This window comes from Struthio camelus, chromosome 20 (genome assembly GCF_040807025.1).
Source record: "Struthio camelus isolate bStrCam1 chromosome 20, bStrCam1.hap1, whole genome shotgun sequence".
NCBI classification, from domain to species: Eukaryota; Metazoa; Chordata; class Aves; order Struthioniformes; family Struthionidae; genus Struthio; species Struthio camelus.
Window position 1 is genome coordinate 3,404,170 of NC_090961.1, and position 116,808 is coordinate 3,520,977.

The 116,808-nt window shown below is 43.6% G+C and overlaps 3 protein-coding genes across 4 annotated transcripts; all 3 read right to left on the bottom strand.

Annotated features, from left to right (window-relative positions):
- Positions 1 to 24,339: 24,339 nt before the first annotated feature.
- LHX3 (LIM homeobox 3) lies at positions 24,340 to 31,313 on the bottom strand. Its single transcript, XM_068914930.1, has 6 exons — positions 31,244 to 31,313; positions 27,726 to 27,897; positions 27,274 to 27,476; positions 26,913 to 27,064; positions 26,577 to 26,748; positions 24,340 to 24,758 (listed from the first exon to the last, which is right to left on the bottom strand). Exons 1-6 carry the CDS (start codon positions 31,311 to 31,313, stop codon positions 24,340 to 24,342), a joined length of 1,188 nt encoding a protein of 395 aa, XP_068771031.1.
- A 3,076-nt stretch (positions 31,314 to 34,389) lies between these two features.
- On the bottom strand, positions 34,390 to 65,998 carry QSOX2 (quiescin sulfhydryl oxidase 2). Of its 2 annotated transcripts, none has more exons than XM_068914760.1 (12): positions 65,673 to 65,998; positions 59,767 to 59,867; positions 58,311 to 58,359; positions 56,962 to 57,067; positions 56,682 to 56,772; positions 54,075 to 54,220; positions 52,884 to 53,027; positions 50,516 to 50,645; positions 47,652 to 47,774; positions 45,881 to 46,031; positions 41,363 to 41,551; positions 34,390 to 38,743 (listed from the first exon to the last, which is right to left on the bottom strand). In XM_068914760.1, exons 1-12 carry the CDS (start codon positions 65,908 to 65,910, stop codon positions 38,193 to 38,195), a joined length of 2,019 nt encoding a protein of 672 aa, XP_068770861.1. In that variant the 5' UTR covers positions 65,911 to 65,998; the 3' UTR covers positions 34,390 to 38,192. The 2 variants fall into 2 exon arrangements, with proteins under 2 accessions (XP_068770861.1, XP_068770860.1); XM_068914759.1 differs by having other exon boundaries at positions 56,962 to 57,070.
- Positions 65,999 to 69,485: 3,487 nt separating this feature from the next.
- Positions 69,486 to 103,553, bottom strand: CCDC187 (coiled-coil domain containing 187). Its single transcript, XM_068914758.1, has 22 exons — positions 103,024 to 103,553; positions 102,122 to 102,221; positions 95,665 to 95,855; positions 89,375 to 89,472; positions 88,859 to 88,969; positions 87,800 to 87,906; positions 87,049 to 87,155; positions 86,493 to 86,703; positions 85,601 to 85,688; positions 84,632 to 84,778; positions 83,518 to 83,696; positions 79,690 to 79,874; positions 79,065 to 79,177; positions 78,342 to 78,510; positions 77,265 to 77,386; positions 76,874 to 77,004; positions 76,240 to 76,319; positions 72,869 to 75,810; positions 71,614 to 71,955; positions 70,589 to 70,732; positions 70,015 to 70,140; positions 69,486 to 69,638 (listed from the first exon to the last, which is right to left on the bottom strand). The coding sequence occupies exons 1-22, from the start codon at positions 103,409 to 103,411 to the stop codon at positions 69,495 to 69,497; spliced, it is 6,225 nt and encodes a 2,074-aa protein (XP_068770859.1). The 5' UTR covers positions 103,412 to 103,553; the 3' UTR covers positions 69,486 to 69,494.
- Positions 103,554 to 116,808: the final 13,255 nt, after the last annotated feature.

Consider the following 116,808-nt stretch of genomic DNA (forward strand, 5'->3'; position numbering starts at 1 on the left):
TATGCAAGAATGACCGAGTTGTCTAAAAGGAAGTAGTTCACGTATGTGCTGCTGACAGCAGTAGAGTTAAATAGCATCTTCTGGTAGTTTCAGCGTGGTAAAAGTTGGTAAGCGCTGTGCATTAGGGTTTTAATTATTGGCTGCACGCAAATCATTTATTAGACATTGATTTGTTTTTTAAGAATGTTCTGGTAGTGTGAAAATAGCTGGTAATTAACCTATGATTAGATAGATTTACCTCCCTTGGCAAAGCAGGGGAATCTCTGAAGACTTACATTTATCAAACTTTTCGCTGATAATCCTAAAAACAAAGCAAAGGCTCATATGGCCTTGCTGGAGACACAGACGTGTTCATTTGGAAATAGCCATTTAAAAAATTGTCAGAATTTGCACTGTCTGGAAGAACTGAGATTAAGGCATTAATATGCCTATAAGATTTAGGATTGTACCTGCATTTTTATTAGATTCCTTACGCTCTTTCCAAAGGAGTAGACAGCTAATTGGATATTAGGTGTTCATTAGCTTTTCAGAAAAGCAGTATTGGAACAGAACATCCTAGGAATAGTGGGAACTGTTAAGTAGGGCTTGGCATAATATATCACATCATCAAGTTCTAAAGTTTACTGTGGTCCCGAGTCCAGCTGCTGCTGATATCCAGTAGTTTTGGGGAAACTGAAATTTATCAAATATCTGCATGAGCTCAGGGAGAGAAGTTGGAAAGGGAACCTAGGCTTTCCAGCTCCTGTCTGCCTCATTCCCAAAATTGTCCTTTGGCTGCACAGGTTCAAAGTTAGGCACCTTGGATAAAATCGTAGGCACACTGAAAACAGGAGACAGATTTCTACTGACTCCTGTGGGGTCAGGGTTCCACCCTGTAGCTCAAAGGCTTGAAAACTTATCAGCTGATAAATTATTATACTTACTATGCTTTTACAATAGAGCTCTTAATAAAGAGACTTTCCTCTAAAAACAAACAAGAAGGAAAGGAAATGAACGGCATAGTAATCAGGCAAGTCAGCGCAGCAAATGAGACTGTCTGGCTTGAATTTCTCATTCGGATGCTATTCAATGCCACTGTTATTGCTGAGTATGATGGTGCAGCCAAGTCTGGAAATGGAGGGATTTGAAAAACAACAGGGAGAAATTCCATATCCTCTACCTGCCCGTGTGAAATGTTACAAGAGGCCTGGGGATAATTGTTGCAGGGCTGTGCTGATTACAGTCGGGGTCTATACCAGCTGGTGAAGGGTTAAACCCGAGTTATTTTGAACAATAGATTTCACTTTATTTTCCTGTATTTCCTATTTTACAGACTTAGATTCTGAGGCTTTACTACTTAATCCCCAATGTAGTAATAAAATTTTTTAATCCTGTGTTTAAAATATGAGATTTACTTGTCAAAATCTGGATATACAGCAGGAATTATAATCGCTGTTCAGCAAAAGCAATTCAGCTCCAGTTCAGGCCAGTGTTTGGAAGAGGTTGTCAGGTGCTTTATGTTAGTGCCCGAGGCATGCAAAGGTCAGAGCTTTCCCTTGGCACTGGGGATATGAAACGTTCATGAACATTTCATAGGTAGCAGCTGAGGTTTCCCTTTTTTCTCCCTCATTTTTAAAATCCGCTCATTCTTTCTGTGGTGTTAACAGCAACGCTGGTTCCCCCAGACAGCACCTGTCAGGCAGTCGCTACCTAGCATTTAATGGGTAAAGTCTTCAGCGAGAACTGAAACATGGAGCGGGTTTGCTGTGTCAGCGTCTCACAGTTGGGCACCATTTAGCTAAGGCCTTTTGCACAAGCCCTTAGGCAGGTGTTGTTGGCAGCGGTGCGGAGCTCATCTCTAGCACGCCCTAGAAAAGAGACGAGCAGAATCCCGCAGGTCTTCGCAGGATCGCTCACCCGCACTGAGCAGGCGCCAGACAGCCAGATCTCCTAGGTGTGGCTGCTGCTTTGATGGGTCAAAGCTAAACTTCAAATCAGAAGTGCATCTGCTGATAAAGAACAGATGTTGGACCTATCTAATACAGATTAGCATCCAATTGACAGTACTGCCTTTCTGGGAGGATGAATTTCAGGCTGGAGGATAGGCTTGTCCTGGCCACTTTAATATTAAACTTGAAATACATCTTCACTGGAAGAAAATGTGTTTTCTTTGCCCAATGTAAATTCAGAGCAAATTTGGACAGGTGCCACCCACACCTCCCAATATTTTATTATAGCCATATGACAAAAAAGATTAATTTTAGACTCCTTTATGTTTTAGGGTGGTAGAATTAACACTAGTATCCACAAGTTGTTTAGTGAATTCTTAAACAGTAAGTTTTCATATGTATATCTAGTGTATAAATATTTGCATCTTTTTTTCAACAAATGCATCTCTGGGAAAAAAAAAAGTGCCAGTTTATCAGCTGATGTCTGATTTTCTTACACTTGGTTGGTTTTGAGAACTGTAAACTGGGAATATTTGCCACAATGTCACCTTTCACAAAGTTGCTTTTATTCCAGCTGGGGAGGGGGGAAAGTCCTGCTTGGACTTTTTTTTCCGCCTTTAGTGCAAATCCTGCTGCTTTATCATGCTGCACTTTGGCAATTGCACCATTTCCTCTGCATTTTTGCAGCTCATCCCACCTTATTAGTTCAAAAAATGCGGCGCTAAAAAAGGAAAGGAACATAACTGTGAGCTAACCTGGATTTGTGGCAGAGGAGACTAAGCATATCATTCTGGGGTTAGTCTTCTCAGAACAGCTGGTTATTTCAGCACTGCTTTGAGATTATTTCTAAATGAGCTACTGTTTCAACAGAACAGCGCTTTGTCTTGTTCGATGGCAAGAATGTTTGTCCTTTCTGGCTAAAAAAGATTTAAATCTAGATGAGGAAGAAAAATCTAGGAATAGTGATTATTTTTTTCTTAATGGAAAACTATAAGTAACTATCAACTAAATCATCATCCCTCATGCTAGACATGACAGACTTAAGCACTTTAAAGTGATTTGTTTTTAAATGATGTTATGATTTCATGATTGAAACTGTAATACTTTGTGCTTCACTGGTCCCTGCATATCTACTCTTTGCTTACCCACAGGACATGCCATCAAGTAGCGATTGTGGACACTTTTTTTTTTAAAACTAGCCATGGGGATAAAATTACACATTTTTGTTTGTATAATGCCCACGTGTCTCTGCCAGGTCATGCAGGGTACTGCAAGACTGACATTACCCAAGAGACAACGCTGCCCTGCCTTTCTCCCCCAGGAACTGTCGGGTGGCATCTTTCTAGTCGGGCAACGGGGACGTGGCTGCTGGCTGTGTTCCAGCCACACGACACCTGCATCCAGTCCTGGTTTTCTCCCTGTTGGTTAAACCACTGCCTCGTCCAGGTGGCATCAAATGCCTTTAAAAATGCAAACAGCCCTCAGCTTAAAACATTCCTCTCCTGACTTGAAAACCAGTGTCACAGCTCTGATAGCTTGATGAAATAAAGATATTCTCCCTGCCCCATTGGACCTGGCACAAATTCCCTTCCCGGCACATCCAGCTGCATCTTTGTCCAAATGCTGTGACCTAAACTACAACAAACGTAGCCAACCTTTCCATCAAGAAAGGCTTAATTTATTGTGAGCAAAGAGTAACAAATCATAGGCTTTCAGATTTATGGCCCCCAGGATTTGCGTTGACCGTACAGGCAAAGCAGCCTTTCCAGCACTCTATTCATTTCTGTAATAATGTTGAAAATGTAAAATATGTATGCATGCATGCAGAGCCACCCCATCTGAATTTTATGTAAAGTGTGCAATAAGTTTATGGACGGTAGTAACATATGACTCCTTGTAATTTCATTATGTAAAAAGACACAGTTGGGATCCTCTAGACCCCAATTTAAACATTTATGAATTAATTAATTGAATGCATCCAAGACTGGGATTGGAGAGCAACATTTTCCAAAAGACAGAATTGATAGGGAAGGGGTTTCCTAGTTTTATGAGGCTATAAGAATTGCTCTTTGTTGCCCAGTTAGGAGAGAGAATCTGACAGGGAATGAGAAGAAACAAAGAGCAGAAGTCTGTCAAGATGAGGAGAAAGCAAATTTTAGTGCAAACTTTAGACCCGGGAACAAACCCACCCTGAACTTCAGACACATCAGTCACCCTAATGGAACCAGGGAAACAGGTTCTTGCTTTCACTAGTCTCCCTTCTTAGCAAAGCACCAAAGTCTCAAGGCAGCACCATATGAAGGCTGCTCTCACCCCTAGGAAAAAAGAAGGCACCAGAGAACTGAAAACCAAAGGAGAATCCACTGATGAAGTACGAAGCCTCATACGGAAGGCTTTGCTTAAGTACCATTCAGCAATGAACACAGCATAAATACCAGAGGTGTGTAGAGAAGACTGTGAAACAGCATCCTTACTTAACTGTAGTCATAAAGTCTCTCCATCCTGTGTCTCACACTCTGGATCCCTCTCCTGGAACCCACACGCAAGTGAATTGGACACGTAAGTAGTCTGGAAAGTCAATGTGTGAGTTCTTCCATAGCCCTTTCCTGACGCTTTTTAAGGGGTATTGGACACATCTAGCTATCTCCTCTCAACCTGCACTCCATTTACAGGAGCCTCTGAGACTGACAGCATTACCTAGTAGCCGCAGAAACCCTCCCTGTAGCTCTAATCTGTAATTTCAGAGCACCTAATGGTTACTACATTAGCTGTGTTCGTGCTATGCATTAGCCTTTGCTATATCTTGTCAGACTAAAGATATAAATATTTTCCTTACTGTTTGTTTTTTCTTCTCAAAGATGTTGTGTTTAATTTCATTAAGCAGCTATCACACGTTTGATCACAGCAGTAGCATAACCAGCAAGGAACAGGATCGAGTGCATTTTGGTTTTATGATGGTATGCCTGGGACATTTTATAGCCTCAGTTAAGTAAACTCTAACCTATTTGGGCAATACCTTTTGGTCAATAGAAATGCCATTATTTAGACTATCACAATCAATAAATTGGATTTTGCTTTTGCAAGTGAAAGGGCTGTTATTTTTCATACAGTTTGTCAATAGGCTCTAGGTTATGAGATATATGAAAGATATTCTACGCAGACCAGAGAGTTATGAGCTCTCAGGTGGATGAATTATTTAAGTTCTTTTCACTTCTATAAAAAATACAGGGATGGCCAAAACAGATGCCATAAATTGTTTTTTTGATGTAGGATTTCCATCTTTTCTTGTCCGTTCTAAAGAGCCTGGGCTCTTTGTACTGAAGATCCATTTACCATTTGCATCCACTCAGGGAAAGACTGATACATACAGGAATAAAGTCCCTTGAACCAGACTTGCAGGTGAAGACTTAATACACATGAGAACTGAGAGGCAAGAGAAGCCTGCTGTTCTGTCTGGAAGCTGGAAAGAAGAGCGTAGCCTTCCTAAGCTGAAGTATTTTCTTGCCCAGTATGGTTGGCTTCCAAACCACCACGGGATGCTGCTCTACAGACAAATAAGTGCTACCTCCGAACAAAGCGCTCTGGCAGCCACTGTCCAAAACCTCTCACTGAATGATCAGGGCATTACTGCTTGCCAGGACCCTTCGGGCCCCTCTGCCAGGGACACGGCTCATGTAGCACAAGGAAACACCCTAACTCTCATACAACACGCTGACACCAACCTGCTCTCACCCTGACCTAAACCAACACATCAGCCCACGAGCTGCAGCAGCTGAAAAATGTTTCATTCCCTCCCCCTTGCTCTCCCTGCAAAGACTCAGAGCTACAGTCCCCAGTGTATCACAGGCCTGGAAAAGGCAAAAGAGCAGAATTTACTTCCCATTTTTTCTTGACAGCTCCCCTTGTCATCCCAGCATCTCTGCCACAGTCTGGAGATTACCTGTCCCCATGAGCTATCGTAAAGAAACCTCAGCAAAGGAAACTGTAATTCATTGCAAATAGAAATGAATTATTTGAGGATACAATAAAACCTGTATAATCTGGACAGAGAGCTCTTATGCTCCCCTGGTTTGAAATCTGTCTTCCAGCCTGCCCCTGCTCTTTGGCTTCAGTAATTCTCTCTAGTCTTCACAGTTTCAGCAGTTTTCTGCCCTACCACTCCACTCTGACACGAGCCATTATTTAATCTTAATGTGCTCCACATACCTCATCAGCACGTTCAATATATTTTTTTCATTCACAAGTGTGCTCAGAAGGGCCAGGTCAGAAAATGGGACCTATTTGTTGCCAGATGCTGTAGGGGTGTTTAAGTAGAAGGGTAGTTCTTGTGTCCAGTCTTATGTATTAAGATATTGCTTCCTCTTCCCCAGCAGCATGTGGTTGAAGTGCTCTAAGACAGCCTATCTTAGAGCTCTGTCCTTGCTGTTTCCTTACCCAATCCACTCTAGTTAATACCTTTTTCATAAGGAGTTTTAAATTATAAGCCTAAATGAGGCCAATAAATTATACTTCATAAAATTCCGCGCACATCATTTTCTCACAGAAAAGGCTCCAAAGAAATATTTTCCAAGCCACCACCTATGTTCCTATCCCTTTGCAATATAACATTTATTCTAATATTAAAATGGCAGCTGCTCTATAAATTGTGAATCATTAGCACTCTTCATTGATTTTTCCCTTGCAGCCTGCAACCCTGGGCAGCGACTGCGTGTGAATATCAGTCTATTGGATTGAGATTCATATCCTATTTGAGGGTCAAAGACCGAGACCTCATGAGCTTGAACTTCTATCAGCCTAAAGCTGATCAATACTTGGAGATATATTTGATCCTGGCTGCTAGCACAGATTAAGTGGCCATAAATACAATCAAAAACATGAGGCTGCTGGAATAAGTGGCTGGGGAATGGGAGTGCAAGAGCACACACACCAGCCCCAGCAGGCTTTCTGGGAGCAGGGACAAGCCTGCAGGCTTCCTTGGCTGGTCCCGGTCCCTCTGCTTTTGGGAAGGGGGCTAGAGGCTCAGCTCAGCAGCACTGGCAGAGGAACAAAAGAGGATTTGTCACTCCAGGGATGGCAAAGACCCTTTGCAGTGCCCCATCCTTCTCCGTGATAGGTGGCCAGACCATGGGACCCCATCAAGTTCCCGCAGGGTCAGCACCTGCGGACTCCCAGGGAGCAAGGACTGCTCCCAGTGCTCAGGGAGCCCAGCTGTGCAACTGCCACTGCACTGGGCTCATGTACAGGGGGTGGGCACACTGCAAGGATTAATTGGAAAGTGTCAAATGGATAAAATAGTTTTTTTTTTTTTTTCCCCCCCCTGTGCCTTCCCTCTCACCCTCCTCCTCCATCTCTCCAAGTGAAACTTTAACTATATGATTAAAATGACCTATTAAAGAGGAGAGACTCATTCCATTTGAATTTATTAATGGTGATTCTGTGCTGGCTGAGGAAGAAAAAAATCCATAATCATAAGCCTTATTAAAGAACAATATCCTTCGCGGGCTTTTTGTTTTCCCCTTTAGAAAATGTGAAGCCTTGAAAAATAGACATAAGAATAGAAAGGCATTGTGTTGCACTGCTACAGGGACCACAGCACTCAGGGAAATTACCTTCCTATTTTTAGGTATGTTTACAACATGCCTCTTTGCGGTATTACATTTGATCCTAAACTCTAATTTAAATGATTCTTTCAGATGCCTGGTAGACCTAGAATAGGAGTAATTAGAAATGTGGCATGAAGTCAATGGGATGCTTTTTAAGATCAAGAAACTAATTCTCTGCATAACACAATTGCAAGAGAGATGCAGGACGTAACATGTCAGGTGAGCAAAGGGCATAAGCCGTCCCTTGCCATGCATGCAGAGGGACCCGTTGCGCTTGGGTGTGGGCATCTGCAGGGTGCAGCCTCCTACACCAGAGTCTCTTCAGCTGTTGTGAGACCAGAAGCCACTGTCTAGTTACAGCCAAAGGCGCTCTGGTGTTTATATTTACATGGCTTCATGTCCTTGTGATGCCCTTGTTGGTAGAAACTTCATTATCATAAGGAATATGTTTTTATTCCACTACATAAGTACTACTTATTATAGTCTCATATATTTTCTGACACAACCAAGGGGTCTTTATTGTTGTACATCAAGGTCACTGACAAGTAATATATTCAATCTATTAAGTTATTAGGGAGATAAATAATTTGGATGCGAGCTGAACTCTGAACTTTTACCTTTTCCCCTGACAGACGGGTAGTTTCTTGGCATTCATACTAATCTTGCCTGTGCTTGAATAGTAATTCCATTAGGGTTATGACTGCAGCTGTACATATGCAATGACCTCGAATACAATTTCTTTATGGAGATGGGCAATAGGAATATTAAAATTTTAAGCCAAAGAGGATGTAATTTAACTTTACATTATTTATTGTAGACGCAAATCCTTTATAATATTAAAGGATAAAGAATTAATAAAAGAAAGATCCCATAAACAATCCATAAAGTCAAATGTAGATCTTGATTTAATGCAATTGCTTTTTAGTGTCTTCTGGTTACAGACTTGCACCTCATTAAAAAAATCTAGTCAAGAATCAAGAGCATCTTGGCTGACTGGAGGGTCCCTGGGTGTTTTTGGAAGTAGCTTTTCAACCTCTGGTACTGCTCCTACCCAGAGGTGTGCACTTCTCTGTTTGACTCATCTTAATCCTGAGGTTATTACACTTAATTAGCACCTGAAATGGAGACCTCTGCACCTTCAAAGCAAGGTATTGCTCTCTGCAGGACCTCTGAGTGGGCCTGGAGGAGCCAGGGCTTTGCACCAGGACACCTTGCGGTAGGCCCTTATCTTGCTGTGCCGCAGGGTGGATCGTCAGTGTTTGGAAGCTGTGCTTTTTCCCCCCCGCTAATACTCTACCGAATAATTTTCGTTCCTGAAACTCATCAGGAGAAACTGTATTTAAATACATGAGTGTCATATATTGAATTCTGGGAAAGAAAGCATTTGGAGCATCATCCCTAGGGGCTGTAGCAAGGAAGCCCCAGGCTGGTGAAAAGGCAGGAGCCTGGGGCGTGCAGCTGCAATGTGCTGAGGGTCATCATGCCCTGGCTCCATCCCTTCCCCTCTCCCATACACCTCTGTTCAGCAGAGGGCACCCTCCCAGCCCCTGGGCAGCCTCTGAACACCGATTGCACTCTGCGGTTTAAAAACTGGAATCACTTCCCCTTTCAGTCTCTCCAAAGTACAAGCACTCTCATAGCCCTAATGTTTTTCTCTGGGCTGACGTCATATTGCATGAGATTGTGATCCTGATATTGAGAATATTAACTACGCCAAAAATCACATCCTATGTTTAAAAGGTGTTGACAACCAAGATGTGTTAAAGCTATTTTTGTGTCATTTCTCTTTCAAATTCAGACTTATGTCAAGGGAGTTTTCAGCACTTTACACTAGTAGTCTAGATTATTAACTAAACTTTGGAACAAGCTTTTCCTAATGAGAAGAAAAAAATGAAAGTGAGAGGAAAACTAATAACTGCAGTAGGAAAGTCTTATTGCTTTTTTCCCCATGGCAAATACTTTTATTTATTGCAAATATGGCAAATATTCAAATATCTCCTTATTTTTACTAGTTAAATACTTAAGTGAAGAAAGGAGTTTGAATAATAAAAGCCACCTCGTTAAAATTTAAGTCCCCAGATTCCCTCAGTAACCACACCTTTTGCTAGGAATCCCAAACATCACATTGCAAAACTAATGCAACAAAATTGTAACTTCATATTTTTGAACAACAAAAAAAAAAAGAGTGGCTTGCCAGTCCTTACATTCATACAGCAGTTTTTATCCTTCCTCCCTCACTTTCTGGAGGAGAAAGTAGAAATGTTCACCTCCCTGAAAGAGGCAGAGCAACCCAACATGCAAATGCCAGGATTAATTTTATCACCTAGTTTTCTTCAGACCCCAATCAGAAATATGCGGTTCTGTTTCCTTGCTTGGCTTTCTAACACTATCAGCTTTAACTAACCTGTTTTATCTTTCTGCCCCATGAACTAGCTGTGCTGATCCTGCCTCTAATTGCCAAGGGGAATGTTTTCTTCCTCCTGCTGAATACAGAAGTCAAACCCATCTGAGGTGTAATGCTACTGCAGTCAAAGCTCAAGCACTTCTTTTCACATTCTCTGTTCTTGCCTCTTTCTTTCTCCTCCTCATTTATCATCCCCTGCCTACACCCTCTTGCTGCTCCCAAATGTCATATTCCCACCAGGAAATGCCCTGGGCCCAGGCCTGTAACTGCCCCCCAGGCACCAAGCTCCTGCATGCTCACACAGAGGCCTCCCTCAACCCCAAAGAAATGGGAGCTTTACCCATAGACAGCATTTGTAAACATTTCTAGACTATTATGGGCCAATAAATGAACTTGATTCAAACTTGAGGATTTTCTCAGTTTTCTGTTTTTTGGCAGTGCCTGTTGGGCATTTCGGCTGTTCCAGCTCTGCTACAAGCACTAGCTTTGTATTGCAATAAATGATGAGCAAAACTCACTTAACATTACATTACTACTTTTAAATCAAATCTCCCACGTGTACTATTAATTTAGATTTAATCAGAACCACTGCATTTGGAATAATTACCCATTGATTATAAGGGACATTTATTGAGGATGAATCATATCTAGTATATTACATGGCTGTTAATCCTTCTCCGGCATGCCTTAAATAATTAATTGGTGGTTATTGAACATGCAAAAAGAGTCATTAAGTATAAATAGCTAGACTGCGGAGATGTTGTTCTGCTGGGCATTGTTTGGAAGGGCCTTGTGAGCCCGCTTTCGAGAGTGGGCGCATGAAGCCAAGCAGAGCTAAGAGCTCTGGGACTTTCTCATAGCAGTCAGTCTGTTACCTAAGTCTGCTGCTCAGCAAAGCCACATTGCACCACCTTAGCAATGGAAAAAACTCATGGGAAGGTACTTTCTACCCATTCCCTCAGGCCTTCATGCACCCAGAGCGATGCAATGGGGAAGGTAACAGATTCTGAAATATTTTTGGCTCATGCTGGTTGTACTGGACATGGCCATACCACCGTTACTACATATTATTCCAGTCCACTCCACTAGCAAGGCAGAAAGCATTGACCCAAAACACCCCTTGGGGCTGAATGAGTGCACCTGGAGCTCACATACCCTTAACTCTCTGTTCCTAAGTGCAATCTGGTTAAACCTTTTTAATACCACCGCACTCAGCTGTGTGCCCATATCCCCAGTTACTACCTGCACAGTAAGAGTGGGTCCGTCAGTTGGGCATGAGCCCTAAATAACACCACTGAACCCTGTGGAATAGCTGTCTGGGTACAGCCCCGCGTTATTGTAATAGTCTTCGGCCCTCTCGAATGAGCTGTCCTGCCCAAGGAGTTGGTCTCTGGCTGGGGTGGGCTGGGTTGTTTCTGCAGTATGCTGGGGAGCACAAGCCCTCAGCCTGCTAAGGAGGCAAGGACACAGGAGGGTTTAGCTTTGCTGTTGCAATTCAAAAGAATGACATGGATTTGTGGCCTATCATCTTTGACAGCCTCCTTTAAACTGCTTATTTTAAAACAGGATAAACAGAGGATTAATAACCTTGCACAGCACTGAGAGCCGGTTCCTCCCAGGGCAAAGAGAACAAGGAAGGCTCTGCAGCATCTCCCCCCGCTGGTCCTTGGTGGCCAGAGCCTTCATCCCCTCCTCCTGCCCCACGCTCCAGTGCCTCGCTTGCCCCCAGGTTCTGGCCCCATCCCTCAGCCACCTGCCTGCCTCCAGCTGTGGCCACTGCACAGCTTCCAGGGCATCTTACCTGCATGGAGCTGCAGACTGCCAGGAGCAACCACCCTGTCCCCTCACCTTCCTGCACCCCCGGCTCCAGCCCTGTGCAGGAACTGGCCAGACAGCACTATTCCTCAGTACCTGCCTGCATCTAAGGAGAGTAATATTCCCAGAAGAACTGGCCCCAGAAGCCATATCCCCGGTGAACTGCGTCCACCTTGGACCACAACAATATTCTGTAGACTCAGGATATGCCCCCTGTTTCAGCTGCAGGACTGAAGAAGAACTGAAAATCAACTGTCCTCTGCACAGCTTGAATTAGGTGGGAAAGGCTCATGGGGACAAACCTGAACACTTTGAGACAGCAAAATGAAATCATTTCAAGGTCACGTCCCACTTCTATACCAAGGGACGGAGTCTTTGCTCTCCTCTCTCACGCCTTATTTAAATTAGCTTACAAATGCTATTTCAGAACACATTTGCAACTTAAAGCCATTGGTAAATACACCATTGCAACCACTAAGCACACACACACGTATTTGCTAGTGAGTAGCTACACTGAGCAGTGTCAGAGGGGTGGCAGAGTTATTTCACCAAGGCCCCCCACCCTGTTTTCTCAGTCATTTCAGAGCAGATTTTCTACCCAGAGCTGCTGGACAGCCCCAGAGCCGGTGGGGTGGAAGGGTAAGTGAGTAAGGAAGAACAAGGTTCCTCTCACACTTCTCCTGCAAGACCCCGGTGACTTGAAAATGCCACATTTTCAGCAAAGCAGCAGCACATTTAATAAATCACATCTGTACACAGCTTTGTTCAAAGGCACTGACAGTTTAGGATTGACGACACCCAGGGCAACCTAGTGTCAAGCACTCCTAATGAAAACTATCCCATTTTGCTCCAGTAGTAGCAGCTGCCAACAGACATAATCTACCGGCATATGGAGAAGGCCATGCTAATCCCTGCAAGGTCATTAACAAGAGGGTGAAAATTGCATGCAAAGCACCAGCTGGGACATCCCCAACTCCCTCACACTCTGTGTAGCAGGAGCAGCAAAGGTGAAAAATGCAAGTGCATCTCAGCAGGCCAAGCACTTCTATTAAGAGCAGAGCTATTTTTGCTCTTTCCCAAACCAAGGCTCAGCACTGCTGAAATTCTCCCAGTGCAGCAGCAGTCCACAACTGCCACCTGCTTTCATAGTCAGGAGTGACCCTAGGGGAGATTAGGTTTAAATCTGCATTGCTGCAGGACAGCTGGATTAGATGGGTTGAACAAAAAGGTCTTTCCCCACCTTGTCACAGGGGCCATGCTCTGCCACAGGGAGCAATCATGGGTCCTCCCTTCCCACCTCCTGCCCCATCAGGTGTGAAAAGCACCTTTAAACCTTCCTTTCCAAGCATCTTTAAGCCACACTGAGAAGCCCAAAGCTTCATTTTAACACTCAACACTTATTTCCAAGGTCCCATCCGCCCACCCTCCCCAGATCAGGGACCTTATTTTCTGTGCCCGTGCAGTATTTTGCACTCGCATCGGTGCTTGACAGGTAATACGTAATCATTCATGTCCTAGCTGACTGGGACACCAGAAAGACGTCTGAATTACAGCTTTGCGCTGCTCCCTTGGACAGGGTCTCTGCTGGGCACACTGACAGATACAGGCTTTCCGCTGCACCGCAAAGTTTGGGGAGCGCAGAGGTCCGAACGCTCTCACTGCGGCGAAGGACAGCACTGGACAGGGTTAATAGGAGTTAACTTAGCTAAGGAGTAGCTAAGTTTCCAACCAATCTTCTCTTTAAAAAAAAGGAAATTTCACTAAGACCTGAAAAGTGTACTGATCCTCAACACAAAGTTCAGCTTCAGCCTATTAAAGAAATGGCAGAATTTTCTAACTCCCACAACTTCACCCGAAAAGCGCAGCAGCAAAACTCTACCCTAAATGGGTTTCTGTGAACAAACACCCTATGCCTGGGTGTGAATAAACACCCTATCTCAGATTTATGTACATCAGCATCTACATGCACACATTATGTGCACTTCAGCTCCAATTCTGTAATCCCAAATTCACTCCCAAAGATATTTTGCTCTCATATTTGCTTGGGAACTCAGGATCTTTTTTGTCTTTTCATTAAATCATGCAAACATTTTTATAAGCAATAAGTAAAAAGGTCTGTTAAAATCCCCCAGCAACAACTACCTTAAACAAATCTTTTCTAATTTAAATCCCAGCCTGTACAACGATCAATCCCATAAACCTCATGATTGTTAACATTACTTTGGGTAATGTTTAAAAACATTAATTTCAAAAAATGTAATAGGAAAAAAGCTCTTTAAATCGGCAAAAAGATAAATGATCTCCAGCAGCATGACCTTTTTCCATACCACAATGACATTGAATCATTTTAAAGTTATTTACATTTTCATTCTTCCCTGGAAAAATGTTGACAAGGCTTTCACAGGCCATAATGGATACTCAGTAACATCTATGGAAAATGTAACTGCATCAACAGCCCTTCCTCAATTCCTCTTCACTGCTTCACACAAAGCAGCTTTAATTAATGGAGGAGTGCTCTCATAACGAGCGCTCTCATTAGTGCAACTGCCTGGTCTGCGGGAAGTGACACAGCTCCCTGAAACAGAGCTAATGGAACTTTTTTTTCCCCTCTCTCCCCAAACACACCACCAGCATCTTCCCATCTTGAGCATATGCATCTCTGACTTCACTTTTTAAAGCTGAATTTGACCTCAAGGCTTGTAATTGCCATCAGGCTGCAGGTTTGTCTCTGACAGCTGAAAAACACCCAAGATAACTGCTGGCTCTTCTTTCCAGTCTGTAACTCGAGTATCCGCAGACAGCCAGCTCACTGACTGGAGGTGGTCATGGGTGCAACCTCGCATATGCGGGTATGACGCACATGTTGGCCAGTGTACATAGTGGGCATGTTATATAATGCAGTTGTATGCGTGTATGGAGCTACAGCTATGTAGTGGTACAGCTATCAGTAGAGTGATCTTTCAGGAGAGACACCTGCATGGACATGTGATGGGGCACAGGTAGCACCCAACACATACACAGAGCCTGGAGCAGGATAGTGTAATTGTGGCCCTGCCCAAAAAGGTGCCTCTGCAGCCACCTGTCACTCTACAAAGCTGCTTCCTAGGGCTGGCTTTAGCTCCAACATCTTCCCTCGCCCAAACTCAGGGCAGGACCAGGGATGGCTTTAAAACTAGAGGGGGTTCAGTGGTTTTCCCTTCCTATATCTTCTGCTGAGCATTTGCAGAGCTGGGAACAGCAAGCAGTAAAACATCTCCCATACTGGAAGCAGGAGTTGGCTCCTGAACAACTCCTGCCCCTGCAGATGCACCAAGCTGGGGGTGACTGAGCCAGACTCAGTCCTGACCTGTGAATCTTCAACAGATTCACCACAAGCCTCCAGCTGCCAATCCCACCCTCGGGTGCCTCAGCCCCGCATCTCCCTAGCCTCTCACCTCGCCCGTTGGACACAGCAGGGAAAGCACAACTGCGTCCAGGCTGTGTGCTGCAACGTGATCACCGCTTGGCTTGATACAATATTAATGACAGGTAATGTGCTGAGCCAAAAAAGCAATTATATTCCAGCTGTGCTCTGCCAGAGCGTGTCAAGCCACCTTGCCTCTGGGGCCATGCTTGGGCCCCGAGAACCCCACGAGGGTGCAGGTGCTGCCTTGCACCCACTGCCCTGGGCTCTCCTACTGTCCCACCCCTGCCTCTGGGGGACACCAGATGTGATGGTGCCCTCCAAAAACATGCAAACAGCTCCAGTGGCATAGGAGTTACTGAGACAACTGGCAGCATCAGCCTAGAGCATGCCCTCCCCGGCAGTCACACGGCATTTCAGGGCAAGCGAGCCCTGTGCTTGCACAGGGCAGCTCCTCTGCTGCCCGGTTCAGTGACTGCCCTGGGGCCTCACGGCAGCAACACAACAGCTTGGCTTGTGCAAACGCAGTTTATCATGGGGCTGCTCAGGAGCCCCTCGCGTTGCACTGAGCAGGCGGATGTGCTCATCAGACAGGACCCCCTCCCCCCTTATATTGAATGGGGAAAAGAAATATCCCCTCTGAGCAGAGTCATCCAATTAGTGTTCCTCTAAGTTAATGAGATGCTTCAACAAACATAGGAGAATTTTTTTCTGAAAATGATGGGCTTTTTCTCCTGTTGGCAAATCTAGTGAGAAAAAACTAAATCTGTATTTTGGTGCGTCCGGGCAATGGCTTTGTCTCCAGAATGAATCAGTGCGATTGCACTAGCCGCAGCATGGCTAACGTTGGAGTTCCTCAGTCATCCTGTGCATTAATCCAAGCGCAAATGAGCCCATTCCTCTAGTCCAGAAAAACACTTGGGGGACCCATTCTTTAGTTCTGAGTGCATGATTAGTACAAATTAAAACCAGAATAAGTTTTAATTTTGCCACATTAGGCAGCTTCATCAGAACATCCCTATCCCCCAGAGCCAAGTCCCAACGAGGGCATAACAGCAGGATGTGTCAACTAGAATGATTAGGATACTCAAGGAAAATTAATTTTGGAGTTCATGGCAGCCTCCTGTCAGAGCGGGGCCACAATGAAGCAGGTACATTCACAAAATGAAAGCAAAAAGGCTGCGCTAAGTGCTTCTAGTGGCAAAGAACAGAGAGCCTGGCTCTGCTCCTTCTACATCGGTCTCATAAAAGCCTCATTTAATACGGAGCCAATTCAAAGTGATAAACTTAACTACCGGAGCCCAGTTCCCAAACACAGCAGTTTGCTGCCCAAGTCTTTCCTCATTTAGCTCGAGGCTCCCGTTGGCTCTTGATCAGACCGGTCAGAGCCATCCAAGGCATTTGCCACCAAAAGCAGAGCCTGAGGGGCTACGTGCTGACCGGTGCGAGCAGGGCGCCAGGTATTTAACCGGGCTTGCAAAGCTACACAGTTAAAACAGATTTTTGAGCCTCCTTCTGCCACCTTTGGTCCTTGCAGTGCACGCAGCCTGACTTTGTTCAGTTAGCCTCAGCTAAGTCACACTGCAAGTCACCTGCAGTTTGGGTCGCAGGAGCTTCATCCCGCTTTGAGAAAGCGGCAGCTCTGGTGCTGGGATACACAGCATTTTGCCCTTCCTTCACCAGAAGGTAGTCGCTCTGTCCGTCCCCTTCTGCACACGCAGGGCTGCATCGGTGGCTCACGTTGCCTCTTGCGTTCCCCAGGAGCCCTCACCTCTCCCCAGCACGGAGACCCTGCGGACAGGGAGACCCAGCCAGGCCAGCCCTCAGGCAGGGCTGCCCCAGGGGCCCAGCGAGCAGGACGGCAGCTGGCTAGTCTCCAAAACTCTTTCTGCCTTTTAATACATGATTTACTTCTGACAGAACAAAACAAACCCTGCTAAACCCCAGTTCAACTTGCACTTTGCAGAAGGGGCCACAGCTCAGCATCACATGGCTTCGCAGACAGGAGCCAGCAGACAACCCACAGCCTCTCAGACCTCAGCTACATTAAAGCATCCCACAGTACCAAACTGAGATCACCTGCTTTTCAAGGAAAAAAACCTCACCAGGTAAGACCCAACCTCCTTAGCAATAAGGAGAAACATATCCAGTTTAACCCATGGCCCACCCAGACAGATGCTGCAGCAACCCAAGCAGCGCAGCCTGGGCAGGAAACCAGCTCCGGCCCCACGGACTTGCAAGGGCTGCCCCAAAACCCAAGGGGAAAGGCAGGCGCGCCGCACGCACGACCCACCTCGGCACACGGACGAGGCCGCGCTCGCCTGGGACGGGGCTGCGTTGCACGCAGCCCTGGGAAGCGGTGGCCAGCGCTGCCAGGCTGCAGGAGCACCAGCAAGAGGGAAGCAGCAGCAGCAGCAAGCAGAGCTGGAGGCAGCCGGGGCCATTTATTAGCTCGCCTCGGCCTCACCTGCGCAGCCCCAGGTGGGGCTTGCTGAGGCTGACCCTCCTCGCAGGCAGCCCTGGGGGAAACACCACTTTCAAGTGGCAATAAACCTCCCACCCCGAGTCGTGCCCGGCCGTCTGGGGGGCTCTGCGCGGGGGCGAGCCTGCACCCAGGCCCCGGGGCCCGCGTTTCGCCCGGCTGCTTTGTGCTGCTGTTAAACAGCCCCTGATTTACACCAGCGTGAGAGAGGGGAGGCCGCCGCTGCCCCACGCCTGCCGTTAATAAGTATTCTCCTGCTGTGCGATTTCCATAGATTGAGAATAGCATCCTCCCTCGGAAAACCAGAAGTGATTCCTGAATTAATTTAGATTTCCCGCTGCCTTGTTAGGCCAGCTGGATATGGCACGCTTCATCTTCTCTGCAAACAGCGCGGCGGTCCCTCTGGGACGCTCGGCACTTTATAAACCTGTCAAGCCCTTAAAGCCGGTGACCATGAGGCTTCGCAACACAACGCGCTTAGGTCTGCGGCCACGCGCGCACCGGGCAGCCCCGCAGAGCAGAATCAGCCCCAATGTTTTTGCAAGTGAGGGGATGTTTTTTGTGCTACGATTTCATTTAAGAGCAAGAAAAAAAAATGCACTGCGTGATTTATATTAAAGCATCCAAGCTGCTGCAAACTGCAATGCTTTGAGAGCATATTTATATACATGGGAAACAGGAGATTGTCTCCAAAGTCATTTGCATTCACCCCCCTCCCTCGCTCAGGCAGTTAAGTATCTTTTAAAGGACTTATCCTGGAGAAGGGTTGAGGACATGCAACTTTCTATGAAAATCAGAGACTTCTCGGTGCACCGGATCAGGCTGGTTTTAATTTGCAAAACATATTGTTCTGCCCATTTCCCCCCTTCTCCCAACCCCTCCAACGTTGATTTATTTTCTCTACTCTTCTGACAAACTCTGGAAGTTTTTTTTTTTTTCTTTTTTTGCAGGAACAGCGTTGATTCAGCATCTCCTTGACCTGCCTGAGCCGGAGCGCTCCTTGCCGCGGTCCCCGCGGCGCCGGCGCTGGCGGGCTCCCAGCTGGAGGCGGGGGCCGCGGGTGCCCGTGCCTCGCCGCCTCGCTGGCCACATGGCGATTCCCTGCACCCGGCGAGCCAACAGCTGATGAAGTCTCTGCCGTTTGGGTCCCCGCGGGATTATAACACAACTGCAGCAGGTCCCGGCTATTCTCCGCAGCCCGGAGTGTTGTTGCTTCGTTAAACGCCAAATTGTTACATTAATTCTAACTGCCCTGTAGAGATGTAGCTGTCAGGAATGATTTACTCGCCTCCAGCTGACTCGCAGGGCTTTGCACAGCCTCCTGCGGGAGAGCCGAGAGCGCGGGCGGCGCGGCCCCGGCTCCCGCGGCTCAGCCGGCCGGCGGCAAGCGGCTCCCGCCTCGCCGCGGACGTGGAGAAACTCTGCTGAATGCAGGCGGAAAAATAACAGGGGGCTAACAAAAACAGTCGGAGGCAGGGGGTTGTTTTTTAGCTCTTTGGGCTTCAGACGACCAAAGCTGCTTGCTAAAAGGCGGCATCTCTGCGGGAACGCTGAGCGAGCCGCGGCCGTGCCGGCTCCCGCTGCTCTCCGCGGGCAACGCGGCCGCCGCTGCCGGAAGGCCTGCGCCAACCCCGGTGTCGGGGAGCATCTCCGGTTGGTCCTGACCCGGGAGCCGGGGGCCAGCTCTGCTCCGGCTGCAAAGCAAGAACCGCAGTGCTGTGCACGCAGCGCGTTGGCCAGGCCACTGGGGGGGGGAAAGGGACCCGGGTCCTCCTCTGGGTCGGTCGTGCCTCCCGCGGGAGCGCCGCCTTCTCCCCAGCCCCGAAGAGCAGCAGGCGCCTGTCCGCCGCGCAGCACCGGCAGCCCCCGCGCCAGCCTCTGCCGCCCGGTCGGTACCTGCTACCTGACTCTTCCTTCCAAACGCAAAGAGGACAAAACAGCCACATGCAGTTTCTGCCCATAGACCAGGAGCAACCAGTGAAGCCACACGCCCCGGGAGAGGACCGTGGTCCGTGCTCTCCTGGCGCTACGCTCCCACGCATGCATACCTACATGTGCCCTGCCAGAGAAATAACCTGCAGAAACCGATTTCGTCCTAACATGAACGAGTTCATTTAAATCTGGAAATCATGCGTATTTGGCTGGTAAATTGTTTTTCATCTGAGATCACAAAACGCTGAGCACAAAAGCAGTGCTTTCTGCATCCTGAAGCTACGTCTTTCTCAGGCTCTGTAGCCCACCCCGGTGCCAGCAAGGCGCCACGCATGCGTGTGTGTGGTCAGTGCAAAACACACGCCTGCCTAGACGTGAAATAAAGATGTCAGAAGGAAAAAGGCAAATCTGAACACCTTTGCTCTTCTCCAGCATATTTTTGCTAGCTCGGTTTTCTTGTCAGGGTTTAACAAAGTCGCTGGCTGCTTGTGGATGTTGTTTCAGTGTATGGAGCATGCTGCTCTCCACCCTCCTGCCTCTGCTGCACCTCGGCACCTGCAGGGGAAGCAGGGCAGCATGTGTAGGGGGTGACAGCACCTCGCGCCGGGCGCCAGACACACCTGGGGGAGGAAGTCCAGGTGACCCAGGGGGCACCCGGCCCCTGCCACCTTCTTGCTTGCCGTGGGGCGAGAGGGTTCGCCCGGCTCAGGTCCCCAAAGAGGACGCAGGGACACCCCATTCACTGCATCGCGCCCCGGCCCAGGGTTGGCCAAAACCCCCGCGCCCCGACCGAGCGGTCCCGGGGCTCTGCTCACACCGGCCTGCTTCCTCCGGGCTTAGCTCCCCTGCAAAGGCAGCGAGAGCAGCGCCGGGCGGGCTGGCAGCTCTCCCGGCACCTGGCTCCCCGCCGCCGCCGCGCTGCTCCCGCCTGGGCTCGGCGCGTCGGGTTACCGCCGGCTCCTTGGCTCTGCAGCCGGAGAGCGACACCCCGCAGAGGTTGCAAAGCTCCCCTGCAAACCCACCAGTGCAGCCCCCTCTTCCTCATGCTGCGGGGGTTTACGAGCTGCCAGTCAGCTCTATGCTATTAGTTTTATTTGCTTCTTTCAAATTGATTTTCTTTTTAACGGGAAGAAGGCATTTATATTAGTGGAATCTCCGAGCGCGGGCTCTGGAGGGACGGGCTGAAAGGCGATCCCCCCCCGGGTCGCGCGTCAGGGCGCCGGGGGAGCTCTCCGAACCGAACCGCACCGAACCCTCGCCCAGCCGCCAGCTCTCAGCCTCGCCTGCCTTTCAGAGCGAAGCACAAAGGCGAAGGAGGACAGTTGCATTTCTTGCTTTCTTAAATTCAGTATCCCACCGGGAATTCCCAGAGTAAGTGGAACAAAACCGACAGTTATTTTCTGTGAGGGAACTTAGGCAGGAAAAAAAAATCTGTGAAATACTTATTCAATAACTACAGTTTCTAGACAGTGATTTTATAAAAACAGCATTATCCTAAAATAAGCTGCCTTTCTTTATTTCTGTTTTTATTTCCTTCTTTTTCAATCAGTCTCTTCCAAGAAAACACTGTGTATGCCTGAGCTGCCAAAACATTTTGATGCAAAACAATTAGCTGGATGTGGTGTAAGTGTTTCTAGACCACAGAGCAGGAGAACAGAAAATAAAGAATTCCTCTCTTTTTCTGTGTGGGTGAGGTCTTGTGATCGCCTTTTTAAAATACCATAATTCCCAAATTACTGCGAAAGTTTCAATAAGAAATGGCCTTGTGATGTGCCAAAGGGCTGGCAGCAACAGTTTTCTCCTTATTACTCAGCTCTGGAGTAACTGTAGGAGGAAGAAACCGCAGCTCGTCCAGAGCTGAACTAGGCAAATCCCAGCCGTGGCTGCAGGGGACAGAATTTCTCCGGCTGAAAAACCACCCCGGAGCAGAGGCACAGGAGGGTCCGCGCGGGTCGCCCCCGGGCCCAAGCTGGCACCGCATTTCTACACCAAAAGCCCCTTGATTTCATGCAGGAGGGTTTCTCTCTGCCCTGCTATAGCTGCTTGCCTGGGTGTCCTGAGACGAGAACGAGTTTCTCCAGTTAGTGAATATTGCTGCACGGAGGCAGCACGCATGCACCCGCTTCGCTTCGGGTGCTTTAACCCTCCATCCCAGTATCAGCCACAGGCACAGGGAGCTACGTAGGCTGGCAGCAGTTTTCTGAGGCCCGCAGCAGCGAGGGGCATCTCGTGGGTGCCGCTGCGCCGGTCACGGCTCAGCCTGGGCACTGCGGGCAGCTGGCTGTGAGCAGCAGCTCGGCATGTATTTTCTTTGCCAACGAAATGCAACGGGGCCGGGGGAAGCTGTGAAGATGCTTATGCAGCACTGGTGGTTATGAGGTCATTTGAACACTGAAATCTTTCTGCAAATATTACCAGTATGGGTGAACTTCTGGCAATGCCGCTGTCCCACCCTCGCCGAGCAGAGGCCCGGATGGGCGAGGGTGCAGGGAGCGATGAACGGGCGCGTAGCAGCAGTCACACGTCGCCCCGCAGCTGTAGCACAGCAACGGGCGTTACACCAGAGACAAACTGTTCCAGCAGCGGCAACGCGCTGTTTGGAAAAGGTAAGAAAGAAAAGCCTGGATTTTCCAGGCGTCACCACCTGACATCTGGTGCCTCCCTCCCCCGGGGCAGCAGGCGTCCCGCCGGGGCGCTGGAAGCCTCCTGGGGAAAGCACCACGTTTCCCGCGGGGTCCCCTGCCAAGGGGCCGGCATCGCCCGGGAGGCCCCGGGCTCGTCGCAGCTGCATCCCTGTCCGAGGCTGCTGGATGCTGAAATTCAAACACTTCAGAGATGTTCAGCACACTGAAGCACCTGGCGCAAATCTTCCCCAGCTTCCCAGGGGAGTTGAAGGCTCGAAACCCGCATGCTTAAAAAAAAAGAAAAAAGAAAAAGAAAAAAAAAGAAATCTCCCATCTGATTCTTCAGCTGGAGACTTTGATAAACAGCGTTTGATTCTGCTTGGAGGAGCGTGACCACAGCTATTTGTATATGAAAATTATGTGTAGGAGTGCGCGCACCTCTCGCCTGTGCGTGTGTACACATGTTAATGGGCTGCGCAAGTCGGGTCAAGCTTAATTCCCTGATGTTTTTTTCTGATTTCTCTTTGAAATATTCCAGTATAAGACTTTTACTATTTCACGTGCACACCTTTCTGTACAGAAACATACAGTATCAGAATATACTGTTTGCTATTGCTTTGTCACCAAAAATTTCTCCCTTATCTATTTCTACCTGTGCAATAAATGCTGAAAAAAAATGATTACCCACCAAAACCAGCTTGTCTGTGATCAAAGGCTGGGCACACACGGAGCAATGCTGGCTGGATCTCCCAAGAGTGCCAGCCTCCCAAACTGTCATTTTTTGCTTCTACTTATCAAAGCATTTTTTATACCGGTGGGACTGCTCCTGTATTTAAAGGGCAGAGAGCACTCGACACTTTGTTGAATCATGGCCTCAGGTTTTTGAGGGCATCTACTTTTAGTTTCAGGTATTTTATTTACCTGTACCGATGCTTTTGGTGTGAATTTAGCAAAAGACTATTTAAAGTTTAGCTGACAAATTTATTTGTAGTCATGAAGTATTTGATCATCAGAGAGAAAGCGAGAATATAAATAAAAGACACCGGACATTCACATAATCTACAGTTAATTCAATAATTTTTACAGGTAACACTATACATATTGTCTTGCCTTTCCTCACAATCAGCTCGCGCTACATCTGCAGAAATACACAAATGCCTCCAAGAGAGAAGTGGCGTCAGGAAAGCGTGTGTTCGTGAGGACACGCTCCCGACGGTGCGTGAAGAGCAGCGTGAAACCAGCCACAATCACCTGCTGAGAGACCTTCTGAGAAGGTATTTGGCAACGAGACATCAGGGCGGTTTTGAGATGCTTTGCAGTAAAACTGCTGTGAAGGAATCCATTAAAAAAAAAAGCAGAAGTTTCACAACCCAGAGCCACTAGTGTTCCTGGGTCAAGAAAAAGCACCTCTTGACCCTGTGAGAAAAGTGTAGTTATTTGGTAATAAATACATCTATTCACGGCTTAATGCTTATATGGAAGAGTAAAACTAGCAATCTACAAATTAAAAGATGAGAAGCAGAATTAATATGTCATCATCTTACAAAGGAAAAGGGTTGTTGATAAATGATTGGCATATTAAAGAGATTTAATTTTAAAAAGTTAATGTAAATTCAAAGTAAAACAGAACATACCGCATCGGTGCACTTTTTAAAAAATCTGCTGGAAGAACAGAGAAGTTTTCTACCATGGATTTCTGAAGTGATTCACAATTAACATTTCTCCTATAGAAATATAGACATTGTCACACCTTTACCGTGGATGAGGACTTTATTTTCTCTTAAAAAGGTTTCGGTGTGGATAAGTGATGAAGCAAGTCCTTGCTTTGAAGAACGCACTGACAACAGAAAGCAAAATACCTTATATCAAATCTGTAAAGCACAAGTGTCGGTGTTTAGTAAAGACACAGTACTCAGTTTCGCTTGGACGCTCCTTCAGCTAAGCGCTGCGACGCAGCTCCCTTTGCGCGCCGTCCCTTGCCAGCCCGCCGCACGGTCACCCTCCGAAAGCGCACCCGCTCTCGCCGTGTCGTTGCGCTTTCCTTCCCCGCTCAGCAGTCACAGTCTGTCCGTCCTTGACTTCCAAAGCAGATGACGCTTAACAGCACCGAGTCCGTTCCCTTCGCATTGCACCGTGCCGGATCCTGTATCAAAACTGAGCGTGGTCGACTTCGTCTAGCCAAGAGGCTGGGCTGGCAGGGAAATCCGGGTATCCCCCACTGCTGCCGGTGGAGAGGTCGGAGCTGGGTCCGTTCCCAGCCAGCACTCTCATGGACTGGGGCACCCCTTGTCCGCCTTGTCCCATGATGCCCAAGCCGTTGTCTGGGTAAACCAAGCTGGAGATTAAAGGCTGGTGGCCTGGCAGTGCCTGCAAGGAAGCTGGTGACTGGGGTATCCCGTAGGGGCTGTTGGAGCGCAGGTCGTGGTACTGGTCCTGAGCCGGGAGGCCGCTGTGATCCAGAGCGAAGTTCCCGTTGCTCCCAGCCTGTCTCCCCAGAGCCGGGGAGGCTTCGTTGAGGTTGCTGTAAATCCCATTGGAATGGCTCATTTCTGACATAGACGGCTCATCTGGAAGGCAAAGTGACTGGTTTTACTGGGACAGCAAAGTGCCACGGCTGGCAGCGGTCGGAGGGGAGCTCCTGCGAGCTCTCAGCCTAAATAGGTTAGATGGATAGGAGCCGAACGCCACACGCTTGCCACTTGTAATTCCTTACTATTCATGGTCTTGTTGATGGGTCTTCATAGAAAGCCATGGGATTATTATTTTCTTCTGAGTAGGAATGTCTAATTCATTTTAAATTTTAAAAATGTGCATGAAAAGTAGATATTAAAATATAAGACAGTGACTTAAAAAGAATCCTTTAAAGGGGAATGGGGAATTCCACTTTTTCTCTGTATTTCTGTTTGGCTTTGAGGCTTATCTTCATTTTTGCCATCATTTTTAGGAGCTACCCGTGTGCTCACTGATGCAAGAAAAACTCTCCCATTGCTCAGAAAAACCTATTAAATCTCAGCAAATTTCACTGCTCAGGAACAGGCTAATGAAATGTATTCATACAACTTAAACAACTTTTTTTGAAAAAATGAAAAATATTTTTTAGTTACCAGCGAAAATTGTTTGCATTCATTACGGGCTTTACAGACACTGAGAGCTGTTCTGTTGCCTAGGATACAAACCTGTTTGTGGGATCAAGCTATCAATAATTGTTTAACGTTTTTAGTTATTATTTATGGTATATTCATATTTAATGATGCTGATGCACAGTGTGTATAAACAGACTTGGAAATCAAATAGTTTTTAAGAATACAGGAGAGAAGCTGAAATGCAAAACTGTGTATATATACGTATATGCACTATATACATATATCTGTGTAAATATGTACACACAGTTTTGCATTTCAGTTTCTCTCCTGTATCCCTAAAAATGATACAAACACTCTGACACGCACACACAGAGCTGGACATTGCAGTAACACAGGCAGAAGCCGTCTGGCTCCGGGAAGCAGCTCTGAGCTGCCGTTGGGGCAGTGCGAGATGTGGCCCGGATGCTCCCGGGGCCCCAGGCCATGCTGCAGGCACCAATCTCCCCGCGCAGAGCCGCATCCTGCACCCGCAGCAAGCTGGCCCCGGGTCTAGAGAGGGCGGGCTGAGGCTGCACGGGCTGAGAGCTAGCACAGGGACATCCCTGGGCTGATCAGCAGACATCTCTGCTCCAAAAAACAGGAGACCCCATCACAGAAACCTCCTAACACAATCCAGTCTCTCTTTCACAGAGAGAGAAAGCCTTCCCACAAAACTGGGAAGAGTGTCGTAACTAACAACTGTGCGAATAAAACCATCCCTGAATAGGACGAAAAAAATCTCTACATACTTTTTGGCATGGAAACATTCAGTTCAGTGATTCTGGACTCTCTGGGTTTTGTATTTCTACAAGTCCCTTTGAAAGACTGTATATGAGGTATTCCTTTAAGACCTGCAGCGCGTGCCCAGCTAATTCCTAAGGGACCTCGTCCCTGCTTTCCCTTGGCCATTTTGGACCTGACGCAGTCCTCATCGAGGAAGACAGAAGCTTTCCCCTCCTATTTCTCAGCCCCAGCTGTCCCTAGCAGCCGTGGCTCAGCATCTCCCCTGCCAGCCCCATGGGGACCAGGCAGCCAAGCGCAGCTCAGAGCCATGAAATCCTGCAGCTCTGCACATCTCCTTCCACCTCATTCCTCCCGGGTTGGGCTCTTGTTTTCACTCCTTATGTTATGACTGGAAGTTGTTAAAGTAGCACTAAGGGGGTGAAATGAGCCTAGACAGAGACCAGTGTGTTTGCATGGGAGGCGAGCGCGCAGACCGCATGCGGCAATGCCCCACCTCGGAACAGGGCTCTGGGGACTGACCTGTGAATGAGACCTCAGCGTCGCTGTCAGGCCCTTCCTCCTGGATGCTGTCCTTGTCGGACTTGGAGGTCCCCCGGGATCGCTTCATGTTCCTGAAGTACTGGCCCCACCGTTGCCGCCCAGCATCTTTCTTCAATCTCTTCTCCTTGGCCCTTCGGTTCTGGAACCAGACCTGCAAGCAGGGCACATTGGGACGCTCCCTCTGCGGGGCTGGCTTCTTCCCTCAGGGCTAACACTTGCTGCGCTACCCCTACCAGCCCTCCACCTCCTGCCCCTGGGCTCCCCCCCGGGACTGACCCCTGAGGGGACCGAGGGGCTGGAACCGGCCCGTCTCACCTGCACCACCCGCATATCCAGCCCGGTCTCTGAGGAGAGCTGCTCCCGGACGTGCCGTGCTGGCTTGGGCGAGTTGTTGTAGGCATTTTTGAGGGTCTCCAGCTGCTTGGCGGTGATGGTAGTGCGGGGTCTCTTTGCTGTGGACTCCGCCTCTGCCAACAAGGGTGTGAGTTACCGGGGTAGGAGCTGCCTGCGAGCTGCTGTCCCCAGGGACAAGGGGGGCTCCCTCTTCCCTCCAGCCACCCCCAAAGGCAGATGCTCCCTGCATCCCTCCCACCCTGCTGGATGAGAAGGTCCTGGAGGGCAGGGGGATCTCGCCTCTCCCCTAGGTGCTCCTCAGTGGGGCACAGGGCGGGGGTACCTCTCTGCTTGGCCGTCTCGTAGTCTGCCTTGCAGACTAGCCTGCTGTCCTCCATGAGGTAGAACTCGTCGCCGGTGGCCAGCTGCCGCTTGCAGACGATGCAGGCGAAGCAGTGCAGGTGGTACACGAAGTCCTGGGCCCGGCGCACCACCTGGGTCGGGGGGATGCCCTGCTGGCAGGCGGCACACTTCGTCCCGAAGCGCCTGGGCGAGGACAAGCGGCGGCGGCTGAGCGGACTGCGGCGGCCTCCCCGCCCGGGCGCGCACCTTGCGCGGGGCCTCGGCGCAGCCGCTGGAGCTGTCCGTGGTGCTGACGGCCCGGGCGCTGTCCGCGGTGCTGAGACCCCGCGGCGCCGGCACCGGCACCGCACCGGCGGCCCGGCCGCCCCCGGCCCCGCTCCCGGCCCCGCTCCCGGCCCCGCTCCCCCTGCCCCCGGCTCCGACCCCACGCACTTGAAGAAGTCCTCCTTGCAGTACACGCCGTCCCCGCGGCTGAAGCACTTCTCGGCCAGCTGAGTCTGGCAGTCGGAGCATTTCAGGCACTTGCTGTGCCAGTGCCGGTCCAGGACTTTGAGGATGAACCTGTCCACGATGTGCTGGTTGCAGCCGGCGCACAGCGGGATCTCTGCGGGGAGGCAGCCCCAAGTCAGCCCGCCGCCCCGACGGCACCGCTCTGGTCCCGCTGCCTCCTCCCCGCTGCCCGGCCCTGACCCGGCCTCCCACGGTTGCAGCCGCCCAACGGTGGGCCGGAGAGAGAGCGGAGAAATGGCTCGGAAAAAAAACGAATTCGTTCAAATTCGTTGTCGCTGCTCCCTGCGAGCCGCCCGGCAGTGCTGCTCGATCCTCCCGGCCGCACAGCCCGGGGAGAGACGCCCAGGGACGCCAGAGAGAACGGGAAGGGACACGATGGCAAGGAAAATAACCTCCGGGTTGAGTCGTCTGCAAAGTCGCATCACAATTATTTTGGGCCCTTTTTGTTTTTCCTACACTTCCAAAATCCACCCGCAAATAACGGCGGGGAAGCCGTGGCGGGGTGGCAAAAAAAATTATCAAAAATAATGAGAATTGTACAGAAAATAAAAACCCTGTAGGCTTGCCTCGTCGCCCTGCAGATACCGGTAGCGATGATATAGATATAGATACAGATATAAATAGATATAGATAAAGATACAAAAATAGACAGATGCATAAATATAAAAATATATGAATACGTATAACTATTCATAGATAAAAATATACAGCTATATAGATATAGCTATAGAGATATCGATATATAGGTATAGCTATAGATAGGAAAAGAGGCAGACAGATATACAGAAATATACCAGTATAGCTATATCGGTATAGATAGATGCAGCTATATGGATATCCATATATATAGATATCTATATAAAGACATACATAGAGATGCATAGTGGTAGATAGGTGTAGAGGTAAAGAAAATATCGTTGTAGGTATAATAATCTCCTCAGCAATCAACCACATTCAAACAGATAGCAACAGCAACAGCAGCGGCAGCCGCGGGAGCAGCGGTGACCCTCAGCCCCCGGGGGCGCTGGCCCCGGCTCGGCCCGGCTGCCCCGGGGAGAGCCAGGCTGCCACGGGGCTCCTCACTGCCGCCCCGGCCCCCGGCCCAAGACGGCACGGCCGCGGCACGGTAACACGGCACAGCCCCGGGACACGGTGACACGGCAAAGCCCCGGGACACGGTACCGCGGCCCAACCTCGGGCACGGTAACATGGCAAAGCACCGGGCACGGTAACAGGGCAAAACCCTGGCACACGGTACCACGGCGCGGCCCCGGGACACGGTTACACGGCAAAGCACCGGGCACGGTTCCGCGGCACGACCCCGCGCTCCGCGGCTCTTACGCTGCATGGCGCCTCGCCGGGCCGCGGCTGCGGCTCTCTCTCAGGCGGGGCCCTGGGGCTGGGGCATCTTCCGCGGGGCGCGGGCACAGCCCCCGCGCTGCCGCCCCCAGCCCGGCGACGGCGCCCGGGCAGGCGCCGCCCGCCCGCCCCGTCGCTCCCGGGGCCGCGACTGGGGTGCGGAGCCGAGGCGCCCCCGCCCCGCCAGGCCTTCCGGGCGCCGAGCTCCCCCCCCCCCCCCCCAGATCACGGCGGCAATAACCCCCCGCCGCTGCCCCCCCAGCAGCGCCAGGGATTTAATTCGCTCAAGCAGGTTATTTTTAGCCCCCAGCCCTTGCCCGGTGCCGGCTGGAAGCGCCGGGCAGAGCATCCCAGGGCGCTATATTTAATCCCCCCCCCCCCGCCCGGGGCCGGCAGCCGGGGGGCACATCCCCTCCCGCCGCCCCTTGGCGACCGGGAACGGTGGGAGGACGGCGGCTCCGGGGCGCCCGGGAAACGAAAGCCGGGCGGAGCCGCCCCCCGACGGGGCCGGCGGCGGGCAGGGGGCCGGGCCGGCCCCGGGGGCCGCACCGGGGGAGCGCCTGGGGGGGCAGCACCCACCGCTCCCGGGAACTCGTTGTGCGCTGCCCGCCTCCTCGGGCCGCGGAGAAACAGGGATTTACCCTCCCCGGGGTAAAGCGCCCGAGCGGCTCGTACCCACCGCGGCCGGCACGAACGAACGGCCCCCGCCGGGCCCCGGTGCTGCCGCCGCCGTGCCCTGGGGCGCTCTGCTCCGCTCAGCCCCGCGGCGCCGTTTGCCGCAGCCTCCGCGGCGCCCGGTGCCTCGCCCGGCCCCGGCCCCGACGGAAGCGGCGGCCCCGCGGGCGCTGGCGAGCCCGGGAGCCGCGGAGCTATTCATAGGCGCCGGGTGCTGCGGTCAAATGGCTTTTCCGCGTACTTCCTTGTACCGTGAATCCACTTGCGGCTGTTTCGCTTCTTCCCGCTCCAGCAAAACTTATCTCCCGATTTGCGGCGTCAAACGCGCCGTCGCCCGCGGCTGCAACAACCGCAGCGCGCAGAGCCGCCGGGCAACGCACCGGAAAGACAGACCGGGCGCCAAGACCGGGGAGGAGCTGGGACACCGGCCCGACGGCGGGGGCTGCCGGCTGCCCGGCCCGGCCGGCTCAAGCCCGGCTCCGTCCCGTCGGCTCCCGCCGCAAACGGGGCAGCGCGGGGCCGGGGCGGGGGCTGCGGAGCAGCGCGGAGCAGCGTGGCTGGGACCGGGACCTCTCCGGCCTCGGCTCCTCTTTATTTTGTTTTTAAGACACCTCTCAGCCGCGGGCGAGCGCGGGGCCCGACGGGGCGGCGGCAGGCGCCTGCGGAAAGCCGGGCGATGCCCCGGGACGGCTCTGCCCCCGCTCCGCCGGTCCCGGCACCCAGCGGCCCGGCCCGCGACGGCTCCGCACAAATGCAGGGAACGGGCGGTCCCGGGGCGCGCAAAAGCCCGCGCAGTTCTCCCCCACCCCGACAGCGCCGGCGCTTTCTCCGTTTATTAAATGGGGGAGAAAAACCCGTTTATCAAAGGAATTAACGGGAGCGTTTCCTTGCGGGGGAAACACGACCGGAGCCGGAGAGGGTGGCGCAGGGGGTGCCCGCCGTCGGGGAGGAACCGGCGGCTGGAAACGCCGCGTTTCGTTCTCGCCCTCGTTGCGCGGGGAACGGGGAGCCCGAGCTCAAACCCGACGGGACGAAAGGGACGGAAACGGGCGCGGGCGCCTGGAGCGGGCGCGGGGCCGGAGGCGCCGGGGGGTGCGAGCAGCCGTGCCCAGCCCCAGCCCGGCACCGGCGGCTGCGGGGTTTGTCTCTTATTTCGGGGAAGAGGCAGGATGAAGAGCGAGGGAGCGTGGGGCGGGCGGGCGGGGAGCCATCGGGCGGGAGCCTCACACCGCGGCCTCAGGCCGCCCGCCTTCTCCTGCAGCCAGCGCCAGCCGCGGCCCGACGGTGCCCCGGGGAGCACGGCACGGCTCCCTCGGGCCGCCCCGCTCCCGTCGGGGCTCGCAGAGCCGCCGCCGCTGCCTCCGCGGGGGGGACGCGGCGGTTTACGCGCGCCCCCCGCCCCTCACCTGGGCTCCGCGGGAAGGGGCAGAGCTCCGCTGCCTTCTCCGAGCCGGCGCGGACCCGCTCCAGCAGCATCGCGGCCCCGCGGGCGCGCCGGGCGCCGTCCGAGGTGCGCGGCGGGCTGCGGAGGAGTGGCGGAGCGGCGCGCAGGGGAGCGCAGGGCAGCGCGGCGGGGGCTGGCCGCCGCCCGGGGCGGAGCGGAGCGGGGCCGGCGCGGAGCGGGGGGGGGCGGGCCGGGGGCGGCACCGCGCCGTCGGGCCGGGCCGCAGCTGGGCGAGTTACACCGAGGGGGTCTTTAGCATCACAAAGGCGGCAGCGGCGGGGGGGGGGGTTGTCCCCACACGTCCCGCGGGGGCGCATCGGCCCCGGGCCCGGCCCCCCCGAAGCCGCCCGTGGGCGTGGGGAACCGTCCCCCACCCCGCATCGGTAGCGAGCAGCCCTCAGGCCGGGGGGTGACGGGCTCCAAGTGGCGATGGGGGGACATGGTGACGGGTGTGTGTGTGCACGCATGTGCAGGGTGCGTGTGTGTACACGCATGTGTGGGCCAGGCGGCACACGTGTGCACGCTCACAGGGCTATGGGGAGTTTTGTGTGCGTGCGGGCGTGTGTGCGCGTTGGCCTGCACGTGCAGCTGCGTGCAGCTGTGTTGGTGTGTGCAGGGGTGCACGTGTGCTGGTGGGGGGGGTGTGCACAAGGCTGTGTCTGTGCGTGGGTGTGCATGCAGGGGTGTGCCGGGCTCCGCGTCGGCAGGTGCGTGTGTGCAGGTGTGCCTGCTGCTGTGAGGACGTGTCTGTATTTGTGTGCGTGTGCATCTGTGCGTGCAGAAGAGTGTGCACACACAGGTGGGTGGGTGTATGCGTGTGTGGCAGGACGTACATCTCTGTGCATGCGTACGCACTGCTTGCCCCAGGCAGCCGGAGCTGATAATTGTGGTTGTTACTGTGAGCCCGTTAATCCCCCGAATCCCTTTACCTCCTGCTCGCAGGGGATTACAAATTAATAAAAGCAGCTTAGGGGCGGGAGCCTCCAAACACACATATGTTCCTGCCCGGCGGCAGCACAGGGACTTTCGCCTGCCGGCGGGGGTGGCCCCGCTGTGATGGTTGGGGGCAGCGGGCCCAGTCCCAAGCCCCCCAAGCCCGACAGCACCCGTCCCGGCCCTGGACCCAGCACTGAGCACCACCGGAGCTGGGCCCCATCCAGCTGTGCTCCCCTTTGGCCTCGTTGCTGCACGCAGGGCTGTGGCGGCCCGACGGCTCCATCTAGGCCCATCTCCCCACGGGGTGCAACCGGCTGGGGAACATGTCCCAGGCTGGGTGACAGCTTGGATCTGCAGGACTGGAAAATAATGCAGGGGAGGGGGGCGTTTTGGAGTAGGAGAAGGATCTAGAGTCCCTCAAAAAAGTACCAAAATATCAGGCTGGAGCAAAGCTGGAATACCGGTGGAGTACCACTGGTGCCGGGCTGGGTACCGCTGGGTACTGCGGCCACCTTGCTGCAGTGGCAGCCAGGTGTCCTGGTGAGTCCTGCTGGGTACCGCTAGCACCCGGCTGCACGGGGGCCTCAGGACCCTCCCTGGGGACACAGTCCCTAGTGGGGCAGCTGATGGCTCACAGGGTCTCTTTTAAGCTCAGTTTTATAAGTGGATTTTTTTGTCTGATCCTCTAAGGAAGCAGTTTAGGACCGTTGGGGGTGGGGGGGGGGAGAGCATTTCCTCTGGAAGAAGCCCTGGGGGGTTTACTGGCACGTGCGGGGGGGCAGGGGTCGGGGCAGCGGCACAGGCTTCGCAGCACTGGGCAGGCGGCTGATGCCTGCTCAGGACCGGCGCTAGCAGGCGCCAGCTCCCCGCAGCCACCTGCCCCCCTCCAGGCCTGGGGCCTCGGACAGCTCCACGTTAGCTCTCAGTCCCCGCTGGCTCCCTGGTACCCACCTGGTGCCTCTCCGATGTGGCCCGCAGCCCCTTGCAGACCCAGCTCCAAGCCCCAGCCCACCCACTCTGGCTGCCACCAGGGTCCTGGGCACCCCCATCCCCAAGTGATCCATCCCTGCAGCTCAGCAGTTCCCTTCCTGTAGCATCAGTCCTGGCCCATGAGCTGCCTCGCTGTGATTCTGCCACCATAAAAAAAAAAAAAAAAAAAACTTAAAAACATTTCCTGAGGTCAATAACAGAAGCCTAAAATGTATTTGCACCCAGTTCCCTTCTGTCAGCTTTTTTTGCAGACAGACCCAAAGGTCTGTACTGTGAGGGACAAATTCTTCCTTTAGAGGAGCTTGTGCTTATTTCCCTCCTCCAGGAAGACGGTGTAGTACAACCATCTTCCCAACCACTTTGTGAACTGGTTCATCAGATAATGCAGTGAGTTCTCTTAGCGCCTGGTTAAAATGAGGCCGCATATCTGTTAACCTGTGGGTGGTAAGGACAGGGTACCTTTACCCCATGAACTAGCAGGGCAGATACCTGCATTTGCCCTTAAGACATGTAGGCAATGAAGGTTAGACCAGGTTTCCCAGGGGAACATGCTGGACAACTGCAGAGAGCAGGCACTGCTCTCCTGTCCGGGTCACAAGACAGCAAGGAAATGCACATTTCTCTAAAGTGGGTGGCAGTATCAAACTTCAGAGTACCTTGCGTACAGTTTATTGATTTCTGAAAACATCCTGAGGTGAGTACTTCTGCAGGTAGATAATCAATATTTTCAGCAAGTCACCTAGCCCACCATATCAGCAGCAGGCACTGCTGATGCCAGTAGAAGCCGGAAAAAAAAAATCTGCAAGTGTCTAGAGGCAGTTAGCATCACCATTGCCAAAGAAGAGATGTTCAGACTTAAGGAAAAGGAAAAAGATTTTTACAGATATGTATAAATACATAGATATAAAATACTGACAAATAACTGGGCAGAAAGTGATTTTTTTCCCATCACTCCTGCAGACATTCAGCAATGTCTTTACACATATGTTTTTTATAAAGTTACAGGAGAACACAGAAAGAAATAGAGCACAGGTTTACATGTTCCTGGTACTCCTAAAAATTATTTTAAGTTCCTGCACAAAATTACCTACATGGTTTGCAATTTATTTGTATACAGGCTACCCTTGCCATATAGCTTAGCTAAAAAGATCTCAAACACAGATAAAAAACCAAAATGCACCATTTTGTCCAAATGCTTGCAATTTATTTTTAACAAGCACATTAATTTACAGTTTAGTACAAAATAGTCACTTTTCCTTCCCAGAAAGAGGTATGAGATTAAGTTAAAAAAAAAAAAAAACTATGAAAATGTCAAATTATTGAATGACAAATAAATATTTAAATTATCAAACTGTTATATTCACCATTTTCAACACCTCATATGCAATACAGAGACCTAGAAAATACATTTTGAACCTCTTGTTAAAAAGGTAGTGCACATCCAGTTCTGAGCAGGAATAGCAGGATGCATACATTGTTTGAAATTAAAAATTACAGTTCTAGGGAATAATTTCATTAGGTTTCTTTAGCACTTACAGCTCTTCTATTCTCTGACCTAGCATATTCCACAGTACTCTATTTTCTCTGCAGGTTTAGTATTTCCTCTTTAAAAACATCGGAATAGCAAAGAAAGCTCCATGAATTACAAAGAGCCAGAAATCCTTCTTGAAAAGTGACTCACAGGAGTTTTTGTATGACCTATAAATGTTTATAAAAACTTTTGTAATATAATACAATACACAAATAAAAGTTCTGGGACTGAAGAGACAGTGGTTTGAGGCATTTTTAAAAAGGAAATACTTTCTTGTAACTCACCTACCTTTAATGCACCATGGCAAAGCAGTATCGCCCGTTCCATGGTGGACTTAATACATCCTTACTGTCAGAATATGTAAAAGGATATAACTTGTCATTATAAAGATACAAAATAATAAAAAATAAACTAAGATTTACACAACTGAACTCAAAGACAAGGAAACTTTTCCGGATGAGGTCACTACTAGCAATTAAAGTGAAAGCCTTGTGCCAGTTAGCTGGCAACACTGAAGTTATAGCACCAGCACAGATAATCAACATTCTACTTTCATGCTTTTAATACTCTCATGAAACAAAAAAGAACACTGTAACTCTGAGTATCTGTTTATTTTGCCACATTTCAAACAGGGTCAAGGCAATATGAAGTTAACAGTATGTAGCAAAAGAATAACATATTCCCAAGCACACAAGCTGCTGTTTCCATGTCAAATAATTCCTACAAACCTGCAACGCCTTTTGTTTTAATATGCAGATGAAAATAAGTTGAATGAGAGTTAAATTCAGGTCTTGCTCTTCAGCAAAGTTCAAAACCACAGCACTAATTACATATTTGCAACTTTAAAATGTGCAATGTTAATGATTCAGTCCTACAAAAGCTAGCCAAATTTTCCAGATTCAATACCTGCTATGCTGCCCAACATTTATTTATTTTAGGGACACTAAACCTCTTTGATTTTTGGCTGTTAACAAAGCCCATTCCCCCCAGTTAGGTCATTAAATTTGAAATCTCTGGGCTCTCTTCTTAACTAACCTATCCCTGGGATCTCTCTGTGGATTCTAGTACAAAACACAGGGGCACTAAAGAGCCAGTCAGGACTAACTACCAATGTTGTTTCACTATCTTTCTATAGTTGCCTACAAGTAGTTTTAATATTCAAGCCCAGACCCTACAAAGACGATTACAGGGATTGTGATAAATTCCTAAAAGAAATGATGGTTTGTTGTGTCCTACCTCTTAAACAATGAGGGTCATGAAAAAACACAGACTGACTTGCTGTTACGATGACAACATCAAGCGCACGTAGAGTTTTCACATTAGGCCCTAAGTATAAGCGGACTTCCTGTGTCGAAGAGGCGGGCAGCGGTAGGAAGTTGCTGGCCTCTTGCTTTAGGGATAGAAGGTGGAGTAAAATTTCTCACTCTGGAGCAAGGGCCATTGAGTCCATAGAATAAACTGTAAAGTGAGCTTAAGAGAACCAGAAATAACGGGCTTCTTTACCTATGTCATACTATCAGTGTCATGCAAATGGAGGCTTTTCCACTGATGAGTATTTATAATAACTACAAGGCCTACTTATGTGCTTTTGTAAGCTATTTTGACACTTAAAGAAACAACAGACAATAACCATTGGCTCAGTTTTGTTATTCCAGTTGGAAATGACACAAAACTGGACATTTTTGACTCAACTTTCTCAATGAGCAAGATCCAATTATGAAAAAACATCCTTGTTGAGTTTTTGTGCTAAATGGTAGCCCATTCCTGTTGCAGGGCTTTAAACTTTTCATACGAGGGTTTATGATGGAAATAAGAGAAGACACATTAACAGTATAAATACAAGAATGAATTGGCCAGGGACTATTTACTCCTTCTCACATAACAGAAGAGCTAGGGAACATTCACTTAAATTAAGAGTTACAAATGTAAAATTGAAAGGAAAAGCCTTTTTACATAACATCATTAATCTGTAGAACTCACCGCCACAAGAAAACATTGAGGCCAAAACCTATTAGGATTAACTAAAGATTAGGTAATGGATAACTAGAACATGCTCAATTACAATGGATAGGATTATAAACTTCACTATCCAGGACGTGAATTATCCCCCACAGCTAGGATCAAAAGGGAATTCCTATTATGAACGGTAATTTTATAAATGTTTTCATGTTTTCTTCTGACCGCTGTCAGTCAGGATTCTGGATAGACTGATGGATATGCAAATGCAGCTGCCACATTCCCCATTGCTGCCACATCCCAGAATGGAGGAGCTCTTGGACTTTTACTGCAGGTAAACCCTTTCTGACCCAAACAGTGCAACACTCCAGAAGAAGGACAAACGTCTTCTTTAAGTTCTCTACAGGAAACTTTGCAGTTAGCAGGTGATGTTCCCTGTGAGTTCCGAACTGGCAATACCAGTATAAAGTTCCTACACTGCCTCACCAGAGGGAAAAAAAGATTTCATACACAATGCCACAAGAAACTTAATACATCCAGACCTGTAAATTTGTTCTAGTATGCTGATGCCACATGAGTCTCATTTTCCTTCATTAAAAATTGTGTTTCCTTTTACAGGAGTTCATCAGAATTGGCTTCCCCCTGAACGGCATAATAATAATTACCTAACTACTTTTCTGAATCATAAATTAGCATATCAAGGTGAGTCATCTAATGCTCCATTAACACATCCAATAGCAGAGCAGGAAAAACACTGGGGTCTGATTCTGTTCTTGCTTACAAATAAACTCTATTAAAATGAATGGTAGAATCAGCAAAATCAGAATCAGGCTGCTTATAGACATACTAACTGCCCCAGACCTCTCATCCTAGCAGAGGCATATACATCCTCACCTGGAACACGTAAGAGAACGTAAGACTTATTTGAACACTTAATACTTTCTACTTCAAATATGTAATGGGAACAATATTTGAGGAAGTCAGAGGTTTAGAATTGATTTAATCAAAATAGAACTTAAAAAACAAAACAAAATCAAAACTCTTGCTTCTCCAAATGGTGACGCTAAGGTAACAGTTTAACTATTCAGGAATCCTGCAGGTAAAACCAGCTCTGGATAAATACAAAAAAAAAATTACTTCAAGTACGCAAAACAATATCCAATTTCTTTCCAAAACCAGGTATAGTTAATTGTATAATGCACTGTTTACTTCGCAAACGAGTAAAGGATGTAGGTGGTAAGTCATGGAAAAATCTTAACTGGGAAATGCAATGCTTCCTTCAGTAGACATTTTATGATAGCACTATATGCCTGTGACAGTCAAATGTTAGGGTTCTTACAGCAAGCTGTATATTAAGCTAGAACATTTGTGAAATAAATTGGGAAGAAAGTTGTGAAATAAGGAATACTGTATATAAAATCCCTGATCATAAATATTAAAGCTGCATCTGGAACTGAACAGCCACTTACAATGAAAACTTTGTTTCTGATTTAAAGTTCTATACAGATGAACGATAATACTTCACTTTCCACCGTTTCGATCTCATTCTGAAAAAAAAGTACATTATCATTAAAAATAAGGATGATGCTACATAGAGTACAACACACAGACTCATGTCTATGTTTGAAAATCCAATCCCTAAGAAAGATACAGACTGCTTGGTCTCTTTATCATCAGCTGATTCAACTGCACTTTTACCTCTGTCTTTGACAGGTGCCTGATTTGCTATTAGTTTATCTACCACCTTAGACTGTGAATCTAGTATGTTTTCTTGGTCCAGGATCTTATTTTCTCTGTTTCCACTTGGCTTCTTCGGTAGGCTTTTGTCTTTCATCTCCCTTGTATCTCCGTGTTCAGCTTCACTGGAGTCAGTCTGGCCTTCAGAGTATTTATATAAAATATTTTCACTGTTATAGTGATACTTCATGAACTGCAGAACTTGGTCTTCATTCCAGCTGTGTAATCCTTTAATTTCTTCATGACATGCAGGACAAAGGTCTGGAGTTGGCCACTGAACTTTGGGAAATTTTGGATCTTCACTCAAATCACCTAATTGGGAAGGGGAAAAAAAATACGAGGAAAAGTGAATGAACTAAGAAAGCTGAACTATCAGTTACTTCACTGGTAACTACAGAGAGTATTTTCCACTTACAAATAGTAAGTGGGGGGGGGGGGGGCGGGAAGCCTCCAGCGTAAAAGTATGTTTGTATCAATCTAAAGATGATCATGAACAAATTTGGAAATTTTTACATTTCCTTATGGAAGCATCAATTATGTTCTGTCATACTGCTTCCTCTTTCAAAATACAAACACTAGATCATAATTGTTCTCCTTTTTTCTAAGGAAAAGCTGTAGCATTCAAATTCTAAAATGACAGCATACTACAACTGCTATGTTTTTACAAGGGATTAAAACCACCACCATCAAGGCTTTCAGGGTTAATTTGAGTTATGGTTCAAAATAAACTGCTCTTTTGCACTCAACACTCCTTAATCCTGAAGCTTGGTTTGCAACAAGCCATTTCAAGGCAAAAGACTTGCAGATAACTTCATGTCGCTATACTGTGAACTATTCCAGCCTTACCTTGCTTTTTTCCCAACTTGTTTCATTACTACAGCAAGTTATCTTCAGTCCTTTACCATTATCATATTTAAGATGTATTTTTCAGTTTGCATTTTAGTATTTAAATGCGTAATGCTATCCTGAGGTAGATTCAATTTTAATGTTTCACTAGCTCATAGCTGTGGCCACCTTTCTGACTTAATAGCAAAGAGCTGTCCACTGTAGCGTTATACTTTGCTCTAAATATAATATTTTAAAGCCTGGATGGTGATCCCTTTAGAACCAAAATATCTGCCTGTTAAATAATTTTATTTATTTGATTTTTATTAGTACATTAATCTTCACAAGATTTCACAAATACATACAGATTGGTACCAAAAGCGAGCAATGCATTTTTAGCATCCTCCAGCTTTTAAAAGGCAGGAAAGTTTCCCTGGATATTTACAAGGAAGACTGCAAGCTTGCCTTTGAGACCTCTCGCGTGTAAAAAGCAAAGCAAAACACAACAAAAAACAAAAACCTGCGCTCAGTAATTGATCTGTTTTCAGTAGAGAAAGTAGAAACAAAATATCTTACGGTAAGATTACAAACAGAAAACTTACTGTACTCTGTATTTTCCTGCCAAAAAGAATGCAGTAAATTTTGTACGTTTTAAAGCTATAGTAAAGAATCAAATAGAGTGGAGCCATATACCACAATCTCATGGCCCACTTCTGAAAGCTGTGCCAAGGTATTTTTGATGACCGATCAGTCAAACATTATTTCATACTGAAAACAATATATTACCAGAAACACAGACACAGCTTTTAAAGATTAAAATAAATCACTGTCCCAAAAATAAATTTTAGTCAATTTATAATGCATAATTTGACATTATTATTCATTCCAATATGTTTATACTTCTTACTAAAATGGTATTTTAGCCAGCTGTTGCATCATTTAAATCAATATCCATGTGAGTTTTCCAATAACTTAATGTTCTAAATAAGTATATTGCTCCACCACTTCACAACTTCAAGTCAACCAGAAGACTTTTTTTTCCTGTGTTCGGTCTGGCAACAGTAACAAACATTAGGGGATGTTTTTAATTAATACCTCATCATTTACTTTTTTCCTCCTTGGAGAAAGGAGACAAACTGTTTATATTCACAACAATATTTAATGCTTCATAAATCTTGGGAATTCAACTTAACCACAATATAGCATATTTAAATTGTAACTAATGCTACATTACACAGATCCATAACAGCAGACAGGGATTAAGTGCAAAGAGAAACCAATTTTCTTTAGTGCTTCAGTTATTTGATATCCCCGTAACAAAATGGATTAAATACAACCCAGTATTTTAACTGTATTTTCAGCCTAACTGAAAACATGGCAATCTAGGAGGGAAAGAAATTTTCTTTGAACAGTAATTTTCTTTTATTCGGTTGTTGGTCTGCTAATAGTTTAGGCTCTTCTCTCCTGAGAAAGTCTCCTTTTCAATTATCATCATTTTCTACACAACATTTCTCCACAACCAAATGAAGACAGGTTTTAACATCTGTTAGTTTAAACTGTTTTAGAAGGAAATTTATTTATTTTTATCCACCAAAAAGTAGCTGAACTGTATTGCTCCTTTATAAAAAGGCTTTGATTTGTACTCTGGAAAGATCATCTCATCAAGCCACAGGTGAAGTTTCAGAAGAAATGGTACCTTTGAGAACTACAAAGCTTTTTCATTATATATCACGAGAGGTGAACTGTGTTACTGGAGGATGGTTACGTCTCTACCGTAAACTTCTCATTCATTCATGCAAGAGTTATTATCTTGTTGGTATTTAAAGCTATAGCTGATTGGGATGCCCTAAGTTTTGCTCTATATGCAAATATTCTTAAGGATTGTTAGCCTTGTACCCCAACGTAAATGTGGAGTTAGTCTTCTGAAGTCAGCATTTAATAGAGGAAAGGCAGGCTGGAACAACACTAGTTGCTATTTTTAAACTTGTGTTACAGAATTTGCATAGCTTTTTGTTTAAATATAAATTACATTGCATAAAATGCCATAACCTTGTCTTTCAAATCCACCTAGCTTTGTTGGGCCTTCCAAAGCAAAGTCTCCCATACCTGCAAGTCTATTATTCACTATGTTGTGTTTCTCCCAGAGCCAGAGAACAGCCTTGTCTAAGGTCTTAACGGAATCCATGGATTCTTTAGCCATTTCTTCAAAATGCTGAGCGCAAGCCTTGCATCCAAAAAAGTGCTGAATGTATCTCCGCATGATCTGAAGCACCATTTGTGGATTGTCTTCGAGACCTAAAAAGATAGATCATAAATACATTTAGCATCATCTAGATAAACATAGCTTTAACATATGCAATTAAATGCACCTAAAAGTGAATCATGGGAAAAGGAAAGCAAATGTTGCTACCTTCTCATTCCACCTGAAGTTATATTTTTAAATAAAGTTATATCCTTTAAATATAGGAAACTAGCTACTTTCATAATTTAAAGATATCCATAGCACATGTGCTATCATACAGAACCCATACCTCAGTAAGTCACAGAGAGATTAAAGGGATTAAAAGCTTCACACATTTCTTAGAAGAAAAAATCCCCCCCAACAAAAAATACATTTATAATACTGTCGCTAAGTAGTTGAGGCGAGACATTTATTTGTTTATGTGTGTCACCAAATAATTTTGTTTCTAATGTAGAGGTTAAAATGACCTCAAACAGTGTGTTTCAAAACATATTGTTTTGAAGGATTGCCTGGGAAATCAGACACAACTACAAGGGAATTATTTCAAACACACTGAGGTTAAAAAAAAGTTATGAGAGGGATAGTGCTAGTAAAATTGCTGCACATAAATTTTACTACCTAAAAAAGGAGCTCTTTATACCAACATTTAATCCATACAGTTGTGTTCAAAGTTAGCCTGAATAACGCATCAAGTGTAACAGTTTAAGGTTTAATGTTCTTTATTGTTAAATTTCTCCGTTTAAAGAACATGTGACAACTGGCGGGGGGCGGGGGGAAAGGGAGGGGGAAACAAACTCAACTAAATGAAAACCAGATAGTAAAACATTTCTCAGAAGAACATTATGGGAGTACATTTTGACACTGTTAAAACATGCAAAGTCCATGCTATATTCTACACGATTCTTTCGGAAATAGAGATTTTTCTCTATCTTGCCCAATAATTAAATGGACGTATTTGTTATGCTTTCACCATTACATTTATGCTCAGACATTAAATTATGGTGATCTTGCTACTGAAAAACAAGGGTTAAAACCCCTCTGATAACTATTTCAAAAGATATCGGTGATATCTGTCTGTCCCTCCATAACTTCGAGATATTACGGAACACCAGAATATCATCACAATTATTAATAGCATAGCTTTTTGGGGGAGCACTGAATGCACGCACATAATGGTTACTTAGCAATATTTGAATTTTTAAAAATAACTCACAATTTTCTCCTAAAATAAATCAAAACACATGATTCTATCCATAACATTCACACCCTTATCATGAAAACAATGAGAAAGAATCATTGTTTCTATCAGAAGTAGGCTAAGGTCTTTACAGACTGAGGACTTTGCCCTCTACCTTTATTGCTACTGCAGGTAGTCCCTACTCCTCTAAGTGGCTGGGAAACCTGATATTATTCATTAAAATTCTAATGACTTCATTGCTGTCTCAGAGATTTTTCAATTCATACTTAATTGATCTAGTAAATTGTGCTAAAAAGTATTTACGAATGTACTATATTTTACCACAAACATATCCTGGTCAAACAAAACATTTTGTGACGCAGTGTCCTAGATTGATCAAATTACCAACCGCTGCAGTTGAACACCTCTACACGAGAGTAATTTGCAATGCAGGAGGTTTTGTAGGTTCTGTGGTAATGGGTTACAGTGCTTAGCTGCCTATCCTATTCTAGTAGTGAATAATAAACAGTTCAGTAGCACGTATTCCCTCCCTACATACGTTGTTTCTTGGAGAAAAAAAATCCTTAAAAAAAGCTATTCAAAGCTAGCAGAGTATTTATCTGTTACAGACATGAGAAATGTGTGAAGACTGTCATAAAACACTTTCATTTAGGACAGCAGCATTATACTCTTCAACGTGGGGAAAAATGTTTTTAAAAACAAAAAGAAATCATAGAAAGCAAACAATTTCTACACAGACATTCAATATCTGTGATTGAAATGGTATGTATAAATAAAAAAAGCTATGAGATTAAAGCAGATTAAATAACAGCATTAAAAGAAAGGCTGAAAAAATTTTGGAAAGTTGAAATGATTTTCAGGCAAATCAGTTTTACCAAGTATACTACAATATAGACGTAAAAAAACACCCATAACAAAGGTAACTACTGGCAAACAACCTCTTTACAGAGGAACAGAGATTCATACACCAATTTAATCACATACGATCTCCTGTGTAATTTTACAATCCTGAAAAATTTAGGTGAAGTTCACTTTGTCGGGAGGTCTTCCAAGTTTAGCAATAGATTAAGAATAACTCAGATATACTTTTTGTAAAAAAACAAAAACAAAAACCACAAGCCTGTTCTATTCACACAAATAGAGCCTATTACCCAAAGACACTGTTCATATAACTAAGCATGCTTAGGACTACAATGATTTTATAGACTCTCTGATGTGAGCAGTTTTATTCAGAGTTCCTCTGGATTCCCTTATGCTGATCCCACTGCAGGTTCAGATTACACAGTTCAACATTAAAACATGTCAAATATAAACTAATAAAAACATTCATCAAGAAAGCCATAGCAAGTTCACACTGGCTGTCAGACTCCGCAAGTAGAGCAAACTATCAAGAAAAATATATCTGCTTTAAAAAGAAAACAAACAATTGCAAAATGGCTCATTTTGTTTGTTTTTCTTTTATCAGTCCAGAGATGAATCTTCTATTAACATCTGCCGTGTATCATCGTGTAATCCTCCTTTTCTCTTTCCTCCCAAACTACTGCAATTCAGGGTAACCCTAATCTTTAAAGTGGACAAGAACCATAAAACCCTACCTGTGGTGGGAAGGATTAGGGAGTACATCATGCTTTTTAGTAGATGGGATTTAAACAAGCAATAAGGAGAGGAAAACCTCCCAAGACATAATCCGACAGTCTCAGACTGACCCAATTCTTTCGCCGTAAGAAGTGATCATCACATATCTGTCCCGATTTAAATTGATGGCTAAGTGTGCCAAAGAGTTTTCAGCTTCTGCAGTGTATTTTTAACTTTGAGCTGACTTGAGCTCACACTTGAAACATGGGACCAATTTAATATTTAACTATACAAAATTGCATGTTAAGAACATTTAATTTAATTAGAACATTCGCAGCAATTGGGACAAGTCAGTAAAGAAAAAAAACAGGAAATTTAACTTATGCAGGATCCTGGTGAAAAGCTAATATATCATCCAGTAAAAAAAATGAAATTCACCAGGCAGAGTATGGTACTAAAGGGATTCAACCTACCTTCCAATGGATAACAAAGAGAAAGAGAGAGAGAGAGAGAGAGGAGGAAGACAAGAAAAAAAAAAAAAAAAAACAACTACGCGATGATTAACTACCCAAAAATCCCAATTTTGCAGAAGATTCAGTTTTAAGAATGAGAGATTTTAATTATGATTGCAGGTAATGCTGGGAAAATATATGTAGCCACAATATGAAATAAACACACCCTTTCTCTCTCTCTATATATATATTTTTCCTTCCAAACAGCAGCAGAAAAATTGTGAATTTTTGATCTATAAACATTTCACCTAGCATTTTTACATTTCTTGCAAAAAAAAATTTAAAGGCCTTAAATTAAAAAAAAAAAAAAAGGAAACTAAATAGAACTATAATCAAACAAAGCTCTGTCTGAAAACAATAAAATCATATGGAAACTAGTATTTCAGCATTAGCAATTCTTCTTCCTTTTGCTTGGAAGATAGAGTATATATCCAGCATTTTTCTTACGTACAAATTGGCACCAGAACATTAACATTGTTTCACAACATGCTGCAAGTCTAAAAAATAAGCAACTTTACAGAATGTCTGCACGAAAGTTAGAATATCACTTATAACAGATTAATAGTCGCTATGCAAATTTAACCAGGAAAAAAACAGTCATAACGTTCAGTATTTATGAAATAAAATTAAAGAAAGATTGATGGTTGTTTGGTTGTAATGGTTGTTGTGCTTTTATAGCTGCTACGCCACATTGTTAAATCTCATTCTTCCCAAATGAAATTAACAGTGCAACCTTGGACAACCTGAACAACCTTCACTCCTCTCCAGAAAAGGTAAGTTCAGACTTTCTGTTTGAAATTCCCTCCCTTTTCTGCTTTATTGTTCACATACCCTATTTACCACTTTTCTAAGCAAGGACAAACTGACACAATTTTTGTCAATGCCTACCAGCTGGAAGTCTTGCTGCAATAAAGCTATGCTCTGACCCCTGCTGGTAAAAACTGAAAACTAAGCCTCAAAAGCCACTGTCCTCCACCAACGTTTGTTGCATGCTTACAAACAAAGATTTGCTCTAATCCTTACTTTTTCTATCACACAGCAGAACTGCTACATATATTTCTCTCCTCCTTCAAGTGTTTTGCATACCTGTTGCTTACCTGTATTTATCAATGCTTTTGGTCGCAGCGCAGCTTGAACAGTTAAGGTATGAAAGAGCTTCCAAAGGGAGCAGGTATAACCCCTCAGTTCTGGTCTGCTGCCCTGACATCCGACCCACTGAATTCGCTTAGTGAGAAATATCCCAGAAATCTGAAAAGAATACGTATTTAAGATCTATGCAGCTCTGGGACCTAAATTAACTTAACAAACAATTTTGGAAGTGATACTCAGCTACTGAACATAGCAAGCATATTAAATAGCTTCAAAGTTCTTGAAACATGCTTTGCATTTTCACAGTTTTTTTCATGCATTTACACGTAAGCTGGTTTAACATTGAACACACAAACTCTTATACATGTTGGAAATAGCAAAGAACTTGAGACAAGCAAACTCGTATAACCACATATGAGTAATCCTGTATGATGTCAAAGCAACAGGCTGAAGTAGAACATTTTCTACCTGAAAAAAGACTTGTGGTTAAATAAGCTTACAAAAAAACATTTCTTGCTAATAAATTCATTTAAGGCAAAGACATTCAAAACTTGGAACAATCCTTCAGTAAAATCTGAGATATTCTGGTGAACCATTACTAAATTCATCCTTCTTGCAAACATATTACCTGACATGTAACGCACAGTCATTGATGCTAAACCTACTAAGATGCAGATCATGAATTTCTGATTAGTCTCATGGAATACATGCAACAGCTTAACTTGTAACTTTTTTTTTTTTTTTTAGGCACAGTATAAAAAAAAAAAGATACACACACATACATATATTCATATATGCATATAACATTATTCTGGACTCAGGCTGAGTTACAATTTCACTAGGCACTATAAAAATACATTATTACTCAGTAAGAGCTACATGACTTACAGTACTAATGTATTAACAGGATAACACGTACAATCCATTATTATTTCTTCTAAACACAAAACCACTATTTATTCAATATATCTAAAAATCCAGTGTAAGATTTTAGGTTCAGTGGACTTATCTCTCTGCTTCCTAAAACATGCAAGCTTCCAGAATTCAGATAGTAATCCCACTTCATGGGAAGAAAGATTCATATTAATTTCTTCATATTATTTAAAGATAGGCCTATCATATTGCTTTGGACTACCAAAATGAGATGGGATTCCTAGCAAGGTCTACATTGTGGCAGGAAATTAAAGTGTTTTCTAAAAACTGTTCAGAAATAACGCCCCTTCCATGGGTAAATATCTCCTCTTTTAAACTCTGACCTTCAAGAGAATCCTAGCGATAAAATAATTGGTTGCATTCAAAGCCTTGAAAACCAATCAGAGAAAGAAAATAAAACGTGCATCTCAAGCACCCCAACATTTGACGAGCATATGGAATGATCAAACTCTGGAGAGGCTCTCATTCAGCTCAGTTAAAGAGAACAGTGTCAGTGACAATATACATCATACACACGTTTATGCCTGTTTTGGAAAGGGATGGAGAATAAAAGCAACTCAAAAATTTCTGCTGAGAATCTTAAATCATTTGAAGGTGACACAGGGAACATCTATATGTTAGTGATTGCTTGTTCATTATAAAACTGAGACAGGATTGCGTATTCCAATTCTCTCATTGCAATTCCTTCATGAGAATTTTTTTTCCTGGTAATGATTTCACTTCATTTTAACCTTCTTACAACTCCATTATGACTGAGGGACTATAAGTGAGTGATGTCTTAGGTTTATGTAGAATCTTATCCTTTACTAATGCTGTATTTTATGCTGGAAACTAGTAACAGCTTACCCGCATTTTGTTGTTGACCAGATCTAGGATAGCATCATAAGGGATTTTGTCTAATGGAAGGCTCACCAGCCACTCTTGCAAGGTCTCTAACAACTTTACCACAGACTGACGGCCAGGAAAAAGCTGAGGGGGTGGGAGGAAAAAAAAAAAAAAAAAAACATTTTAAAGCTCAAATCTCATTAGCAGCAAGATAGTTTTATATTTATCTAAATGTATTTTTCTTGTCCTTTAAAAGCGTCAGTTAAACTTAACAGACTAGTGGGTTTTTCTGTTGTTACATGCAAATTAATCATTTGTTCTGTTTTTCAATAAAAAGCTATCTTATGCTGACGTTAGTTCACGAAATTTAACAAGTTGCATGCACATAACGTTAACTGGTAAAATGCAGCTATTCAATAGCATGCAGAAATGCTACAGAACAACTTTTGACAGACTACGTAGAATTTTGCATTGAGGTAACTCAGCTCAGTATACAGCTCAAGAAGGAATTTTTGCAGAGAACTCTAGGGCCCTAATTTTTAAACGTTCAGCATGTTTCACATCTATTCTCTCTAACAGTACTCATATCAAAGGAGGCATCACACACTTCAAATAATATCTCATCTTTTGGATCATAAATTCAAATGAAAATGAAGATGTACCAGATTACAAACGAGTTTGCCAATTCATCTTTCGACAGTGACTTTATTGACATGACTGGAATGTTTCTACATGCATTTATAATCCTAATTTCTCAAGTTACTACACAAAACAACTAGCTTCACTATCCAACAGTAAACTAGAAGCCTATTAAAAAGTTACATATGGATTATTAATACCTTAACTTTTATGGGCATATGAACAAAGTGAATTAGAGAGGCATACGTCCCTTCTCACTCTTAAAAGATCAGTTCTTAAAAGATTAGTTCAAAAATTAGTTCTTGTAAATATTTTGTTCAGATTTCTGTAAATGTAGATGATGTCGGTTTTCTAGAAAATTAATCTATTTTTTGTATGTGTAATAGTGACTTCCAAACGTTTGCAAGTTAAAGAACTCAGGGTCTGGCAGATAAGTATGAGGAACCATAAAACACAGTTGTCATGTCATTATTTTACACTAGCAATGGTATTTTGCCTTTCTGATTTTTCTAATGACTGTAGAATTCACTGCTACGTTAAATCCATAGAGTTACTTATGACAGAAGATGCCAGTTCATTCTGTAGTAGTTGTTCAACTATTCATAACTTCTCTTACTGGCTCAAAGGCTGTTTATTTGATACTATGTCAGTCTCTCGGGCAAGAGCTCCCTTTTGCTGACTATCCGTACAGGCTCTAACACGAGGGGCCTGGTGCATTGTTTGGGTTCAAAGACAGCTTTTAAATAGTCAGTAATAAAAAGTGTACATCTCTGAACTAGTAACTGCATGTTATAATTATGTTAACTACTGTAGGATCACCAAAATATTGTGCATTACCATTGGAAAGACAAAAGTTGCAGAGTATCTCAGGTAGACGTCAGTCTCATAGAGGATTCAAAAGAACAGCCTTCTGCACTAAAAGCCAAAAGACCTAATTCTACAACAATGACAATTCCTGAGTAGGAGACTGGAGATCAGATCAGCGTGACACGCGAGGTAACGTCACCATAAATGCTGTTAAACAGGAGGACGTTACACAAAGTCTTGAAGTCCAGATTCACAAAGCTGTTTTTATTAATTGATCGATAAATATTTAGTTAAAAGCAGAGGGTGAGGTAAAGAGTTAAGCTTTTAAAATAAAAGATTGTAGCCTGGAAAAGATGCATATAATTATGGTACCAACATTGCACACTTTGTCATGCTGACAGTCTCAAATCTAAAGGATCCTAATGGAAACACATGAGAATTATGAATGAGAACTATGAGAAAAGTGTTACACAACAAGAAAACGCAAATAAAGGACAGCATTCCTCATTTATCCAATTGCAGTCTGGAGATGAGACTGCAACTAAAAGAGAGCATTCCCCATTTATGCACTAATAGCCAGGAAAGTAAATTACATCAGCTGGCCAGGAGCCATCAGGAAGAACAGAGGATGTTTTAGGGATAATATGATGGAAAGATTAGCACTACACACTTTCTTAAAGAAATGAGGCCAGCTAGAGATTTCTGACCTCTGTGGCTGGGAGGGGTGGGGGGAAAGCAAGACACTGTCTGTCTGATTTTCAGATAAATTCAGATACTTGCAAATATTTCATATGACCCTTATTATTCCCTTAAATAGCTATTGGTTTCCCTTGTTTAAAATAAAATGTTTATTATTCAGTAAAGAGACACTAGTTATTTCAGCTATCATTACAAAGTTAAATTATTTTAAATTTTTCAAGTTATATCACATTGCATTACTTATTACACTTAGTCAGTATATTCAAAATTTAGACTGAAGTTAGCAATATCTTTAAACGTTCAACCATTTTCTGAACACTATATTTGTCAAATAAATATGATAATATGGCTATGCACTAACAAAATCTGAAAGTCAAGAATGAAAAACAAGGTTTCCCCACCCACACTCGGACACAGTAGCTACTCATCCTGAAAATACGATAAATGGGCTAAATTTATAGTGTTTGTTCTATGTGCTGCAGACCACATAGTCTTTATTTAATTTTGCGCCTTATAATATCACGTTAAAACGCATTTCAGTCCTACAAGTATTTCAGAACTGCACACAAAAGCTCAAAAATAACATTTAAAGAAACCCACAAAAGTTTCACATCCTAAGCTAGTGAGGAAACATATATTTAAACATATTCTGAAAGACATTGAGAGGTGTGTGTCACATAAGAAATTTTATGTTAGAATCACTTTACTCTTGCAAATAATCAAAGACGAGAAGTGTATACCTTGGCAGAGACGGTAACAAAATCCTTGAAGGTCTTTAGCTCTGCTCCCTCAAGTGTCTTGTGCGTAGCGAGCTCTACTCTGAGCAGGTAATGCAATCCTGATTCAAGGTCAGCCATGTACAGCTTAGATCTGAAACACACATATATAACGTTATAAAGTGGCAGGTTTCTTTCGCTCATTTTCTCACCAGTCATGAAGGTAAAATTGATATATAGTAGGTGTCATTAAAACCTTCAACATTTGCCACTCCATAGTGATTGCAGTATATCCTACACCATGTATGGAAAGATACAGCAGTAACTCCAGGTGTTTGGTATGGTGAATGTCAAGCTCAATGAGTTTCACTGTACTCCTCTTTTAAAAAAAAAAGAGTAGTTTTATGTCATTTTATGCAGAGATTACACAAACGAAGTATAACCATACACAAGAAGTTCTTTTGTAGTTGAGCAAATTTTTTGCCTCCCAGCCAGCTTTACCATATAATGAAATTATAACCCTGACATTGTCAGAAAGGAAATAGCTGGTGTACAGAAGTTATAGCTTCTCTTTAGAATCCAAACAAATCGAAAATTATATCCTACGAAAAAGGGAGCCTTTTGTTTAATAAAAGTAGATTACACAGAACAGGAATGTAAACAAGACTGAAAAAAGTCAATGTTAAAAAGGACTGAACCTAGAAATCCTCTCTATAATGTAGTAGTTTTACTGTAGGTTATTTGCATACAAGTTTAACTGTCAATTTAAATCAGATCAGTCTTGAGACATAATTAAGCATCCTATGACAGGTACAAGTGAAACATCTAAAGCAAATCACAATTTTTTTTAAACAGTTCTTCACATTTAGAACTATTACAGCAACGAAAATTCATAACAAAGAAATTCACAGCACAAAGCTCTTTACAAAATACAAATGCATCAAGTTCAACGCCCTCTTTCAATACTTTCAGATAACCTTGAGTCAGTATGATGCAGAGCAATGCAGCAGTACAAGCAGAAGTTCATGTAATTAAGAGTGCTAAACACTTTACAAAAGAATTCAATAGCATTATCACTTCTAAAAGCAAGTAGTTATTTATTTTTAATTCTAGTCAAAAGCATATCTGTCCCCATCCTGAAATAATATGCATTAAATTTTATTTATACACACACACACACACACAAATACAGAATAATCTACATTTTTAACAACTCAAATTGCAGGCTTATTCTGACATTCACCTCCTTAGTCAATAATGTACTCACTTATACTAAAAAGAGTGAAATTCTGTTGACTTCAAGTTTCTTGAAGAGACATCCATACGCGTGTATGAGATTCACAAAAAACCCCTATCGGGAAGATGCTTAGACTGGAGATCCATACCAACAAGACTTTGTTCTGCTGGAAAGCAGCTCAATTTAACCAGGTTGCTTTGATAACAATTTTCTACATAAAATACTTTCTTATAGTTGTTGTTGAAAGAAAATGACACTAATAGCATTCATAAAATGAAAATAAGCACGAAATGAAAGCACTTAGTCCTACATCTTTTCCATCTAAAGATGTTGAGGGATTATCTCTCTGCAAAGCCCTCGTATCCTTCTCTCCAACAGAGAAAGAGGGTAAAGATAAACCTTACTGGATTTGGTACGATAAATGCCTCTTTTTGTGACTTGAGGGTTTTCTATTACATTAGCGTTTGCCAAGCACTTTCTAGTGGACATTGCCTCACTATTACATTCCTAAAGAAAACAAGAATTCTGTGTGTATGAGTTACAGTTCATTGTTATTTTAGTATTTACTTTTTTTTGGGACACTGATTTATTTGCAGAAGTTTTCCAACAATTTAAGTCAGTGATCTACGTATTTCAGGTACTAGTAAATGAGTCCTTGATATTTTTACATCAGTAAAAGTATTTAAAGAAAGTATTTAAAAATACTTTCTAAAAAAATTTGCCTTCCATAGCAGTGCAAATATTTGCTGGGGGAAAATCACCAGATACGATTGCAAGAAGGTTAGCTTCAGTTAGTAGAAGTTGTGCTCTTGCTTCTTGCTTGGAATTGAATTGATTCACTAGTGTTACCCGAATATACTGAGAAATGGATAAGTTGAAGGAACAGCTGAAAGCAATGCTTTCTGTTTGATGCCATTGTTTATCCAGCATTAAACATGAAAGCATTTCATTCTCCTGAGCGGAAGACTGCAGACCATTAGGTTGTGATCAACCTATTCAACTCAAGATGCATCGCTTGGAATGGAATGAAGTGAAGTTTTCAACTACACTAAGATTTCGCAACATATTATGCTACAGCTTCCCACATGACAAGAATAAAGTGCAAGCAAATTTTAATAAACAAGCATTAATCTGAAAATCAAGGGTATCACTTACTTATCAAATTCTTTCCACATCTTGATTTCTGCGCTCTCCTCTTTTTTTTCCTTTATAGGTAGCTGAAGTGGCAAAAGAAGTTTTCTTCTTACACCTGGCAGTGACTTTAAATATGAAGAAAAGAAAGACCGTAGAGGCTTCAAACTGCATATAAAGCAAGAAAGTAAAGGTTATTTTTCATCTCAAACTAAGTGAATAGCCAAAGCAAACGAGTATATTTTGGAAATAAAACGTGCGCTTTTTCTGTTTTACAATTCCGGTAAAAAATGTTACATTTTGTTACAAAGTGAAACGAAACACTGTTTAGTTTAGGAACAGTAATAATAAAAAATAATCTGGATTAGTGGTTTGAAATCCCATTCAGAATAGGAAAAACATGGTATGTTCATAAAATTCACATCCTGTCAGTTCACCCTACACAGGCAATGTTCACATGGAACAAACATTTTGACTTGGGAGCATGTTTTTTGCGGGGGGGGGAAGGAGGGGCCTTTAATAATTCATTAGTTCTTTCCACTTTTATTCTGAAGTATTTTCCTTTCACAAGTATCACAGTAATAGGTTAAAGCTACAAACTGGTAACAGTGGTAAGCAAAAGTAATATTAGGTCTCTTATTTAAAAAAGATAAGAATATTAAATGGTTCATTAAAAACTACCAGCACATTGCTAACAGCATATCACAACTCTGAACACTCAGCATTGGCCCAGAGCTTCTTTTTCGACCTAGGAAACCTTCAAAATCACCTATTTCACAAAAGAATTTTGTCAGCAGTATAAACTTGCTGCTGTAGACAAACATCACAAGGGTTACAACAAAGTGCTCGTGCCATTTTGGCTAGCCCATACAGTAAAATCTAACCTCTCCTGGCTTACCCTATATCTGTGTATTTTAAGCATCCACAAAGAGCAAACGATGTAAGAAGACCATTAAATATGATTATCATACATACACCCAGTCGCAAGACTGTCTAAATAATGTTCAAGATGGACAATTTTCAAAGATAAGGAAAGGGAGCGCAAAACTTCAGTTAGTGCACTGTATCAATTACATGCTAAGATACAATGTCATTATATAAACAAAAAGGTTATAAAATAGCTTCCTTTCATACAAAGCTAGTTATGGCAACTGTTATAGCTTAAGTAAACCCATTAAAGCAGCACACATCTCTCAGAGACGGATAACTACTTACATGTTAATTAATCCATGGGATCCATTTGGATGCAACAGATAGCATGAAGGGACTGAGGTAATACCGAGTTTCTCTAGAAAAGGCTTATCAAAATTCAATGCTCTCTTTACCACAATGTTTTCATACTGAATCAAGTCTAAAATAACCTGGAAAATCAAAAGATAACATGAATTATACATTGCACTAGGAATATCCAATCTTGTAGGACAAGACAGGTAAATAGGTGAAGTGCATCATCCTTTAAGAGTATCATTAAGCTGTTCACCAAGGAAGTGAACTATGCATCTACTAGCATTCTCCGGACACTAACCATTTCTGTTGAAGAGGATTTACTCTTCTCTGGAAATGATTTATTCCTGCCCTCTGTCTTTTTCTTGTTCTACCCTGATCTTTTCCCTTTGAAGTCTAACATCTGAAGAAAGCGTGAGAATGAATGAATGAATGATAAAACATTCTCATAAACTTCAAAATAGCCCAGAGGATATTTCACAGGCACCAGCAGGTGTATGTTTCATGTTATATATGTAAGCGTTTAAAGGCAAATTTTCAGGTAGTGAAGGAACATTTATTTGGTCCCACTGCTTATGACATCCTGATGTTGAAGTCCATGACTTAGAAACAATCAAGGACTTACATAAGTTAAGGCTTTACCTGACAAGCCCTGTCAAATCACACTGTGTAATTGGTGGTGTCACAGCATCTACCTGTTCATCCAGCTCTTTTTGTTTACCAAACCCACAGCAGAGACTGCAGATTGGAATACAGTGCCCATACCTCAAATGTTTCAGTCCACAGTCCAGCATCTAAGCTCAAACCAATCTTCCTCAGCTGTTTAAATCTGATGCTGGGCTTTTGCACTGGAGCAGCTGGCTGGAGTGGGCATATGTTCTTTGCAAGGGGTAAACTCCAGCAAAGGCGGAAGGAGGCAGAAGAGGGTGGTGACAGCAAGATGCCTCCGAGATTTGCCAGGATTCAACTATCAAAGTTTTTTGCCAACTACAGAGTTACACCTATGAATATGACGACTTAGCTAAAGCAGTGAAAATTTGTTCAAACCCCTCCCCGAAACAAACAAACAACAAATCCCCCAAACCACCCTAAACTCCCATTTCCCTTCTTAAATCCTTGAAGATCTCACTGCTAAAGGCAATCCTCTTCTGCTGTTCTAATAACTGCACTCCTCAGATCCATACATTAGTTTATGCTCTCACATTACCATTTCAAATGCTCCATTTTTACCTGAAACCTGGAAGATTTTGTAGACTCTCCTTACATTCCTACTTGTCTTTCTTTCACTTTTACCTCTCTTTTATATTTTTTACTGTTCCTAGTTTCATAGCTTTCACTATGCTTCTCCCTTTTAGGGATATTATCTTTGCTACATTTTCCCCTCACCTTCAGACTTGTATTTTAAAAGCCTGTTCTTTCTTTCCCTCAATGCTAAATACATGCCCTTTCTTTCTTCAGCTGTTGAGACTTCTATTAGGTTTGTCCATATTGTCTTACTTGCACTGCAAACTTGAAAATGTGATGTTCTTTGTTTCACTAAGATGTCCTATAAAGCTAACATACTACATAACAGTAGCAAATATTTCTCTGCTGAAAGTAGATTCCGTTTTCTGTTATTCAGATGACACTGAGCTTTCCCCATAGCAGAGGGTAATAAAATTAAAGTGAGCGTGATAAAATGCTGAAGAACTTCATGTTCATCACCTTTCTTCTTGTCAGTAAGGCCCACTTGTATCAATACAGCAGTTTCCAGAAACAAACGTCTGGAAGCACTCTGCTTCTCAAAGCGATTTCCAGCTTTGGCAGCACATCCTCCTCCACTTATACAACTGGGCCATCTCAGCATCAAATCTAATTAGAAACATTTCACAGACACTCGATGTTTCTACACAGATTATGCCTAGATAATTATGCAATTTATTTTCTTTACTTATCCTAAATTTTGGCAGCAAGAGAAAAGTAACAGTTGCCTAAGCTAACAGCAGGCTCATTAGGTGCTGGCCTGAAGCCAAACTGAATATTTTATTCGGGAGAGGGGGAAGAGAGGGCAAGCCAAAAAAACAAAGACTCACTTCCTTAAGGCCTCAGATCTGTGAAAATACTTATTCTCTAAATTAGGATGATTACATACAGGTCATAAGAAATTTCATGCTAAGAAAGGGACCCAGAGATTTTAGACTACTATAAAGAGTTGAAATCACAGAAGCTGCCCAGAAGAACAAATATTATGAATGGTTCTCTAGCAGTAACAAAAGAATAAGTCACATATAATCTGATAACATTTTTCCCTTGATCTTCCAAATCTTGAAAGAATTGTGCTAACACCGAAACTGATGAACTATTTTTCCAGTAATGTATGAAAGGAAGAAGTTAACATGACATCATGCTCAATTTTAAGCAAGTTTCTTTGTGTGACTGAATGCAACTTTAAAGCCTTATGTCATCACTTGACTTCTGATATCTCAAACGTGCATGATCTTCTTTTCATCTCCTCTTTAATCTCGTATTATTCTTGCTTGGCTAAATAATATAAAACTCAGCTGTGTTATTGATAACACTCATTTATATTAATTATGTCATTCACAAGTCATACATTACCTCTCGTCCAACATAGGAGTTATTACTTTCAAAGATGATGGCAGTATAATGAGGGCTACTCTTGTCAAAAAGAGAAGTAATATCACTGGACCTTTTAAGAAGAGAAAAGCCATTTAGCACAGGAGAATGTAAATAATCTCATTGACACTGATGCAATTCCTTTTAATCATCTTGATATGATTATTAGTTCTGCTACAAACGTACTTTAACAAGTCTTTTCACATTTTATTTCATTAGTATAATAAGCATACACTAGTTGTGTTTTAAACAAGGAACTTACGAAACTGGATCTAAGGGCGGGCAAGCAGGTGGCCTCAACTCTTGGGAATGGTTCTGTAAGAAGTCAATCATCATCTGGCGAACTGTTTGCAGCTCACGATCTGCTCCTGCTGAACAGAGGTTACTAAAAAAAACCAAAACAAACAAACAAAACCCCAAAACCAACCAAGCCAAAAAACCAAAAAATCAACCCCACAAACACACCTACGACAACATTCAGAAAACAGGGGAAAAAAAGATTCGCATGCAGATTTTCACACATTCTCATGCTTTTGTGGGTCAAGCTTTTGTTTTAAATTTTAGTTTAAAAAAAAAAAAAAACAGGCAATACTATCTGGCTTAAGAACAAGGAGTAAGGATTTAATTGTAGGATTCCATTTTAATGTGGAGGCAAGACGGCATTTAAGACCTGCCATACTACCTAAAAATTAAAAGCTCCTCAAGACTTTTCCAAACCTAACCATCTGCCTGCCTTGCTGATTTTCTCTTCAAACAATGCTTCATTCTAAATCTGTACTCATTTTAGCAATACTTGTAGTGGGAGATTTTGGCAGCTTTTTTGCCGTAAAAATATTTACCATGCATTAAAAACTGTATAGGTGTACCATTCTTACCAAATCAGCCAGGTGAGGTTACTAAGCCACATAACAATAAAAGCAAATAACTGAAGTGTGAGAATATTTTATTTCTTTTAAAGCAAACAAAATACAGAAGCTCTTACAAATGCCAGAAGTAACAGGTACAATTACAGTCTAATTTCTATATGAAGGATTAATGGTGCAGGTGGTCTCTCTTCTGACCTCTGGCCTTTTAAATGTTAATCCATTGGAAAAGACAACATTACTTTTGTCCAAGGACAAACCACCTCAAGCTGTGACCCTGTCAGACACACAGGACAAGCCTGTTTTCAGTTAGTCAGCATCTGAATAGGGGCTTTCCCAGTGAGATTCAGGATGCCTGGAAAGTGGCTGACAGATCAAAAAAGCATCAGAGTCAGGACTCAGCAAATGGACTATCATGCCAGTAAGATGTGTTTTGTTTAACTGAATTCCAAAAAAAAAAAAAAAAACCTAACCATTTGTGAAAATTAAGAACTACATTTCAGAACATGAGTAGCGTGAGGCTCAAGTTCCTGAATAATTGCCAGTGCTTTACCTGTCTAAAAATCTGCCTGACATTTCATTTTCCTACAGTACTTGTAATGTAACATCGTAAAGAGATATTCAGTGTCCATTCTATGTCTAGATGTCTAAACTAACTGACAGGTAAAGGGATTTTGCTTATTGTATGACATATTCCTGAGTGATAGGATAGATGCTTTGCATATTTCTTACAGTAGGATATTCTTACCTTTATAATTTTCTCCAGTTGTAAACTGCTTTGTAAATGCTTTGAAGTACTACGCAGGAGGGAAAAAAAAAAAAGTATTCCTTTGAAAACAACTCATTGCATGAGCCAAAAGCTCAGTTTAGAGGCAAAAATGGCTTTCAAGAGTTTTTACTTGTTACAGCTCTAATTACCCATTTTTATCTACCTTTCTGTGGAGAAGATAGGTTTCTTCTAGCCTGTGAGTTCAAAGACCTGCTTCACAATCAGCATAGATGAGGATAGCTCATATATACCCACAGAAACTCTAACCCAACAGTCAAACCAACTTTTAGAGAAAAAAAAACCCTATCATTAAGTAACTTCCTTATAGATTTTTTCTAAAAATATTTCAGGGGCATTTTGAAAAAAGCATACTATTCAACACTGTATATTGATTTATGACTGCAAACATTGACCTGAACTAATGATCACCAAATTAGTACTACCAACTGTGGATATGCCTAGAACACTATTCACGTATTTCTCAACTCCCTCCAGTGGCTAAAATATGTCATATAATGGAGCTTGACTGCCCTCTCCTACAAAAATAAAATAGAAAATATTCAGTGTCTAATAAAGAGTACATTACAATGTACCCCCACAGCTTTAAAGGGGAAAAAAAACCCCAAAACAAACAAAAAGAAACTCACACCCCCAAACCCACCATTGTTTTCTCTGTCTGGGTAGAACTTCATAGCTTCTACAGTAAAACTTCTGCTGTTTCCTCTCCTATATTATAATAAAGTTTACTGAATTCTGTCCATCCATCACTTTCCTTTAACTCTTACGGATAATAATTGTACAGATCAGCAAAGACAGAGAAGTTTAAAATTGCACTCAGACCTGAAAATGAACAATTCTAGAGTCTTTCGGCAAACGTTAGATCACTTTCAGAAGTCAGTTTAAGTGAATTTTGAAATTAATAAGAAAAATAGTGAAGGATTAATCCAGGCTAAGTTTTTAAATGGAACATATGTTCATGGAATTAGGCGATTTCATGATGCAGTTTCAACTTACGATATTCACTTTCATATATCACAACTAAAAACATTATTAAAATCATGAACATCATGCATCTAAGATGATTATTTATACAAATTATTATTATCCATAAAACATGTTACAACTAGTTATTATGTACATGTAGCAATATACTGCTTTCTGGAATGACATCTTCTTTCAATAAAAAGTTTTCATATTCAGATCTGAAGACTGCATTACTACTCTAGATGACTGCACACCCACTATTCTACTCAGCAAAAAGAACCTGAAATCATCTTTTATCAACTCTGTAGTTTTCTCTTCAAAATCAAAGAAAAAGCCCAATAGCATATGTAACAATAGTTACATGTAATGCTCTGGGTGAACATATTTGTTATGGTTCTAATTACTATAAAGCATGAATCACACACATAACGCAATATATCATGCCACTTACCCTAAAAGTTGGATAATAATGAATACCATATTCTTTACATGTCTCGTAGTTCTCTTCTTCCCCACAATCCAGCACCCCAATTCTGATTGCCGATTCCCAATCTGAAAAGAAAGATACCTTTCCATTTTCAGCAGAAGTAATCATGGATTCTAGCTGACAGGTTAGACTGGTTCCCATGGAAATCAACAACAGAACTTCCTTAGATTCCAATGGTATTAAAAAAAAAAAAAAGAAAAAAAAAGCACCTTGGTTTGATCCTCATTTGTTATCCATTTCTATCCTCAACAGTAATATGATCTACTGATTTTTAACATAACTAAAATCTCTCATTTTTTCTTAGCTGCATCAGCATTTTCAATAAATCAAAATTAAAAAAAATCCCAACACATAATGCAACATTTTCAGGACTGAAGATACTTTATAGAACCCAAGCAGATGAAATAGGGGCGAATCCAACACTTGCAAGATACAGCATTGTATTCTCTAGCTTCCTGCATAAGCCAAGCTTATTCAGTTAAATTCACTCTATGCTTATTTTACCAGATGAATCCAACAGTTATCCATCCATATGGCTGTCAATTACAAAACTATACATTTCACGCATCTTGAGTCATAGCTGATTTTAATACAGACTTGCTTTTAATGAGCTTGCAGTTTTCTCAGAGGCCTTAAGAATCGCACAGTCCCCAATTATGCAACCCAAGGCTCACATTCTGTCTCTTGAAAGTTGTTTAATTTTTTTGTACAGTTCAAGAATAGATGAGATATATTTTAAAATATTTGAGTTTTAACCGAAGGGCTACACAGTTTACTTGGGGCATCACTGAATGTTTCTTTTTCAAACGTTTCTTAGCAACAACCCCAGAACTTAAGTATTTCTGCTTTTGAAATTTAGCTTGACCTTTATTTGTCTTTGAAGAAGGATGGAGCAGCTGACTGAGAATTTCAGTTGTACTGAACATGCCAACAGCTGAACAGGCAGCAGTAGTAACTACAAGCATTCTAGCAGATGGGCATGTATTCACACGAACACAAAAGATACAACAGTCTATTTTATCAACTAAAATGTAAAATAAAAAAAAGTTTGGCTTTTTGGAATCTATCTCATTCAACTTACACCACTCCTCCTCCCTTTTCCACCTGTCTTGATCCTCCTCCATACAATGAATAGAAGCACTATAAACCTAATGCAAATAGCCTACTCTACAACAATGCAAACCCATTGCTAGCTAAATACTTGCGTTAAAGAGCACCAGCTGGGATATGCGTTGCTTAGCATCCCCTTCTGCTTAAAAAGGAGCTTTTCATTTCTAGAGGATATGACAGTCCTACTTCTTCAGTGCACAGCCTAGACTGTATAGATTTATAGTGGCACTGTAGCCTAATTTTTTTTAAATGCTGCTGACCGTTCCATTTCAAAATAGCATCAGTATTTCTGAAGCGCCTTGTAACACAGCCTAGATTTTAGTGATTGCAGGCTGAAAATAGGGGACAAATAAAAAAAGAATCTATATGGAGTTTCAGCATGCCATTCTTCACATGAAAAAATTTGTTAAATTTGAGCAAATAGTTTAAATATACTGGAGGTTCATAACATATGCAAACTAAGGATAAAGTTTGAGAGAAGCTGTGTTAGAGACTCAAAATAATTTCAATAACTCATACACTACATGAAAGAGGCAGACCAGTGATATTATTTTAACCAATACTACTTCTGCTAAAGAAGTACCAACAAATCACACAAAATGGAAAAACAGAAAATGCAGCAGGCTGGTCAAATCTACCATTTAAAAATGCTACAGAACACCAACATCCTAGGCACAATATATTTCTAGGAAGACATTTTTCTTTGCTTAAACCTGGTACATTCCCTCTAACAAGTACATGTAATGCAGTGTATTATTTTCTAACATGAAGCTTTAGTAAGGGAGATAAGAGATACCACAAGGAATCTCCCCGAGTGCTACCTGAATTATCTATTTAATGCATAGGCTGCTTTCTGCATAACAACAAGGTTTCCGTAATTTCCCATCAAATGTGCTTAAAGAACAATTTCTAGAGGAAAATCATTATTATCAGATTCCTAGAGGAAAGGATTATTTGTGTATATAATTCATGGGAGCTTTTGTGTGGGATTTCCAAGGGTTTGTTACTTCTGCACAGAAAACTATTACACACACCTCCAATCCACAAGCATTTTGGTGGATATATTCAACCATATTTTAAAACAGCAGAATCACAATTAACTAGAACAGCAGCCTTGGACACTACTATAATAGACCTAAATGTGTAATTAGGAGTACATTAGAAATGCCTCTAAGCTCAAAGTCTGCTCTGAGAGGAGCATCAAACTGAAAATGTATATTACACAAAAGCAAACACTGCTCCTATTTTTTCAGAAGCATTTTTTTCTGCTTCATGGTTTGCAATGATAATATTGCAAGATTTAACAAAGAAGAAACGGAATAAAAATGAACTATATTAACATAAGCCTTCTATTTGTACAAAGGACTTGCATCAATGTAACTGAAGCCCTAGATCACTGTAGTTAAATTTGCAAATTTGATATAGTTTTCTAATATCGATGAGCCTGCATACTCAAAGCCACTTGAAATATCTTATCACATGAGTAAAATATTTATGAAGAATAAATGTTGAGACAGTCTGAATAAGTAGGTGAAACGTTCTTTTGATAAAGCCACCAATAAAAAGTGTGATTATTCTCAGTTTCCTATTAAAATCCATTCATCCCAATTTTAAAATGTAAACATTTTGCTGACAAATGACACTGCACAAATGAACTGCATTTGCTGGTAGTGCAAGTGTCCGCAAACACAAAATCAACTTTTTAAATGCAAATCTTCATAAAATCTTAATAACTAAGGAGTATATTGTATTACTGTAACCAGTTCAAGGCCAAGTGCATAATATCATTCACAGTTAGCTTGACTGCAGATGAAAGTTTACTTCCCTTAGGACTGGACTGGTTCTAACTGCAGACGAACAAGAATAAGAAAATATAATCTGAAGAAGTCGTTACAGGTTATGAAAAATATTATTTACAAAGGTATTATGCCACTGTAGAAACATGTCCCTTTCTTATTGACAAAACCTCTGTCGAGTTCGGGCTCTTCATGTTCTTCCCTGCTGTATTCAAACACCTCCTTGTTTTCACTTTTCTTCAAAACAAAATAAAAGCAGGGTAGCTAAAATGTAATAGTCTTGTGGCCACAAGTAAATCAAATCAGACAGTGAAAATGTTACACAAGCTTATGCAAAGAAACTAGAAATAAAGTTTCTGCCACGACAAACAAAAAACATGCAAGTAACGAGTGTTTGAAATGCTTGGAAACCACTACGGTTCTGTGTTTACAGGTTTTTGAGCTTTTGCTCATCAGTCAGCATTCTTTAGTGTGTGACAAATGCATCAGGTCTTATTTTTGGTGAGGCCTGGATTTTGCCTCCATTTCCACATATTTAAAAATACGTGTCCCTAAAACTGCATTTGCATTTTGTAAGTGTTAATTAATGTTAATACTTCTTCCATAGGCAAAGGTATCAGAGCCTTCACTCTCTGTCAGACACACTGAAAAATCTCTCTCGAGTCAACTACTAATTAAGAGTAGCTTAAAAACCATTTTACACCACCATATTAACTATAACATTTCCTGTACAAGTGCAGTCTCAGGTCTTCTGCCCACCACAGTTACTCAGTTTAAGTGAAGAGCCAGTTTGTTTTCTTACACTAGATCTACAGATACAGTAACACACTTCAGTGCCTGAAAAAAGAACTGAGCAGTTAGACACAGCAACCCAAGTCTCCCTCAGTATAAACTTTCTAAGCAACTACTTGCTAAATTTGAAAACCTGAGCACCAGTTAGCTTTGATTTTTCTTGTTCCCTGCCAGGACTTTTTCCCCTTCTATCTAGCGATCCCTTTGAGCACTCATGCAATACTGTATTTGCAAGATATAAACCAAGCACATACACAGCTTCTGCAGAGCCACAACCCTTATTATACTCTGCTTAGCCTTTAAAATAGGCTAGCCTCTTTACAAAACATTTGAAAGATAAAAGAGGTTGCCTCAAAGAGTTTACAGTCTAAACATACCCCCTGTGCCTTAGTGCATCCACTTCCACTCTGCAACAGTTCGGAGACATTTTCATGCAATGCTACGGCTGATCACTGCCTACATTTGCAAGGCAGTGATATTTTATTCCTGGATTCCTCTGAAACCTTTAACTTGGAGTCCCATCGCTATCTTCTGTGCCTTGCTTCATCCCACGTACTACTCTAACAGGGTGGCAAGGGCTTGTGTATCACCAGGGAAGTAAAAAGAGGGGTGATACACATGTGACAAGGCACAGTTCTGCCTCGCGAGCGGCGAGGTACTGCCATACGTGTCGAGGTCACGCCACAAGTTGTGTGATGAGGCGCTGCCATGCATGACCCACGTGTGACGATGCACTGCCACATGTGACGAGGCCACGCTGCAAACTGCATGCAACGAGGCCCCATCACACGTGATGAGGCCATGCCACGACCCGTGCACGACGAGACACTGCCACGTGTGACCCATGTGTGATGAGGCACCGCCATGCACGACGAGGCACCACCACAACCCACACGTGACAAGGCACTGCCATGCGTGACGAGGCCATGCCACAACCTGTGCACGACTCGGAACTGCCACATGTGACCCATGTGTGACAAAGCAATGCCATGACCTGTGCGGGACAAAGCACCGCCACACACGACCCATGTACAACAAGGCACGGGCCACACATGAGGAGGCACCACTGCAACCTGCACATGACGAGGCACTGCCATGCACAATAAAGCCATGCCATGACCCATGTGTGACAAGGCACTACCACACATGATCCATGTGTGACAAGGCACCGCTGCACATGACAAGGCCATGCCATGACCCATGTGTGACAAGGCACCACCACACGTGATCCATGTGTGACAAGGCACCGCTGCGCGTGACAAGATCACGCCATGACCTGCATGTGACAAGGCACCACCACACACAACCCATGTGCGACAAGGCACCGCTGCACGTGACAAGATCATACCATGACCTGCGTGGGACAAGGCACCATCACACACAACCCATGTGCAACAAGGCACCGCTGCACGTGACAAGATCATGCCATGACCTGCGTGGGACGAGGCACCACCACACACAACCCATGTGCAACAAGGCACCGCTGTGCGTGACAAGATCATGCCATGACCTGCGTGGGACAAGGCACCACCACACACAACCCATGTGCAACAAGGCACCGCTGCACGTGACAAGATCATGCCATGACCTGCGTGGGACGAGGCACCACCACACACAACCCATGTGCAACAAGGCACCGCTGCACGTGACAAGATCATGCCATGACCTGCGTGGGACGAGGCACCACCACACACAACCCATGTGCAACAAGGCACCGCTGCGCGTGACAAGATCATACCATGACCTGCGTGGGACGAGGCACCACCACACACAACCCATGTGCAACAAGGCACCGCTGCACGTGACAAGATCATACCATGACCTGCGTGGGACGAGGCACCACCACACACAACCCATGTGTGACAAGGCACCACTGCACGTTACAAGATCACGCCATGACCTGCGTGGGACGAGGCACCACCACCCACGACCCATGTGTGACGAGGCCATGCCGCACCCCCACAACAAGGTACCACCACACAAGACGAGGCGCCACCACCTCGACGAGGCGCCGCGGCACAGGGCCCACGCTACCCCCGCCCGGGTCCCGGTCCCGGCACCGCCCCGGGCACAAACGGCCTTGCCGCGGGGTCCCCGCGGGGCCGAGGGGCGGCGGCGGGCCAGGCCCGCGGCGCCCCGCGGAGCCCTCAGCCGGCGCGGGGGGCGGCTCACCTTTGACGTCGCCCGCCAGGGCCCGCCAGGTGGGGGCGAAGGCGACGCAGTGGCCGCACGACGAGCTGTAGAACTGCACCACCCAGGCGGCCGAGGAGTTGAGGAGCGCCTGCCGCACCGTGCCCGCCGCCAGCACGCTCAGCGGGTCCTGCCCGGCGCGGTACAGCCGCGCCGCCGCCGCCGCCGCCATCAGCAGCAGCAGCAGCGCCAGCGGCCCGCTGTCGCCCGCCGCCGCCATGTTGGGACGCCAGCGGCGCGGCGCGGCGCGGCGCGGCGCGGGGCGGCGCTCCGTAGCAACGCTGCTCCCTAGCAACGCGGCGCCTTAGCAACGCGGCCCCCCCGGAGACGCGGCCTAGCGCGGCCCGGGCGCTCCGCCGGCGCCTCTCCCACATTAACGCACGCACTTAATTACCCTTATCCCCACCTCCCCCCGCCCCAAATCTCCCCTCGCGTTATCTCGGCAGTCGTCGTATTCCCGCGCTGCCTTCGGCAGCCCTCTCCAAAGGCTGCAGCCCTTTGTGAGGCCGTTCCCTCTTTCCGCCTGAACAGCCTCCGCTCCGTCACCAAACCGGGATGAAGAGGTCGTGGCTTTTTACCGCCGTATTTACATCCATTTTTCTCTTATCAGGACTGTCAGAATTAATGAGGTTGTTAGGAAAAATTGAAGACAGCATCAAATGGAGATACTTCGGGGGTTGGTTTTTAACATGCGTGCGATCTCTGCTAAGAAGCACAAGTTTCAGCTTGCTGAAGGTTTTCATTGAGCGGAGATGAGAACAGGGCAGCCTCTGGCCGGAGAACCCAAGAACCTGAACCGTTTCACCTCCACCCATACCACTCCGCAGGGGAGAGATGGCTCTTTTCAAAACTAACCATTCGATAAAAAGCCTGCACTAGGGTGTTGGGAGATTTGAAAGGGACATTTCAAACGTTGTCCTTTCAAATTCGGATCGTTTTAACGCCTTTCACAGCTGTAGCAAATGTAGGAAAGTCTCCTTTGGCCTGTAGATAGGGCTTAAGGATTTTCATTACCTTACTAGAGGCAGAGGAAGAAACAACATAGAGACCGTCCCCAGAGGGAGAATTCAGAGGAGTTCGTCAGCGCCCAGATAATGGAAGACTGAAGGGCCCCAAAACTCATTCTTGCTCCTACTGCTCACAAACACTCCTAATCCTTCAAGAAAAAACAGGAAACAAATGGACCCAGAATCTGACTTCGGGTAGGCTGGTGTGAATTCAGAGATGAGAATCTAGTTTATGACCATTTACTCCAGCTTCACTCTGAAATGCATGTCCAGTGATATGCATTTACGCGGGCAGGACAACGGTGAGACTCGCACACAGGAAAAACAGAGAGAGAAACTCTCATCTGAGAACTGAACACCAGATTCTGCCACTTCACCTGTTGTTTTCCTGGTACTCCCTTCTTTCTTGACCATTAATATCTAGAGTGGTTCAGTCTTACACACCTACATCCGTACTCAACGGCTATGATTTCCATGGCTCCTTGTATTACATCCAAGTTTAATTTTTTTCTGTCTCCATTTTTCCTGCATACTATAAGCAACAAAAGGAGATGGCTACAACAGTGGAGTCCAAATGCATCAAAGAAATGAAAATCTTATGGCAGCTGCTAATTAGAAACTTAAAATCTGCAGTGCCCAAGATATTTTAGAGTGTATTTTATTCAGAAGAAGAACTGTTAAATGTGTGAGGATGAAAGAGATGGATTACAGGAAAATTAAATGTAGGGTTTAACTGAGAAATAATCATTTTCTATGAAAGATAATGACTCCTCTTGAGGCTAGTATCAAGATTTATTGACCCAGGAGGTTAATATTGATCAAAACCAAGGCAAACAAAATATTAGACCTTGAAGTAGAGTAATCTTGATATTGAAGTCTTGCCACTGACTGAACAGGTCAATATATCTGGGTGCCAGAATCTAAGGTTTTGAACACATAATGGTGGAGGATATTAAATATGTCTGACATGTTCTATGTATACACTTTTTATTCTCATCAGCAGTAGTTACTTTATAGCTATGTCCTTCTGTATATAGCCATCTTGCAAAGATTCAGGCTTCACTCACAAACCTGATTGCAAATATAATGGTTATCTTTCTCAAGTGTAATGTACAGTGTAACATAAGGCACCGCTCTGAAATAAGGCAAGTCCTTCATCTGCTCATTCACACATATAAATGTTATTTTTAATAGCTCTCATTCTGGACACACAGGAAGGATCCTGATGATCCTGGTAGGAAACCATACTGACAGTAAGCTGTGAAAAACTGTAGTGTTTCAATATATAGATTTGTCTCTGTATCCAACAATTTGTCTATAAGTCTGGGATGAAAAAATTTATTGAATTAAATTCTACCATAAGGTGACAACAAGAAAACATTTATCTCGGAACAAATAACTCATCTGGACGAATTAATCAATGAAGATAAAGGTGGGGGTTGGGGGGGGGAGATAATTCTCACCCAAGAAGGAAGAGTTCATCTAACACTGCATCTCAGAAGTATCATCATCTGCAGGGCCCACACATAGGAATGCACCACTAAGGATATGAAAATAGTGCACAGGTTAAGATTTAATCTGTTTAGGGCAGAAATTGTCTTTCGATTTCTGTTCATATGGCAACTAGCACAATGGGGCTTTTAGTGTCCCTAGGAGTTACTGCAAAACAGTCAGAATTCATTAGTGGTAGTAGAAGTGTATACAATGTGCTCTGAAATCAATGAGAATTTCAGTAAAAATAAATAGAAAAAAAGAAAGATACATGTTTTTTCTTTTGTTTATTCAGAAAACAAACAACTTATATAAAAACAGTTATTTGAGCCATCAGTATTTAAAAATAGAAACCTAAAATGCATTTCCATTCTGCTTTTTTCAACAAAAACTGCCTGTATATATTGTGATTTTAAATATAAATTTATGTTTAGTTTATATGTAATTACCCTGCTTTTATGTTGATTTGAAAGATGTCCTGAATGAACAGGATTTGAATAAATTGGATTTACTTAAATTTAATTATTCATTAATATACAGTTTCTGAATACCAGCAAGACATAAATATTTGCATAGTATTTGTTTAGAACACTAACAAATAAAATTTTATCATTGGTCTTCTCTTAATGTGACATAGGTGGAAGCACAGGGGCACACACAGTGAAAAGTTAGCATGATCAGAGAACATTCATATTGCCTTGCTAAAATCTCAGTTTCTCCAATTTTACCAAAACAAAATAAAATAGATTCTTGATTTCCTCAGTTTTTCCAATAAAAATATATCCCCAGCAACTTTATGTTTAGATATTGTAAGAATTCAAGGACGCGTGTGAATTGCGTGTTAAAGAACTTAATTGCTTTCATAAATATATATACATATTTAGTATTCAGAAATTCAGAAACCGGAGTTACTGATAGGAAAGTAACCCATAAAGTGCATTACATCAGTATATGTCTTCTGTTTAGAACAGAAACTCTGGCTCTGAATCCTGCCAGGGCAGGATCATTCCATATGCCCATCTCTGAAATTGTCTCCAGGCTAATTTTAACCAATTCAAGAAATGGAGTGCTTCAGTATAGCCAACAGGGGGTTCAAGGCTAAACGTAGGCTAAACACGAGAGAAATACATTCTACCTGCATAAAGCCTCCTTTCATTGTAAACATGGGCGTATAACTTAGCCTAAGGCTATGCTGGTATTGGGTATACAGTTCAAAATTAAAATTCTTAATTGTGCACTTTTTGCCTTAAAAATCACAGAGATTAAAATTCCACCATTTTTTTAGTGAAAAATTCTAATCATAGACTCATCTCAGATAGATCTGATTAAGAACTCTGATTGTGTCAAGGATTAAGCTATCAAATATGTCTTCAGTTATTCTCATCTTCACAGTTAATTCATCATCATCATAGTAAGTCCACTGAGATTCTTCTTTGTGGAGCTCCTGAATCTAAAATATAATGTGAGTATGAATGTTTACGTCAAGAGCAAGAGCATGCTCAGTTCTGCAAGGTACAAGAAACCGTAGCCCAATCGAACAGTTTCATATATGCATCATTAATTTAATGCCAAAACTAAGACATTTTTAGCTACCTCCATTTTCTAATAAAGTTCACTTAGTCCACTCACAATAACTGACAATAGTGAATTATTATTGCAAAAGTACTGAAAAGGAAGGCAATAACTTAAAATTCTGAAGTTATTTTAAGTAAACGCGGTTCTCAGAAGAGCATGAGAATTGTTAGTTTAAACTTCAACTTTTACATTACTTTTACTTTACTTTTACATTAAAAAGTAAACAAAGCTCCACCTGGATGTCCGCTTACCAGAATAAGATCCACTCTATCTCTCTTACAGTTTCCATACTTGGTCATATTAAGGAATTTTCTTTTCATTTCTATGTCGTTCTTTTCCAAATTCATTATTTTAATAATTTCACTCTGAACAAAAGTCTACAAAATAAAAAAGGCTGAAAAGAATTGTTCTCATAGGAAATCTGTCATTGTGAAGGCTGCAAATGAGAGACACAGGCACCAGTTGAAGATCCAGCTTCAAATCTAGAGAAGTCCCAAAGTTTAGGGAAATGATCTAGAAGTAGCTAGTTAATAATGATCAACACTTTTTAAACATAAGATTATTAAGTCCTAAGATTTTCATAGCCTGGAAGATGTAGAAGCCCAATTCCCTACAGAATTCCATGCACCTGTAAGATTTAAATTAGCTAAGCACCTCAGTCTATATTTATTCAAGCATTTCAGAACAATGCTGTTTTCTTCTCTCATCACCTCAGTTGTAGTGCCATAACCCTCCCAGTTTTCACGTCTTTGCCATTTTGCCACTGCAGTCTCTCCTCTCTTCATTGACTCTCATTATTGTGCACTTTACATTTCCAGAATGTACCTTGACCTCATTGACATCTGTTCTTCCGCAAAGACGCCTGGAACAGCAAGATCCCAAATTTTCTTTCAGCCATGGAAATGTATTTGGATTTGCAGTTACATGATATTCTGCACATAGCAACTCATGGGTCAAATCAAATATAATCTGCAACAAGAAGAAAACACAGTACCAGCATAAACTGAAACCCTCACTGATACCCTTTCAAAAGTTTTCCTAGCGCTTGTGAAAGAACTCAGACTGATGACAACAGAGATTTGCAAAATTCCCTAGCATCACTTATGTCGCTGATGTTCCTATAACTGTCATCATCATGGCCTTTACTTAAAGAACATGTGAACCAGTGCAGCAGTAGATTTTGATCAGTGATGTGTGAACATTCATCCGCTAAGTGTGGATGGTCGATGCAGGAGGCCCTGATGGGACGCCTTAATCAACTTGTGCAGACAGAGATCCCCAAAACTCAGTAATCCCAGGATGCTGAGGAACATTAAGATCTTTCCAAGCATTCCACTTAAAGGACACGCAATTTTGAGAGCAAAGAAACAGGGAATGCAGGGGCAGCTGGTGCAGGAGCAGGAGAGGGAGGAAGGAGGGGAGGTGTGTTGCTCGGGAGGTCTCCAGTAGTTCTGCTTGGAGCTATCTGACTGCGCACCCTGACTTGGTACCACACCTGAGAGCAGTGTAACCCAACAGAGCAGGACAGCCAAGGCAGCAGACTTGGACTCTTCAGAGTGCAGCTTTCTGACAAGCTTGGCTTTTTCTGAATGGACCCAGAACAGAGACTGGACTAGATCTCCACGGTCTTAATTACAGAGAAGCTCTAGCAAAATGCTTGTATTAGAGTAAGGACACGTATATTTTGTTTTGCACTAGATTAACAGGCACAATGTATTTTGCAATACCTATTTCAGTGTTCCTTTGCTATATTTAGTGTTACTAGTTAGAGTAATGTTAAGTACTAGCTGATATGTTTCAGCCTACAAAACACTACAAAGAGTTAATAACATTTAGTGCTCTAAAAATACCTGATTATACATCCTCTTGCTTTCTGTTTCCAGATTGTTCTCTGAGAAATCATGACATTCAAAATGCTTTGGCACACTGATTCTCTTGCAGTTTGAGGGCATGTTTTCTGGAGTCCATAATTCTTCTACAGCATGTGCAGATAATTTCTTAACATATGAACTGCAATGTGGTACCACAAGAGGAACCTCCACAGTTTTCTTCCAAGGAGCTGAGTGCCACTGATCTAATTTGTACAAGTTTTGCTTTAGTGTTTGTCTCTCCAGAGTACGTTGGTCAGAATTAAGCTGATCAAAATCTTCAGAGCTTCCAAAAATACCAGCATCAAGGATTTTTATAAGGAACTTGAGTAGGGAGAAAAAAAAAAAGCCAGATGATATAATATTCCATATTTTACACAGTTTTTGGAGGTATTGAAATTCTTAGCAACTGATTTAAAGTTACACTTAAAACTAAAGAATAAGAATTCTTTACTCGTTCTCAAAGAAAGGCCCACTGATGCATCAGGAAAATGCCTATTTTAACTGTATTTGGCAGAATTCAGAATTAGACAAGAATTCCAAATTTGCGTTCCATGATAATTTTTGACATTTTCAAAATGTTTTTTCTGAATTGGGAAAACTCTCCCCCTCAAAAGCAAAACTTTTTTTCCCTTTATTTGGTAGTACTTCCTGATTTAGGACATAAAAGTTGGACATCCTGGAACTGGAAGCAGCAGGCACCAAGGCCACCATCTCATTTGGAGTTCTAGTCTCCCAGGTGGGCTGAAGAAGAAGTGAGCAGCTCTGGGGGTCTTGGCTTTGCTAGAACCTGCCTGCAGAGCTGACACAGAATTTGAGAGCTGAAGGAGCCAGGAGCCAGGAGCTGCAAAGGAGCCAGTCAGATGAGCTGACAGGAAGCTACGTATCCAAATTCCCTCAGAAATTCATCAAAACTAAACAGTTTGTACAAATTGATCAGTTTTGACTAACTGACAAATTCCAACAAAAAATTTCCATTTGCACTGTTTGGACTAGCTGTAATTGTTATCCCCAGGCTCGGCTCGCCCTCCTCCCCACATACACACGCTATCCACCAGCTGCAGGGGAATTCTGTATGTGAGGAGGGGATCAGATTAAGTGAACAATCTTTTTCCAAATGCTGACATGATGCACTTATTGATGATGAAAAACAACTGGACAGCACAAATGCTTGCCCGTGTAGACCCAATTGCAAGTCTGACACCTAAGCATACAAAAACTTCCTGAGTCTACTTACTGGCGAAGCGGTTGGAGAAGAATCTGAAGATGAAGGAAATATCTTGTCTGCTTTTGCTCCTTGTTTTCTTTTAATCTTCTCATATTCTTTAACTGCATCATCTACAAATTTAGTTACAATTCTTTCTGCTACTGTATGACAACCATGAATGCTAAGCATATCAAAATCACACAGGAAAACATCAGAAACCTTTGCTGATTGTTCAGATAAGCTATCAGCTGGATTTTCTTTGAAGAGAAACCGTTTCTGATTGTCTTCTTGTTGCGGGCCTTTGCCATAATTCATTACTTCTTTTTCAAAGGCACTTTTATATTTGTGTTGAGCTGTTTCAGAAAATGCAACTAAAGTGTCAAACAAAAGTTTTTTACTGAGTTCACTTGTGATATCATCAGCGAGTTTACTTCTTTTCTGATCCTCTACCAAGCAACAAACATTTTTGCTTATGTTCCCCTCATCTGTGTTCCTGGTCTTATTTTTCACTGGAAGCACATCTGCAGGTATCCTTTGTTTTATTTGTGTCAGTTCTGTTTTTTCTTTATCTGATTGCAAGCACATTAAATTATTTTGACAAAGGAATTCATTACTCTTGCACTGACGAGAATTTGGAAACTGTTGCCCTGTTCCAGAGAGCAGGGCAATGTGTAACCTAGACTGTTTTTCTTTCACTTCTGAGCTCCTTGCATTGTTTGTGTCTTCAGCTTTCTGCTCTGTAAAGCCTGCTCCCTGCTTATCATCTTCAGTGTATTTGCAGTCTCCTTGGAAAGATTCACCATCATGGAAGGAGTCTGAGTCTTCATCCTCAGTGGGATTGGAACCATTTTCATTAGCCTCCAACAGATGTGAAATTTGATCAGGTCTGACAAAGATGCCACAATGCTGAGCGCACTCAAAATACTTCACCCCTTGGTAAGTTCCAGCATTATCACCTTCTGCTTTGTCAAGTGCAACACCAGCCCAATAGCCACTATCAAAATAGGTCTGTCCTTTGAACATTAAGGTCCCAGGCTGTGTCTTTTTTACCAACACTCTGTCTCCAATCTCAAATGATAATAATGGGTCATCGCTGTCCTCCTCAGCTTTGGGCAGTGTTAAGTGTGTTTTGCATTGTTTTTTCATGGACTCAGTATTTTTACTGGCTTCATCAGAAGAAATAGGATTTGGCACATCAGCTTGGAGAAACTCCAAAAACTGCAAAGACATCTCATATTCTCCTTGCTGCTCTTCCGATAAGTTCTTCTTTGCACTGGAAATATGTTCTTTAAATAAAGATTGTTCTGAAAGATTACCATCCTGAGTTGAAAAAGCAACAGTTGGCTCTGGATTGAGCAGAGGAAATTCTTCAGGCACAATGTTATCAGGTAATGGGGGTAATGCATCCATTTTCAGTGATATAGCTTCATCCATACACTGTCTAGTCTCTGAGAATATCATTTGTTCTGGTGGAGATGGGAAATCATCCGTACTGAAGCTAGAATCATCATTTTTCATTGCATCTGCACCCAAAGGGGGAGGAGGAGAATCTTCACTTGGAAATGACAAATCCTTTTTACCAGAGGATGGCAAGTCAGCACTTCCATAGGACAGCACTTCATCAACAGGAGACAGTATTTCTGACAAGGTATCCTCATCAGTTGGAAGGAGACCCTCATCGCTAATAAAAATTGCATCATCTTCACCCTTGGAGGAGTAGTTCTCCGCTTGAAACAATTGCTCTTTTGAGGAGTCAGAAGAAAGCAGTCCCCTCTCCATTTCCTTAATGGCTCGCCTTTCAGTTGTTGAATTATTTTGATTTCCTGTAGCCAGCTTTTGCAAAGGTTCGTATGAACAGATTTCAGTTTCTGTATGGGCTTCCTCAGAAATTCCTGGCATGGATGTAGGCAGAGATACAATTTTACTGAGCTTGCTGGATGCAAGTTGCTCATTCAAAAGTTGTGTCTGATTATTTTCACCTTCTGAAACTGATAAATCTCTAGGGGATAGACATGCTACTAATTTATCATTTGTAATACTTTTCTCAGGTGGAAAAGAGACAGTGTTACTAAATTGGTCAATAACCAAATCTAGACGTTTCCAAGGATCTGTCAGCAGAAACCCCGTTAACTCTGTATTTTGATCCACAGATATACTGCTAATTTCACCATCCTTTTTCACTCTGCTAGCTGTAGAACTGGAGTCCTGCTGTGCACAGATCTTCTTAGTTGAGTAAATCTCATCACTGTACCAAGAGCTGGAACCTGCTTCTTTATCCTGCTCAGAGATCTCTTGAGAAGAGGTGTCATTTGTACCATAGTTTTCTGAGGCTTCCAAGTGTGGTTCATCCATTCGTTTGGCAGGGTTATCAGACCGAAAGGAATGCGGTGGATTTGTTTTGGAGGTGTTTCCTTTGTCTGACGGAATGAAATAAAGGAAATGATCACTGCACCCATGATCTGGAACATCTCCAGGATATTTCTGAGAGCTCTGACACAGTGATGAAATCTCAGGACTGCAGCCATCTTTGGGCACTTGTTCATCATGTTTGTCACCACATAATGTTTCCTTTCTATTATTTATTGCTAGTAGTGTCTCTGTTGAAATGTTAGGAAACACATCACCGTTATTATAGGCAAACTCTTCTAGGATACTGACATCTGTGTCCTCTCCATTCTTCACCTCTAATTCAGAATCTGAAGTGGAGCTCTCTGAGATGTCAATCCAAATTGCAGATACTTTCTGAAATTCTGGAAGTGAAGAGTCTGATTTGGCACTCCCACCTGTCAGAGAGAAATTGTATGATTTGGAGGATGACTCTGTGGGAGCGAATCCCTTGGAAAATGCTTTTAAATCAAGTTCTGCATCAGAAGTTTCATCAGAAATGGGGTCCAAATGTTTCAACCACTGACTGCCATTCACCCGACTGATCTCACAAGGGACAGGCACTTCCACTTCTTTAACTGGAACATCTAGAAAAAAATCAGCATTGCAGAAAAATCTTTTTATTTTACTGAAAAGGTTGCTGACACGTAACTTAGGATTCAGATCCAGCAATCTTCAACTGCGGATTGCATTCAAAGGTCAGTAGCATTAATTGCACAATTCAGATGAGGACGATCTTTAGTATCATATTGTACAAAAATTAAAATTTATCAAATAACGATGAAGAACTCAGTAACGTAGCAAGCCAGCAACTACAACAGTGCCTAATGTAGTTGATCAGAAGGGTTGGAATCCAGAGTCTGTACATATCTGTTATTTGAGCCCACTGAAGAACTTCATTACCTGGTACAAGAAGTAGGCTATTGTCCTGCCTGGACAAACTTTGAGGAAGAGCTATTACTCAAACTGTATATTACATGACCATAGAAGCCCTATTGGGAAAAGGCATTTCTTACCTTGTGACAATGAGATTGCAGAAGGTGATTTTTCATCTATATGTGTGATTTCTGATTTTCTCTCAGAGTCGGTGCTAATCCTGAAAATACAACATTACAATTGGATTAAAGCTGAAATTATGAAGTGAATGGTACTCACTGGCATTACAGTCTGTAGTAGGCAGAATGCTGGACTAGAACATTAAATTTCTGTTGATGTATTTATTTGCTACATACAGACAGCATTATACAACATACTATCCCTTATTTCTTAACTGTGACTTCAGAGGCTTTCTGTCTAGCCCAAAACCTTCGAAGACAAAAAACTGTTTTCAAACTGGCTTCAACAGACCTTCAGCTGACTCTAAGGAATCAGATCTTCCAAGATAACCTAGCAGCCAGTAATGTTTGGTGAGTGTGAAAAATATTTTGTCAAACTCTTAAAAGGAGCCTGCACTTTTTAAAACTATAAAAGACAAACAAAAACCCAAGCTCAGGTCCTTATGGCCTACCTCACCTTTCCACAACCGAACCAGCCATAGGCATTGGACCCGAGCCCTGCGCTGCTTCTGAAAATGAAGCAGGCAAGGTCTGATACTTTAATAAGAGAAGTAGAAGGTAGGCCAGAAGGCCCTGGCCTTGACAGATATAGTACCTCTGCTCTTCTGATGACCTTTCTTTTCTTAACTGGGTTTTCACTACTGCGCCTCCATCTGAAATTAGCTGTGATCCTCTTTCACCGTCTTCGTCACCATCAGAAGAAAGATGTTTCTTACTTCTTCCAGCCTGCAGGGAGCGTGATCAAGAGTCACTGAATACGCAAGAAATTGAAAGAATACCAATGAATGGCTGCTACACTTTTCCGATACTTAAGGGCAATACTTTAACATAGTAGAACAAAACCTCAAGATCACTTTGGCTTCCCTACCTACAAGCTGAGTTCCAAGCATAATATCCCCATGCCTGCTGATACTGATGATTTCTTTTGTTGAATATTTACATGAAAAAACAAACAGTTCATATAAAATTACAAGCTTTCCACATGCCTGAAATGGACTGCCAGAGTCCTGCTCTTCTCGAGTTTCATGACTTCTCTGCTTCCTGCGCACTTTCTCCACTGTTAGAGAATCATCCTCTAGCTCTTCCACTACAGGTGATGTGCTTTCACCTGAAATACAAAGATTATTCAGCACAGAAGGCAAATCCAAGCTTCTCCTTTCTCTAAGTCACACAAAGTAGCCATTACCAGAAGAATCTAAGGCTTGCTACTAGAATTTATGGCATTGCCTATGCACTGATACTCTAGTTTATGAAACAGCACAAGACTTCTGCCAAATATAAAAACGAAGCCAAAACACTAATGGTGAAATCCTGCTCCACCAAAGTCAATGGAAAAATTTCTCTGTACCTGAGGAGCAGGATTTATTTCAGACAACTTGTTGTCCACGTGGTCAAAGTAAGGCTTGAGAATCCTGTTCATATGCAGCCTCTACCATGCCTCTATCATTAAAACTGTTGTTATTAAGTCTTAATTACAAAATAAAAATCCATAGCCTCCCTCACTATGGTATCAAGCAGTAAATGCAGAGAGGTAGTGCACTAGAAAAATGGCACAAATATGAACTGCTGCCACCATATATAAATATTTATAATACACAGATTATGCATACACAGAGCTATATAAATGACATAACTGGCTCATATATAAACAAGCAGTTTTATTTTTTGTAAGTTGTACTGAGTGCAAGAAATATGAACTGAGGATAAAACCTGGAAACAAAAATAACTGCAGCATGTCCTGTCGAAATCTATCTTCAGTTGATCTATGGACTTTTAAAATGAACACCCTTAAATTATTTTTAAAATACCTCAAAAGAAAGTAAATTGTTAATGACACAATCAGAATAAGTTATGATTTTGTTCTGAGGAAGCAGCATAATCATATCTCATAACAAACCTTTGAGAGATCTCCACCATCTTGCCTAGCAGTGATTTATACATTGGATATAGAGAGCAAGACATTGAGGTAATAAATGAGAAGATTTTCTCTCTTTCTGTCTGGATTAAAGTTTGATTGAAGTGGTTGAAACAGATTGGACATAATAGCATTAAATATGATTTACCAGTTTCTTGAAGAGTATTTTCTGCCTGAACCAGGCATAAGTTACACCATGTAGAAAGCATCCCCAAGCCTTTCACTGTAAACTTGCTGTCACATGGATTAATATCTTTATTGTTTTTAGGATCTACCTTTGGGCTTGAAACAAATGCCTTTTCCTCCAGCACAGATTCCTAGAATGTAAGTATTCAAGAGACAGAGTTAGTGTCTTAAGGGAAAAGGTCTTTGCTGTTGGTAGAATGGCACAAAAAATAGTTAAGAGATCAACAGAGATTAACTCTACAGGATCACACTGAGATTTATACATGTATGTGGACTCCTGCATATATACGCCCTCTTTTGTGCTGTATCTCTGATGTCGGAAATAGGAAGGAGACCAGTCTCTGCAACCACTATGGACAAGTACAGTTTACTGCTCCTAGGACAGGAGGTTTAGCTTCTCTTGGTGCAGCACCACCCTTGTCCAAAGGAGATGGTTTAAATACATTGTCACCAATTAACAACATAGAGAAAATGTAAGAGGCGGGAACGTTGTGGTAAACCAGCCCATGTCAAAATTCTGTCCTCAGCTTTGTGCTAGTGCAGGAAATCAACACACTGATTAATTAATTTCTAGTTGATGTTCATAACTGTTAAAAGAGCCTTGTTCTGGTCTTGTCTTAATATGAATATAACCTGGGGCACATTTCTTCAGGCAGAAATGGAATTCCAGAGATGATTTTCTTACCGGTAATGCATACTTTTTGCCTTCTCTTGGAATGGGTGTGGATATAGCTTCATCTATTCTAGCTGAATTTGCATGTTCCAGATTTAAGAAAACATGATCCTGGGCACTAAGCTCTGAAAGGTACAACATCAAGTTACAATGTTTACAATACTGCATTTTTATTTATGAGTAAGTTGACTACAGCCTTTTGTTTAGTTCAGTCATAATGCTCAGTTAAAAATATTTATAGTTTGAGTAACTTTTAATTTTGTCCTGCACGTTCCTTGTTACCCCAAAAGAAGCTGAAAGGACCAATGACCTTATTTATCCAATCTTTAACTAACTTATCATCCAATTACATTTTAGCAACTGTAATGCTCGCTTCCAAATATTACTGCACTCTCTCTCTTCATCTATGGATAGATGCTACCTTAACAAAACTACTAACATCTAGTTTACACCTTCTTCTTGCTAGTCCTGAATAGATTCTGGTGCCAAAACCCAGGCTGGAGGCAACCGAGGAGCAGACCAGCACCAGCAGTTGTCTATCAGAGGCTAAACAACCCAACAGTCGTCTTCTGAAAGATCATTTAAACTACTCTAAATCACAGCTTAGTTTTCAATTTTTGCCCTAAGTCATTCATACCTGTGCTATTGTGATCTCTAACCATAAAGAGCAAGCCTGTGTTTTGACCAGTGGCATCACACAGGTTTTTGTCCACTGTTTCAGACACACCAGGAGCTTGCACACCAAGGGACTGCTCCGAACCTGGGGACTCCTCTGCCCGTTTTTGGTATTGTACCAATGGTTTCTTGTTTTCAGTAGAAAGGCTGTAAACAATTAGACAAGAAATTAATTACTTGGAGTTGTTTTCTTGTTCACCAATTAATCATGACAAATCTCTATGAAGTCAATAAAGATAGGAATTAAATGCTTCTGGTAGTCCTTAGTAGTACCTGTAGAGTGCTCACATGCACCTATGTTTGTAAAACAGCAATTAAGCAAAGTCGGAAACACTCTCTGAACAGCGTATTTCTTTCCCCATTCTCCTCTTTCACTTAATGCTGTATTTTATACAGTTAGGTTTCATATCTTTTTATACAGGACAGGAGGATACTAAAAAAATCATCAGCACTCAAAAAAGTAAAAACAGGGTCATATTCTGAACCTTCCTCCTGCTGCAATCAATGATACTATATCAGATTCCAATAGATCACATTAAGTTTTCCATTTTAAACACAACATCACAAATTTGTGGACATCTGGGACATCAAATATTGGTTGTGACAGTGACTTTGAACTCTCTAAACACAGAAGATGAAATTGTCATCTCCTTACAGCAAAAGCACAAGGCATCACAGTTTGTACGCATGGACTTTTCCACTAGTGGTACAGGTACTATGATATGCAGTTGAGTAAGTAATTCTATCCAGAAAAAACAATGATCCATATTGCTTTTTTAAATACAATAACAATTTAAAAAAATTAAATATATAATTCAATAGATTAAAAATAACAATATCATAGTTTCTAGGATCAAAATTGCTATTCATTTCTTTTTAATGTGAAAAAAGCAAGCATATATTGTATTCAACATCACTAAACTTTAAGGAAGTTAAAATAAGAATCCCAATTCAGAAAATGTATTCTGACACTTGGCTAAAAACTTGTTCATTTATAAAAATTTATAATTACAAGTTTCTGTATTCCTTGTTCCTGGTATTTAATATTTTTAATCCTGTGATGTGTTTACATCAGCATACAGAAACAGCTTAAAAATTGGCTTCTTCAGAATGGAAAATAAAAAGCCATAGTCATTAGGAACTGGTTTAAATTTGCTGAAATCTATGGCAATATTCATTCCTTGTCTTCATAAGCAATGCTGCTTCTGTCAACAGGAGTCACTCAGTTACTGCACTGGGTTTTGGACCAGCTTCAGCTTTCACAGGGGAAACCTGCAAAACTGACACTGGATTTCATCTGCCATTAAGCTTTTGCTCAGGTACAGCTATTTTCCTTTCGGATAATCATTTATGTATAGTTTTAAGGAATGTCTTCTTTTTCATAAATGAATAAATATTTCATTTTGCAGAAAAGTAAATACTGGAATTCCCACAATTCTGGAAGCAGATAGCTTATGCAGTCAGATAATGCAGAGTCCTCTTTACAGGCTGTAAAATGCAGCACTTAAATACCAGTCTGATCCACTAATAAAATCCAAAACCAGCAGCCTTTTCTGCATGTTGGCAATTTGATTATTATTTCACTTTGCTTTAATTTTCCAAAGTATTTCCCAACCCTTTCCATCCCCTTACAGCCCTGCTTATTAGCTATTTTCCTGATCAGTATAAAATACTAACATACCTGCGCTGGTGGAGAGATAGCATAATTAGCACTCTGCACTCTTATATAGGAAACAGATCTATACACAATAAAGCAGCAGCCAGAGTTTGGGTGCACCGTGAGTTCCACTAGGCCCTGTCTGCTACAGGCTTAGGCTAATGTGAATATTCTCCTATGAGCAGACTCGTCAGTAGTAAGAAGTGAAAGCAGAGCCAAGAAACCTTTTAAAGATTCCTGTGACTTGTAATCGATAACACCATGAATTATAGATCAGTTTCATGCAGAGATTTATTTGAAAGCCTTTCCCTGAGGGGACTTAAGTAAATGTGCAACCCTGACTCACCAGTCTGCCAAAGAAGGTCTGGGTAACACTGAATGAAGGGTCTTTTATTCATACAGATATATATTTGTGTTTAATTGTGCTTATTTTTTTCTAAAGCAAAGTAGATATCTGTTCATGTGAGTCTGTTTTGGAGGACTGGTGTTGTGAGCAGCGTGTATGCTGTTGGGTTCTCATCTGCATTGCTCAGCACCTCCCACTCAGTGTGAAGTGAGTGGGGGATGTTGGGGATACAGCGTCTAGGCAGACCAGAACAGGAGACTGCTGCTTTCTCAGAACAGATTGAGTCTGAACTCCTGAACTGCCTCTGACTTCGGGCATTTTACATGACCTCTCTGTGCTTAAGCGTAAAATAGTTTAAGCATAAGATTAAGCAAACAACCTGTTCTGTGGGGTTAAGTGATACGTAGGCTTAGAGCCAGCAGATGACAAATGAGTGAATTTCACCAATTAAATCAATACATCTCTACTTATTTCATATGGGTATTTTGAAGCTTAATTAATAGATAGTTGCAAAGTGTTTTGAGTTTGTGGTTAAAAGCCATCATGAAAATGTGAGTTTTCATTAGCAGTTGTATGGCATCATTAAGAAATATCCAGGTTATTAATGCTATGTAAATTAACATACCTATGTCCGGCAACATCAATTAAAGCTATGTTTGTTCCTAACATGGCAATGTTAGGGCCCAGTCCCACAGACTTATATATACACTGCTTAACATTTTACAGTCAGGATAATCCAGAATGAAATATGCCATACTTGCTTGCACAAAAATGCAGATTTTAAAACAAATGTATAAAGCCTGCAAACACTGGCTTTCTTAAAGCACAGAGGATTGTGATGCTAAATGCAAGAATACAGAACCATTCTAACAAAAGCACAGCTGCCTGGGGAACAAATATTGCTCTACCCTTTGCACCCAGGATTAAATAGTTTATTACCCAATGCAGACCTTTGTTTTCCTTCCCACGTCCAATAAGCTTATGACGGCAAATTAGCATGGCTTTTCTGTGTATGAAACAGACTTGCCTGACTTGTAATGAAAAATGCAAATCACAGAACTCCTTTTTTTATATTTATATATGCATATATATATATGTATGCATATTTACTCCATGGATTTCATGATTAAAGCTCAGATTCAGCTTGTTCTATTGAAGGAGTTGGTATTTGTGATATAAAAAACACTTTGATCACAATGCACCTTCTCCTGTAACCTCGAAGAGTATTTTTTCAGACATCAGATGGCAGATGGAGTCCCTGATAAACAGTAGAGCTAGTCTACATGCTGTCCCAAACAGCTTTCTGGCAAAATTCAGGATTTCAATTAAAACATTTTTTTTTCCCACCGAAAAGGACCTCATCTTTTTAAAGAATGGAAAAATCTGAAATACATATATTGCTTCTTATAGATATATTGAAATGATGAATATGTTCAATCTGAAGAGCTGAGTGGTTATGTAAAGGATCTCCAGCTATGGATTCAGACCTTAATTTACTTGATGCTATTCACATACCTTGCAACAAGCTGGTCCCTGCCCTGAGGTGCTTACAGTTTTAGACATGAGACAATAGGTTGGACAGATGGAGGCAATATTGGTCACCATGATAAGGAGTGAGCTTGATGCACCAACTGCTTGACCACAGAAGTTGTAAAAACTTACCAGTGTAAAACTCCCTCTTGAGAACATTTAAAGCTCACACAATTATCTAGGGTATAACTGCTTGTATCTTCTCCACTGGATTGCATTTTATCTTCAGCTATCACTATAGAAAGGGTTTTACTTACCCCTCAAATGTCTTGCTTTGTTTATTCTTTAGCTGGACACAACTCTCTCTGTTCCCTGACAGACCAGGCCTTTCTAACTGTGCTGTAGATTTTGCTGAGATGGAACATAACATTGGGCTGGAAATCAGTCTCATTGTCTTCTGCTTTATTGCTTCTTCAGTTGCTGGCCTCCTAGTAAACTAAAAAGAAAAGGGTAGCGCATAACGTTTTATCTGGGTTCCTTCAGTTGCACTGCCAGCTCTGATTTCAGTTATTACCCACTTCAAAAAACCACTGAGACTTCTAGTAACAGTCTCATTAGGACTGCAAAAATAACCAAAGAACTTTGATTGACTTTAACAGAAATAACGTTTCCTGAGAATGCATGCTTTAAAAATCTCCCACTGTAGAGCCAAGCAATAAGTCATTCTGGTCATCACTTATACCCTCACGCTGCATGGCTCATATACTGCCCCTTTTCTTATCCTGTTTTTCAGCATGACTGGTCTGGCCTGAAGAACATTTTCACTATATCTTACCATTTCACCATCAGATAAATTATTTCCACAATGTTGAGGCAACATTTAACCCAAACTTGCAGAACTGTATTTACTAGCTTACTTGAGGTAACTTTCAATGCATTAACGTGAGTGTACATAATGTGGGACACTTAGGCAAGCGTGTTTTATCCTCTTTATAAGCAGTGATCATTCAAACATTTGCAAATCAAGCTATCTTTTGGTATCTGAAAAAGTCAATTTGAAGGACTGCCTTTGAAGGAATGTTCACGTATCCAAAAAACCATTTGCATATATATCTTTCAACACATCAAATCTTCCTTCGAATCTGGACTGGGTTGAATTTCACCTAGCAGGTTTATGTACATGTATAGGTTTGAATAAAATTATTCTAGGGTAGAATGTGGCCATACTGCACAGCTGACAGTTTCTCTAACACTATTTTTTAATCTGTTACGTGAGAATCATTATCTTAAATTTAACAATCCGATGTTTTTCTTTATTACAACTAACAGGAGAACAAGCTATTCCTCAAACTATGACACATTAAAGTCTAAACCTAAAGTTACATGCAATTGTAAAACTAAAAGACATTATTCATGAAATGACTTAATAACCTCTTGCTTCCCAGTCAAGTTATTCAGCTCTTCCTGAAGTTGTGCTGTTGAACGCCGCATCATTAAGATTTCTCTTTGCTGCTTTAATAAAAGCTTCCTTTCTTGATGGGCTGCCTTGCAGATATTTTGCAGGTGCTGGATTTCTGCCTACACAAAGCAGAAGAGGAGAGAAACGTAAGAGAGAGTTAAAAAAATAAAAACAGGGAAAAGAGCCCTACATAAAAATGTGTATAGTATTTATTAACATAAGACAATACTATTATTAAAGCATCTGGAGAACTCAATATGCAGTTGTTTTTATTCCTTTTTTGTAAAAGATTTTTGCAGTTTTTCTTTTCACCAATGCTGACTGGAGAGTACCCGCGAAAAGTGATGACAGGTAAGGGACTATTTCACTGCCTGAGAGATAGGAGTAGCTCTCAGAGGTGAGACCTTTGGAATCAAAGTATCGTCGGGGCATTCAAAACTATACAATGCTTGTGGTACCTTCTTTGCATAGGAATTTCACAAAGTAAAACAGAGGCTTGAACTACATAAGGAACAGAACTCAAATCTTCTTATTACCAAGTCTAATTATGAGCCGATCATTCTCAAGTATCCGGCAAACTGAGACTATAAAATTAGCTGTTAGATCAATTTAAAATATTTCAACATCAGAAGCATAAATCTGCATAAATCAATGTAAGTCTAAATCACATGGCCTGTTCTTTATGACACCAATAGAAAAATCAACAATAACATTGGAGCAGCAGAGAAAAATGTTTTCTCCTCCCTCTCAAATTTACAGATTGCAGGCTTCGGCACAAAAATTACCTCACTGAATGCGGGAAACACAGAACAGAATAATGCATGTGAAACAAAACGACTGACTGCTTTTTACGCATGCTGCAGCAATTCCAGCCACCTCCTAGTGTTGCATCCTCCCACTGTTCATGAGATGAAAGCCAGCTCCTGTTGCTGCAATATTACCTGCTCCTGTTTCAGCTCAGTTAGGATTTTGCGCTGCTTCTCAGCCATGGCAGAGGCTCCCTTACTATCTCGCAGGTTTTCCAGACAGCTGAAAAGCAGAGAAGGATGGGGATCACAGTTAGAAAGATATTTGGACGGTATGAATTTAATGCTCTTTAAAACATTGCCAGGGATAACAGTAAAGCTTCTCCTTTCAAGACTGTTGCAGTAGGAGCAGGAGGCATGGAAAAGGCTCTGCAGGAGGAGCGAATTGTACAAGACTTGGAGGACACCTCGCTGCAATGGGCCGTCTCTCCCGAGATAGCCGGACTTCCACGAGCGCTTCCACGAGCTGAGAGCAAGGGATGCTCCTTCCTTTCCGGCATTTCGGAAAATCCATGTGTTTCATATGGGGGTTTGCACGGAGGTTTGCACAGCCCGCTTCGGGCGCGTAGCCCTCACTTACCGCCAGGCAGGCAGTGAGACTACGGACCCAGTACGCCAGGGACCCAGAGCACCGCCTCGCAAAAAGAAGGGCTTTATTAGCCCCGAGGAGCTCTGTCCCTCTGCAGCCTCACCTTGCGCCCTGGGCCCAGCCCCTGCCAGTTTTAAGTCAATAAATAGGCCCACCGACCTGAACGAAGCAGCACCTGGCCTGGAAGCAGGTTGGGTTAATAAAACGGCCAGAGCACGTGGCCTCATCCTGCCCAGGATGAGGACTGCGGAGAGGGAGAAACAACCTCGGACTGGGGCGAAACCCGGACGAGGAGCGGGAGCCACATCGAACTGCGGCCCTGGCCTGGGGAAGGCCCCGGGGCGGGGGGGGGGAGGCCATGACGGCCGGCTGAGGGAGGCCGCGCCGCCCGCCGGACAAGGTATCTGTATGTCCTGTAGGGGAAGATAATTCGCTCACCGCCTGCGGTGGTCCAGCCAGGCCAGCTCAGCCAGGGCTCTCTCCCGGAGCGCTTCGCCGCGGAGCCGGAGCAGGGCGGCCTGGTGGCGGGCTCGCAGCTCTTCTGCCCGCAGGCCCTGCGCCGCCACGGCCAGGCCCAGCGGGCTGCACCGGGCGCCGGCGGGCGCCGCGGGCGCGAAGGCCGGCGGGCCGTGCGGCGGCTCAGCGTGCTCTGCAGCCGGCGGGGCCGGAGGGGAGGAAGATGTAAAGTCGCCGTAAGTAAAACATTTCTCGGTAACGGGGAGGGGGAAAAGAAAAAAAAAAAAAAACTCCCGAGGTTTTATTCTGCAGCGGGGTCGGGTGTAGGGACCGCTACGATTAAAACACGCATCGTGAATGCAGTGCTTCAGCCCGAATTTTTCCCAGCTCGTTTAGCAAAGGGGGTGAAATCTGTGATCCAGGCCCGGCACGCGGCACTGCTGCGCACGCCGTGCTGGAAAGCCCGTTGCCGTTTGCCCGGCGCCACCAAGTCCTGCCGGCGGGCGCTCCCCTTCTCGAAGCGCTGAGTGACACGAACCTCTTCCTCCCAGAGACCTGCTGCGTCCCGCTGTTTTGGGACCCGTCGGACCCTGGTCGCTTCCTACGGACGGTGCAGATCGTCCCAGCGCCGGCCTCTCCCGATGACTGAAAGGACGGGAGAAAGGAAATACCGTCGCAGTGCAGCCTGAGGTACGATTTCGGACCCTGGCCCCGTTCTCTCTGTGGAGGCTGAGTCTTTCTCAAACTAGCACGGCGCTCGTATTTACACAACGGTGCAAGTTTTACCCGTGCAAAGTTCCTTTCTGGTAGTTGTATCCATGAGAGTTTGAAAGCAATTCCCCGGTCTCTAGTCTATGCCACTTTAAACGAACATAAACACGTGCACTTACAATATTCTCTCTCATGCCAAGGTATATGAGGAAAAAGCAAAATGGGGAAAAGGATACCTTTTTTTCGTAAAAACGATACATGAGAGCTTCTACCTTTAGACACACGCAGATTTCCCTGCAACACCAGCAAGGTATTTCTGCTATGATTTGTGCCTAAATCAGAGTAGAACAAGATTGTATTGCAAAGATGGATACTTTGGAGCAGAGACCTGAATGAACAAAAGGATGGGGCCACAATCTTAGAGACATTGTACCTGCCATGTAAGCCATTCTCAAGCAACGCAGAATAAACACCCATTTCAGAAATGGCACGCAGTGTCATTGGAGCCCTAAGCCATTCGTATAACCAAGCCACAGGCTAAACCATCTAGCTGCCTCAGTGTACGCTGTCCTCTGTACCTCTCGCCAGCTGCGTTGTCGCCTTCCGACTGATATCCTCCCTGCTTTTGCTTTGCATGGTCGAGTCTTGGCACAGAAGAATAATCAGCTTTGAAACTACTGCCCTCCTGCAAAAACAGAGTTTATCCTCCACAGACATGAGTGATCTACTTGAAAGGCAAAACTTTTAAGTCTGCTTCCCTCATCCTCTTGGGAAAGCCCTTCGTTGTAGATAATGCTGTTCACATGCCAATAATTCGTAGAGTTGAATTAACTAATGAGCTGGATACTACTCACAGTGAAATAACTGTGCGGGCATATGGGAGTAAGGCAGAATAACAGCTCACAAACTGCTGCTTATTTAGAGCTGCTTTCATAGGAGTCAGGGTACTGTGTTCATCCTAAGGGCTTTAAAAAAAAACAGAGATCACTTCCATCTGAGCTGTCCAAACACATGGAGAGAATTCACTGAGCTGAAGTATCTCCCAAAGCAAACATTCACACTCATGTAAAGAAAACCTGGAAGTGCATGCAAGGTCTGAGCTTGCTTTTACACATCTGGGGCTACATTCTTATTCTAATAGTCACTGAAGTCCATCAGTTTCCAGCTGACTTCAGAATCTGAGGCCGGAAGGCAAAAAAAAACCCAAATAAACAGCATGCTAAAATATTTTTTCTTTCTTTCTTCCTTTCTTTTTTTTAAAATCATATCCAAGGGGACTTCTTGGTTATGATTAGCATCTCACTAGTAGGCTTTCATGTCCAAACAGAAGAGTCACATTAATTATCCCCTGAGGACTTAAAAACTCTTCTCAGACTTCACAGCAAAAAAAAGGCTGTAGAGGGCAAAAACTGCAGTATATAAGTATATATTTCAGATCCACAATCCAAATGACAGTCTATAGGACTCTGTCACGTGAGAGATGTGGACACTTCTGAAAAAATTGTCTTGATCTACATGCTTTACCAATTAAAAAACCTTTTGATTAAGGTATTCTGAGTGAAAAAAACCAGTGGGGACTAGAGGAATTTTATGGTAGGTCCAGAAATGGCACTGCAGGGCCTGGAATGGTAACTTACCTCTAAATCGTGCTGAAGCAGGTCATTCAAAGACCTCTGGCTTTCTTGAACCTCTAGCTTTGCTTTCTCACTCAGCGCTGCCAGTTGCTGTTTCTGCTGGAGCTGATGGGCCTGCATTGGGAAATGATACGCTATAAACAATATTTTTAACTGAATCATGATTCCTCTGAGCTGGGTGCCAAAGTGCCACAAACTCCAAGAGAAAGCCACCCAGGTATTGAGCAGCCAGCTGCTGTCGCACCCCGCTGCCTTTGGAAGGCCGCCCAAATGCTTCCCGCAGCTTCGGCTGCAGCGGAGCAACGCGTTCTTGCCCACCAGGGCTAGAATGGGGTTTACAAATGGGACATTAAGGTTGGCATCTCTCCCCTGCAGCTACTTTGGGTGTATAAACCTCATGCACAGTCAGCTGCTGCCAGCTGATTATAACCTGAATACACTTGTACCCAGGGATAGCCAGCACTTTTTATGCAGGACAGGAGAACTGGAATTGCTCTTTGCTTAGGCTGCTTGCTGTACCTTCAGTTTGTGAGCCAGCTGGAGGGAGGTTTGCCTCAAATTGTCCAGATGGCTCCTGTGTTTCTCTTCTAGTTCTGTGCAGCTAAGGTCTCCCTCACCTGCGAAAGATGAGAAAATAGATGCTAACAGTCCCTGTTAGTTAAAAAAAAATCCATGCTCCATTTAGTAAGTGCCAGCTAAAGGAAGTATCAGGGTTTGACAGAGGGAGGCAGTGGGAGCAGTACTAGCTGCAGACTCCAGTTGGATGCTGCCCTGAGAACGTGTCTCTACGCTGCCAAAGTCCATGGGGATTTTAAGCATTTTCTAAGCATTTTGCCAGAAAGGGATAGCTTGCTGGATCACAACTGAGGTCAGTACACCTTGTAAATAATCTAACAACATCATTTTACTTTCAGTACGGTCCCAGGGCATCTGCTTACCTTTGCTGCCTTCCAGGCCTGGAAAACATGCCTGAGTCATAATACATAGATTTAAACAGCGGATTGCCACGGGGAGAAAGGGGGATGGATACGTCGTTCCTAGCTGCGTTTTCCTCTTGAGTCCTCCCTGGGCCTATTTTTGGAAGCTTCCCGAATCTCATGGCTGACTTTATTCCCAGAATAACTTCTCTGCATGCACCTACACCTCCTACCATATCTGAGGAAGTAAATGTCACTACCTTCATCCTGTCAAGAAATCTGTTAGCATAAACTCCTGCAAGTACTGGGGAAGAGGGAAGAGGTAGGACTTAAGAGGACACGTGCCAGGAGTGAGAAGGGTTGGGGAGCAGTTCCCCTGCTAAGTCACACTGTGGCCTGCAGTCTAGAGGGTGCGTTATTGCTGCGCTTGTTCCCGTTCTTCCTTGGTTGCACCCACAGGACCAGACCCACTAGTTAAAGAAGAACAAAAGCTTCCCAACCTGGTCACCTCCTGGAGAATTCCAGCAGCATCGCGTGCCCCTCCATCCTGCAGCTTCTCCCTGTTCTGGGGTGCCGATTTGGTATCCCTCTTTGGTCACACGGAAGACAAGCTCAGGAAAAAAGCTTTCGCTTCCAAGTGGGGTAAACAACTCTTGCTCCAGGTGCACCTATTTCACTGCAACTTCCTTATTATAACTCTCCTGTCTGTCATGTGCAGTATAGGTGATGTAATGTTTACCAGTGATATGTTCTTGGCTCTTTTGAGCTTCTCAGATAAATTGCTAAGCTTATTCAAACAGGTTGTGTGTGTACTCTGAGTTGTGTGACTGTCACAGCAACCAGGGTCATAAATGAATTGAAATGTGTGTCATAAATAGAAATAGGCTTGACTTGGAAACTTCAGATAAAATCTGTATCCCTATCCAGTTTGTCTGAATTCAAATTAGCCCATATCACAGTGTAAGCCCACAACATGCAGGGTTTGTTTTTACTTGAAATACTGAAGGATCTTTAACGCAGAAGCTTTGTCAGAGACTTGGGCTTCTTTGCCTGCCAGGCTGCTTTTTATGTTTACAAAGATGTGAGTGAAATAAAATGTTAATGCTTCAAGCTTGATGCAGATTTTCTGTTTGAACGTTGCTGCTTTTTTTGTAAACAGGTTGATTGCAAATTTCACTTACCTCTTAGATTGTTACCAGTTATCATGGCTTTTTAAAATATAGGAGGCTTTTCTTAACCTCTTGCTTTCCAGAATCAAGAGACTAGATGAAAATCTCCTCTTTCATTTAAGGAATGCATATTTCCAACCTTCCTGGTTCCGGTGGGTTGTTTGAAAAGACAAAGTCAAACTGAATGACTAAAAATCACGTGGCCAATAAAGATCCCATCCTTTAAAAGGATTTTTGTTTTTATCCTAATCTTTCCAGTTTGAGGCCTGATTCACACTCTTCAATGCTTGCAGTTGTGATGATTTTGTGAAATGGTATATTACGGAAAATCCTATAGGCGAAAGATGTGTTGTTTCTATAGGGCAGTTTTATTACTTGTTTTAAACGTATAATAGAAAAGAGGCAAGTGAACGGTTCTTTCACAGGTACACAGATAGCTCATCACTTTCAAAAGCCAGATTGGAATGTCTCCTTAAATATTAACAAATAAGGTCATTTTATATACAAAATTTGCAAGCTAAATTTCTTGATACCAATTTATCTGAGGAGTTTTTAATACTAGTAGCTGGGCCATTCTGAAGTATGGGAATCTCTTAAGACTGAGTTTAAAACTGGGATGTATTTTCAGCTTGTGCCTCAAACTGAATAATGCTACTGCTGTTCACCTCAGAGACATCTAATGGTATTGCCCTCAAGGTGAATAAAAAGTTTGTTGTGCTCTGTTTTCACTCCTCTGGAACGTAATTTTCCTAATTGTGGCTATTGCCAGATGCATTTGTTGTGTTGTTAACATCCCGTGTTAAAGAAAATACCATCTGGCTAAACTTCATGTCCTCTTACATTATGATGAATGGCATTTTATTGCATACCCAGATAGCTTAAATGTTCATACACTCAGCTGCTTTAAAAAAATGCTATTTATTAAATCACTTTCCGCTGCACCTGCAGAATCTCAGTAAAACCCTGTAGCATCTCTGTGACATATAATTAAAAAAGCTGGGCTAAAAGTCTCATTTTTCTAATCACTTGAAGTTAGACAGAACCACTTACTGCTGCTTTATTCAAGGACAGCTTTTCCTCTTTCTGCTCATGTCAGCAATCAGTCCAAACTAGTTATTACAAAAATACATACTTGCAACTTTAAATATAAGCACAACTTTGACTACATTATTGCCTGGGAGTATATGAAGATGGTGTGAAAAGGGTCCTGAAAGGCTGCTGTGGAACAGAGCAACGGATCCAGAAGGAACTGACCAGCTGGCACCCGGGTCAAGGCAACCCTTCCCCTCTCCAACACTGCTGCGCTGGCTCTATTGCTTTATTATTTTATGATACTCTTCAGATAAGGGAAGGGATGTGTGAAATGCCACCCAGGCATTTCAGTACTGTGTTAGCATACAAGAACTGTGCTGTAGTGATGACGAGCAAATGGAGATACAGAAAGAGGTTGCCTAACCCCTGTTCACAGCTGAGATACACACAGTGAACGGGATGGCTGAAATTCCCATCTTTGGCCCTTCTTTAGCAGGACTTGTAAGCCAAGCACGATCCCTAAGGAAGAGACCCTAAACCTGAAAGCTTTGCTTGTGAACCCCAGCGAATCAATGGGCTCATCTGCATTCCTGAGTACCTTCTGAATCAGTATTTCCATGTGCACTGAATCCGTTTCTTCTCTACAGCTACATCTGGTATCTTACTTGTCATTGAAGAGTAGCTGCTTGCTAAATTATGAGATTAATGTGACCTGTGCTGCTCCTGTCCTCTGCATATTTTGTGTTTATATCTAAATCCTTTAGTGCGTACGGTTGGCCAGAGTTCAGCTTCCAGCCAGATGTTGCAGCACCTGGTGATATCAACCTCAGCCTGCTGCAGATACTTCCACGTGTGCCATCCCCCGTACCGAGCAGCAGAGAAGCTCCTGCCACAGGCTAGCACAAGCAGAGCCCGGCCTGAAGCCAGACCTCACCAGAACATTGAATTTTCATGAAATGTTGCTTCTATTTCTCACGAATTATATTCAATTCCCTCAACCCACTACACTTCCAGTATGGATCCCAAACCCCCAACCAGTAGAGCAAAGCAACACTGGACCCCACAGAGCAAGAAATACAAAGAAGTCCACAAGATTCATGGTGGCATTTTACGAGTAACAGCATGCTGTGGGACAGTAGCATGGAGAAGGACAAAGTGCTGACTTCTTCATGCGCACATGAAGGCCATAGTAGGTTCTGTCAGCTAGCTAATTAGCTGTGTGAACACAGCCTTTGAGGATGTGAAAAGGAGCTAATTCGGAGGGAGGAAACTGGTATCAAAGGGAGTGAGAGCAATTCTTGTGCTGCCTGCCACTGAGTCAAGAGGCACGCTACGCTTCAGGGCTGCCGTCATTGCAGACTGCTTCAGAGATGCTCGAAGGCTGATGATTGAGCTCGCTGGAACTCATCAGGCAGCAGGTTTGCAGAATACAGAAGAAGGTGTAGTATTTTGAAGCAAAACACCAAGAGCTCTCTTATCTCAAAACTGCCAGTCAGGGGACAATTAGCTGAAACCATGTGGCTACATTTCTCTGCTCTCCTCTGATTCCACTAATTTGTTCATGTCTCTCTCTCTCTCATAAGCAAGAAGGCAGCTCCCTCTAGCGATATGAAAAAATATGTGAAATCAGCCATTAAGAGGAGAGAGAATTTTATGTATGAATATGTTTTCTTTGTACTCCAGGTTAAAATTCTGCATTTTAAGAACAGTGGCTAGCATTCCATTTGCTTTCCTAATGCTATTTACTTTAAAGCAGTATCTATGCTGGAGCTTCAACATTTAGAAAATATTTTTTTAACATGAATTTCAGTTTATACCTTGTTCTCTCTCAAATAGAGAAAGGAAAAACCAAGAGTCTGGCTCACTCAGATGAGCTTTCTGGTCTGTAATCCCCTCACAAGGCTGTAGGAGTGGACACAGGGAAAACGGTTTCAAAAGCACCCAGTTCCCTTATTTAATAGCGATACAGACAACCTGGGTACTGGGCTGTATTCAGAGGATGTGCTGCAGTATCAAGGAAGACAGAGCTTAGCTCCTTGCAGAAGAGACCTGGTGGTCCGGCAGGAATGGTGGAAGTATTTTATGCAGTGGTGTCTCTGAGATAACCAGGATGTGCAAACCACTTCCTCATCAGCTCACTTAGTTACGAAGTTTTGTGCATAAACTGATTAGAGATGCAGACAGCAGCTATGTGGACTACTTTCCAGGGAACTCTGTGGAGATGATTTGTGTTTGTCACAGCACATGCTTATTGCATTTGCAATTGTGGATTTTATACTAGCTGTTTAAAAAGAAAATTCAACAGCTCAAGACAGATTCACTGTCTTATTCCAGGCAGTAAATAGTTACAAATATTTTGTGAGCATCTACTTCCTGTAGTGTGTTTTATTATGTTTGAAAATGAATTTTGTTATTTTGCCAAGTGTGTTTACTCCAGAAAAATTTTAATGCTTTTGGCATAGCAATTAACGGTTAGGTGATGCATATATCTTTTAAAGTAAATATTTATGTTTTGCAGCAGTTGTGTAATTACACATCATTACCCTGTGTGTGCCTAGTGACTTCTGCCTTCTTCTGTGAAAGAGAGCAGAATCAACTGATGCATTATAGCAGACAATGCGGCCTTGCATCTGAATACCCTTTTACTGATAAGGGTGGTGAACAGAGCCACTTGTGACCCATATTTCAGAACCACATTGTCCTCAAAACGACAGCACTGTGCCTCATCTGCAGCAACATGCCCCATATTGGGACTACTGGCTTAGAATCAAGCCTTGGGGTTGAACTCAAACCTTCCAGATCCTGCAAATGCAGGAGAAGGTAAAGATTTCCCTGGCACAGAGACCAGGCAGAAGTTCCTGTTATTCAAGTGCTGAACAGTGGATGGCAGGGTATTTTTGCCAGATAGTTCTCAGAATTGGGGTCCTTAGTTATTCATACTAAATAAGTACAATGTCTTTTGCTTATGGTAAACTGTTCAGACAACAGACTTACTATCCAATCATATTAGATGCCCTCCTATTCCCTGGGGGCTGGGGAGAAGCATAGTAAACAATACTGGCTTCTCCGCCACCTCAAAATCCAATATTACTTATAACATTTTGTGGGGAAAACAATGAAGAATCCTTAATAAGAGCAAAGGCTTTTTGTAAGTACTCTCTTTGAGAAAAGGTTATCTGATCTTGTTCTTTTGTGTCTGAAAAGCCCTTAAAACAATGCACCATCTGCTACTGTTTGTTAGAAGCAAGCAGAGATCTCTTCAGACAGAGAGGCCTGCGAACTATTGTTTGCCATTTAACCCTTTCGGCAGCAAACTTTCCCTTGTTTCTATGAAAATATTTGTTCTGCAGAGTAGTCGCAGTGCTTTGCGTGCTGCCCTGTCTTTGGCCAGCCTTGCAGATTCCTCTCCGTTCTGTCTGCATCCTTTATCAACGCCTGTAAACGTGCCGTGCCTTGGTATCTCTTGCTGTACAAGTGGGATAATACGCCACACTTATCTGACGTGGAAATTATAAGGAATTAATTGCAAAGCTCTTTGAGACCTTCAAATGGAGCTGCAAGGGACTGCAAATGGCTCTGATCTGAATTGTGAAGGACTATTCATTCCTAAGAAACAGCTTAAGAAGTACCTTGGGAGGGTACTGAGCAACCACTGTACTCTTTGACACTTCTTTGGGAAATGCCGTCTTACCAAAGTCCCGCTCAAAGTCGTCTTGAATCTCAGCGCCAGTGGTCAGAGGGGCAGAGGGTCCAAATCTGTGGCTGTCGGGTGTCCCCAGGCTCTCTGCAGGAGACCCGTTTGCAACTTCCTCGTGATTCTGAGCCTTCAGAGCAGCCTCCCGTGGGTAGTGATTCCTCTGAGCTGTGGGTTCCCTCTGTGGACTGTGTTAAGGCAACAACAAAAATGACTGAGAGAGTTTTTGAGGTCATGCACAAGTATAAAAAAATCTGTTGAACTAAAAAATGGTTATTTCATTTTAACGAAGCTATCATTTATTAAATTTTGTCAAATAGAAACAAAAGACTAACCGAGAAGTCACATCTGCCAATGTACAAAGTTTCCTTTCTTGTACCTGGATGATGTTGGGAAAGGTAACAGCACTCTTTATTACCTACTCTAGTTACTCCTGTGAAAGAGCTGTTTTTTTTTTCAACCTGGTGGAAAGTAGAAACAAGAACCTTGCAGTTCTGAGGCTGAATTTATTAGAGCTGTGTTGTACAATCTGTGCCATTGTTCGTACTCGGTTGCACAACTAGCTCTGAACCTTGGCAAAGCTCTCTGAAATCTTTTTATGCAAGGTGTTGTAGAAATACAAAGTATTACTCTCTGTTCCTTATGTTTCTAGGACTTGTGCTATGGCCAGGTAAGATTTGCTATTGATATATATTATTTAACATTGCAAACAATGTCGGCACCGAGGCCCACAGTCCTGCCAAAGATCTCAGCTAATTGGTTGTACTTTGTTTTGATGTATAACTGTTTGAACCAAAACTAAGCTCTGAACTAAGACCCACCCATAGCTGATATGCTGCACTGATGCAAGTTCCCCTGTGTCCTTTCTAACAGTCAGAACAAGGCTTAGTTAAAAAGATTAGGAAGGAAGGTGTGAAAATGGGCATTTATTGTGCTGAAACACAGGCAGGGAGACTGAGACACATTGAAACGGTGACAGATGTTTTCTTCTTTATACAGAAAAATGAATGTTTTTTTTTTTTTTATCAGCAATCAGCTTAGGGAAATCTCATTTCATTTTTCTCATTAATAAGCTTTGCTTTGTTTTTCATGACCCAGAAACTGCTAAAATGATTAGAACAGCTTCCACTAACGCATGTCTTGGATGTTGTCTTCAGAAAGTGGGAGCAAAGGAGGATGAGTGAGAAAGAAGGGAGGCAACAGGTATTTCTCTTAAAGCAATTCTAACATTTGTTGGGCAAATAGCCTGATTATTGCTTATGCGTTTGTGTTGTGTTGGTTTCTTAGTCAACTCCACTGTTGCTTTTGGCTGTTAAGAAACGCCTACTTCTCATTACAAAGGTTGATGCCAAGGCCCCATTCCAGCCTTGCCCGGTTGCTGGGAAGGCTCGTGCTGCCATCAGTGGGAGTCAATACAGAGTCTCCAGAAAACTCTGTGATTACACAGGTGTGATCAGCAACCTCTCTCATCTAAACACAACCAGTTCTGCAGTGGGCATAAATTATCCCAGTTGCCGGATGAGGCTCTTTGGATTTGCACCAGCTAGAGGGATAGCAGTATTGGGGCTGCAGCAGGAAGAAGAGCTGTGATCCAGCAGCTAAGTGCACTGGGACATCGGGCCTCTGCCTGCCTATGAGCCTGCTCTGTGCACTTTCAAAAACGAACTTACAGCAAAAGTATTATGAACTTTTTGACATCTAAGAGATGCCAAAAGTAATGGAAAGCCATCTCTACAGGCAAGTGAATCAAAACAAGACTGTGACTGCATAAACCTTTTTTGGTAGTTTGAAGAATTCCCATCAGTGGGTCATTTGCATTAGCAACAAATTTCCAGCAGCTGCCCCTGCGGACTGCAGAGCAGCCGTGCATGAGATAGGAACATTTCTTATGGAAAGACACACCTGCAGGATTTCTTGCATGAACATGAAGCACTGTTTTCGCAGCTATAATTAAACATGTAAACACAAAACTACACTGTTGAAACTGGCTGTGGGTAAGATCATGTTCAAGTGCCCTGAGTTTGTAACACTGGATGTATTTGTGAATGCAGCTGGCAAGCAGTCAGTTGTTAACAGGTGGCTTTGTTTAAATGAACTCTTTTTGGGAGAATATTCTACTCTAAGCAAATGTGGACTCATAACTCACTAACAGTGGTAGTGTCCTTTATATATCCTTTATATCATCCCTTTACTATAACTACTGCTGCATTAGAGGGAGCACTCAGCTCCCAAGATGAGTCTGGAGCTGTCCACAACTACAGCAGCACTGTCCGCTGCTACTCTCTCACTGGTGGTGATATTTTATCTGCATGTAGCCCTCCTCATCTCATGAAGCAGCAGCACTTGCAACAGGGTTGTAATTTATTGTTTGAAAGGTTTTATTGGTGAATTTTTTCCTGTGATGCTCTGAGGACTTTGTTTGACTCCACTGCCCAAACACATGGAGCTTTGCTTTCTCAGTAATTGCATTGTTGAGGAGATCAGTGCAATCTATCTTATTTCTACTTTGTCTGATGCTTGTCCATTACAGCTGAAGGGCTGTTCCCATCTGGGTCCACAGGGGCTCTGCACCTACCTTCCATTAGCGTGAATTAGAGTTGTATATAAACACATACGCATCAGGACAAGAGTAATAGACCCCACCATTTTTTTAAGGCTAGTGGGCTTCGCCATGGAGGTGTGGTGTGTATGCCACTCTGGCACTCTTCAGTGCATGCTCTGAGTGGTGAGCACTCATGCTTTATAAATTTGCCATCTACTGTGACAGAACAACTCCATAATCCTTGCAGCTGATCCCTCAGAGCAGAAATCAGTCCAACCTTTGTGAACGTAATAGTTGCACACAAAAAACAGGGTTTTAACTCTCAGTAATTCCAGTAATTACTGTTCATAACTTTGGCAAGCTGAGCTGTCTGGACTTATCGCTCCTATTTTCATTTTCCTCTTGTTTGCTTTGAACTGTAAAGCTGTAAACAATCCTCTTAAAAAGAATGCTGTGCCATATTACAGGCATTTTCTGTATGCATGGCAAAGTCCTGCCTTCAGCTAAAAAACGGTGTTCTTCTTTCTACCACAGCTTCCACAGCTTAGTATTTAAACAGAAGGGAACGCTGTGATTCTCATGGTGTGCTCCTGGTGCCTCTCCCTCGTCTGTCTCGCTAGGGCCCAGTCCGCTCTCTGGCAGCAGCACAAAGCCACCAGTTCTAGTGCAATTACTCTGCACTTGCCTCTCTGTAAATAAGATCAGAAATTGTTTCACTTCCTTGGCCGTTCTGAAATAAAAGGCAACACTTAGGATGAGACTGTGGCCTTCAGGTTAATTCCTCCTTGCTCCTCTCGCAGGAGGAGCAACAGGCCAGGACAGGTAGGCTGCCACGGCCACTTTGGTCCCAGACACTAAAACTGCCTCCTGAAGCAGGGCCGGGCCATCCCCTTTTGGGGCAGGGATCACACAACGAAAACACTTTGTCCTTCTTCTCTCAGAACAGGAATTTAGGGACAGAGTGGCATCTTCACTGCAGGCAGTGTGCTGCACATACATCCATTCTTTAGTAATGCTGGTCTAGGTCATATTTAATCTTCAAGGATTCAAGGATTTATTCCCTAAGGAAAGACCTCTCTGCAGAGACATGTGGTCTGTGCTGGGACTCTGTGGCTTTGTCTTTCTCTAATGGTTGGGCAGAGGCACGTTTGATTTGGGGTTAATTATTGCTTTTGAGCAATAATTCACGGTTCTCCTTGTAACCAGAGATGGTTCTCCTTGTAACCAGAGATGGTTCTCCTTGTAACCAGAGATGACCTGTCTAGGGGCAATTATACAAATATGTCTTTGCTCTCTAAGATACAGGTTAAGAGCAAAGGGTTTATTATTTACTGTAAGCTACATTAAAGATTTAATTAACATAGGCTGACTGAAAACTTAATATACGCTAATGTAATCCTTTTTTCTAAACTTCCTGTTTCAAAAGATAATTTCCATAATTACTGTGCTCTGCCATGTGTCCACTTCAAGGAAAGTTAATGTTTGTGAGTAGGTGTTGCTACACATACACACAACCTGTGGAGCTGCAACAAACATAATTTCTCATCCACTTTTGGAGCAAAGTGAGTGAAAACAATTACCATAAATGAATTTATAGTATTCAGTTGATTAAATCTCTCTTTAATCCCCTGCAAAAAGGAGATCAGTGGAGATTTAACTAGGTACTCATAAAGATAATCAATTTACTCTTCTGTCAATGCCATATGTTAAAATGGGGGGGAAGGGAGGTAAGATCTGCATGTTACTTTTCAAACAACTTTACGCTACACTAGCAACACTTCATTGCTATTCAGAACAGTGCAACAGAATACTCTGTGCACTGTTTGTGGCTCTGATGTTTGGCAGCATAGCTTAAAAAGGACAGAACTGTATTCATCTGTTTACATTTAAGAATCATCTCCTCTATCTCTACATCCTCCTAGGTAAGCTCAGGAAGTGTGGGCTAGATGAGTGGACAGTGAGGTGGCTTGAGAACTGGCTGGATGGCCGAGCTCAGAGGGTTGTGGTGAATGGCGCAGAGTCAAGTTGGAGGCCTGTGGCTAGTGGTGTCCCCCAGGGGTCAGTCCTGGGCCCAGTCTTGTTCAATATATTCATCAATGACCTGGAGGAAGGGACAGAGTGCACCCTCAGCAAGTTCACTGATGATACTAAACTGGGGGGAGAGGCTAACACACCAGAAGACTGTGCTGCCATTCAGAGGGACCTGGACAGGCTGGAGAGCTGGGTGGAGAGGAACCTCATGAAGTTCCACAAAGGCAAGTGCAAGGTCCTGCACCTAGGCAGGAATAATCCCATGCACCAGTACAGGCTGGGGACTGACCTGTTGGAAAGTAGCTCTGCCGAGAAGGACCTGGGGGTGCTGGTGGACAACAAGTTAAACATGAGCCAGCAGTGTGCCCTTGTGGCCAAGAAGGCCAATGGTCTCCTGGGGTGCATTAGGCAGAGTGTTGCCAGCAGGTCGAGGGAGGTGATCCTGCCCCTCTATTCAGCCCTGGTGAGGCCTCACCTGGAGTACTGTGTCCAGTTCTGGGCTCCCCAGTACAAGAGAGACATGGCACTCCTGGAGAGAGTCCAGCGGAGGGCTACCAAGATGATTAGAGGGCTGGAGCATCTCTCCTATGAAGAAAGATTGCAAGAGCTGGGCCTGCTCAGCCTGGAGAAGAGAAGATTGAGAGGGGATCTCATCAAAGTGTACAAGTATCTGAAGGGGGAGTGTCAAGAGGATGAGGCCAGCCTCTTCTCCGTGGTGCCCAGCAACAGGACAAGAGGCAATGGGCAGAAACTGAACCACAGGAAGTTCCATCTGAACCTGAGAAAAAACTTCTTCACTGTGAGGGTGACAGAGCATTGGAACAGGTTGCCCAGAGAGGTGGTGGAGTCTCCTTCCCTGGAGATATTCAAAAGCCGTCTGGATGTGATCCTGGGCAATATGCTCTAGGTGACCCTGCTTGAGCAGGGAGGTTGGACTAGATGATCTCCAGAGGTCCCTTCCAACCTAAACGATTCTGTGATTCTGTGATTCTGTGACTCTTCAGAGGCACTTCATAGTTTAACAGGAGTCTTTCTGAGACGGTGTTTCCTATCACCTGGCACACTACTTTTTAACGTATTTGTTTAGGTGTAATCCTAAACATCCATTGGGTGCAATCCTGCAAGCCACTGCCCGAGCGTAACTTGTCTATTGAACTCCTCTTGGACCCCTGTAACGCGCCAGGCTGGCTCGCAGGAGCTGCCAGCTTGGAGCCCGGCAGGCTGCAGGGCCTGCTATAACATCACCTCCAGGGTTTTAGGGAAGCGTTTGACCATGCCAAAGGGAAACGTGGTGCGAGCCAGCGGGCACGGAGCAAGCGCCAACCCACCCGCCGCGATCCGGGGCGGCGGCGGTGTCCTGCGCGCTCCGCGGCGGCGGCGTCCCGCGGCGGGGCTGGCGGCGCCACCTGGCGGGCGGCCCCGGCGCCGCCGGCTCCGCGGGCGCGCACCGCCCCTCGGGGCTGAGCCGCTCCGCGGCGGCTGCTGCTGTTTCACCAGATTGGGAAAAAGTGAGACCTCCCTCAGGCAGACCGGGCGATGCCTTGGCGGCCGTATGAGGAACGTGTGCCGAAATCTCCCTTTCAGCTCCCGCTCTCCTCCCATCTGCTTACAAAGCTGGGAGGCTGAATCTAGGGCAAAACTTGTGTAGAGCAGATACATCTCTTAAAAAAAGGACTTGAAACTTTCCTATCGATCTTCCACCTCTCTACAAATAGGTGGTTCCCTCTCTCAGTATATCTTGTGTCAAAATCTGCCTACTTGGCAATTCTCTGGGTAAGGGATAAAGAGCAATCTGACTCCAGGCTGAAACGGTGCTATTCATTTTAACTGCACGCGTATGTGGCGCATTCAGCAGAGAATAATATATCCAGATTTGTTTACCTTCTAGCGAGGAAGCTGTGAGATGGAGAGGCTGGGCTGGTTATTGGCTTTTCATGCAGTAGTCTTATGTCCACCTCGGAGCCTTTATTCACCAGAAAACCTTTTAAAAAGATAGATGAAGACCTTTAATAAATATGCTCTTCATAGAAATGAAATGGTCCAAGCTTTGGCATCTATTCTCTGCCTATCTATGTGTGAGCACTTAACTTCCATATAGCTCTTCTAATTCACAGGCTTCTAAGCACTTGGCATTAGGCTTGTAATTCCTTTCCTTCTGCTGGGAAAACCCAGGCACCAGAAGGTGGGGTGATGTGTCCAAAACCAGTGACAGAGCAACAGATAAAATTCATAGGTATAGTTTCACAGGTGCAGTAAGGGGAGAGGAAACCCATTAGATCATTATCCAAGTTTCTCAACGTCGTAACCTGCAGCTCAGTCCCATCTCTCCTCTCACAGGGGGACTGACTGACTTTTCAGCGCTAATCAAACACTCATATAAGAAAAGTCAGTCACTGCTAATGCTTTGCCAACCTGATCTGAGAAGACTGGCCAGAGTTTCATGGCCCTGCTCATCCAAATCAGCTGAACAGTGTACAGACTGGAGCTCACAGTCGTGGCTGTCACAGGGTCCCTCAGGCTTGCTCAGGGCCCTTGTGGCTCTTCTCAAGATCAGATCTGTGAGCTGTGCAGAGGACAAGCCTGCAAATGCTCAGGGCTCCTGCAGTCACTCCCACCGAGCAGTACAGATCCAGCCTAGAGGAGCTGCTTGTTAGGGATATTCCAGGGCACCGCTGACTTCCAATAGCCAAGGGGAAATTGAGCTTGACTACTAGTTCATAGCTTTGAGGATCTCGTGCTACATTACCAGAATGTCCCTGCTGCATCTTATCAGCAGGACCTACCTTCCAGTGTGTTGCTCAGGTCTTCCCCAGTGCTGAAGCGTCTCTGTCTTGCACTATGGGTGATCCATGGCAATTCTTTGCTCACAGCACTCCCACCAGAGGAAGGAGGGTGTATTGTTTTCTGTCTGTCCTGGGCTGTTGCTCCCTCAGTGTTACCCTCAAGGCTAATCCTGTCCAGTCCATGAAATTCTCTATCTGATGATACACATAACTCATCAGGATTTGGGGCTTCCAGAAGCATTTGGATAGTCATTGTCCTGTCTTGCTCATCCTTGGATGTCTCAGGCTCTGAGCAAGAAGAAGAGCCTTTGAAAAGGTCCAAACTCATCTGCGTTGATATTTTGTCAGCAGAGTCTTGAACCCTGCTTGTTGCATTCAGTCTCTTCATTGCCAGCTCAACCTCTTCTGCAAGTTCCTTGGATAGACTGTGTATGGCTTTCACTCGATCCTGTTTGTTTCTATATGGAGAAAGATCAGAAGGCAAGTCCTTGGAGTCAGGTTTTGCATCCTGCCAAGGAAAAGAGAACCTCTGTGGAAGTGTATATAGAGCCGGGGGAGAGCAGTCCCTCCAATCCTCACATTTCGGAGAACTGAGAAACCAGCATTCAGATTGCAGTGGTGCTGGGGAAGCTAATGCCTCTCTCTTTTTAGGTGATTGATCCGTTTTAAGAAGTAGATCCCTGTTTAAATAAAAAGGAGAAATGTTAGGTTATAAAGACAAAGTAACATTAGCCTTCTTCACAGACCACTATCTTCAGGTAAAGCACTTCACAAAAGAAAAAGAAAGAAAATTTCTCTGTCTGCAGATACATTTGTCAAACACTAGGATGAGGATGGAGCATGGAGTGCTGGCAAATAGGGAGAAGAACTGGAATCTTGCCAGGGCCTGGCAAGGAATAATTAGTATTTAGAAACACAAAGCATAAAAGTAGGCTGAAATGTTTGCCTCAGCCTGGAGAGCCAGAGGGTCAGTCTCCTTCCATGCTCCAGAGATTACAGAACTGGGTCATGCACTGGAGAGCTCAACTATTTCTAAGGAATAATCAATATTTTTACTCGTCTTCAGGAGGCTCTATTCCTCTCGGCAAGATCTCTTCCTGAAAGCTTTCAGTCTTTAATAGACACTAATTACTTAAGTCTTGGATCCTTCCAGTGAGAACAGTCACCATTCCTTTAATGGGCTGGTAAACCAGTGCATGTATAGACTAGATAAAGCACATGCAGGTTGATTTAATGCATTGGCAGGAGAAAGCAAATCTAATTTTATATCCTGAAACACAGAAGCCCTGGCTCACAGTATTATCCTGTAACTGCTGTGGACTTGGGTATAATAAGGCTGATTTTAAGGTGAGGTATGTTAATACCTAGTAGATTAGCCCAATCAGTTGCTCTATTTATTATAACGTGCAACAGAGCACTATGAAAAGAGGCTATCTAGGATGCTTTTCACATCCAAGTACCTGCTTCCAGGCTCTTCACTTAGTAGAGCGCGGGATGTTTTATGCACCCAGGCCATAAAACTCCTCTCCAGGGTCCCACCACTGGTCTGTTGCTGAAACAAAAGTGATCATTAGTTAAGAGCTAAATATCTAGATAATGAGCATTTGGCTTTTGTTCCACTTAGTAATTGGTTCGTGTAATCAGAAAACTGCATGCACCAAATAACAAACCTGTTCTTTTAGCTGAAGCAGTGGAGATTTCCAGGCTTTTGACCCTGGAGTCAAGGGTTCCAGCCTTACTAATGAGCCCAGCAGTTCTTGCCATAATTAGAAGTTAATTGCTCTATTTTTCCAGATAAAACTCTCTCTCCCTGACACTTCAAAGCATTTGTATGAAGTGTTTCATTTCCTGCACAGTGCTGTAGTGATCAGGACTGAAGGGTTTTCAGTATGCCACTCCTTTATGACTTACTTGCTCAGGTTTGTACTGAGGCCTTTCTTCTGCAGAAGCTGTTTCTGTGATGAGCTTGTGCGTCTGGTCAGAACATGTTTTCTTTCCAAAGGCTTCTTTCTGTTTCCTGTATACTTCTTGCAACCTCTTATTTCTCATCTCCATGGCCTGCACCAAAGATTTCTTCTCTTCCAGGCTTTTTTTCTTTCTTTCTGCATTCTTTCGATACATAAATTCTTGAATAATTTCAGGGCTGTAGGGGTGAGGTTTTTTCATGTTTGCCCTCCTCCTTGAAGGGTGATTAAGATTTTCCTTTTCAGACTCTTTCTGTGCCGGGCTCCTTGAGCCTTTCTGTCTTTGAGGAGATGTGCTATTTCCTCTGCTGCAGTTTCTGTACTCAGTTTCAGCTCTCATTAATGAAGATCTCGTCTTTTCTCCACTGAAGGCAGAGGGAGTCATGACCTGAACTCCAGGTGAAGGAGAATTGATCCCTACGCACTGCTGCAGATCTTCTAGCTTTCCTTTTGCAGTATCTTTTGGGAGCCTGGCATTTCTGTGTTCATCATGATGTTTGCTTTGCAGATGTAGGTTCCTGAGTATTTGCTTTGTATCCTCGCCTGGTGTATTTCTGCCCCTTTCAACAGGCGTGCGGGGGGGTACCATGCAGCTTTTGAATTCAGGGCTTTTCCCCAGAGGTTCATTTCCCCTTTCTCTATAGCTCTGTTCCATCGCTGGCATTGCTACCAATCCTCTACCAGGCTCTATGGAAAGCATTTTGAAACAATAGTGATATTATTACTTCAGTGATGTATTAATTCCTGTATTTATCATGTGCGACTCAAACCTACTTCCTACTGTAGGTCTGAAGACTATTTGCATGCGTAGCCCAGGCTTGTATATCTGCTGTAAAATCCTCAGTGTTCTACGGGGGGCGACAAATCCATAAGGGCTAACTTTGGAGTTGCAGTGGCCAATTGTACAAATGATGTGTACTCTGTGGCCCTTCGGGGTAAATATAATTCAATATACAAGGACAGTGAAACCCTTTATCTCATAAACACGTGCTTGTCTGAGTAGCCCTAGGAGATCTCAGTGGTCAGCCTCAGCCATAGGAAGACCCAGGGAAGCTATACAGCTCTGTCTGGCAAACCAGCCCAGCCAAGAAGCAGAGTATGCTAGTATGTGTGGTACGCCAAGTGGATGCCGTATCTCTGTCTGACACTGCACTACGCTAGGAAGACATACCCTGTGTCACGAGCCAGGCAAGCCTGGATTTAAGGACACAGTGTATTTGCAGTGTCACTATCTTCAAAGCCATGATGGATTCATTGTGCCAACTGACCTTGGACAACAGATATAGTAATTGTTCTGGGTGGTGGTTAGTCTGACAAGTGAATTATTGCAAAATTCTTTATAGAAAACTGCTCAGAAGGGTTTTGAAACCATTTGTTTCATCTAGTTCTAAACAGTGGTCAGCCTCTTTTTTGTTTGTATGCCAAAACAACTAATGTAGCAATGAGAGCAAACTCTACCAAAAGTATTTGCAGTGATGTGCTCTTCAGCTGTGCTCCTCAGCTTTGGAAATTTAGGGGGTGGGCCAAGCAACTTTCTAGCTAACTTCTGACCTTCTCTCCATGCAGAAGCTCCAGGTAGCTTCATACCTGAAACAGAGGATTTGTATTGAATTATTAAAACCCCACACATTCTTTAAAAGAAATTATTTAATTCTATTATAAATCTTTTTAATGGCGATTTCCAGGAATCACATTCAAGATATGGGGAGATCTAAGAAGTTTCAGTTAGAGCTAGTATAAAAAAAAAAAAGCTGATACTCCTCTGAGGCAAAAAGTTTTAAAGCACTCAAAATTTGCAGCTAGTCACTCTGCTAGGGTCTATTTGCCATCTGACAGAGAGCCAGTTCATGAATCAGATGAGGGCAAGACATGAGGGTTCAGTAATTTCCTCAGGCTTTACCATTATCATTTATCACCGGTATCATGTTCACACAGTTGTTATGAGCTTTACTCAGAAACCAGTGACTCCCAGAGTCCTCAAGAATGCTAGGGAGAGGCCAAGGCACAAGCGTTGGAGAGCATCATTCTCTGATGGCACCTGCAGATAGTTGGTACTTGCTGGGTACCAACTGGCAGATTTGAGGACTGGAGAGAGAAGGATAATGAAAATATGATTCTCCTTGTGATTACTTCAAACTCACCAGCGTAAACTAATTCATTTTTAAACTGGTGAGAATCAGCAGGATGCAGTGTGGAAGAATCAATGAATGATACAGGACAAGGGACCACGTATAATGCAAAAATAAATGATGCAGCATGCAGCACAAACAAATTTTTCTTCCTTAATATGTGGTGTCACATAATAGACAACATTTATCACCGTTTTACTTCATAATTTCAGATTGCATTCACAGCATGCCAATACTTGTGCTGGCATAATTATGTATTTATATCAAACACTTCTCCAGCGGAAGGTGACTAAATAGATACTTACTTGTTTTTTGCATGGAAATTCCCCCCCTTCAGAGTTCCCCCTAAAGAAAATATTTAAGCTTTATTTTAAAGAAAAGATTTTACAGTTAAGTAGGTATCAGCCTCAGTCCAAAGATACCACTCAGTACTTAGTAAGAGTTATAAAATCAGTTGACTGAGTTGGGCTATTACAGCTTCTATTTGGTAAACTAGTCTGTGTCTTGAGCTGTCTGTGAGCAGTGTCTCTGCAAATTGCCTGTTAGACAAGAAGTGCTTTCAGAGATTGGCTGGTTAATGGGGTTATCCTGAGATCTCCCTTTAACTTGTGAATAATAGCTATAGGGCAAGGCAACATACTCTTGGCTAACAGCCCTGGGCCCCATACCATGGCCAGGAATGGAGACATGTCCATTTACACCAGCTGACTTTGCAGCAGCCTCCAAGATACTTGGCTGTGTTAGAAGTAACTGGCGTCGCTGCCACCTCTGATGGCTCATCTTAATCAGGCAGTTTGGGTCGTGTCATAGAGGAATGATGTTCTGTGACGAGGAAGAGCTTCTCTCTCTGTGTGGTGAAGGCACTGCCTATAACCATGGGCAGCTACTTGGGAAGCTTCAGAGGCATTGTTCCCTAGGGCTACCCAGTTTGGTGTATGACAGCACAACCTATAGAGGAAACTGCCAAAATCTATTGGGCTCAGGAAGACTGAGACTCATCAATGTTTTTAATAAAGCACCTTGCTGTATTATTTTGCATTCTCATATAGCAGCACTAAAAAGGCACGTGGATGCATTTATTTATTATGCTGCCTTAGTTTCTCTAAATGCAACAAATTAATATGTACATCCAATGCCTCATGTCTCATTTCAATTAATTTTTTTATTTTTTTTATCTGTCCAACTTTTATTAACTATAGAAACTATCACGTGAAGAACACAAACATTATGCCAAGTTCAAGAGCAGCCTGAATTTCTGATGAAAACACTTGCTAGGAGGAAATGTTCTCTTATTTTTTTCCACCTTTGGACAGATGAATATTTTATAGCTGTTGTGACTTAATTTTTTGTTAACTACAGCAAATTTATAATTCATCAAATTCCTGAGCACTCTGGCTCTGACCCCTGACCCGTCATTCATCTCGCCGTAGCCCTGCCTTGGCTCTTTCGCTGACAGAAACTAATAGCCAATAAAGACACCCTGACATTGGCAGTTACAATGATGAATGTTTCGTGTGGCATGGTCTTATTATGACCCACTCGCAGAGGAAAATCAAGCCATTTTTCAAACAATCCATTCAAACAAAAAAAAGGAGGGAGAAGGAAATTATTATGTATTTCATGCATTTTAAATAGTATCTGGGTAACAGAGCACATGATACTGCTGTACTTATAATTTCATCTGCACAGTATCAGAGAGCTTAGATTTTTTTTTCTTTTTGTTACCCACAAGTTACATATCCAGTACCTTTGACAGTGTAAAATACAACTGCTTTGAGTGATCTGCACCTATAGCACTACCACTCTTTGCCTTGTTCCCTACAAATTTTGAATGCAACCATTTCCAATGCAAAATGATAGCACCAAAACGGACAAAAGTACTTCAGTAATTCAAACCTAGACTTAGAGATACAGTTCAAGGAAAGCTGTAAACTAGTGATGAGGACTGCTGTTATTGTTGCTGAGTGTGTAGCAAGGTCATGGATCTCTGACTTTTCACTACTTTAATTTGGTCCCTATTTTGCAGGATGGGAGGTCCTTCGCTTTTGGTGGCACTCTTAATTCACTAGAGAGCACCAAACTGAATAGGTGACAGACACTTCTTCCCATCCAGGACAAATGGCTTATTTTTATTTCTGATGATTTTCAGTCCCGGCAGGCCTGGACTTCGACTACTGCAGGCAACAAAGTGTTAAAGGTACCAAAGTCTGGTTCTTTGTTAATGCTCGCTGGCATGCCATTGGTATGAAGCATGCAATGAACCCTGTGCACGTGGAAAGCCTGAGGCAGGGCATGTGGAAATTATTTGCCAAACTTCACCAAAATTCAGTGACAGAAAGTGGCATCAGGCCGGCAGGCTGCTACCCCGTCCCTGTGGCTGCAGCATGAACAGCTGAGCCCGACACTGAGCCTTGTGCCCTCGTGCAGGCTGTGGTCGTCTCCCCACCTTGAACAAACGCTGATCTGTGTCTGTCACCTCAGTGGTTTTCTTCATTGCTTGTTTGCCGTGCCTGGGCCCTGATCCTTAACTGCAGGTGCTAGGAGTTGGTATTATTTTAATAACCAGCTAAAGGTTTTGCCAGGTGAGCATCCAAACACTGTTATCCAGGTAGTTTTGTCTGTCATTTCTCAAGATTTTCATCCTTACTTTTATCTGTCACTGCTCTGTCCAGAACAGATGACCGGGGTGAAGGCTGCCTCAGGCTTTGAATTCTCCCTGCTGAGCTTCTTTCTCCTTGGTCTTTAACCATGACAAAAAACACAGAAAAAAATTAGTGTGTAGCTAAAATCAAACTGCAGACATGACAGCTGTTACCAGCAAAGCAAACCTGTGACACAAACGGCAGATTTTAGGTGACAGCTGCAAGCCACCTTTTCATTGCCAACTGTGCTCCTAGGAGCCACAGCAATTTCACTTTCCCCATTTGTTGGCCGTGCTTCATGGAAGCCGGTTCAGATTTAAAGGTGTCCTGAGCTGCAATGGGTGGATGAGGGGACCAGCCCCATCCACTAGGAATGCGAAAGTGGGAGTCTCTCTGCCAGCACTTGCTAGTGTTGGATCCAGCAGGACTCCACTTTTTGTGGTGCTGGAGACGTCCCTGCTAAGCAAGCGTTTGTGAGGATCCCTGAGGTTATGCCCGTTGCCCCATCTACCCATACAGCATCCCCTGAACTAAAAGAAGGTGCAATGTGACACCTTCCCCTTTGGTGTCTCCCTGGAGATCCAGACTAACCTTTCTCTGCACAATACACAAACGTTTGCATACTTAGGCATGTTGCCCATAACAAATTGTTATGATACAGCATTGCTAACCTGGGATCTTGAGGGCTTTTTTATAACCTCGCTGTCCTCCAGGCATGCTAAATTCTTCTCTCTGTGGTATTCCACGCGCTTCATCAGGCAAGAAAAGAGCAGACCTCAGACTCGCAGCACTAAAACCTAGACAAACAAATATTTGAAAGCTGTTGGGCTACAAGAAGTGCAAATGCTCATACCCAATAGCATTGAGCTGCTTTATGTGTAAAAAGCAGAAGCAGGCTTCTCGGGACAGACTGCAAGTAATTTCTGGCAAAGCAGCTGAGATGATACCTTTTTTTCAGCTGTAGAGCACAGTCAGGCAAACCGAACAAGCTGCCTCTGAGCTGTTAATCTTTGGCCTTAGAGGCTGCCTCGGTTCTGCAGGTCTAACTGTTCATCTGATAGTTCCCTAACTCAGTTTTGTAAGGTTATCTGGGTTAAAAACCAAAATAAACTAGCCGTCCTACTGAGAAAGTTCAATGAGGCTCAGCACGGGCTGTGGCTCGGGCTCCTGTGTATTAGGAGGGGCAACGTTTCCAGTGATGATAGAAAGCGCTGCCGTTTCACGGGGAGACCACGTCATGCAGACAGTAGCTCCCAAAGACCTGGAGGAAGCTCCATAAAGCACTTCCGTACATCACTCTAAAGGTGATTTAGGGCAGACCTAAGGGAAATGCCCATGGAAGCTGGTGGGTGGTGTGTGAGAGGGATCATAGAGCTCAATGAATTAGCACTAATACCATTATAGGAGTAAGAATGTAATATGTACAGCTTTTCAGCTTGCCTCCCCTGGTCTGAGACAGCCTCAGTAATCCCCTGTTGGTGAGAGGACAGCCCAGCGGACGATCCCTGCTCTCGAGTCCAGCCATTACTCACAGCGATCCGGGATCTTAAATCACTCTAAACCAAAGTGACAGCTGTAGATGAATGGTACTCCAGGCCTAAATATAGCAGCAAAGCAGGATAAGGAAGTCTAATAATATTTGCTTTCAGATCCATGCTAGTTCCACTGAATGAACTGTTAAATCCTCCGTAATGCCTCTGAACTACACAAGTTCTGCTTTAAATCACCTGTGATGCCTCTCCACACTATTATGCTGCTATTTCCCATGTGCTGACATCACCCATTTCATGCTTCACATCTGGCAAAAGGTACAATGTGCAGCGATGTGGCAGACTGGCAGAAAAAGAGTCAAATACAGGGACAGAACCAGACATGCGGAGGGTTTCTCTCACAGCTCTTTGGTGGAAGCACCAGGCCGCTCGGTTCCTTTGTATACCCACTTCTGGGTAAACAAATGCAACCAGGGTCCAAAAAGTTGCTGATGCAACTGTGCTGTTTGCAGTGCGTTCCTCTACAGCAAAGAGGAGTCAGTGCTTGGGAGGAAAGGGGAGAAAGGAATATTTTTGCAGCTAATTCTTTACTGTTGTGTGGACATAAATTTATAAATTTGTGCATGTTGGGGAGTAAATCCAGTGGAGAAGTGAACTCAGCAAGCAGGTAGATACGGATAGCACAGGGAGGCTTATAGCTCCCCCACGGGCTGCAGAAATGAATGAATTTACCATATGGACATGGTTGCTGCCCAACATATGGAAAAGCATGGGGTGGAAATGGTGCGGTTAGTTATCCCACCATGCCAGCGGACCGCGAGGAAATAAATACCCTGTTTCAGCCTTGCTCCGTAGATGCCGGTCTGCTACTAACCTCTGTAAGCTGGAGCAGGAGGAGCAGAAACAACTTTGCGCACCATTCGCTTTTGCCGTGGCTCCTTGGCATAGGTGGCATTCAGGCACTTCTGCTCCTGAGCTGCCGCTTGCTGGTGTTGCTTCTGCTCCCGGATTCTCTCCTTGAGCTGCTCTAATTTCTGCTTGGGTGATTTTTTCCATGCCTCCTCCAGCTTGCAATCGCTGGGCCTGCTGCCTGGTGGAAGGCAGCACGTGGGAAGCAGCACTGCCGTGGGCACAAGATCATTGCTCCCACTGCCGGGTGCCACAGCAGAGAGCGGACTGCTCCCTGCAGGGGAATGGGATGGGTGATGCAGAGAGCAGGGAGGTTTTCCCATTTGTACTATTTGACTCCTCCTTGAATTTGTGTGGTCCCTGAAGTTGTCCATTCTTGGTGAGTACAGGCTCTTTGCAGGAGACCATGTGCCAGCTGTGCCTTCTCCATCCTCAGCTTCCCTCCCAGTAGGAGTGGAGGGTGCTGACAGCGAGTGTCCCTCGTGGGAGAGAGGCGTCGTTCTGGACGAGCCAGAGCTCGCAGCAGCGCTCTCGGAGAAACAGGCCTGTGACCAAGCAGGAGACAGGGTGGCACAGTTTCCCCTTCTCAGGAAAAAGAAAAACAAGATTGAATATGTAGGGTGTATTATTAGATTGGTTGTTAGAATGCTATAATGAATAACAAGTTGCGTTTCTAGAACGCACTCTACTGGTGGTCTCAGTGTCCCCACAGGATCAGTGTTTTGCCAGATACCAGGGGTTTGGCAAATGAAGATAATATTGGGAAAGAGCAAAAGGAACCCTGCTCTGATAAGAGTTATTACAAGCGTGGGCTAAGGCAGATAGACTAACACAAGGAATTAATGTCAAGGCAATAGCATTTCTGAGGGTGTAATGATCTGTTGACTTTTTTTTAACAAAAAGAAAGGTGCTAAACTTTTTCTGAAGTCCTGCATCCCAGAATTTTAAATCCTTTTGAAGCTGTGTGTGCCTTGGCCTTTCTATCCCCTGCACGCTGCATGTTATAGCTTATTATTTACCTGCAGGCTGGAGGAATCTCGTTGCTCTTTTTCTCATTCCAAGCTGTTTCATCTCCATTCTTCTCACCTTCTGCAGCATGACAAAAATCTGTCAGTGATAGCCAAGAGTTTCCTTAAACAATTATTAAATTAACATAGTCCATTTTATTGGGGACTCTTCCCCATCCGTATGTGACCCTTTGGATGTGTGGGTTCAATTTGGTTCAGAAGCAGTAAAGAGCCTTGGTACTGGTCCTGCCTGCACTGCAGTTCTGAGAGGGAAAAGTGAGTTTACTCTTTGGTATGAAAGTTTCTGGTAAATAATTCAGCATGTTGCTATCCTGTCTCCATGCCATCCAAGTGGGCAGGGCAGGCTGAATAGTTGGTGACTAGCTTGCACGGAAATCCGTGCTGCCTTTAATACTCTTTCTCCCAGCTACCTGAGTAGCACCATAATTAAAAGTGTTAAAGTGTGCCCTCGCGGGACACACAGCCCTGCTGCCATTTAAACCCAGTGATGGACATTCATCTCATCTTTCCCTCCCTAACTCAGATGGCTTAGGGCCAAGCAACTAGATCCACATGCAAAACCATGAACCACAGCAAAGCTTGTACCAGCTTAGCCCAGCACATCTCTCTTGCTACCCTTATTACCAAGACCAGGGTCCAAGCCGTCTCCATGAGCATGGTACAAAGCCCTCGTGCTTAGGGAGGAAATAGCAGCCATAAATATTAAAAAGCTGACAGCTAATGCTCTTCCCAGCCAATAAGTTCTCAAGAACAAAAACCCAGCAGATGCAAAAATAAGCCTGTTGTTGGCATTTGTTTTAAAGAGTCCTGTGGAACTTTACAAAGCTTCCTGCTTTTTTCTTATCCCGTTCTGTCATTTAACTATGATTTTAAACACTTTAGATAGTCACTGCTAAAATGAACAAGCGAAACGCTGTCACTTCAATTATGCCTAGGACAAAGCTCTGCAGATAAAAAGCACAAGTAGCTTTTTCTTCGCTTTGTAGTGGACATTAACACTATATCTTTTGCCTGGGCTCTCTCCAGCAAGGTGCAGCTCCTTGTGCTTTATGAAATCCCGCTGGGAACATTAGTAGCTATCTGATGAAAATACACACTTTCTTCAATAAAGAGGGCCTTTCACCATCTCCTGTCACCTTCTGTTCGCTCCAGGACCAAAACAGCCCCCCAGGCTCAGCAATATTTTCCAGTAACTCAGAACTCACCAGAGCTTTCTTCATGCCAGAGCTTTCTTCTGGCTGCCTGTGATTTGGCACAACTCCACATTTGATGATCAAGTTTGCTTTCAATTCTCTGTAGCTGTAAAAAGGCAGATTTTTCTTTTGAAAGAGGACATATGCTTTTTTTCTGTGGTAGCTTGCTGCTGGCATACACTGCTTCTCTGATTAATTTTGTACTCCTAGTTACTGTGTAAATACTGGCATGCCTGAGCACGTTCCCGTGGTATTTCCTACAGTTGGAAGGAATGCAACGGACTGGGAAGATAACACATGAAATCAGCTCTCTCGCCATTATTTACACTTTGCATGTGTACATGTGCCTCAGTTTTACCAGGCCTGTTCTGATGTTTTTAAAAATGGCATAAGCTGGCAGTAGCAAATATAAGCAGCCAGTAGCGAATATAGCAGTGAGATACTAGTGTCGGGCCTTGACTGTGCAAGCAGCTCTGCATGTGGATAATATTATTCATTCAGCCTAGTAATTGCACCGTTAGGACTGCAGCTGCTGTGCCTGATGTAAACACTGTCCTGCTAGGAGGACAACAGGGCAGCCAGAACTCAGCGGATGCCCCGGCTCCGGGGGCGTCAGTTTTTACTCCTCTCTGGGCTTCAACCACAAGCGAGACAAACCTTTATGCGTTCCCATCACTCATTTTGAAGAGTTTCCTGAAATTTGGTAAGATTCCTTGCTTTCCCCCTTATCCCCCTTTTGGCATTTAGCGAATGATTAAAGATGTTATACATTCACTGCGAAAAAGAACAAACGAAGTGGCATTTTTATAGCCCTTTCATTCACATTATCTCCATGAAAGCAAGCTCTGCAGAGGCAATGCGCAGGTAGTTGACAGGCGGCACTACAGGTATGTGACTGCCAGCGTCCCTGAACCACACTTACCACTGCTTTGGCTTTCTGAAGACTCTTCCAAGCCAGGGCCACATCTGGGGAAAGTGGAGATAAAAGAGGTGCTTTAGCATCTCCTCACGGCTCTCTTCACTGTTGACAGTTTCCCCTCCTGCCCAGCCCAGAACAGTTTATAGAGCTGGCAGCTGGAGTGCAGAATTGCTCCTGGAAAATTGTCTGGGCTGCTTTAGTCTATCGCTGTTTTCAACGTGCATTTAATTCTATCAGACCTAATGCTCTTTCAGCTATGTTATTGCTTATTCAGCAAAATCTCCACTTACATTAGCTGGTAGTTTTGCATGTATTTGAAAAAGAGACTAAGCTGATTTCTCCCATTTCAGTTCTACTTGGCAGTACCAGATCTACCTGTGAGAGTGAGAATGACTTCTTTCTCTTGTGTTTTTTGCAAAGAAGAAACAAAGCAAAATATCAGGAATAGAGAAACTCCTAGTATGAGTGTATTGCATACATTCAACGGAAAACGAGTCTTGAGGATAACTTCAGGCAGAGGAAGATTCAAAGAGCAGCTTTCTCTGCTAGAAAGCAGCAAGAAACAGGGAGTTCAGGTGTTGCCATAAGTCTTTATTATTATCTTTATTATCTTGTAACATGGAATCTCTCTTTTAGGAAGCCTTTCCTACTGATATGGCAAACCATTTATGTGGGTTAGATCAGCCCCCAACTTTGATTTATACGGAAACGGAACTTTCCTTGCAAGTTGGTCTATGGGACTAAGTAAAATAATTAAGAGAGAGTTTATCTGAGGTACCTGGGGTACATCTGCATTGAAGTGTGTGACCCTCACATGGTTACTCATCTGTTCCTTCCTCCAGGACTGCAAGGGTGTGGGGAGATGTCTCATGTCCTAGGGCAACACTCAGGCCAGCAGCTCCTCTTTCTTGTTCCTATGTGCAGCTCTGGTGTATCTTTCTATCTGATATGACTTTTCTATCAGAGCAGCTATCAGATTGTAAAATCCTCTTAGCGACAAGGTACAGGTTTTTGCTTGTTTGGCCAGCTGTGAGCAGTACACCTGGGCTTTAGTTTCATTAACTGCATCAAGGTAAAACGACAGTGCTTTTCTCCCTGAGATTTGAGCCTGAGTTAGCTAATCGCAGTGCAAAATCACACCAGCACTGTGGAAAGAGGGAGTTTGTTGCAAAGAGTTACAAAACTGTCCAGCACTCTAAATCTTCAAAATATTTGCTTCATTGTGTTGGAAGTCATACAATCCAGGTTAAACTAAACACTTAAAGCCTTTAAATAACCAAAAAATCCTTAGTTTAAAATAAAAAATATCCAAGTCTTTGACTATGACCATGCAGATGATAATGGAAGCTCATTATTCTCATAGCAGCTAGTGGAATTGATTCTGCGGATGCCAAAACTGTTGCTCATTTTTCAGCCATGCTATAGATCTGCTTACTTGATATCCATATCTGAAATAACCATGAGCAAGGACTAGTCGTTGCTGCCCTTTGAGAACAGCCTTGGCCTTGCTT

Excerpts from the sequence above, each read along its gene's own strand:
- LHX3 (XM_068914930.1), bottom strand. The coding sequence starts at position 31,313 with ATGCTGCTGGAGCGGGTCCGCGCCGGCTCGGAGAAGGCAGCGGAGCTC. Across the intron at positions 27,898-31,243 it reads CCCCTTCCCGCGGAGCCCAG|AGATCCCGCTGTGCGCCGGC; the intron begins GTGAGGGGCGGG and ends GCCTCCCCGCAG. Across the intron at positions 24,759-26,576 it reads CGCTGAGGTCTCATTCACAG|ATGAGCCGTCTATGTCAGAA; the intron begins GTCAGTCCCCAG and ends TTTGCCTTCCAG.
- QSOX2 (XM_068914759.1), bottom strand. The coding sequence starts at position 65,910 with ATGGCGGCGGCGGGCGACAGCGGGCCGCTGGCGCTGCTGCTGCTGCTG. Across the intron at positions 57,071-58,310 it reads AACTGGAGAAAATTATAAAG|CAGGAGCAGATCGTGAGCTG; the intron begins GTAAGAATATCC and ends ACCTCTGTTCAG. Across the intron at positions 38,744-41,362 it reads AGTGAATAATAGACTTGCAG|GTGATTTGAGTGAAGATCCA; the intron begins GTATGGGAGACT and ends CTTCCCAATTAG.
- CCDC187 (XM_068914758.1), bottom strand. The coding sequence starts at position 103,411 with ATGAAGAGACTGAATGCAACAAGCAGGGTTCAAGACTCTGCTGACAAA. Across the intron at positions 87,907-88,858 it reads TGCTTCAGCACGATTTAGAG|GAGGGCAGTAGTTTCAAAGC; the intron begins GTAAGTTACCAT and ends CTGTTTTTGCAG. Across the intron at positions 79,178-79,689 it reads TAGAGATCACAATAGCACAG|AGCTTAGTGCCCAGGATCAT; the intron begins GTATGAATGACT and ends TGTACCTTTCAG.